The 144,179-nt window shown below is 40.9% G+C and overlaps 1 protein-coding gene across 6 annotated transcripts; it reads left to right on the top strand.

The window, feature by feature from the left end:
- Window positions 1-6,789: 6,789 nt before the first annotated feature.
- On the top strand, window positions 6,790-92,790 carry VRK1 (VRK serine/threonine kinase 1). Of its 6 annotated transcripts, none has more exons than XM_081292235.1 (15): window positions 6,790-6,887; window positions 22,251-22,386; window positions 23,640-23,754; window positions 41,789-41,954; window positions 46,950-47,005; window positions 63,138-63,207; window positions 64,055-64,142; window positions 66,495-66,603; window positions 66,749-66,841; window positions 68,947-69,079; window positions 69,818-69,938; window positions 70,229-70,287; window positions 73,536-73,714; window positions 87,933-88,023; window positions 92,375-92,790. In XM_081292235.1, exons 4-15 carry the CDS (start codon window positions 41,795-41,797, stop codon window positions 92,404-92,406), a joined length of 1,191 nt encoding a protein of 396 aa, XP_081148361.1. In that variant the 5' UTR covers window positions 6,790-6,887; window positions 22,251-22,386; window positions 23,640-23,754; window positions 41,789-41,794; the 3' UTR covers window positions 92,407-92,790. The 6 variants fall into 6 exon arrangements, with proteins under 6 accessions (XP_081148361.1, XP_081148359.1, XP_081148358.1 ...); XM_081292234.1 differs by lacking the exon at window positions 23,640-23,754 and adding an exon at window positions 17,002-17,087 and having other exon boundaries at window positions 6,843-6,887; XM_081292233.1 differs by lacking the exon at window positions 23,640-23,754.
- Window positions 92,791-144,179: the final 51,389 nt, after the last annotated feature.

Below are 144,179 nucleotides of genomic sequence, written 5' to 3' on the forward strand. Positions count from 1 at the left end.
TGAGAAGCAAAATAACAATTGACCTGTTTGCTTGAAGTGAGTGCAATTTATCAACTTGCTGATTATTCACTCCCTCCTGGTATTAGCCTGACACATTTGTGCAGAAAGAGAGAGAAAAATGTGCTCTTATCTGGTTTTAGTAGGCAGGGTGGAGGTACCAGGAGTCCTACAGTCTTGGGTATAAAATTCCACTGTCACTAACTAGCTGTATTAACCCACTTTCTGCTACTATAACAAAATACCTGAGGCTGAGTAACTTATAAAGAAATTTATAAAGAAATGAAGTCTATTTAGCTCACAGTTTTGGAGGCTGAAATTCCAAACAGCATGGTGCTGATCAAGAGCCCCGTTGCTGCATCACTTTGTGGCAGATGACATCATGATGATGGGAGCAGGAGAGGGAAGAAGAGGTCAATCACAAGACAGGAAGCCAGGGAATAGGAAGAGGCCAGGCTCCTCCTCCACACCAACTCCCTTTGAGAACTAACTCTGGGTCCCAGGAGAACTCCACCAGTCCCTTGCAGGACATGCCCCTGCTGACCTGGGGACCTACTGCCAGGCCCCGCCTCCTGGAGGTCCCATCACCTCTTCACATCACCACACTGGGGACCAAACTTCCAGCACATGAACCTTTGGGGACAAAGCACAGTGCTAGCCAGAGCCCCAGCTGAGGTGCTGTTTCCCTCCTGCTGGTTGCTGGGGTTTGCGTCTGCCTTTCAGGGTGGATGGTGGGTGCCAGTGTCCTCCCAGGCCTTCTGGGCTACAGAGCCACACGGGTTCATCCTGTCCCTTTTTGCCATTTTCCTAGGAACTTTGTCAGTTGATTTAATATTTTTAACGGCAGTTTTCCCACATTGCTCCTTTGCTTCCTACTTTCTGCTTCATAGAAGTCTCCCTCCATCTGAGGGACGGAGAAAAAGGATTCCTGACCTGGGTCACGAACAGGATGCTTGCTGCGGAATGTCGGGGTGAGATAGAGATGCAAAGCCCTGGCCTCAGGAGAGGAGGAGGAGCCAGTGTCAGGAGCTGGCACTGCCCAGGACAGCTGTGCTGCTGAGTTCTGGCGCATGGTTTGCCAGGGCTGCCACTGCAAAGTACCCACTCGGGGACCGAAACAAGGGAGATCCGTGTCCACCCAGCGCTAGAGGCTGGAGGCCAAGATCAAGGTTCAACAGGGCTGGTTTCTCTGTTCCTGTGTCTTCAGGTGGCCTGCCTCTGTGTGGGTCTGTGTCTCAGTCTCCTCTTGTCCCCCCATCCCCAGGGGTGGGAACTGAACAAGGGGCTCGTGCGTGCCAGGCAGGTGTGCGGCCACGGAGCCACCCCCCCTCGCCTCCTGTAAAAGCACTAGTCACATTTGATTAGAGCCTACTCATGTGATGTCATTTAGTCACCTACCAAAGACTGTCCAAATATAGTCACGTTCGGAGGCATTGGGGACAGGACTCTCGCGTATGAATGGGGAGCGGTGAGGTGGCCCAAGTTAGCCTGGGCACCGTGGAATCAGCGCCTGTGGAAGAGCATGTCCCAGAGCCAGGAGACGAGAGGGAACCTCACAGTCTGAGCCCTGTCAGACCGTCCCGTGTGGGGTCTGTCTCCAGCTCTGTCTGGGAGGCTCCAGGGGTGGGTACACACAGGGCCCTTCTTAGGGACACAAGAGCACACGAGTCACACCCTCTTTTCTCTCTTCAGATATGTATGTGCCATCTTTGTCCCCTTTCCTGTGTCATTTCTCCTCTGAGGCAAGGAGCTACAGTGCCTTTCTTACCTGAAATGGGGGGAACCAAAAAAGTCTAGCTCAGAGCCCTGTCTCCCCAGAGAACCTTGGCTCCCTACGATTCTCCTGCCCCTGTGCCACTGGGTAGCTACCATTGGGCCCTCGCTCAAAGGTACCCTGTAAGCAGTTGGTAGGTTTCTGCAGATCAGGGAGCACACGTCCTCCTTTGCCACGCAATCCCATCTGCCCTGCGTTACGGAGGAGGATCCTAATCTCCGAGATCATACAGCTGATTTCGAATCCTGGCTCCACTCCTTATTAGCTGTATCTCTTTGGGTCCGTGGCCTAAGTTCTCCGAGACTCAATTTCCTCACTTGTAAAATGGGCCAGTAAAGTGCCTTACCTCGAAGTGTTGCCGGAAGATCCAGTGAGATCCGACCCCGCACTTAGGACCACGCCTGGCACATGGTAACAGCGAAAATGTATTATCTGTTATCACTTAAAAGTATTTTGTTAGAGTTTATTGGCAGGGAAAGGACCTAGCTGCAGTGTGGTAGTGGTGATGGTGATGTGTGGAAAAGAGAAAAATGCATTTTCTACGCCGTAGCTATATTTGGCAACAAGTCTCTCTGATTCTCTTGTAATAAAAGGACTTTGTTTTGCTTAGAGCCCCTTTGAGTCTCACAATAATGCTTATATATAGTGCCTTTTGTTCCGGAATCTTGGAGCAGCCCTGAAATCAAAACATGACAAGAGCTGGATAGTTGCAAAAATAAAAGCAACCATTTGCTTTTGTTTTTGAAAAAGCTCTCCTTCCTTTCCCAGTTTGCAACTTGGCAGCTGGATATGAACACGTATGTATATTAGACTTGAGTCTGTGTCTAGCCACCGACAATAAATGATGACAGCTGCTTGCAGGGTGGCTCCTGGAGATGGAGTGGTGTGAGAAGCACACCCCGTGAAGTGCAGGAGGACAAGAAGGGAGCAGAGTGTCTTTCATGAGTGACTTCCAAGGGCCACGATTTAAAAGTGTATCTCATTGAATCCCAACAGCTACTCTCATTCATAGATGAGAGGGGGCCTCAGCAAGGTTAATAATTTATACAGGATCGATCACACAGCAATTAGGGTTCCAGACCCAGGTCTGCCTCATTCCCAAAACCTGCGTCCCATCACGTCACCACATTGCTTCTTTCTCTAAGGACTTTGTTTTCACCTTCAAAAAGTGTGAAGCAGGATAAGGGAGGCAAGGTTCCATTGGAGTTTGGGAGCACCAGATACAATGTGGGAAGTGGAAATGAAGTGGGGGCAGAGGATCTGGAGAGAGTTTCTGTTTTAGCAAGCGCCAGGTATCCTAGGACTTCATCAAATCTAAAGCTTCATCAAGTGTCAAAAGTCCCATTATTTTGTGTGCTACTAATAAAGAAGCTATAAAACCACTGCCAAGTATCATAGGCAATGGATTGAAAGACTTATCCTGATATTGGAGAGATTTAAATGTGAAAAGCCTGCGTCTTAGAAGTGATGAGAGATTGCATTTATCTGGGTCTGCTTCTCTCTGTATCAGACAGTCAAAGGTTACTGCAGGACACAGTAACCACAACAGGTATTTTAAGCTCAAAGGGATTTAATACAGGGGCTTAATCACTGAAGGGCAGGGCTAGCCAGCAGACTCTAGCTAGAACACTGCAGCACCGCACAGAGTCCCGGGCCTCCACTTAGCTCTGACCTTGTCACATTTTCCAGCATCAGCAGTTGTGATTGACATCCAGCTGCATTTACAGCAGACAGTCGATATTCTGGTTACTAGTCGCATGACCTTGAGCCGATCAGTTCATTGCTCGGGAGCTTGTTCTCTTTCTCTGGACACCAGGGTTGTATTACCTATCTTGCAGGGTTACATGAGACAATGTGATAAGTTCTTATAAAAATCTTAGTTACTAGAATTTGTGGACATACCTGGCTTTCCCACAGGATTATACATGAGTCAGGACACCACCCCTGCCACATGGTAAGTGCTTAAAAACAAAGGGGCTGGGCCAATAGCGGCCAGAGACCCCTGAACTCATCGATTCCTCACTCCTCTCTCATTTCTTTCCTCCCTTGGATTCTTGTTGAGTTGCAAGGACAACTTAATGCCTTCGCCCTAGATAGATCAAAGCTCTCCTCAGTTTGAGGAAGCAAATTGCTGGCTGGCCAGGATAATTTTTCCCATTCTACAGATGAAAACGAGGACAAGGACTCATGAACTGACTCGAAGGTGGAGCCCCGCCAGCTGGGCAGCCTGCCAGGGTGTGCTGCTTCCTAACCACTCTCTTGCCTGTTTGAACTTCAGGGATTGAGTTTCTGCCCCGGAGTAAGCATACCACCCCCCCAGGCGCTTTCCCTGCGTGTCTTGTACAATGTGTACTTCTCCATGCCGGCATGCTGGGGCTGTCAGGGTGGCAGGGCTCCCACCCTTCTGGGCCTGACCATGTGGCAGATCAACGCAGATTCCACAGATGGATTTTAAGCTCGGTCTGCCTTTGCTGGGCAGCTGGAAGACTGTTATTTACGGAGCCTGGCCTACTTCTGAGTTGCTCTGATCATCTTTGGTGACTTCTTAACCAGGACTCCCACTATCCATCTCTGCCAGAGTTCTCTACAAGTCTCCACCACTGTGCCGAAATGGTTCATCTAGAAGAACTGTCCTCATGTAGCACATGAAGCTGGGTATAAAGGGGCCGTGAAAAACACACTTAGAAGGTGAAGCAGAGGACCTGGAATTGTTTAAATTCTTTGAGACATTTTCTTCCTTCCAGGAATTGGGGAGATAATGCATGTGAAAAAATACAGCACCTAACAGGTAGCATGGCCTCCTTAAATACTTGTTAAACCAGTATCCCTAGGTTAGTCCAATCCCCAGCTCGCAGGAGGTGCTGAGTCTGACTGTCCAGGTATTTATGAACACATGGCAGGATTGTACTCATGTCCCTTCTTCTCTGGTTCAATTCTCAATTCCAAAAGCCCAACCCACAGAGCATCCTGACTGGTCAATCTTCTGCATAACCTTGACCTTGATATGAAGCTATCAACGCTTAACAAAGTGCTGAGGGTGTTCCTGTCTGCAGCATTTCAGACACACTTCCTCTGCAATAGCAGCTCAGACTGGGGTCCTGTGGGCTCTGCCCTGATAGGAGGTCTCTGCATGTGTGGGTGGTGTTGGAGGTGTTGGCAACTACCTTGAAATGTGCTGTGTTTAAGAAGCGTTGAGCAGTAAGCCATCCTACTGAGGTGCCAGAGCCTTGAGCTCCAGAATAAATACAGTCTATTCTCACCTTGGAAAACTTCACTCTCTGTGGTTGATTTAATTGTGCTTTAAGGCCAGCCAATTGTTAACCCAGTGTGGAAGGAAGGACCTTTCTTCTGCAGGTCTACAGTGAGGTTCAGGGAACATGGTCACACTGTAACAGATAAATCCTATTCCAAGTCTTCTCTCTGTGTGTGTGTGTGTGTGTGTGTGTGTGTGTGTCTACATGCACAGAGTGTCTTTCACTGAATGGATTCTGGCCACAGAGTCTTGCTGGGGGATTCCACACTCATGAGATGTGTGAATCTTGAGACCTCTTTGCTGACAAATATTCATCGAGTGCCCTCCTTCTGCATGTGTTTCTGTCAGGGTCTCAGTAGAAAGCAGATGACACATTTGAAATAGGATCATTTGAACAGGGTTTATTTGTAATAAGACTGTTTAAAGAGGTGTGGGGTGGGAACCAGGAGGATGCAGTCATGACTGTGGCTCAGCAAGTCATGGTGTCACCACCTCCAGATCTGAAGCTCAAAGGGAGGGCTGATCCTGCAAACTGGGGGTGGGGCAGGCAGGGAGCAGTGACCTTTGGCTAAGACCAACTGGAGGCGCCTGGGACAGAGGAAACCAGGGGGAACCCATTAACCAACCCTTAGCTTTCCTTCCAGTCCTCTGTGGGGTTCCCCACTGGCTGAACACAACAGAAGCCAGGGAGCACAGGGATCTTGAAGTGGTTTGTAGGGAGTAGCCTCCGTGGGCAGAGGGCAGGATGGGGAGAATCTGGTGAGGCCAGGTATCTAGAGGGGCAAATGTTAAGACATCAATGCGATGCTGCACTGTCCAATGGACAGTGATTACAGGTTTTGTGGGGACTGAAGCTCATGCAATTTTAAGAAAATCATACCAAAAAAAATCTCCAAAGTGATGTATAAACACAGTTAAGGTTCTTCCCAGGGCTTTGAAACACATCATGAAAGAGAGGTCCTGACACTCATGCTTCATTGTAAATCTCCCTTTGCGTATGGTCTTGTGATTTTGACCTAGAACAGCACCCTAGTCTGCAAAAAGCTTGTGTGGATATGCAGACTTAGACAAGTGATTATAAATACAAGGCAAACTTGTACAAGGAAATTACATCTGAAATTTTGCAAAGGATTAGGTATACACTGAAACAGACTTTGAAAGACAGAATTTAGACACCAGGCAACAGGTGAGCAGAATAATAATAGTAAGGCCCTCTCATATTTATTGAGCACCAAGTGCAAACTATTGCCTATACATTGTCTCATTTAATCCTGACAAAAACAGGAAGCCAAGGCTCACAGAGGTTAAGTAACTTCCCTTAGGTTGCAAAGCTCTAAAATGGAAGAGCTAGAATTTGAACTGCATGTGGTTTCTTCCATAGACAGGCAAAGGCAAATTCGAGTGTGCAGGGCACTCAGCCAATGGGGACATAGGTCCTCTTTTTCATCCTATGCTCTGTCAATACACTCAATAACTCTGAACACCGGCCACATGTACTTTGGTTCCTACCAGCGATAGTTCAGTGTGTGTGTTCAGAAGGTGGGAGTCAGAAACTGTGAACCGCACTTCCCAGAAGCCCTAGGGGCCGGAGGGACGGCGCCCTACTTTGCCGCCAAGACTCCAATTCCCAGCATGCAGCGGGCGCGCGGACCACAGCTCCCGGCATGCAAGGGAGACGGGGAAAACACCGCCCCACCCCCGTCCCGCCGCGTACCGCTCGCCCCGCCTCCTCCGTCGCTCAGAGCCAATGGGAAGGCTCCGTACTGCCGGGTGTAGAGGGGCCGGCGTCGCCGCCGAGTTGCGAGTCGGCGACAGCGGCGGGAAGTTCGTACTGGGCCGAAGGCGACGGGTCTGCGGCTCGGGGTAGGGAGGCCGCGAACGGTGCGGTCCTAGGGTTCGCGCGCCGAGCCGGGGCCCGGAGGCGGGCCGCCGGGCTGGGGCGGCGAGGGCATCGGCGGCCGCCTCAGCCAGCACCGGCGTTCGCGCCTTCCTGGCCTCCCTCGCGGCCGCCAGCGCCCGGGGCACACTCAGCCCTGCACGGCCGCCGGGCCGGGCGGCGGTGAACCCGGCCCTATGTGCGCGATGGTGCCGCGTCCCGCCGGGCGGGCCAGGCCGCGGCCGGGTCTGGAGGGGAACGGGACGGCCGCGCAGCGCCGGCGTGCGCGTTCGTAGGGGCCTTCCCGGTCCTGGCCAGGCCGCCGCCTGCGGGGTGACCCGGACCTGGGGCCTTCCCGGTCCAGACCGAGGCCGCCGCTTCAGCTCGGCTTCCTGCCGCGGGGGGCTGAGCCCGCGCCGACGCCCGCGGTTTTTACGGTCGTCCTGACGCTTCCCCCTCGGGTCTCCAGTTGACAGGGCGCCACCCTTTACTGACGTTCCAGGGCCGCACGTCGTTTTCCCCACTAAGTAGTTCGGGACAGACAGTCGCAGTGACAGAGACGCTAGTTTGAGGCCACCCATTTTTTTTTAACCCCTTTTAACATCTTTTCTTTCAAATCACCCGTTTTTCTGGACTCTTCACCCGCGGCGGCGGTGGGGAGGGTGGTGTCCAATTTCCATTTTATGGAACAACTTGGAAATACCAGTTTTGCTCCTGGGAGAATCGTGGGGTTAAATTTAGGGGACTGTTGAAGAGCCTCATTAATTATGTGTTTCAGTTTTTTTTTTTTTTTTGACTGGATTTGTCCATCTGTTGAGTCTGAAATTAAAAAAAAAAAGACTGAAAAACGTTGAAGGGCAGCATTTATTTTTAAGAGTTCAGAATAAAGGCATCGTGCTGTTTATGACATGCTGAGCATATCTACAATTTTAAAATAATTTCAGAAGCAAGAGTTTTTTTAATTTTAATTTTTTGTAGTTGTAGATGGACAGAATACCTTTATTTTATTTGTTGTGCTAAGGATCGAACCTAACCGTTCTGCCACTGAGCTACCGCGCCAGCCCCAAGAGTTCTTTACATAGTCATTTTATGCGGGTTATGTTTTGCCATTCAGAATGATATGTACTAACTGGAATTAAATTTATGGGTAGATAAGATTGTGTTTGTCTGCTACCTATGTTGTAGAAGGGAATGTAACTTAAGTACTCTGTCATTTAATAATAGCTTTTCTCGGTTGTGTTGATGCTACCACAGATGGTATTTGTGCATCTTAGCATCGCTGATCAGATACAGTAGCAGAAGTAGAATTTAATAACAATAAGCTTGTGTTAGGCATTACTGTCAATTTAGTACAGTACCAGTATACAGAACAAATATCAGTTTTGTAGTGTAATGCCTTCTTGTTATGCTCAGTGCTGCAGAAATTATGAGAGGATATTTGTTAAACAAATGAGATAATGGAGTAATGTGTTAAGCATGGAGCCTGGCATATACTAAGTTAGTAAGTGCCCAGGAAATGGTTATATGGGAAGCTTATGCTAAGTTTTATTCCAGTATGCGAATGTATATTTTAAAAATAACAGTAATGCATTCAAAATGTTGACAGACCCTAAAATTAAATTTCTTAAAGGAAACAGGCCAATTTTTTTTTTTTTTTAAGTTTGAGAACTAATGTGAAATAGTAATAAAGTAACTGTCCCAGATGTCTAGGAAAGGAGAAGCAAGATTTTAATTTTGACAACTTTTTTCCCTTTAAAGCATCCCTAATAAGATATACTATGAATAGGATTTTGATTAGAAAAATAAAACTTTAAAATGTCTTTTATTTGAAAAAATAAAAATTTGGAAATGCAGCAAAGCTTTGAAATTTACCTTACATCAAATGAAAAAAGGATGACTCCTGAATTTATGCAAATGTGCAAATGCTCTTATCTGCACATATCAGGCAGTGAGTCTTATGGGAATTAAATGCTGCTTCTTTGTGTGAGTGAGCAAGGCTTTCCTGAAAATTGGTCTTGATGGGTTCTGAAAATGATTGGTAACTGAATAGGACTGAAGAATATTCTTCAGACTGGTTGGATGTTTTGTATACTTGCTGAGGTTATTTTTCAGAGTGAGAAAAAAGTGGATTCATTTATTCACTAGAGATCACTTGCCTACCATTTACCAGGAATTGCGTTAGGTGCAAAGTCTATTCTTGTCCTGTTTTGTTGAAGCAAATTTTCTTTGTTTTAAATTAATGTAGACTGTTCTTTTTGACTTTAGTTATTTAACATCTGGCATACACTCAGCTGGTGAATGTATAAGGCACATTTGAAAAACTACAGTATTGGTGAAATGTAGAAAATGTGGAATTTTTATAGGAATGCAAGATTAATTTAGAAAGGTTATAAATGCCTCACAAAGCATTTTGCTAGGTGCTAACCAATATGTATTTGTACTCTATATTTGGTCTTTTCAACCAAAGTTTCTGTGACTCTTCCTACTTGCCATTATAAGGAGGTGAAGAAGGTTATGCCATTGGATCCTGACCCACCTTGACTCCTGAATGATGATTTAAGTGCTCCATATTCTGAGGTTGATGTTTTGAAGTAATTTCATGTGCTTTCTCAATTACTCTTGCTCCATCTCTCACAATGTTGCTTCAAATCTTTGTGCTCAAAACAGTACACATCCTTGTTCTGGATGACATACAGGCAGCATTAAAAAAAAATTTTTATAGAGGTATTAGTATTCTCCCCGGTTATACTAATATTGGGTTTTTAATATTCATCACTAAGTACAGATGGCAAGAAACTACTTTTACTAACATTCTTCAGTAAATTTGTTAAGAATTTTATTACTCATAGCATCTTTTTGTCAACTTTGAAAAAAATTTTTTTTTGTGAACGATATTTTTTATTTGGTGTTCAGGTAAGTATAGTCATGACTCACTGCACAACAGAGACATGATTTGAGAAATGAGAAATATATCGTTTAGTGATGTGTGAATATTGTAGTATTGATACAAACTGACTGCTACCACGTCACTTTTTTTTTTAAATATCTATTTTTTAGTTGTACACAATACCTTTATTTTATTTATTTTTATGTGGTGCTGAGGATTGAACCCAGGGCCTCACATTTGCTAGGTGAGTGCTCTACCGTTGAGCCTTAACCCCAGCCCAAGGTGATGCAGTCTTATGGGACTGCTTCATTTGTGTAATCCGTTGACAGAAATGTCACTGTGTGGCACATGACTGTCCATGGATTTTGATGAGTTCTTGAAATAACTCCTATCTCTCAGTGGGTTTAACCCTAAAGAATGAGAACCAATGTTCTCGGATTTCAAAATTAAGATAAACACTCTTTACACTGGCATATTTTGGGATGATCATTAGACATATTTTAGGCTGGGCCTGGTGGCACATGCCTGTAATCCCAGTGGCTCAAGGGGTCGAGGAAGGAGGATTGTGATTTCAAAGCCAGCCTCAGCAACTAGCAAGCCCTAAGCCACTCAGTGAGACCCTGTCTCAAAATAAAATGCAAAAAAGGGCCAGGAATTTGGCTCAGTGGTTAAGTGCCCCTGGGTTCAATCCCCAGTACCAAACAAACAAATAAAAAAACCCCAACAAAAACATACACTAAAATGTTCACCAGTAAGTTGTACATTAAGTGTGAAGATATAATTGAATTGCAAAGTAATTAGTTTGAGATTCAAGAATGTTATATGTATTTAAAGTAAATATACTTAACATTGGAAGGAAACATCTTAATACAACTCAGTATCAGGAACATAATGGTTGCACAAAGAGCTAAAAATAAGAATTGAAAAATTATTAGGACTGAGGACAGTACCATCCTATTATAAGACCTTTTTTGAAGTCTTATAATTTTTTTTTGTGCTAATTTTCTCCTTGTGGACTGCCAGTGTACCTACCGTTTGCATGTGAGCCATAACTATGTCTGCGCTAGACTTAGCTCTTTGTTTTAAGAACCCAGACTGCATTATATAATTGTTTTATCTCATAGCCAAGATAACTACACTGTATTTCAGGTGTTTTTTTTTCCTCAAATTGTTTACCATGTGTCAGCGGAACTCATATGTGTATCATCTTTTGATGATTATATATTAATGCATTGGGATCACATTTCACAATACTAAGTACTAGAAAGTGCTGTTGAAGTTTTAGTCTTCATAGACTGGAAGAAGAATGTTTACTGTTTCTACTATGGGCTTAAATGTACTTCACCTTTTTTTTTTTTTTTTTTTTGCAGTTTGCTATATGACCATAGCTATCAATGTACAGATTATTATAATTATAAATTTTATACAAATATCATAAATTGTAAATTACCTGTAGAGGTCATAAAAAGTATCAGGGAACCAGAAAAAATTTTTAAAAAATTTCTGTTTTAAAAAATTTTAAGGTTATAAAATTTAGGAGACGATCTAGTTTTTTTAGGCTTACGGAAAAAATGTTAGAAATTATGACTATTATATTACCTCTCATGTGTAACATGGGAATCTAAATGTATAGGTATAGTCATTCTTGAAATTAGGTTGACAGTTCCTCAAAAAGTTAGGCATACTTTTAACATATGACCTAGCAAGTGTACTGCTGAGCATTTATCTGGAAAAATTAAAAACTTGTGTTTATACAAAAACTTCATACTAGCCCCAAACCAGAAACAGCCCACAAATTCTTCTCTGGGTGAATAGTTAAATAAAATGTGGCATAACCCTAATAGCAGAACAACACTCATCAACAAAAGTAAATGATCTCTTGATAGATGCACCAATTTGGATGGAGTTTATGGGCTTGCAGGAAAAAAGTGGAAAAAGTGAAATAAAAACAATCTTCAAAGGATCTATGATTATATGATTCCTCAGCAGAATGGAATGAGTGCAAAGCCAATAATCAACCAGAAGATAAAGGAGAAGAGAGGGTTTTTTTTTTTTTTTTTTTTTTTTTTGTGGTGTTGGAGATTGGACCCAAGGCCTTGTGCATGCAAGGCAAGCACTCTACCAGCTGAACTATATCCCCAGTCTGGGTTTATTTCTTGTAGCAAGTAAGGTGAGCAGTGAAGTTTGTGTGCAAATTAATGTTCTCTCAGAACAAAGAAAGCCAGATGTTTTTATTGGGGAAACTTACTCATATAGGGACGATTCATCCTTAAATACAGAGATAAACACATTCCTGTGCATGGGCATTTGGAGGTGGTAATCACATGTCTCTCCCCTCTCCCCTCTCCAAAAAAAAAAAAAAATGGTCATAAGGACTTTCTCTGGGCTGAGAAATTGGTATTATAATGAGCAAAGTTTAGGGCACCTAAAATTGAGCCAGTGACTGGGTAAAATTGACTCGTTCCTTGTAAGTTTCTGCAAAGAACCTTAGCTGAAAACAAAAGTAAAAGAACTTTGAAGTGTATTAATAATCTTTAATGGGGCAGCAGCTCCCACTTCCCATAAGTATAGGAACTAGTTCCTAAAAGTGCCTGCCTCTCCTGGAGGCCAGCAATTCCATTTATATAGCATTTAATGTTATCATTATAAAAATGAGAACAGGTCAATGTTTATTGAGATGGATTTCTTTGGGATGATAGAAAAGCCCTGTATCCTGATTGTGGTGGTGGTTACATGAATGTATACAGAAGATAAAAGGTCATAGGACTATACACACACACATAAAGAATCTAAAAATGCATCTTGGATGAATAGTTTAATTACTCATACTACAGCAAGATCAGTGTCCTAGATTTCATCACTGTTTTGATAATTGTAATAAGTCCATTATATGACTACCACATTTCTTATTGAAGGATGTGGGTTGTTTACAGTTTTGGTGATTACAAATAAAGCATTGTTTGTAATTCTATGAGCATTTATGTACTGGTTTTTGTGTGAATATAAGTTGTCATTTTTTTAGGATAAATGCCCAGCTGTGCTACTGTTGGGTTGTATGGTAAGTGTATGTTTAATTTAAGGAACTTCCAGACTTCCAGCATAGCTGTGTCATTTTACAGTCCTGTCATCACTGTAATATGAGATCCAGTTTCCTCACATTGATGCCATTGTTTGTTATTGGTTATGTTTTTTTGTGTGTGTGTGTGTGTGTAGTAATCACTAAGACTTTCATTTGCACTTCCCTAATGGCTAATTGTCATGTTTATTTGCTATTCATATCTTCTTTGACTGTTCTGTTTAAGTATTTTTCCCATTTTGTAATTGATTTCTTTTTCTTTCTTTTTTTTTTTTTTTTTTTTTTTTTTTAGAGTGAGAGAGGAGAGAGAGAGAATTTTTAATATTTATTTTTTAGTTCTCGGCGGACACAACATCTGTGTTGGTATGTGGTGCTGAGGATCGAACCCGGGCCGCACGCATGCCAGGCGAGCGCGCTACCGCATGAGCCACATCCCCCGCCATGTAATTGATTTCTTATTGCTGTGTTTAGAACTCTGTATATTTTGTATAACCCTTTGCTAAATATTTGATTTGTAAATGTGTTCTTTCAGTCTCTGGCATGTATTTTCATTCTCTTATGGTATCTTTCATAGCACAAAAGTTTTTAAACTTTGATGAAGTTCAGTTTATCAGTATATGGATTGTTTTTGGTGCCATGCATGTCTCAAAACTTTCTGCCTAACCCTAGGTTAGGAGAATGTTCTCTTGTTTTCTTGTGTTTAATCATTTTATGTTTTATTTTTATATCTATGGTCCATTTTGAGTTAATTTTTGCACAGGATATGAGGTTTAGATCTTGTTTCTTTTACTTTTTGTCTATAGATGTCTAGCTATTCCAGAGACATTTGTTGAAAAGAGTACCTTTTTTCCATTAAACATTTTTTTTAAACCATGATCAAGAAAATTTTTTTTAAACCATGATCAAAAAATACATTGTACACTGAGTACCAAAGTGAAGAAAGGAGGAGATGAATGAGCAATTAAGTAAATGTGAATATAGATTTCTGAAGATATGACATGACATGACTTGAATCTTGAAAAAAATGGGAAGACATTTTAGAGAATATCATGAGCAAAGACATGTCCTAGAGAAAATAAGTAAGATCTGACTTGGGGAATCATGTGAATTAAGGGGAGTAGGGAGTTTAAGGAAGGATAATTTGTTTATGCGTAAAGGAATTGCTGGCTAGTTGGAAGAGTTTATAATCAGTTTCATTGGCTGCTACAGAGTTAACTGTATGTTTTTGAGCAGGAAAATGATATGGCACAATTGGTATTTAAGAGAAGTTGTTTTAGGGACATATATGGCCATAATACGTTGTTAGGAAGAGTAGGATGTAACCATGACTCTTGACTTTGTGTTACAAAGGTCTACCAAAAAGCTAAAAAAGTGATGTCGCTTCAGAATACCGTAAGACACTAGTATGTCCTAGAAGGCTGTGTTAGTCAGCTTTTTATCACTCTGACCTGAAGTAATCAACAAAAGGAGGAAAGGTTTATTTTGGCTCGCAGTTTCAGAGGTTTCAATTCATAGTTAGCCCTGTTACTTTTGGACCTGTGGTGAGACAGTATATATATATCATGGAGGGAGTGAGAAAGCTGCTCACCTCGTGGCTTTCAGGAAGCAGAGGTAGGGTACCAGTATTTCCTTCATAGGTGCAAGGAAATGACCTAACTTCCTTTTACTAGACTACTTTCTAAAGCTTCACCACATCCCAGTAGCACCACACTGTGTGATCAAAGCTCCCTATTTTAACACAAGGATCTTTGGGGTTCTTATCCAAACTTATAGCAAAGGGTAATTTAATGGTGTGTTTTAGACTTTTGCCCCTTCTTCAGTGATGGACACTGAGAATTCTGCTGGACTTCATTATCAATGCTACTTTTAGTAAGTTGTATGTATGTCAAGAAGAGTAGTTTCAGCTAACTTATTGTTGATGTGGATGACATTTTTTTGTCAAGTCTGAAAAGGGTTCAGGAGTTGAGCAGCTGAAATGATAAGAAAGAGTTGATAAATTGGTCCAATGAGAATTTTTGGAATCAGATTTATTTATCACATTTATTTATTATGGCAAAGAAGAAACTCAGGGGTTCTTTAATCAGTATGTCCTGATACTTTCATGAAGAACTATTCAGAGAATGATGATGACCAGCTGTTCTTCAAAAATCACTGAGGAATGAATAAGAACAAATGGCTAAAATTGCAGTACTAGGGTATAAGTCTTAGGGAAGAATTTCCAGACAGGAAAGAAATTAGATACATAATGCCAGTGATCCAAAAGGGCTTTAAGATAGAATAGTAACCTAGATGTGGTTTAGGAACATTCTGCTTTCAGTGAAAGGGACCTGATAGTATTAATAGTTTTGCCCTTGAGTCTCAGTGTTTTAATTTGTGACTTAAAATACTTGGTTTTTGTTTTTTTATCATCTGTTTTAGTTCTTGATTTCTTTTCTCATATAAATTGTACTCCCATCCCCATTGCCCCCACTTCATCTGTGGAAATTTCATGTGTTTTCTGCTTTCTTTTAGGCATTTAAAAGATTACCTTGGGGCTGGGGTTGTAGCTCAGTGGTAGAGCCCTTGCTTTGCATGCATGAGGCCCTGGTTCCCTCCTCAGCGCCACATAAAAATAAATAAAGATATATTTAAAAAAAAGACATTCCATTTAAAAAATAACCAGCTAACAAATGAAACTTATATAATGTTAAACAAACTACTAGAAATGAATGCATTTTTACTTTTTTGTTTAGATCATGGAAAAATAGCATCCATTTAAAGACAGTAATTTGGTGAGCAAAGGGCTTTCCTGTGTAAAAGGTTATGATGATTTACATTCGTGAAAGGGTGATATGAAAAGCTTTATTGTGACAACTCAATTGAGTTTCAAAAATACCTTTTTGCTTAACTTCCTTAGTCTGACTCTTTTCTATTGGTCCAGATCTCTTTTCTACTTAAATGTTGAGGTTGATCAAGAATATTTCGTTTGTGATTGCAGCCCTTCAGTATTATCAGACAGAGTTGTTTTTCTTTTTTTTCCCCCTATGAAGAGTAAGCTCTTACAGTGCTATGCAAGCTGCCCATTTAAAACTATCATTGCTTGGCACCTATGCCCTAGTGACAGTTTGACCAACATGTGAGCAGGCACACTGCCATCCTGACAGATGGGCGTCAGTATAGGCAGCCAAGAAACCATGTATCTGCATCTAGTGTATTTGTTAAGGGCAGGATTCCCAGTCGGGGATGTTCAAACGTCTGTCCATCCTGAGCTTTCACGCCTATGGATAAAGGGATGTCATCATTAATCCCAGCTCTGACTGAGATTCCATGAGTATATAGAGCTTCTTGGCTCTTATAGAAGTAGGCAATTGGGGACAATCAGGATAATTGTTCTCTCCTTCATCAGAGGACTATTTCAGATAATCCTATTTTTCCTAGCCAGCTAGGTTTGCAATGAGTATAAACCTGTTTAGACTTTGTCCGGATACTTCTGTAATATATTTTCTTTTCTTTTCTGGAGTGTGAAAGCTTTGAAAGTCACTTAATTTTTATGCCTTGTGTCGTGATATATGTCATTGGAATCAGGTAGATTAGAGCTCATTTATTGACTGCTATGTGATATTAGGGTAGTCTAGCTTAACATCAAATCAAGATAAAATAATATGTATTTTATAAAGTTGTGGGAATTAGCCATGAAGTATGTAGAGGAAGACCTTGGTGTAATGTTTGACCTACAGTAAATGTCACCATCATCATTATCACCTTAACATACCTGAAGGTGATTTTCTGTAGCTCCGGAGTTATGCAGAACAATGTCTTTTTGTGACTTGTTCTCTCCATCCTTGAAAATCATTTATTGGACATCATCTAGAGATTGGCTGGTATATTTATATACAATGACAGAGAACTCCAGTGAAGGAAACTTACTACATGTAGGGCAGAGTTTTTCAACCCTTAAACAGTTGACATTTTAGAGGTGTTGTTCTTTGTTGTTGGGGATTGTTTGCATTGTAGAATGTCTAGTGGCCAGGGGACAGAATCCCTAATTGAGAACCCTTACTCTAGAGACAGCCTATCTTTCTTTATTAAAGTTTTGATAGATTTTTGATAAAGTTCTTATTGTCAAATCTTATTCTTTCTACTCTCTTCTGTCTTTTAGAAACACATACAACAAGCTGAATCCCCCTCCCTGTAACATCCTTTTGAATATGTGAAAAGTCATCAAGTGTTCTCAATCTTTCTGAGGTGAAACATCTTCAGTTCATTAGCTATTCCTTACATGACATGGTTTTATGTTGGTTCACCACACTGGTGGCTTTCTATATTTTAAAATTCCATTTTTTTTTTTAAAGAGAGAGAGAGAGAGAGGGATAGAAGAGAGAATTTTTTTTTAATATTTATTTTTCAGTTTTCTGTGGACACAACATATTTATTTTATTTTTATGTGGTGCTGAGGATCGAACCCAGCACCCCGTGCATGCCAGGCAAGTGCGTTACCGCTTGAGCCACATCCCCAGCCCTAAAATTCCATTTTTAAGTTATAGTGCTTAGAATTGAGAACAGTACTCCATGCATGACTTGATATTAAAAAAATGGAGTTGCATCTCTTATTCTAGATATTGCACTTTTCTTCTGTTACTCTGGGGAAAATATTGCCTTCCTTTTTCTACATATTGTATTTTTATTAATATCAGCTACATTATTTGGATGACCATACCATATATTGAGCCTAGACTTGAATAAAACCTGACTAAGACGTCTCTTCATCCTGCTGTTCTGCATTAGTTTTAGGTCACAGGCATGGGAGCTTATATTTATGATCTTAAATTTATTTTTAATGGATTTGGCTAATTTCAATTTTTCTGTGGGGGAGTTTACTGGGGATTATACTCAGTGACAGTCAATCACTGAGCCACAACCCCAGCCCTATTTTGTATTTTATTTAGAGATAGTGTCTCACTGAATTGCTTAGTGCCTTGCTTTTGCTGAGGCTGGCTTTGAACTTTTAATCCTCTTGCTTCAAGTCTCCTGAGCCACTGGGATTACAGGCGTACACCACTGTGCCGGGCCTAACTCAACTTTTTAAGATATTTTGGAATCCTGGTTCCTGATCAAATTCGAAATTTGTAGCTTAAAAGAACAAGTATGTGATGATGTCATCAGCTGAGTTTGGAATTATGGAAGTTGTACCAGCTGAGATTGGAATTATGGGGGATAAAAGAATATCCACATGTTTAGGTGTGCAGATTGAAAAGAGAATTGAGGAGAGAAGCCTGGGTGGAAAGTCCTGAAATTAAAAAGGCAACTGGACAGAGAGGAGGCAATGTAGGTCACCAAGAAGGGGTGGTCATAGAGGTAGGATGAAAATGAGAGGAGTATCCTGGAATGACTTGGATTAAGGACTGGTAGATAGTGGAATACAAAATGAACAGGACATGATTGCTGCTTTTCGCTCCTGTATTTATTTGCCACAATTGTGTAACCATTGAGTTAATGACAGTACCTAGTCTCCGTGCCTGGAGGCTTGGAGTCATTCTTCATTTCTTCCTCACACATTTGCATCTATTTGATTACCAGATTCTTCTGATTAAAACATTTTTTGAAGTATAACAAAAAAATGCAAACTCAACACTATAATAACCACTACCCAGATCAAGATATTGATTATTCTAGCACCCAGACACCTCTGTTGTGCTCCTTTCCAGTGAAACTTCCACCAAGGTAACCACTGTTCTGACTTCTTAACTATAGATTACTTTTGTCTGGTTCTGAACTCATGTAAATGGGGTAATATATACTTTGTCCTAATCTTGCAAGATTCCTACCATTCATTGTTCTGTCTGAGATTTACCCATGTTATTTTTGTAGTCTGGTCATCAGTTACTGCCAAACACACTAACTTTTGTTACTGATTACTGCATGACATACCACTCCAAATTTAGTGGTGTAAAAAATATTTTGTCATGCTCATGAATTCTTGGCAGGGATGGCTTGTCATTGCTCTACAATGGTTGGGGTTTAGAATGAGTTAAGAGGCTCCATCACTCCTGTTTCTAGTATCTTGACTGGGATGTCTTGAAGACCAGGATCATCCAGGTTTGTTGACTGGAGTAACCTTCATGGGGGCCATGAGGCCATGCTTTTCACAGCATGTTGGCTGAGTTCCCAGAGGTATCTTCCTGATGATTTGGCTTCAGAGTCATAAGGTCACTTGTGTCACACTCTTTTTTTTTTTTTAAAGAGAGAGTGAGAGAGGAGAGAGAGATTTTTTAAATATTTATTTATTTTTTTAGTTCTCGGCGGACACAACATCTTTGTTGGTATGTGGTGCTGAGGATCGAACCCGGGCCGCACGCATTCCAGGCGAGCGCGCTACCGCTTGAGCCACATCCCCAGCCCTTGTGTCACACTCTTGATTGAAATAGACACAGCCTGCCTGGATTCAAGGAAAGAGAACATAGACTGCCCAGCATTAGGAAGTTGTACCAAAGAATTTGTGGCCGTTTTTTAAAACCACCACAAATTATATACCAGGATTTATCCATTCTATTACAGATAGATATTGAAATAGTTAATACTTGGATAATTATGAATAATTCTACTTAATAGTTTTGGTAACATTTTTAAAGTAATTATAGTATGTTGATGTCTTTGGTACACATATTAGTGTTAGTTAGGTGTATATCTAGGAGTAGAACAGCTGATCATAGTGTATGCTGTAATATCTTTTGCTTTAATAGATACTGATAGATATTGCCAGTTTTCCCAAGTGGTTGTACCAGTTTATATTCCTCCCAACATAAAGAATTTCAATTGCTCTTAAGCCTCGCCTCTACTTGAAACTGTCAGCTAAGCAATTTTAAAAACCCTTTTAAAACCATATTAACAGTTGCATAGAAGATCTCAGTGTGATTTTCATTAACATTTCCTCATGATTTATGATTTGAGCACCTTGTTTCATGTATTTGTTAGCCATTTATATTTCCGCTGTTGAAAAGTATTCAGCTTTTGCCCCCCCCCCACCTTTTTAAACAATTCAGGTTTTCTGTCCTTTTTCATATCAAAATGTTAGACTTTATGTAAATTCTGAATACAATCTTTTGTTGAATATGTGAATTCTAAAGCCCTCTTTTATGTGGCTTACCGTTTTACTCTTGTAATGTGTTTATGATGAACTGAAATTCTATATTTTAATTAATTTCTATTAATCTTTTCCTTTATGGTTAGTGCTTTTAGTGTTTCACTTAAGTTTTTGCTACCTCATGGTTATGAAAATATTCACTTGTTTCTAGATGCTTTATATGTGTCTTTCACTTTTAGGTATAAGTTTCTAGGAATTCTAGAATTTACTTTGGTGTAAAGTAGGGTCAGGATTTTTTTTTTCTTTCTTTCTTTCTTTTTAATTTACACACTTAATCTGTACAAAGTGTAGCAGGTTGCATTGGGCCAGGTGGACACAGCCTGGGAGTTAGGATTCTTTTATTTTCAGCTTTCAGTTACCTTTACTGAGCCTTCTGAATTTGGGTATGTTATTAAATCCCTCTGGCCTCAGCTTCATCTGTAAATTGAAGAATTTGGATGGAATGTTTTCTGATTTCACTCTGACTTGGATTTGCTAGATCATTGTACCTAGTTTTGCAGTATTATTGAGACTTGTTAGAATCTTGTATCTGAATTCTATTTTCTAATGTATTTATGATATTTCTCAGGTTTATATTATCTTGGTATGAATATGCATCCATATCTTAGTGGCTTATGAAGGACATGTTGACTAATCTCTGTTCAGGCATCTTCTTTTCATCTTACTGGCACACGTACTCTTGTCCTTTGTTAGGAGGAGCTCATCATTCTGTGTTAGCAATTTATGAATGAGGACACCAGTTTCATTTTTGAAAGTCATCTGTACATGCTATTCATTTTATTTTTTTGTTTCCTTTAGTTTCTTATTTGAACTTATAAGAATCATAGACGAAATGTGGAGTTCATGAATAAGCAGGAGTCATTCATGATCAATGAGCTCTAATCTTGACAAATTCTCTCTCCCATCTTTAATATTTGCTCCTGGAAAGTGGCATACCTTATAAATTTCTGTATCAGGTTTGCATGCTAGGTCCTTGAGAAGGGTAAGTCAGGAGCCAGATGAATAACAGAAAATCTACCATTTGCTGCTGCTTTTGTGTTCTTAGCATCCTGCTTTGTAGTGACTTCTTACTTTCTTTCAATAGGTCTAGATTGGTTTCCAAAGAATGGTACTACTTAGTGTAGCTGGTGTTCCTTCCTTTGTTATTCTTGATATTACATTTTTCCTTTCATTGACTTAAAAAAAGTTTGAGATGTAACTCACATATCATACAATTTATTTATTAAAGAGTTTCGGTTCAGTGGTTTTTAGTATATCTACAGGCTTGTGATCACTATAATGAAATTCAGAATATTTTCATCAGTGCTAAAAGAAACCCCTACCCATTAGCAGTCACCATCCATTTATCCCTGTTTACATTCCTAAGAATCCACTTTCTGATTTTCATCTATAAATTTATCCTGGAAATTTTTTATAATTGGAATTATACACTTTGTGATCCTTTATGGTTGGCTTCTTTAATTTAACATATTCTTAAGATTATTCATGTTCTACCATATATTGGGACTTAATTTCTTTTTACTGCTGAATAATATTCCATTGTATGGATATATCATATTTTATTTACCCATTCGTCAGTTGAAGGAAAGCTGGGTTGCTTACATTTTTTGGCTATTGTAAATAATGCTGCTATGAACTTTTGAGTACGAATTGTTGTTTAGATGTGTATTTTCATAACTCTGGGTTCAACTTTTGGGAACTAATGAAGTGTTTTTCAAAGTGGGCTGCACCATTTGACATTCTCACTAATAATGTGTAAAGGATTCTGATCTTTACAGATGCTACTAATACTTGTTATTTATTGTCTGCCTTTTTGTTTATACCTGGGTATGAAGTAGTATCTCCTGTTTTTGATTTCTATTTCCCTAATGACTCATGAGTTTGAATCTTTTTGGTTCTTATTGGCCATTTGCTTATCTCTGTTGGGGAAATGTCTATCCAAATCCTTTTTGCCCATTTAAAAATTGAATTATTTTTATTATTGAATTCATTAACCTTTGATGTTCACTTTGATTTATCTTTAACTCAAAACATTTTTTTCTTTATTTTTTCTTCTATTGTGTTCAGGGAGTTGTCATTCTATAGTGAGCAGGAGGGTTAAAAGAATTCCCAAACCTTCCATTGGCAACATATGTGATTGTAGATTATCTTAGATTAGAAAATGTACATCCTTTGTGTTCCTACCGGTTCTAAAATGAACTATACCTTTCCCTACAAACCGGTAAAATGCCTGGCTTGGACTGTAATCTAAGCTTCTCATTTTACAGGTTAAGAAAAAAGACCTGGAGAAGTTGGGTCTTGTCTGAATTCATAGGAGGTGGACCTGGACCATGACTTTAATTCAGCCCATTCTTAGGAAATATCCGTTTGTTTCTCATCATGTTAGACTCAAGAGATACCAAGGTGAGTAAGACAGGATTCCCGATTTCCAGATTCTGACAAAATATGTCAAAAGAGACTGACAGATATACTGCCAGTGGCAATACAGTGTCTTTAGTGCTGTGAAATGCATACAGGGATATGTATGCTCAGTGCTCTTAACGTGCCCCAGTGCTGAGACTTTTATCTTACTTCTTTTGCATGTAGGCAGATTAGATTGTTGAGTAGTTGATTTTGTCTGGACCATTTAGTAAAAAGTGTTAACAAAAATGCCATCATTCAGATGCTGATATTACAGAAGAAACTGACTTTAGAATCTTCAGGGTTTTGCACTGGAACCAAGAAGATAGTCTCATTAAATGCACTATTTTTATATATGTAATATTTTCTAACCCCCCTCCCCCATATCCTGCAGTGGTTTATAATATCAAGTTTTTTCAAACTGATTTTGTATACACACACACATACACACACACACACACACACACACACACACACACACACACACACTTCAACATGGAGTGTCTATTGCCCTGTCTGGTCTCAACTTGTGGACTTAAGTGATCCTCCTGCCTTAGCGTTCCTAGTAGCTGGGACTATAGGCATATGCCACCACGCCTGGCTAACCCATTTTAAAAAGCAACTTAAAACATATTTTTGAAGACTTATTTCAGTGATTTATTGCTTTTGTTCTTTTAATCTTTAAAAGTCATACTAATTTTACTTAGTAGAGTTAGGCTGTGAGATATGTGTTTATAATAATGTGAAAATATTTCTGTTTTATTTTTTATACTCTATAGCAATTATAATTTTGGCTGTATTATTAGTAATTAAAGCAAATATTTTACCACCTTAAGACTTTTAGTTTTGCAAATGATCTGTTTACAATATGTGTGTTTTTTAATTAGGAAAGGGGCATTTTTGCAAAAATTATACTTTGCATACATATATTTTGAACTTTGGCCTTGCTGTTTAGTGGTTGTGAGGCCATGGACAAATTATTCAGTTTCCCTTATGGACAGTTTCCTTCTGTGTACAGTCAGTATAATAAGGCCTATGTTCTATAGTTACTGTAAAAAATTGAGATAATGTTTAAATTAATGTACAGCCTGCTACATGGATGCCTAACAATAATGTATTACATTTCATTTATATGTAAGTGTTGTATGTTATAATTAGTGGTTAAATGGTTTCTGGTATAGATTCAGTCATTCATAATTGAGCAAAAGTAAATCATTGTATTAACGTAAGAACTTCATGTCGGTGTTCATTTTCAGTTACTGGTCTTTTAGAGATGTATTATTCTTTGAAGAGTACAAGCTGTATTGTTCTTTAAAGACTGACTAGTCTTCACCATCAAAACATTCAGGCATGATCTGTCTGCAAATGAAGGTACTGAGAGTTGTTTTTCTACACAGTTAATTGTAGTGTTACTTGAGGCAATTGGTAGGGCCAGCTTGTACTGAACCTGATATTACAGAAGCACTGGCAGATTCCAAACTAAGAACATTGGAAAGCATTACTTTGACATTTTGTTTAATCAAGTTCTTTTAATTATTTATGAAGAATTTTTAAAAAAATATCTTAATCAAAAAGTTAATACTATGTACCACAAATAATAAATTTAAAAAGTTTCATAAAAGGGTACAAAATGAAAAGTAAGCCTCTTACCCCTAAGGCATTGCCTGTTACTAATTAATTACATAGGTTTCTAGCAGTCAGCCGTGTGTGTGTGTGTGTGTGTGTGTTTGTTTTGTCATGGTTGTGCAACTTTTCCGGGTGCCAGTTATGTATATATATGTGTGTGTGTGTGTGTGTGTGTGTGTATATATATATATGTATTAAATTATTTGTAGCATATGAATCAGAGATTTCTTTATTTTTATGTGCATAGGCATATTCAAATACATGGTTCTTTCTTACATTTTTCCCTTAGCAATATATCTTGTGGAGTATTCCATATTGATGTATGTAGATCTACTTCATTTTAAAAATTGCATGATATTCTATTCTGTGGTTATACCATCATTGATTTAATAATTCCCCTCTTGATCTAAGTTAAGGATGTTTCTTGTCTTCTGTTACTGTATACATTGTTGCAGTAAATATCCAGGCAGGCATTCCAGCTTGTGCAGCAGGATAAACCACTAAAAGTGGACTTGGTGAGCTGAAGGGTGAATATGCGTTTAAAATTCTGATAGATAATGCCAAATTGATATGTTTTTTTTTTCTCTTTCATACTCTTACTAACCCAGTGTATTTTCTTTCTTTCTTTCTTTCTTTCTTTCTTTCTTTCTTTCTTTCTTTCTTTCTTTCTTTCTTTCTTAGAGGGGGGGGGGAGAGAGAGAGAGAGAATTTTTTTTAATATTTATTTTTTAGTTTTCGGTGGACACAACATCTTTATTTTATTTTTATGTGATGCTGAGGATGGAACCCAGCGCCCTGTGCATGCTAGGCGAGCGCGCTACAGCTTGAGCCACATCCCCAGCCCATCCAGTGCATTTTCTGACTCTTTGAATTTGGCTAATATGTGGCAGAAAAATGTCAGTTTAATAATTTTAATTTGCATTTTATTAATGGATGAAGCTGAGCCAATTTATTTGCAAGCTGTGTTGTTAGTGAAAGAAATCATGGTGTAGGACAAGATGTATCATATTTGACCTGTTTTCTAGGTAGTGGGGGATGCGGATAAATGTCTTTTATTTGATATCTATAAAGAGAAAACAGGAAGTATAAACCCAAAACTAAAAAGCAGCTACTGTGGAGAAAGAGAAAGAATAAGGAGAGAAGAAGTAGTAGTTGTGCTCCTGACACATGTTTTGTTTTTTGTGCTTTGGAAACAAATGTTTTATAAAATTTTAAAAATTTAAAGAAAAAATTATTATGTATTTAGACTAACATTAATAGGAACTAAGATTTTTAACAAGAGAAAAGAGTTGCAAATATGAAATCAAATTATCCAAAAATCCTGTAATCCTAAATTTGAAAAGGAAATGCCAGTATAGTGATATAGTTTTCCTGATAAAGAATTCTTGTAGCTCACTCCAGGTTGTAATGACAATCTGGGAATAGTGACTGTCTTGGGACTGGATTTTGGTTTCCAAATAGTGATTTCAATTGAAAGGAAACAAGGCCCCTTGGAGGAGTGGCTGATTTTAGGTTTGGAACAGGAAAGTGAATAGGAGTAATCTGGAACATCTTGCAGTGGAAAGCAAGGAAACATTTTTAAGACTTTTGGTCCTCTCAAAAGGACACAGTGACAACACAAACGGGTTCTGTTTTTAGTGAGAAAGGAAAAAAGAGAAAACCAGCCCTGCCGTTCAGAAGCTGGCCTGCACTCAGTGAGGCCATGTTTTCTCCTGGTAAACATGAAGAGTCTCACAGAATACCTTGGACAAGTTTTCTCTCAGGTCATGATAAAATGAGGCAAAGCATAGACAAAACCAAAACTAAGGTCAGTGTGCTGCCTACAGAGTACTTGGCCTGAATGCGAGATTTTCTTCTTCATTAATGGCTGCTTTGTCTTTCTTTTAGTGTATCCCAGCTTAGATCAGATTAATTGAGATACTCAGTTATAGAATTGTCCCACTTTCTCACAATATCCAAAGGTTTTTCCTAAAACCTTTTCCAAATTACCAAAGCGATGCCCAAATCCTGGAATAGATTCTACCATCCTCTTATTCAGATGCTCCATTATTCCTCACTGTGTATATTCCTGGTGGTCTTTGGCTGAAGGACACCAGAGGTAGAACAATTTGAGCAACAATATCAATAACAAAAAATATTAAATGATTATAGGGCTACAATCAGCAAAATTCACAATGTGGGAAATTTTACAGGCAAATGACAAGAAGAAAAACAAATAGGGAGGTGGCATTTGCGAAGAGAGTCGAAGACAGATCAGCCATATGCAGTGACTAGTTTTTGGGTCTTGTTTGGAGATCAGCATGTAAGAAGATATATTTTGAGGTAGTTGGGGGATATTTGAACCTTATTAGGAATTGTTAATTTTCTAAGGCAATGATGTAAAATAGATATATTTTAAAAAGTACCTGTTGAAAGCATTTTTATTTGTAATGTTGTGGTGTCTGGAGCTTGCTTTAAAATAATCTTAGGAAGAAATAGTGGATTGGGATAAATGAAACAAGTTGACCATGTGTTTCATTTTTGAACTAGAGTGATATATATATGGGTGCTCACTGTATCACTTTGTAACTTGTAAGCATTTGGAAATTCCTGTAATAAGAAGCTTACTTTTAAAAACCATTTATATATTTTTTTTTTCTGTGAATTTGCCGGTCTGCCATTTTCCTTTTTTTTTTTTTTTTTGATTAGACTTTTATCTTATTTTCCTTATCATTTCAAGGATTTTTTTAAATAATAGAAAATTAGCCTTTTGTCTTATGCGCACAATATCCAATGTAGAGAAGCTCTTGCTTCTATTTTTCATTGTCTTTTGAGTTTGTTCATGGTGCATTTTTTAAAAAATCTGTGTAGAATTTCAATTTTTTTTGTCAGTTTATCAATTTTCTTTATGGCTTATGTGTTGCTTGGAAAAACTTCTGAGACTCTAAAGCTTTTTCGTGTTTTCATGCTGTAATAGGATGTTTATATGCTTATGTTATTTGGTCATCATAGTTTTCTCAGTATATTAGTAGTAATCTCCCCTAAAACTCTGCCTCAAGAGTAATTTAGGAAAAATGTTGTTCAGTAGGTATCATGATTTAAAAGTGAACACTTAGAGAATTAATTGTAAACAAAATTTGGTGGTTAATTTTGCCCTCCCCTCCCATAAGAGTTAATGAAAAATCTGTTATTTACAAAATTTTTGAGTACTCTCAAATGTTATGTAAAACAGTTCAAATTTTCTGGTTTTAGAGGAGTTTTAGTATTGCCTTACATAAAGAAGCATTTCTTTTAGCTTTTGCCCTGGAGTCAGGGTTAGGAGCCAGGTATCTCTTCCCTTTAAAGGTGACATCCTTAGGCTTGCTCCTGTTTTAAAAATGTCTGACTGTCTTGCATCAATAGTGCAGTGAGTTTCTAATCTTTTAGAAATAGTTGAATGTTACTCTGGTGTCTTCACTATTGGTTCTGGGAGATCTTTTTGAACTCAGGCATAAATCTTCTACCCACAGCATACAAAGTCAGAATTATGTGTAGATTTTACAGAATCCATTCCTTCTGGGAGATGGAGGAATGGTGGCAGTGAGGTGACTTGGGCTTGTGTTTGGAAATGAACATAGTGTTTGTTCTCAGTTAAAAATTTGTTCTGCAGTTGGTAAAACCTTTTTAGAACTTTAAAAAAAAATCATTTAAGAAAATAAAATTTGAGTAAGCACATCTAGTACTATATTTTAAGCATTTTACTCTACTGAAAATTTTGTAGTCTAATGTTAATTACTTTCTTAATACAAGTAAAAAAAATGTCACTAGGAAAATTTCTTTCTTTGATTATATTCGCTCTTTTTTTTGAGTTTGAAGCGTGAGTCTTCACCTAGCTCTTTCCAGCTTAGGTGTGAAAACATGACTAGTGTGACAATTGCTGCTAAAGATTGTGTCACAGTTTGAGTTTAGCTTAATGTTTTTTAGGAATAAATCTATAAATTTATGGGTTCATTATCTCTGGAGGTTCACTTCTGCATTTTCATGGTTTGTTGTGTTATATTTTGATAATTACATGGTTATAGTTTCAAAAGGTATCATATAGCTGTGAGTATCTGTCATATTGATAGGCATGGTTCTCTGAGTGAAACCAGGGATTGAGTTGGTATTCCTAACAGAAACCCAGAGGAAGGTCCATTACCTTTCCTCTGCCCCAGATTTTTATGTCAAATGGTATTGGTAATAAGTTATTTTTTTTAAAAGCATATTTTCTATCCTTATTGGATATTCTTACAGTATTGTCACAAATGTAGAATTGTGGGAACAAAAAGAAGAAATTAGATGAAGACTTTTTTCGTTACTGGGAAGTGGCTGTATAAACTGAGAATTCTGTGTTTTACTTTTCAGATGATTTCTTAGCACTAATCAAATGCATTAGTCAACCTCCAATTGCTGACTCATTTCTCATTTGTGAGAGGATTGTCTTTAGATGTATTGCTTTCAAATTGTTCCTGATGTAATTTAGTGAAAGAGGTGATGAAGTTCTTTGTTGACCGATTATCTCTGTTGATTTTATTCTTTGACTTACTATAATTTGGCTGGAAGCCATTTGCACCAAAACATGTAATTATTCTTAATCCCAAATAAGTTTGAAATACAAATGAGTCATTTTGGCCTAGGGATGGGTAAAGCCTTATTTTGGGCTCCTCCTGAATCATTTGTTCACTAATTTATATTTTTGCCCAGATTTTATTAAAATCTTCAAATACAGTAGACATGGAGATAACAGAGTATTTACACTGCATATGAATGACTTAATGGAGAAAGGAATATGTACCCGAATATCTAGGCCAATGGTCTAGTCTGTGCTTCATTGTCCCCTGAAGCATTAAGATATACAGATGCTGGGACTGTTGTGGGATGGGGTCATTATTATTCCAGAGTTCTACTGCTAATTGATATATAGCCAAGCCAAGATTGACAGTTATTGCCTTAGATTTAGATGATGAGTACTTATGTAAGCAACTTTATAATTTTGCTCAGAACTTCCTGACATTCATTGAAAAGAGGAAGCAGCAGTTTCATGACTCTTTGATATCTTAAAAACTTGGATCATTGAAAGAGGTACTTTCTGACCTCTGTGAGCCTGATACAGTTTAATTTTTTAGATGTTTACAACTGTTCACTGTCTTAATAGTTTTGTTCAGAAACATTGTTTACCTGGAAGAGTTTTTATTGATATTTGAAGCTGGTGGAATAATTTTAAATTATAACTGTGTGAATGCATGAAGCTCAGTGCAGACCAAAGGTTGCATTTTATTTTTCTTTGAATTTTCAGCCCCTCACAGATTCCTGCACATACCATGGAGGTATTTTATAAATGCCTTTGGAATAGATGGGTTCAAGTGTTTAATTTCCTGGTGAACTAAACTGTTATAAAGAGAAAGCTTAGGAAATGTAGAGTTAAGAGATGATAAGTGTGCTTCCTAGACCATCTGTCACTAAGATCAATTGTTTCTACTTGGCACTGTAGATTTATTTTATTTTATTTTTTTGGAGGGGAGGGCAGCTTGGATAAAGTTCAAAACAAAACAAAATTAAAAAAAAACACTCTTAAGTTATTCTGTACCTCTCCGTTTAGTGGCTCAGTCAGTACAGTTATTTAAAAAATTGATATTTTATTACTCAATGCATTCAGTGCTTATTGCATTAGCAATACTATTTTAACAACTGTTAGCTATTTCTGCCTTGCCACTTTGTAGTCTATGTTTGATGCTTCAACCTTAGTGATACTTTTCAAATACAAGTCAGAGCATGGTACTTCTGTTTTCAGGACCTTTCAATGATTTCCAGTCTCATTCAGAACTAAAGTTTAAGTCCTTACAGTGGCCCATGGGTGGGACATATTTTCCACCCTGTGCCCATTTACATTAGCCATTTCTCTCTCTTGGGTAGTTCTCCAGCTGCGAAGTGCCTTGTCTGAGAACAAGATGGACATGTTCCTGCCTTTGCACGTGCCCCTGCCTATATGTGGGATGCTTTCTCCAGATCATTGACATGGCTATCTGTTCTCACTTTATTTATTTATTTTTTGCTTAAATATCACTTTCTTGTCGGGTTTGTCAGACCTTATTTTAAATTCCATCCCCCTTCCCCATATGCCCCAACTCCTTGTCCCTGCTTCGCCCTCCCCCCTTTTAGCTCTTATTACACTTGGAAGTTTTACATGTTTTAATTTTTAAAATTTATCTTTTTCTTGTGAATAAAATATAAGCTCCACAAGGCTAAGACTTTCTGTCTGCTTCATTTGATGTTTTATCCCTGTCTTCTAGAATAGTGCTGGACACAGTACGCTGTCAATAAATATTTATTGAGCAAATGAGTTAATGAAGCAAGCAGTATACATAGTAATAACATAGAATTTTATGGGACTTGATATTTTTATTTTAAGTTAAGTGGCATAGTATGGTAAAAATGTTCATTTTTGTGAAAAAGTTTGCATCTGGGAGTGATGGTGCATGCCTGTAATCCTAGCTACTTGGGAGGCAGGGAGAAGCAGGAGGATCCAAGCCAGTCTGAGCAACTTATCAAGGCCCTAAGCAACTTAATGAGAAACTGTCTCAAAATAAAAAAATAAAATTTCCTAGGGTAATTTTATGTAAATGAGAGAAGGAAGCTAGTTAGCTAGATGGTAAAGAGCCTGTGAGTTCACTCCTCAAGCTACTCCTACCTCCACCTCCACTCCCACCCCTGCGCCAGACCAAAGATGCAAATTGTTCAGTCTAATGGCACTGCTCAGTTAATAAAATGTAAAGAAGAATAAGGCTTAGTCTATCCTCTACTTTTTTTTTTTTTTGGTGGCACTGGTGATGAACCCAGGGGTGCTCTACCACTGGGCTACATTCCCAACCCTCCCTTTCCTATTTGTTTTGAGATAGGGTCTCACCAAGTTGCAAGGGTTGGTCTGGAATGTGCTGTCCTCCTAACTCACTCTCGATTAAAGGTGTGTGCCACAGCAACCAGCTCCATCATCTACTTTTCAGGGATGGATTTGATCTATTATAAACCCATTCCTACCCTGAGATGCCTTTTTGACACAGATACTATGAAGTATTTAAAATTTTGGATTCAAGCTTATATAGTTCATTTTATAGATGGAATGTATTTTGAGAATGAACTTATACATCTTAGTGAAAAATATAAAAAAAATGTAAAAGCTTTGGTAAGAAATAAGTCAGTGGGAAAATTCTTGACTTAGATGTTCTTAATGAAACATTGCAAATTAAAATGCAAGTATAATATGTTCCAAAACTTTGTAGAAGGTAAGTTTACCTTTTGCCAAAGTCTGAGTCCCATCAGTGGCCTTCAAGGCTCTGCTAGCCCCTTCATTTCACCTCTGACTCCTCTCTTGCTCATTTCACCCTGGCCACACTGGCATCCTTCCTCTTTGTTGGCCAGGCATGCTTCTACCTTTGGTACAGTTCTGGAAAATTATATTTCACAGAGGACAGCAAGCTTTTTGAAAGAATAAGCTGTTACTTGTACACACAAATTATCTAGAACTGTGAATAACCTGAGTGGAAAATGCAATCAAAGCAAAAGGAAGAGTTTGTTTCAAGAAAAGAAGAATGAAGCAACAGTGTTGAGTGCAGTTGGGCAAGTAAATAAGAAAGGATTGAAAATGTCATCTGGATTTTATAACGTGGTGGCCAGTCATGAACTTAGCAAGAGTTGTTAGAGTGGAGTCATGTAAATGGAGTCCAGGTGGCATGAATTGAGTATGTGAGGAAAAAGGAAATTATAGCAAGTACAGATGATTACTGAGACATTTGGCATTGAAAAGGAAAATAAAGGATGCTAATGGAGGGGGATTAAACATTTTTTTATTTTTAAATTTTTTATCAGAGAGCCTTGAGGCACTTTTCAAAACTGATGTGCTCTGATTATATGAGAGAAGGATGAATTAATAGTATAAATCTTGAGAAGGTTGGAGAGGATAGAATATGAGGTGAAGGACCTGATGTTCCATAGGAGAATAGCTTTTTTACATAGTGATAGGAGAGAAGGAAGCTAGGATTGGATGCTAAGTTGGACTTGAAGTGGGTGCAAGTAGCATGTAGATTTGATTCTTGGAAAGAAAAGGGAGGGATTACAGGTGTTTGCCACTGTCCCAGCCTGTTTTCTTTCAAAACTAGGATTTATATCATCTGTTAAGAATTATGAGTTAGGAAGAGAATTACAGTTTTGAAGAAGAATAAATAACATAATCACAGGGAGTGATTGCTTAGCTTAAAAGCAGTGGCAGTGTCCTCTGTAGTTGGGTGATATCAGCATAAAGTTAGGCATCAGGGACTTGGATTAAAAACAGACTTAACCATTTTGCCTCTTAGTTATAGAAAAGAAATTTATGGAGTTCCTACAAAGTATAATGTATTGTGAATAAGACAATTTTTGTATCCAGGCCGCCCGTAAATTTATAGTGAACCTTTCTCATATGCAAGAAGAGGTGAACAATACTTCAAAGGTCATAGCTGACCAAGGAAGAGATAGGTTTTTAGGTATGGGAAAAGTTTTAATAAATGTTTTTGGGTGGGGAGTGGTATAAGGAAGAAAAGGCCAAAGAGTGGAGGTAATGTGTTGGTACCATGTTAGTGGAATGAAGAGTAGTCCAGCTTGTCCTAAATTATCCTTGAATCAGTGTCTTTCTGTATAGTATGAAACATAAGAAAAGTTTGAGACTTTAAAGAAAATTTCATAAAAATATATGACCCAATAAAGGAGCTTATATGCATACCTATTATAGGGAAACTTTGAGTAGTCATGCAATGTATAATGAGCTTTATACAGCATTGTAATTTCCCAGCATGGGTATGAGGAATTCAGAGAGCTCATTAAGTGTCTTAGTATCATTGTTGTGATCCATTCAAGCTTCTCCCCCACCCTGCCCCTCTCAGCAGATTAAAAAAAAATTCCAAATTTGAATCCAGAACTTGAAAAAATGCCAGTTGTCTAAATACAGTACCATATTATGATAAATATAGCTATTGAAATTTTAAAATCTATTCACAAAACTTTGTTTTAATATTCATAGCAGAACTTTTTTGGAATGTTATCTGAAAAACAGAGGACCATTTTATCATCAGAGCTGACTATTAATTAGGCTATTGTTTCAGATATAAAAGTTGATCTGCCACTGAAATTCTATTTGAATATGTATAGTTCCAAGCTTGCTTTGTGTATTTAATAACTTTAGTACCATAATTACTCTGTTTACAATTAAATTTTGGTGAATATGCTAATATGGAATATACCAGTGAGTGATTTCAGCAAAGGGCAGTATTGATTTGCATCTTGATGTGCTTTTCAGTTGCATCTGCATTCCAGTTAGTATCAAAGGGAAAAGAAGCAGTCAGATTATGTAATGGATTATGTGATAAAACTTTTTTCTTTCCTTCGAAACCTCTCTGTTGCATTGGCTACTATAATAGTAGATTTGAGTGAAGTTGGCTGAAATTAATGCAGAAAGATTTAATTTGGTTATGGGTTGTACCCTCCAGTGTATTCTTTAATGGAAACCTTAATGAAGATATTGGTTTCATTATTAGAAGAAGTCTGGAATGTACTAATGCAATTGTTTAATTCAAATTAGTATTTTAGAACACTCGTTAACTACTAAGGCAAGGACTTGTGCTTATGTTACTTTTGAGAGCAGGGATTTGATTTTAAATAATTCCCCTTTCAGAAATTATCTGAAAAGGAACAAGAAGATTGAGATACAACAGATTTTATATTCTCAGAAACTAGTAGGCTTCTTGTAATAGTCCTTAACTAGAAAATAAGAGGCACTTCCAGAGTAGTGAGGTCAACCAGGAGTATGGGAGGATATTGAAAGGGACACTCAGGTGTAGACACAGATCCCAGACAAAGCTTGCAGAATCCTGTTCTCCAAAGTAAGTGCATCCCTTGAGAGGCACACTACTAAGCTTTTGTTTGGAAGAACATGAGAGTATTGACAGAAAAGGACGTTAGGCAATGTTATGATATCACAATGTCCTATATTGTTATTGTATTAGTGTGTATTCATATATAAAAGAATATCATTCTATACATGTGTGCAGTTATCAATTTATGGCCTCTCAACTCCAGTTTTTCCCTTCTTTGTTCTGTTTAATACTTGAGCTAGACCCTGTAAATATTTTCTCTTTTCTGGAGTAATGTTAGGTTTTGTTGGTAGAAGGTGAGAGGGGGTCACTGCAAGACATAGCAGAGGAAGGGGCTTCTCTTGCTGCTGTTGTGTCTTTTTCTTCATTTGTTCGTTTTTCTCTCTCTCAAGGTCCAGCTGCCAGCAGTGCTTTCTCTACTGTGAGCGTTTTTAGCACTGCAGTAGGCAGCTTATTGCTCCCACCAGTACTCTCCAATGGACCAGCTTCCAGCTTACCAGTACTCCAGAAAACTCTACCACCCAGCAGGGTATTGCTACAACCACTCCAGTGAAGAGTACTCTCTTGGGTACTTTCACTTAGCCTTTGAAATAGTAACCGTTTGCCTCCATTTTCTATTCCCACATTCCTTAAAATTGTTTTTTATTCCCTTTAGTGGTTGACCACCTTTTATAAATTAATAATTTTTATATTAGATTCTGTTTAAATTACTTATGTTTTCTATCTTTTGAGTGAACCCTGTTATAACTCATGATTTGTGTAATTTACTATTAATTTTGCATAAATAGAGTGAAATAAATCACAAGTGTACAGTTTGATTAACTTTTAGGAAGTAAACATACAGTTTAAGTATCATCAAGACTGGCTTTAAAACATTGCCAGATCCTGAGGTGCCTTCCTCATGATGTCTTCTTCCAACTCTTAAGTCATTTCCTCCCGAAAAAGTGTCTGCTGTTTGATTTCTGTCACCAGTGATTAGGTTTGTTTTTATTGAAATTCACATAAATGAAACCATATAGTATTTCTTCTTGTCTGGCTTTTTTTCCCCCTCAACATAGTGTTTGGGAGGTTAATCCATTGTGTTATATTTGCTTTCTTGTTAATGGATATGTGGGTTCCCGGTTTGTGGCAATTGTGATAAAAGCTGCTATTATTCTTGTACTTGTCTTTTGATGGACATATTTTCATTTGTCCTAGGTATATACATAGAAGAATTGCTAGGTCAGTTAATTAACTACTGTCAAATGCATTTTTCAAAATGGTTGAAATGGTAAAGAATGTAAGAGAGTCCCAGTTGTTCTACCTTCTACCAACACTTGGTATTGTCAGACTTTCACAGTTGATGTCTTTAAAAAACCTTTAAGGAATAGATATTTAAATGCTGTTTTGATATTTTAGATTGTGTTAAAAGAAGAAAAGCTTACAGAAATTTTTTGTGAAGTGAGCATATTTATTAATACCTAAGTATGACAGAAGACAATTAATCTATAGATCAGTCTTGTATGAATTTTGTTTCTAAATACAATGTTAACAAATAGAAATAACCCAGAGCACATTAAAGAATCATCATCACCAATATAATTTTTTTTCCCTCTAGGAACAGTTATGTTGAAATGTCCTCTACAAATATGTGGTATACTAACTGCATTTCTTTACATTTTTTTTATGACTCTCAACACTTTGAAGAGACAAGATGTTGAGTAAATGCTTGTTTATTAATACATTGTCATTGAGCCTCTTGCACCCATGAGAAGCGGCCCCTGAGCACTGACATGGCTATTGGTTGCCTGAGGTCATCCTGAGATTATAGGGAGCAGCAGAAGGGAGTCCTCCACATCTTTTTTCCTTAGGAGCCACATGTAGGAGTTTCATCTAGGTACATTTTAAAGAAATATTTCTGTGTCATAGTGACTTCTTTTTGTCTGAGCCACAGAGTATATGTCAGTGATTCCTTAACATTCATGTGGAGCTAACTTAGGTGTGAGTATGCTTTTAACCCAAGGACAAAGTTAGTTTCAAATATCATTGATGTTTTTCATTCTTTGATTTTTGCAAAGAGATCAATTAGCTAGGAACTATATGTTAATACTTTTGTTCCTGTAGCAAGGCCAGGGTCCCCTAGGGGGTCTTGGGTCCAGGATCTTTGCGTCCTGAGCCAAGAATTGATCAAGAACTGAGAGGTTAACAAGAAAGGTAGAGGTTTATTGATATTGAGAGAAAACACTCTGTGAGAGTAGATGGATTGAGCTGCAAAGTAACTTGGGGTCCCATCTACACAGTGGAGCTCACTTTTACTTTTGGATTTTGGATTTTATTTGGGCAGTGTTAGTTCTTCCACCTTTTCCTGGGGTGGATCTGGGGTTGATTGACTCCTTGATTGACAACAAAACCTGGCATAATTTCTTCTTTATTACCCATGCATAAGTGTCCCCTCACCCCCCACACAGAGGGAAGCAAACTGCAATGCTAATGATATGCTAACTAGTAATAAGTTAACTTTTAGGTCAGTTCCTGGGCTATTGCATAGACTGAAGATCTTTGGAAGACTTTCCCTTCATCTTGAATTCCTTTTGTGGTCTTCTACATTTCTCCCTTTAACCACAGGATGACCCAGTTTTCCCTTGAAGGAAGGGGCTTCAGGTAGAATGTTGAGAGAGTCCTTGGTGGAGCTGAGAGTCATAAGGGGTGGTTCCTTCCCCATGCCCTGTCTCCTGCCAGTCACTTTTATGTGAATATTTTTTCTGCTTGGTTTTCTTGGGTTGCTATGGTATATTTAAATTCCTTGAGCACTGTGGGTTCCCCTGATGTGTATGAGAAGTGGGAAAAAGAAGAACAAAATTGAATAACCATTTGGAAAAAGCTGGTTTCCTACCTCATACCAAAATAAATACAGACAGATCAAAATTTTACCAGCAAAATATATACCATAAAATAATAAAAGAAAACATGAGAGCAATTAAAATTTTCTTTCTTTCTTTTTTTTTTAACAGTGGAGGTCTTTCTGAGGGTGTCATAAAATCCAAAAGCTAAAAATAAACAATGTGAAAAGATAAGTTGGGAATATTACTTGCAATACAAAGAAGTAATTTCTTTAATACGTAATATATAAGAATTGCCTATCGACAAAAAGCGAGAATAACAATCTGAAAGAAAATGAACACAGTTCACTAATAGTTCACAGGAAATGAAGTACAGATTTTGCTTAGAAGTCTTTTTTCTTTTTGTTGACTGGGAATGGGATGAGCTTACTTAGTATAAAAAGGTTTCCAGTTTTGATCCCTTAGTGATTGTTAATTATAGGAGGAGTAGTTTTTTAATGTTTAAAATTATATACAATACGGAACACTTTATCAAGCAAACAGGTTTAATGAATGTATCTTTCAAGGTGGTCTCATGAGCACCATCTTAATCAAGAAATAAAACTTTGCCTGCCACATCCCCCATCCTAGTCACAATTTCCACATGCTTACCCCAAGTAAAGTCTATCTTTTATGATAACCGCTTTCTTATTTTCATTGTTAACTTGCATCCCCTAAGTACTATGGTTTAAATTTACCTGCTTTTTCTTTTGTTTTAGATATTTTAAGTTTTTTAAAGTCCAGTTTCCTTCTTCCCTATTCTGGTTCCTCCTTCATTTGTTGAAAATTGTATGTACTTCAGGATTCCCACAGGAGTTTACTGATCACATTCCTATATTAATTTATCATGTTCTTCTCGTCGTATCTTGTAAATTAGTAGGCTTGATCAGATTCAAGTTCTGTTTGGTTTTGGTTTATGTTTTGGTGTAATTGCTTTATGGGTGGTGGTGTGAATCAGGAGACAAGTGGATCTCCCTCTTATTTCCATGGTACATGCTACCAGTGCTTATTGCCCGGATCCATTAATTCATTAGGAGATGGAATTGGGGAAAATGGTACTAATCTAAAACTATTCTTTTTTATTAGCTGAAATATTTCTTAAAGAGAAATTTTTCTTCGTCTTCTATTTGCTTACCCAGTGGTACAATTCATGCATGAAAGAGGATAAAACCTTGATTTTTCTCACTTTGCCAGTTTTTATAATGAATTGGTTTCCTGTTATTCTCTTAAAATTTATTCATTAGGATTTCTTTTGTGAACTCTTGGATATATCCATTTTATGTGTTTAAATGCATTGTGATTATTATTTTTACTGACTCAGATTTTCCCCTCAGTTGGAGTATCTTTGAAACTGGCACCTTAGACTATTTTATATAAACCCTGGTGGTTTTTTTTTTTTTTTTTTTAAAGAGAGAGTGAGAGAGGAGAGAGAGTGAGAGAGAGAGAGAATATTTTTTAATATTTATTTTTTAGTTCTCGGCGGACACAACATCTTAGTTGGTATGTGGTGCTGAGGATCGAACCCGGGCCGCACGCATGCCAGGCAAGCGCGCTACCGCTTGAGCCACATCCCCAGCCCCAACCCTGGTGGTTTTTGATAACTTTCTTGCCATTTAGTATTACAAGATGTCCTAAGCTTCTCTTAGAGATTTTCAGCTCCAGAACTGGAATCAATTATTAAAGAAACCTAGTTTCTTCTAATGGAAACAGTTTTCTTTACAGTTCACCACCAGGATGTTTGTTCTTTCTGGGTTGCTCATTATATCTAAACTTTTTTGTGAATAGGGATAGGGAGTACAAAGTTTCGTATACATATGTATGTGTGTACTTTTTGTAAAAGGTGAACTGTGTAATAAATTAAATGTATTTTCTTTTTTCAGAAATTTTTGAAATATTTATTTATTTATTTTCAGTTTTCGGCAGACACAACATCCTTGTTTGTATGTGGTGCTGAGGATCGATCCCAGGCCGCACACATGCCAGGCGAGCGCGCTACCGCTTGAGCCACATCCCCAGCCCTAAATGTATTTTCAAGTACAGCATTTTTAATGTACTTCTCCTTTTTTCTCATTTATATCTCCTTTCTTCCAAATTTGAATTGTGATTTTTAAAGACACCAAGGATAATAGAATAAGAATGTTACTTATTACAGTAGTCTCCCTTTATTCACAGGGGAAATCATTCCAAGATCCCCAGTGGATGCCTGAAACCACAGATATACTGCGTATACTATGTATTTTCTTTTATATACATACCTGTCATAAAATTTAGAGTAAGAGATTAACAACAATAACTAATAATTAATATAAAACAGTCATGAAGGGGCTGGGGTTGCGGCTCAGTGGTAGAGTGCTCGCCTTGCACATGCAAGGCCCTAGGTTCAATCCTCAGCACCACATAAAAATAAATAAATAAAAAATAAGTATTAAAAAAACCCCACAGTTATGGAGCTGGAACTGTGGCTCAGTGGTAGAATGCTTGCTTGGCATGTGTGAGGCACTGGGTTTGATTCTCAGCATGGAGTATAAATAAATGAACAAAATAAAGGCCAATAAAAAAAATTATAACAGAGGCAGGATTATAATTATACTTTAATAAGTTATGTGTGTCTCTTTCTCAAAACATTATTGTACTACACTTATTCTTCTTGTGGTGCCTATCTGATGAAATGAAGTGACTTGGACATTATGAAGTGGTCTTAGGCTACTACTGCTCACCTTTTTTGCTTGGACAAAAGCATTGCATTATTGTGACAGTCCATGGTGATAACCAAGATGACTGCTATGACTAATGGGCGCTGAGGGTATGCAGCACGGACACAGTGGATAAAAAGATGAAACGTGTAGGTCTGAGCCGAGTGGTATGACTCAAGATTTCATCGTGCTACTCAGAAAGGCATGGAGTTTAAAATGGATGAATTGTTTATTTCTGGAATTTTCCATTTAATATTTTTAAACCTTGTTCATCCTTGGATAACTGAAAGGATTAGTGAGGGGCTATTTTACTTATTTTCATCATTCCACATTTATGGACACAATAGCTTTAGTTAACAAAAGCAAGTATCACTACAGTATGATTACTGGAAAGTTGCTGCTTTTATATATATAGTCTCCCACTTTTTATAGTTGGAATATGTCTGCATTGTTTGGATATAAGCCCATTTTATGTATTCCATTCTGTCCTTTGTAACCCTTTTTTCATTTCAGTTCTACACATGTATATGTATGCATATTTATTAATTTAGTGTGCAGTGATATTGATGTTTCCTTAGTGCTTTTGGATATCTGAGACTTGTTCTGTATTAGATTCTTGTTACCTTTTTCCCTGTTAGTAACACTTCACGGTATTTGTACTTTGATTTTCCCTATTATATTTATTGGTTTTCTTTATTTTATGAATTCTTGATTTTTCACATGAAACATTTTCATTGGCTGGATATTGTGGCATACACCTGTAATCCTAGCGATTCAGGAAGCAGAAGCAGGAGCACCCCAAGTTTGAACCTAGCCTTGGCAACTTAGAGCCTGTTTCAAAACTAGACAAACAAATAAATAAATAAAGGGGCTGGAGATGTAGATCAGAGGTAGAACACCTCTAGAATCCATCCCCAGCACTACCCAACCAAACCAAAAAAACCACTTTCTCATCTTTTTTGCCCTGAGTTTTTGTTTTTTTCCTTTTCGCTGTTTCTCTTCAGCCTAAAGTATTTTTCTTTTCAGCCTGCTTGCCTTCTAATTTAGTCTTTATTTCTGAATCTATTTTTCTTTTTCCTTTTTGGTGTTGGGGGTAGAACCTGAGGTTCTGCCACAGAGATGTACACCTAACTCCTTTTATTTTTAATTACTTTTTTTCTGCCACTTAATTTATGAGTTTTTCTAATAATGATTCTTGTTAATCTTTGTATATAATTTTTATTTACCTTGTTTTGAAACATTTATAGCTTTTAATTTTCTGGGAAGAAGTGTTTTTCTGAAGGGATATTTTCTTTGTTCTTTTTTCCCCTTAATATCAATTTTGTGTGGAACTAGACCTTGATTCCTTTCAGTTGCTGAGATTTGTATACAAGTAGTTTTCTTTATGTACAGTTAGTTTTAGTTGGACTTTGAATTATTTCTAGAGGTCCCTTTCTATTTGTTTTTGTATAGTCTTCTAAAATGTGGAGGCTAATACCCAGATGCACTTTTATTAGAACCTTGTATTATCCTCGTGATGCTACTTTGGATTGTATCCTCAGTGTTTTCTCTTTAGCTTGGGTGGAGCCTGGCTGGTTACTTTGGAGAGTGGTGTAGTCCAGCCTGGTTTCTTACCTGCTCAAATTCTGGGTTTTTGGAGATAGAGATATTGCCCCCTGTTTTGTTATCCGTGGGTTTGGAGTTTTGCTTTTATGTTGTCCTGTTTGCTGTTGGGGGGAATTCAAGGAGATTAAACAGCTGTGCTGCTGCAACCACCAGACTCAGGGTTAACCTTGAGCCTGAATTCCCTCCTCTCTTAAATGGAGGTAATAATGTGGTCTTCAGAGTTTTGAGAATGAATGAGATCTACTTAAAGCATCTAATCTAGTGTCCTAAGTGCTCTCCTAAGGGCCTGTTGTATTTAATTGTATTTTGTTTTCATAATACAATAGTATTGTGTACCTGTCACATCAGTATTAACCTTTATAAACTACTCATGGCATTGCTATAATGTGTGCATTCTATTTGGTGCACCTTTCCCCTAAACTTCATGGAACGATTTTTTAAAAATAGCATTTTAATTGTAGATGATATGTAATTGAAACTTAAAACTAAATATTTTCCTTGAAAGTAATTTCATAGATCATTTTATTTATAGTCTCCTATCCAAGCTAAGAGATAATGAAATTGAATTTGAGCTATTATAAATCAGAATTAGCAGATGTCCTTAACTTAAGTGTTGGGATAAGTAGGAATTCGAACAACCTCTCTGCACAGAAGCTTTCCTTTAGGAAAAATGTTTTGAACACTACTGAGATTATAATTATGAGTGTTGCTTTGTTCTGTCTTACAGTGAAAAATGCCTCGTGTGAAAGCAGCTCAGGCTGTAAGACAGGGCCCTGCAAAGAGACGTCTTGCAGAACAATTTGCAGCTGGGGAGATAATAACTGACATGTCAAAAAAGGAATGGAAACTAGGATTACCCATTGGCCAAGGTGGCTTTGGCTGTATATATCTTGGTAAGTGTATGACTACTTCTAATCATCAATCCAAAGATTTATGTGCTTTCTTATCAAAATGGTTTCTCATTTATGAGCTATTATTGGATGTTCCTAATAATCTGCAGTCAACTTAATATTGTATGATTAAGCAAAAATGCATCTCTGACACTAGAAGATTGCTCATTTAATCACAGTGGAAAAAGAGGATAAAATATATGTCATACTATCACTAGTGTGCACTATGGCTTTGATTTTTAAGGTATTTTATACAATTTTAATGTCTTGAGACTCAAAGCTATATACTTCTTTTCTCCCCCATTTCTACCCAAGTAGAATTTATTCTCTCTTTGACAAATTTTACATGTCTTTTACAGGTGTGGATTTTTCCACACCTGCACAACCCAAATAATCAGTGTAATGGAATTAGGAGAATGACCTGGAAACTGCATATTGGGCTTGATCAAATGTACCACTAATTAACGTACTTTCATTGAAATTTTTGGAGATACATTTAGAACCTAGAAATTCTGTAGGTTAAATTATTGATTTAAAAAATATTTTACCTGAGTATTTGTAAAGCTTTCTGCTTCACCAAGAATATTAGTAGGGGTTGTATTAACAAAGCATTTTGTATTAGCTTTTGATATTTCTCTTTAAATTTTTCATTTGTTGTTGTTATCCCACCTCATCTCAATTTAGTTATTTAACTGTTTGTTAATTTCTCCATGGAAGTTTATGAAATTGTACTTTTAGCCATGGAACCTTTTTATTTTTCTTTCAAGCTAATAGTGTAGCATAGATGAGAATCACCTGGAAACTTGTTAGAACTGCAAATTCTTAGGCCCTACTCCAGACCTGTGCATTCAACACTGTAGGAGAGGGCCCAGCAGTGTGTTTAAAGTTTGAGAACCACAGCACAGGTAAAATAGCAGCTGCTCTTACTCAAGAGAGGTCCTACCTTAACTTCCTCTGCCATCAGTGTCCTGCAGTTGGTCAGCTGCAGTCTCTTGGCCTGTCTTCATAAAACGTAGCTTCAAAATTGGTGTTTTTCTGTATCTTATACATTGTATAAGATTCATATAGGTAGGGGAAACTTGTCTTTGGGAAAATAGGTATTGATTCCTTGATCTTGTTTAGAGTCATACCCATTCCACTGAATTAGGCTGTATTTGACTTCAGGGGAAAATCTTCATAAACTCTGAAGAAGTAGCAGCTACATATTAGCCAGGTGGTTTAGGAGAAATGGGTAGGTTATATGTAAGTTGTCTCTACTGCAGGATATGTGGATTTTTGACTTGTTAATGGCAACTTGTCTCTAAACAAGTAGACCTTTTTTCTATTAACTTGCTTTATTTTATAACCTTTTGCAAATTTGAGACTTGCTCTGCATGTGTGTTAAATGTTTTGTTTGTATGAATTATTAATGGGTGCTATCTAGTGTTATTTTTTAACATCAATGGTTTTATATCACTGTGTGGTAAAACTTTGCTTTTGTAAACCTGGGTTGACTAATTTAAAAAGAATAAATTTGCTTGAATATGGCTGCCTCTAGTTCATCTCTTTGTACCCACTTATACATTGAAACACCATATTCAAGATCATTTTCAGTGTCTATTCATGAAATTAATAGATTGCCTTGGAAATTTCATTTTTTTTCCCCTGTAGCATTCAATACTGTATATCCCCCCCCCCCAAAAAAAAATGCTTCCATTGTCTTCATGGTACACTATACCTTCCCCCCTTGTTTTCTTCTTCTGGCTGTGCTTTGTCTTCTTTTTAAGTACTCATGTTCTTCAGCTCTCCTTCCTTGTCTCACTTATCCCTCTGTGTATTCTCTCAGACTGATCTTATTAGATTTCATGGCTTTTGTTACTTCTCTTTATTTTTGATTTCCATATATTTCATCTATAACCTAGGTCTTGATCTCCTATATTCAGGCCCATGGCCAGTGGCCTACAACAAGTCCCTAGATGGATGTCCCATAGACATGTCTTAAATTTATATCATATTTTATTTTCTGATCATATCATGATTAGGAGAGGATTATCTGAATAAATGAAATCTGTTAAGCTAGATACTGGGAAGATGTTCTTGCATATTCCCTCATTAATTTTTCTAGTACCTTATCTATTCCTATTGCTTTAACTGTGACTTCTCAAATCCATCTGTTTCTCTCCTTCTTTCCTGCCAGTACCCTAGGTTAGGCCATTATCTTGTCTGTTCTGGACTCACACTGACACGGAGATTCTTTCTTGTCATCTAGTCCTGGCCTCCTTGCATCCCATTGTTCACAGTGTGGCCTGAGTGGCCTAATATGCCAATCAGATCATTTGATCATTCTGTTTAAATCTCTTTAGTGATCTCCAGTGCCCTTAAAGAGCCAGGCTTTTTTTTTTTTTTTTTTAATAAGAATGGCATACAGGACCCTATATATGTTTGTTTTTACCCCTTTTGTTTCCTTAAATCTATGCTTCAGCCATCAGTCTGCCCTTTGTCTCTCATCTGTGAATATGCTGCTGCTGCCTTTTTTTTTAATGTACTGATTTATTTTGTTTAACCAATACATCCAACATAAATCATTTCAACATATAGTTAAAATAAAATTGCCAATGTGATAATGTCATGGCATGGAGCATGTGGCAGGGCCAAGCTGCTCACCTCATGATGGAAAGAAAGCAGAGAGAGGACAGGACCAGGGTCCCAATAGCTCCTTTAAGGACATGTGCTGGATAACCCATTTCCTCCACTAGGACCCACCTCCTGAGAGGTTCCACTAGCTCCTAATAAGCCCCATCAGCTAGTGACCAAGCCCTTGGGGACACTTAAAAATCCAAACCATAACACTGTTATCTGTTATATGCCACATATTTATCTATTCTTCCCCTTGATGGACATTTAGGTTGTTTCTATGTCTTGGCAACTGTATATAATGCTTCAGAGAAACATGGAAATGCACATATCTCATTGAAAACTTTATATGATGCTCCTTGCTCCTCAGAGCTAAGTGTAGAACAGGTACTATATGTTTATGTTTCCCTTGTGTTTACCCTTGCTTAATAGTTTCCACATGCCTTGAAATTACTTTTTTAAATTCCAGAATAAACAGGTACTTCTTGACGAGGACAGCTCTTATTTTCCTTGTGCCTGGCATATTTTGCACTTCGTACTGTTTGAGTGAATATTGTGCTTGCTTTCCTTCCCACCTTTCCTCATCTGAATTATCTAGTATTATTGGGATGCTATCTTCATTTTAATATTCTGTTAAAAAATCTGAACCTGCTTTATTACTAATTTAATATCCAAGTGACATTCCCTGGGACTGTTCCTCAAGGAGCTCAACCTCTTCATCTGCCCATATTAGCCATTTTTGTCAGTTGGTCTTTCTTTAGTCTGAAGTATTTTAGCTGCAGCCCTTCTAAACACTGCTGCTTTCCAGCTGATTTGTAGTTTCTTGGTTTCCATTGCCTGTTCCTCTTCATCTCATCAGCTTCTAATGTGAGAGTGCCTTAGGGTTCAGTCCTAGAATTCCTTCTTTCCTCTTTCTACACTCATTCCCTAGGGGATCTCTTCCAGTCTCAGAGCTTTAAATAAATAGTGTATCTGTGTTGATGACTCTCAAATATATTTTCCCTACTTAGGCTGTTCTACTGAACTCAAGATTTAAATATCCAACTGCCTTTTAACGTCTATCTGAATTTGGATGTTTAATAAACATTTGCAACTTAAGATACTCCAAAGAATGAGTTTCTTCTGCAGTTTTTTCCATATTAGCGACTTCCTCTTTCTAGTTGCTTAGGCCAAAATCATGGAGGCATCTATACCTCCATTTTTCTCTCTTAAACCTTTTCCTTCAGTCCATCAATGAATCCTGTTGGCTCTCTTTTGAATGTGTGGTCAGTCTGACCAATTATCAATACCTTCTCTTGTTTTTCACACTGGTTCAAGGTCACTCTTTTCTCCCTTGGAGTACTATTACTTCTTGCTCATTGATCTGCCAGATCTGCTTTTGCCCCCTGTTCACCAAAATGAGTCTGATCTTGCCAGTCCCCTTCTCAAAACCTTGATGTTACCTGTTAAACCCTGCTGCTTTTCTGATGTCTCCTGTCACTTTTCTAACCTCCTTATTTCTTCTCTCCCAGTTACAAACTTGTCCAGCATGCTCCCACATCTAGTCCTTTGTGCTGGTCTGCCTAGAGTTCATTTCCCTCTGTACTCTAGGCTCACTCCCTGGATCCCTTGAGACCAGTGCTTGAGTAGTGCTGTCCACAAGGTCTCTTCTACACTGTAACTCTGCCTCCCTTCGTTGCTGGCTTAATTTTTCCCCTGGTACCTACTGCCATCAAACATACTTATTTGTTATCAGAATCTTTTCTAAATCCCTATTTTCTAGAAACTGGCATTTAAGAGGTATTTGGTAAATAGTGAGAATATGGGCAATGTTATATGCTTATCTCAGTATTCTAAGAAAACAGTGCTTCTTTATTTGCATTAAATAAAAAGACAGTTATGTTAAAATTATTTTGAATGGCAGTTAAAAGTTCCGGTACGTCCTTAAGTATTGATCTGGATGAGTTTTTCCCAAATTAGGAGTTTTTGAACTTCAGTTCCCTATTTTCATATCTTTCAGATGTTCCTTATAAACAGATTTCATAGTTTATTAAAGTTTAAAAATTATATAAGTTATTCTTCAGGGAATTCACAATGCATGTCAGAATGTCAAAGGCCATGAATACTTTTGAGTTAAAGAAATATTTAACGTAAACTTGGAGTTTCCTGCAATTAAATTGATCAAATTCTAGAAACCAGAGTTTGTAAGATGTGTTCTAGTTTCAGACATGTTAAAACATGGAACAGTCCTAAAATTGACGAAATGTGCTGTGATAATATCCTGAAACACATATTTGGGAACTGAAACTTACTCTATCAAGGGGTTACAGATATATAGATCTAAATATTGGTATAATATTTATAATAATGTTACTTGTTCTGATATTATTTAATTTTTTTAAACAGCTGATAGAAATTCTTCAAAATCGGTTGGCAGTGATGCACCCTGTGTGGTGAAAGTGGTAAGAAAATGTTTTAGCTAATATTTTTCTTTGCTTAACTGAAGTTAACATAATAATTATTTTGTAAAACATCCTTTTTGATAAGTATAATTAATTAAACCGTAATGTATTACATTTTAAATAATGTTTTGTAAATGTTTTATGAGAAACAAAAGAAGCTTTACAATTTGAAGTAATTTGTGCTCAAGAAGTCCTTCTGGCCTGTTTTGAATTAGAGTGGTATTGGTATTTGGGGTTAAGTGAATAAAAGTGTAGAAATATGCAGCTGTGGAGTAAAAATATTCAGCTCAGTCTTTTCATTTTATCTTTGGATTAGGTGAGATGCGTTTAATATTTACATTACTGATTTAATGTAATTTTATTATATTTTGCATTTATTTCTGGACTTCCACTTGGTTAATATTTTTTTCTTTTGACTTATTCCTGATTTTCTTCCCTTCCTTGTTCAGCTCAGTAAATTAAATTATTTATGATTGTTGGCCTTTCTCTGATATGCTAATGTCAAAATTAGTGTGTAAGGATTGACAACATCTCATCTTACATAATAAGCACACTATGAATAACCAGGTCAATTTACAAATTTATGAACTAAAAAGATGACTTTTTTTTTTTTAAATCAATTATCCACCTTTTTACTTACCAGTGTTTGTCCCCTCCCCCAGGGTGTTTGTTTTTTCTTTGGTACCAGCAGTTGAACTCGGGGGCACTCGACCACTGAGCCACACACATCCCCATCCCTGTTTTGTATTTTATTTAGAGACAGGGTTTTACTGAGTTGCATAGGGCCTCAGCCTCTGGAGCCTCCAGGAACCTCAGCTTCTGTGCCTGACCCCCAGAGTTCTTTAATACATGTGAAAAACATCTTTTTGTTAAATATAAGAGTCAGCAGAATGTGTTATTTGGGGAAATTAATATATAACTCCCTGTTTTTCCTAAAGGCTTCATAACTCATGAGTTAGAATTACTTGAAAGTTTTTCGTTTTTGTTTCACTCAGTTTTTGTTTCACCCAGCTTTTTTGGAACGTGTAAGACTGGAAGACGCCGCACCACACAACACAGATCACCAAAGAGGTTCCACTTTATTACAAAAGGCTGTGTGTTTATATAGGTCTAAGGAGAGGTCGCAGGGCTGAGGTAGATAACAGGTCGCCCCTTTATTGGCAAGCTCTTCCATATGTCAGTTCCGGAGCCCAAGAAGTTAATTCTAATTGGGGCTAAGGCGTCCCACTAGCAGGGTTTGAACATTGGCGCCGTTGGGAACGTTTTGCGCCAGTGAAAGAAAGAGGAGAAAGAGGGTCGTTAGATGCCATGTTGGGGTATTTCTCTGGGGTGCTGCTGCCGTTATATGTTTTCCCAACATTCCTCCCTTTTTGTTTTCTTAGGAATTGGGGCGTCGTTAGATCTGGCTGCTTCTGGCTGTGCGGGGGCGGCGTAGGGCCTAGAAGGGGAAGTGGAGGAATGTTGGGGGGGGAGGTCTGGGGATATCATGGCAACCAGAAATAAAACCCAGTGGCTATAGACAGCTACTTCCGTAGGGGTGAAGTTTATGAAAGTTCCCTGAAACCACAAGTCGTGGATGGCATCGAACCAGTCCTGGATGGAGGAGATTGTTGGTATCAGCCACTGGTCCTGTAACAGAGACTCTAGGAAATATTGGAAGCGTTGCCTTGACATGGCGTCACCAGCACCTGAAGAAGATCAGAGCAAACAAAAGCAGGATGAAGATAAAAAATTAAAGCAAACGTCAGTTTTTGGCAGAAGTTCCATGTCGGGGGACTGACAGAGAAGATGCCAAGGGCTATGAGGAGGCTTAAAAGGACATGAAGGCTCAAGAATCCAGGATGGCAGATTAAGAGGTTCTCCGGGCTCGTTGTCTCCCACTGTCCGATGTCCATTGCATTCCATCGCGCCTGGTAGTGAGCTTCAGCAATGAGTGAGCTGTTCTCTTGAAGATGTTGGGGCTTCATTGGTCAGAGGCTGATAGTACCTAAGCAGAAGCTGGTTGAAAGTTTGGTTAGAGGTCTTCCGTAATTGGCCCTGTAGGAAGTGAAGCAGACAGGGCAGGAACAGACACATCAGGAAAAGAAGACATATGGGCCCTAAAAGAGGCAATAGCCACGATTGGAAGTGGGCTAAAAAGAAGGTGGCAAATGGGTTTTGGTTTGGTGGATTTTTCAAAGAGGTAGCCAAGTCGGTGAGCTTGACTACATTAGTTTCCACAAGGCCTGATTCATTGATGTAGTAACAGCATTCTTCCCTCAAGAAAAGACAGGTTCCACCTTTTTCGGCTGTAAGTAAGCTTGTCGATTTTGAAGAGTAACTTGAGCCAAGGATGTGACCTGCCTTTGTAAAGATGCTAGAGATTCTGCCGTAGAAGTGAGCGCTTGTTGAAGTTTAGAACTTATGTCCTGTACAGCCCATAAGGAGTGTCCTAGAACTCCGCCTCAGATACAGCCGGTGAGAGACCCACCAGTATTGGAAGGGAAGCAGCCCGCTTGTTCTGCACTGAGGGAGACAAGAGGGCCTGCACTTCAGCTGGGGTATAGAGAGTCAATTGTGGGACAAGCGTCACCAGTATACATGGGGTAGAGGTGTTGGTGAATAAGATAGTGATGAGAGAACCATTACACCAGAAGAATGAGCCAGGTGGTGCATAGAGGGCGAAGTTAAAGGTGATGTTAGAGTGGCAAAACTTTGACTGGGAGACACCCAAGCCCAGGAGGTAGCGCCGGGGAATCACAGTATGGTGAGACTCCTCAGGCTCCCATAATGGAGTGTCGGGTGAAAGGGTTCCAAGAGAACGGCGGGCAGATGGAGTGGAGAAATTTGAGAGGTCAAAAGCCTAGAAGTTCAAGGGAACTGCTGCAAGCAAAGGTCGAGTCAGAGAGGCGCATAAGTAGCAATCAGTTGGTGTGATGGCGGGGAGGGTTAGATTTAAGAAGGTTACAATTTTAGTAAGTAGTCGTAGCCATGAATACTGTGGTGGACTCCCGACATTAGGCTCATATGGATCCTGTATGGAGTCTAACAACTGCTGTTTGGAATGCTTTATGTCAGTAGAGATTATAGCTACTGAGGGCTGGGAGGGTTGAAGCTCTTGGGAGATGGAGATGGAGCCACAGTGGGTGGGAGAGGATATGTCACAGTAGAAGGAAGCATTTACCCTAGAGGTCCAACGTGGATGGTTAGGGTCAGTGATAGCCAATTGATAGCCCCCCCCCCCCCCCAATCGATCTCAAATTTCCAACGCAGGAATCCCCGATGCATGCATGTGGGTTATGAACGTTACATGACCAGTAGGGGCATCCCCCATAGGTTTCGGGCCACCATTTGCAGTAATCCTCTGTCTGATCATATAAGAAGCAAAGGTAAGGCCTAGTGGCTATTTTTAAAAGTTCAGAATTCTGGGAGGAGAGGGGAAGGAAGATGGATGCATTACATCCCATAGGGGCGCAATCGACTGAAGAAACTAGACGAGTGTAACAAGGACATATGTCTCTCTGACTTTGAATCTCCAAGTATCATGGTGGAGTATGGGCGGTTACACGAGACAGGCAAAGCTTTAGAGGATAGTTAGGATGTGGAGAGCAGGAGTAAAGGGGAGGTCTAGAAGTGACTCTTAAGGCTCCTCTGGGGTAGTCTTGTCATCAGCAGGTGGGGCGGCCTCTTGGTGATATGGCTTCAACAGGACTCCTCAGTTTGATCTGCTATGAAGCATAGCATTGCTGAACATAAATGGGATGAGGTGGCCCAGTTGAATCCAGTAACATTAAGGGCCCGATTACAGCCAGTGAAAGGCCAATCGCCTTGGCCCATAGACTGAGAGCGGATGGTGCCATTCTGTTGCCATGTCGCTTGGATGTAGAGGCGCCATCTGTGGGTTGGGATAGAAGCTTGAGAGAGATTAATGATTAGTAATAGGAGAGGGCTGGCGAGAAACTTTGGGTTTGGTGGGCCCCAGCATGGTGGAAATATGACTATATGGGGTCCTGTCCGGTGAGGTTTCAAAGTCTGAGAATGTAGCTCTCGAAGTAAGACTGCATTACCCGGTTGAAGAGGGTCCGATTTAATTCCCGATTGTGCTGGAACAGAAGTAACAGATGGTGCAGGAAGACACCAGTGTGCGTGTTCTCTTAGGAGTTTGTATAGAAGCATGAGATAGGGCAGGTGGGACACAAGGGGAGGAGGAGTGACAGGAAAGTTTTAGTTGATTAAGAAAGGCATCCATAGAACAGTTCAAAGGGGCTAAGGCCTGAGGGGGCTCTAGGGGTTGCCCGAATTTGGGTGAGGGCCAATGGCAAAAGATTGGGCCAGGACAGTCTGAGTTCAAGCAAGTTTAGTGAGATTATCCTTGAGAATGCCATTAGGCCTCTCAACCTTACCCAAGGATTGGGGTCAGTGGGGGATGTGGGGCCTCCAAGTGCTGTTAAGGCCTTTGGAAACTAGTTAAACAATCTGAGAAGTGAAGGCTGGACCGTTGTCTGACTGGATGGAGGCAGGAAGTTCAAACCTAGGAATGACCTGCTCAATGAGGATGGAGGCGACAGTGTCAGCATTTTCTGATGGTGTCAGCAGTTTTCCTGCAGGAGGGAAGGCTTCTATCCAACTGTAAGAGAGTGCTATCCCCAAATTACAAACAGTTAAATCCTGTGTCAAGGCCTGACCAAAGTGATACGGACTGTCCCTGAAGCCTTGGGGTAGGCCTGTCCATGTCAGCTGTTGAAACCTAAAGAATATAAGGTCTTCCCATGTGAAGGCAAAGAGGTAATAAGAGTCAGGATGCAGAGGCACTGTAAAGAAGCCAGCTTTAAGATCCAGGACAGTAAAGTGAATGGTCAAAGGGGGATATGAGAAAGAAAAGCATGAGGGTTGGAAACCGAGTGGATAGGAATAACTGTCTCATTAATTAGGCGGAGTTCCTGGACTAAGCGATAGGTTCCAGAGGGTTTGCGCACCAGCAGTATGGGGGTGTTGCAGGGGGAGTCAGTAGGAATAAGGAGTCCCTGAGCCAGCAACTGGTGTATAATGGGCTTAAATCCCTCCCTATGGGTTTTGGAGATAGGAAATTGGGAACACAAGCAAGTTTAGTTTGGTGTTTCAGCTGGGTATGGACTGGCTTGTGGTGGGAGGCAATAACCAGCATGGAGATGTCTCAGACCTAGGGATCAGGGGGCATTGGCACAGTAGGTACTGTCAGGTCATTAGAGAGGGTAAGAGTTAAAGGCCAAAGGAGATGGGTGGTAGTATTCTTGGGGTGTAATTGGAGGGTGGCTCCTAATAATTGGAGAACATCTCTGCCTAGGAGAGGAACTGACAGGATGAAATGACCAGAATAGTGAGTGAATGGGTGTCCCTCCAGGGCACAGGCCAGCTTTACAGTTCTGTTTGGGGAGAAGGGTTTGTTATCAATCCCCATAACTGAGACCTGGGAAGGAAACAGAGGCCTAGAATGGGCAGGCAAGACAGAATAGGTAGCCCCCATGTCCATAAGGAAGGTTATGGACTTACCCGCTGCCTGGAGCATTACCCTGGGCTCGGAGAGGGCTGAGGGGGTCTTTGAATCTGGGCTTCTTCAGTCTTCTGCAAACCCCAAAAGTTCAGGAGAGGGGACTGCCTGACTAATCATACCCCCTGCGTAGAGGCGCCGAGGAAGGCCAGCCAGAGGCAATCTTCCAATGTCCTGTCTGCTTACAGGTGGGGTATGACCTGGAAGGAGGCCGTGGGTTTGAGCATTGGCGAGCCCAGTGATCTTCCCATCCATATTTGAGGCAAGCCTCTGGTGGAGAGGAATGCTGGTTCCCCTCTGAAACTTTTGCTGGAGATGTAGGCCTCAGGGCTACTGTCAAGGGCTGTTTGGGGTGTTACCTTCTTTTCTGCAATGGAGCCTGCTTTAAAAGCCATTTTCACCAGATCTCAGATAGGGGTCTGATAGTCCTCCTCAGCTCATTTGAGCTTTTTTCTAATATCACGAGCCAATTGAGTAATGAAATGGGTTGCTAACACTGTAGCCCTGATGGGAGACTCAAGATCTAGCTTAATGTATTTGGTTAGGGCCTCTGTAAGGCGGTTGAGAAATAAGGATGGATTTTCATCAGGGTTCTGGGTAATGTCCTTCAGTTTATCAAAGTTAACTACCTTATTAGAAACTGCTTGCATGCAGTCCCAGGTAGGTTCAGTTATGGGACCTGCACTCGGACTATCCCTTCAGCACCAGCTACTTCCCTGACAGAACAAAGGAACTGTGAGTTATCTGATAAGAGGGATCAGTGAAGCAGTGACAGGAGAAGAGAGGCATGAGTAGGGGGGGAATGGGTTTATCAGTAGAAGAAGTGAGCAGAGTGGGGGGAGGGGGAGAGGCTTGGAGAGATATGGAGATCCCGCCCATTGCAGCCAGGTGGGACCCATCCTGCCTGCCTGTTGGAACCTGGCAGCAAAAGGGAGACGCGCAAGTCAGGGGCTCATGCAAAAGCTGCTGTGCCGCAATGAAGGTGAAGGCTTGCCCGCCGGCTGAGGTGGGATTCCGAGGCCTCTCCAAGCCGCCGAGGGCGCACTGCTGGCCCATTTCGCCCGCTGCACCGGGAAGGTGGAGCACCAGCGCGAGAGAGTCTTGTGGCCAGGCAGACTAGAAGCGCTCAGACAAGGCCATGGCTGCAGGGAGGGGACGCGGACGGGAGGAAAAAGAGGGGGAAGTGCGCAGGCAGGGCAGCGGTGGCGGCTGCAACAGGGAGAGGGAGGGGACGCAGAGGAAGAGGAGGGGAAGTATGCAGGCAGGGCGCAGAGGGGAAGGTTGGGAACAGAGAGCAGAAGGCAGGACGGGGAAGCCTGGGAACTCTTTCTACCCTTTCAGGCGCCGGCAATAATTAAAAGGTCCTGGAGGAAATTTGGATCTAACGAGCCTTCTGGAGGCCAATGATTGTCATTATCTAGCAGATATGTGGGCCAATCTTGGATACAGAATCTGATAAGAATTTTGGGCTTGAGGTCCGGGGGGAGAGAGAGAGTAGACAAATTCTTAAGGAGACACTTGAGTGGTGAGGTTTCTGGTATAGATGGGGAGGCTCCCATAGTTAGAGAGTGGAGGAAGGGACAGCAGAGGGAGAAAAAGAATTAACCTAGGCCGTAGGAGCTTCCTCCAAGCGTAGAGCAGATGGAGGATCACGTGGGCGTCCCCAAAGTGACCAGTCCTCTGCCAGTAGGCACAGAGGGCACAGCTCGGTCGTCACTCACGAAGTGCAGTCTGTGTGACCCTGTAAGGTCCAGGCTGCAAGCCACCTGACGTCAGGAAAATTTTTTCACCGAAACGAGAAAAAGTCAAGGAAGGAAAGACAGAGCCCCAGCAGAAGTTCAGCTCCGGGCCGAACACTGCTCTGGCGGGGGGAGGAAAAGACCAGGGAGCCTCTCGTGTAAACCGAGAAGCCTCACACCCCAAAGGGAAGCGGGTCGCCAGAGGGTCCACTGCGACCAGTGAAGGTCTCAGTGGAGTGCATTCCCTCCTCCCTACTGGGCGTCAGGAGAGTGCTAACCTGAAGGGAGTTGGGGAGCCAGGGGAGGGGGAACCTTACCTAGACCCAATCAGTGGTGAGTGCAGGAAGCCCGTGCCCAAAAAGACAGACAAGGGCAAAATGTGTTGTTGGTGACGGTGGTGGCAGAGACGGGGTTCGGTTTGTCGAGCACACCGTCTCCTGGGTTTCGGCACCACTGTAAGACTGGAAGACGCTGCACCACACGACACAGATCACCAAAGAGGTTCCACTTTATTACAAAAGGCTGTGTGTTTATATAGGTCTAAGGAGAGGTCGCAGGGCTGAGGTAGATAACAGGTCGCCCCTTTATTGGCAAGCTCTTCCATATGTCAGTTCCGGAGCCCAAGAAGTTAATTCTAATTGGGGCTAAGGCGTCCCACTAGCAGGGTTTGAACATTGGCGCCGTTGGGAACGTTTTGCGCCAGTGAAAGAAAGAAAGAGGAGAAAGAGGGTCGTTAGATGCCATGTTGGGGTATTTCTCTGGGGTGCTGCTTCAGTTATATGTTTTCCCAACAGAACAGAATTGTTTAAGTGATTTTTTTATATATATTTTTAATTGAGTTATAATTTTTTAATCTTGTTAACATGTCCACCCCTGCAAAAAGATTCCTCATGTCCTTTGCCAGTTAAATCTCTACTTCCCAAAACTCTTTGAGGCAAGGACTTGTCTGAGATTTTTTGCCATGGTTTAGTTATTCCTATTCTGAATGTTACATAAATGGAATTATGCAATATACCGCTTGTGCTTAATATAATATTTTAAAGGTCACACATATTGTTGGTGTATCAGTCATTCATTCCCTTTTATTTTTTTGTTGATACACAATTGGGTTGATTTCAGCTTTGGGTTACTATGAATAAGCTTCTATAAATACACTTGTACAAGTGTTTTTATGGATATAGTTTTATTTCTCTTGTATAAATTCTTAGAATTTGAATTACTGGTTTATAGGGATCACATGTTCAGATTTATAACAGTATTTGACAGATTTCCAAAGTGATTGTGCCATTTTGCACATCTATCAGTAATGCATGAGGATTCTGATTGTTCATTCTCTCTAGTTTAGTATTGTCCTTGTCAGGTTGGCTTGGGTTTTAGCCATTATAGTGGATGTGCATCCATGTCTCATTTTGGCTTCAATTTGCATTTACTTCATGACTAATATTGTTGAGGACTTTTCATTTTACTTAATAGCCATCCATATGTATTTTTTGTGTATGGAGTGCTTTCTCCACTCTTTTCCCATGCTGCTTTTACATTTTTTTTAGTAGCTGGGTTGTTTTTGCTATTTTTTAATTGAATAAAAAGAAAGTTATTCTAGATATAAGTCCTGTAGATATATGTTTTGTAAATATTTTCCCCCAGTTTGCTCGTTCATTTTCTGATTGCTTTTTTGCATCTTTTGAGATGGATCATACAATTTTCTCCTTTATTCTGTTAATGTGGCAATTACATTGATGATAATTGAGTGTAAAATTAACTTTGCATTTTTAACACATACCCTGCCCAGTCAAATTGTATTATGCTTTTTACCTATTGCTGAAATTGCTTTGATAATATTTTGTTAAGGATTTTTGTGTCTTTTTTCATAAGAGATACTAGTCTTTAAATTCCCCCCCCCAGTATTTCTAAATTTAGAATTTTCTCTTTTTTTTATAATTTTTTTTAGTGACAGTATATTTTGAAGTGTTATACATACAGAGAATAAGCATAACTTGTTCCAGTTAGGATCACATTATTCTGGTTGAACATGATGTGGATTTACTTTGGTCATGTATTTATATATGAGGATATGAAAGATATGTTTAATTCATTCTACTGTCTTTCCTGTTGTCATGCCTCCTTCCTTCTCTTCATTCCTCTTTGTTTGGTCCAATGAATGGCTAATCTTCCCCTCCCTTATTGTGGGTTAGCATCTACATAGCAAAGAGAACATTTGTCCTTTGGATTGGGGGGATTGGCTTATTTCACTTAGCATGATAGTCTCCAGTTCCATCCATTTACTGGCAAATGCCATCATTTCATTCTTCTTTATGGCTGAGTAATATTGCATTCTGTATATATATTGGTTCCATAGCTTGGCTATTGTGAATTGAGCTGCTATAAACACTGATGAGGCTGCACCATTGTAGTAAGTGGATTTTAAGTTCTTTGGTTATATACCGAGGAGTGGAACAACTGGGTCAAATGGTGGTTCCATTCCAAGATTTCTGAGTAATTTCCAAACTGCTTTCCAGAGTGGTTGAACCATTTTGCATTCCCATCAGCAAATTAGTATCCTTTCCCCCCACATTCTCCCAATGTTTATTGTTACTTGTATTCTTGATAATTGTCTTTCTGACTGGGGTCAGATGGAATCTCAGTGTAGTTTTTTTTTTTTAATGTTTTGTTTTAGTTGTAGTTGGACACAATACCTTTATTTTTATGTGGTGCTGAGGATCGAACCCAGCGCCCCACACATGCTAGGCGAGTGCTATACCGCTGAGCCACAACCCCAGCCCTCAGTGTAGTTTTGATTTGCATTTCTTTAATTGCTAGAGATGCTGAACGTTTTTTTCATATTTTTTTTGACCATTTGTATTTCTTCTGTTAAGTGCCTGTTCAGTTTCTTTGCTCATTTATTGATTGGGTTTTTTTTTTTTTTGATGTTAAGTTTTTTGAGTTATTTGTATATCCTAGAGATTATGCTCTGTTTGAGGTGCTGGTGGTAAACATTTTCTCCCATTCTGTAGGCTCTCTCTTTACGTCTCTTCATGTCCTTGATTGGTTCCTTTGCTGTGCGGAAGCTTTTAGTTTGATACCACCCCATTTATTGATTATTGATTTTATTTTTTGCTCTTCCATATTTAGTAGAATGAAATTGAACCTGTCTCTTACCCTGCACAAAACTCAAAGTGGATCAAGGAGTAAATTTAGAGTTCTCTAATCTCATAGCTGGGCTTGGGAATTAGGACCACGTGAGTGGGTTTTGGTCTCCTTTTTATTCTAAGTTCCTCCAAGAAAAAAAACTAAGGTTGGCATGGAGCATACTCCACTTCTGCCTTTTAGAGGTCATGGTCCTGAACTACTCTTTGTCTAATTTCTGAAACTGGTGATTTCCTGTATTTGTTTTTGTTTACAGTGGGAGGCTAATTGGGTCCTGCTTATTTCCCCCTTGTGCCCAGAAACACGTGAAATGATTAAAGTTTAGTGTCAGTGCTTTGTTTTCCTACCATTTCCCCTTTCTTGATGCTCTTTCATTTTAGAGTTTTCTTCTTTCTCTCTTTGGAATAACATTTCTTTTTGAATGATTCAGCTTGCTGCTGAGTCCAAGGAACTAAAAATTTTAACATTAAATGGGATCATTTGCATGGAATTGCAGAATATTATCTACATTTGTCTTTGACACAGCAAATTAAGATATTAAATCTATGGGCAAGATTAATTTCTTTATAGGATCTTCTAAAGGTTTTCATTGTGAGAAATAAGCCCTCTTATTACTTCTCATAGTCACGAGGTTCAAATGATCTGGTTACCTCGGACACTCTTGGCTGGTTTATTTGTGAAATGGTCTCTGTCTCTTAGAAGGAAGTAGAATATAAACATGTTTTTTTTTCTTCTGCAGTTACATGAGGTTTTGTTATGTTTATCTTAAAAATTATATTTATAATGAATAATTTGAATTATTTCAGTAGTTGTCAGGTGTGGTAGCGCACGCCTGTAATCCCAGTGGTTTGGGGGGCTGAGGCAGGAGGATTCCAAGTTCAGGGCCAGCCTCAGCAATTTAGCAGGGCCCTAAACAATTTAGTGAGAATAAATAAAAATGTGGAATGTAGGGATGTAACTCAGGTAAAGCATCCCTGTGTTAAATCGCCAATACCCTGCTCTTCAGAAAATAAATATTATTGTTATTCAGTGTAATTTTTCTTTTACTCCCTCTTAAATTTATATGGTTAAGGGGAAGAATGGTTAGAAAACATATTTTCTTTGTACGGGAGGGGAACAAATTACATGTCTTTATAAGGCTGTTATCAAACCTATTTTAGTTTTTTGCGTCTCCTGTCTTCTCATTTAGTTCTGTTTCTATTGACCCTTATTGCTTTCTCTTTGTAATGAGGACAGTAATAAATATTCAGTTGATTCTTCTTTTGTATTTAATATTTTAATAACTTTTTCAGTGTTATAGTTTGAAATCCTGAAAGAATTGATAACTGAAGCAGTGTTATTGATTTCTTTTTTCCCTTTAAAAGGGAAATTTAGTAATAGCTATTTGCTTCTTTTTCTCCTGATACTTGAATTTTTCAGAACTCCCTTAAACTCTTATATCACTCATTGTATTAACATTTATTTTACAATTTCACCTGTGATATCCTTCTTTTTTTGGTGGAAGGGGGACTAGGGATTGAACTCAGGGGCACCTGACCACTGAGCCACATCCCCAGCCCTATTTTGTATTTTATTAAGAGACAGGATCTCACTGAGGTGCTTAGCACCTCGCTTTTGCTGAGGCTGGCTTTGAACGAGATCCTGTTATCTCAGCCTCCCTAGCCACTGGGATCAAATCATGTGCAACCATGCCAAGCTTGTGATATCCTTCTTATACCACTAGTTGTTTTTAGATTTTTATATGTGTTTATTTCCCTAACTAGATTTTAAGTTATTTGCTAATGAGGGCCCTATTTTACTTTCTTTTTTGTATACAGTTTTTAAAAGGTTATTTTATTTATTTTAAATATTTTTAACCTTAATTTTTCTACCACCTTTTTAACAGTTCTTTCTGTTCATTTAGTCTCAACTTTTTTTTTTTTTTTTTTTTTTGTGTACCAGGAATTGAACCCAGAGGTGCTTAACCACTGAATCCATTTCCCCAGCCCTACTCTAAACTTCTTGATGCCATTCACTTCTCTTTCAAATAGGCGCATTCATAATTGACCTTCTTGTAGCTTTATATAGTATTCAAAGTTGAAATGAATCATTAAATATAGACAATATAATGAGTATCAGGTCTTTCTAGTATTAAAGTCAGAATATTTATTGAGAAATTTTCATTCTGATATTAGGGACTGTTAAAGATCATGTTTTCTGTTTGTTGTTCTTTTTTGGTAATGTTAGGGCAGAACCCAGGACTGTCATTACATGCCAGGCAAGTGTTCTAATACTCAGCCACACTCTATCCCAAAGTTCATCTTTTTAGAGAATGTGTAGTACTTACTGGGAAAATTTAATGATTACTAAACAGTAGGATACAAAACTCTGTTTGCATGTACTATATAGTATAAAAATTGTTTAAAAAATGACTGTATATGAAGAAAATATATCAAAATGTTTTCACATTTCCAAAAAAAGCGTGTATTTTGTCTTGAAAATTCTTACAAATGTCATTTAAGAAATAAAGGGAAATTGATTTTTATCTTGAAGTTAGACTTAATGTGATAGTATGTTAAACAGTGGTTTGCAATCCTGGTTGTACAGTATAATCAGAATCTCTGATTGGAGGGTTTGATTATTGGTATTTTTAGTAAAGCTCCCATGTGATTCTTTTGTGCATCAAAGTTGAGAACCACTGTAGAATCTGGCACACAGAACACCTGAATTATTTTAAGTGTAATCATGTTTGCACACACATTTTTATTCTTGTTTTTTGATCATTTTCTAGGCAAGTAGGGGCTTGCAGGTAGGGTACCGTGTGCTTCTGTTGTGGGTTTCCACCTTAATGTAGAAGACTTGTTACTGCTGATGTATTTGCTCATGAAAAGAACTCTTAAGTAGTTAATGTACACATTTTTCGTATTTGTTATTGGAGTGAAGTGAAGACATATATATTTAAGGTAGATGTTTAGGCACATGCTGGAAATAATGTTCTCCCTTCTATCCAGTGAAGATCTGTTGTATTTAGGGCCTTCATCCATGACTTGTGAAAACAGCTGTGACATGGTGATGTTGAATCACCAAGGATAGAAGCTTGTATTCTTTGCTTCTAGATAACGTATATTCTATTTTGTTTCAGGAAAGTAAATGGGCAGAGAGAAATGGCAGATTGATAATAAATTGGATAAAGCAAAAAAAGAAATTCTCTTTTTCGCTAACAAAGACAACAAGAAATTAGTTTTTTGAATTGTACTCACCCTTTGTACTCATGCCAGTAGCAGAACTGGAGGCGGAGATTAGGTTTTTGGATCATGTAACATAATAGTTCATTGTATCACAGTCTTTTACCAGTGTGAACTGATAGAAATCTGTATTTCAAAGTTGCTTAGAAAGAAGTTTGCAGACTGATTTTTGATTTTCCTTGCTGACGTTATGAGAAATGACCTGAATTTTCAATTCATATGTCATAATTTTTTGGTAGGAAGAAGAAACTTTGTACAGCTTCATTTTTAAATGGCAGCCAGTTCATTTTAGATGGTGCCATTGAAATATATCACATTTTAATTTTTTTTCTGTTGTCATCTTCATTTTGACACTTAGAAGTCTTAAAGAAACGTTTAGTGATATTCTAGTTAAAATGTCAGTCCCAATTTCTTTTCTAAATCTTGGCTATTATAGAGTTGGCAAAGTATTTTAGATTTGAAATATGTTAATAAAAATTTAGTTATGAGTTAAGGTATTTTCTCCAACAGAAATAGCTAGCTTTGGCTAGAATGCAGTGCCAAGGAAGTAGCTCCTTTATTTTGTTATAATGGAAGCTTATTGGATTAGAAAAAAGTATGAAATGAGCTCAAAGAGCCTTCATTGTAGTGGGGCTTTCATTATAATGGCCTGATTTATATGGTTGATTCTCATTATTATAAGTTTAATAAATTATTGCCTGAAGGAAAACTTGAAAATTAAAGTTGATATGACATAGGTTGAAACTGAATAAATCAAAAATTTTATACTAATGGTAATAAGCCAGGATTTTCTTAGGAAAACCCCTTACAAACCTGAATTATATTATTGAACAATTCCAAAAGTTAACCAAAATTCCTTCTCTTTATTTCCTTTTCTTTTTTTCTTACACTGATTCTGTGACTCTTACTCTATCATTGCCTTGCAACATTATACATGTCCCTCCAGCTACCATTACATTAGAGAAGGAGGCACAGGTTATGGAAAAACTTGAGGTGCTGAGTAGGCAATTTAGGGATTGTATCCTCGAACTTCAATATGTTGATTGGTTCAGTATGTTGATGTGTTTCTAAGAAGTTGATGCCATGCCAAGCACATGTATACCACTCTTCCAAGGCTGGGCTGGCAAGTATACTTACCTTGACAGAAGAGGAAAGCTTATTTTTAGGTCCTGATCCAAGTGTTACACAGGTTGCCCCTTTGCTGTTATACTCATTCATAACTGGTACTGCTTGACTCTGGATTGGCAGTCTTCCTGTAAGTACTTTAACTAGGGATTTATATTTTTTGAATTACAAAAATCCAGGATAAGACACTGTATGTATAAGTGTGGTTTTATTTAAATCTCATGGAGCAAAATGAACTTCTGTGTCAGTTGAGGGTTTTTGAGTGGGGGGAAAAAACCAGTTGTATATATTTTCACAGGTTTTCTCTTAGTTAAGATGATGGGCCTCATTTATGAGGTCTCTTACTGCTCTGTTGAACCTTGAACTTCAGCTATGCAGCCATTCCATCCAAAATAATTTTCTTCATACCTCCTAAAGAAGAGCAACTCTCAAATTAATTTGGAAATGTTTACTTCCTTATTTGAAGGTTTCACTGCTTTAAAATTTTTCCCCAATTCTCAATAAATAAGATAGATAATAAATAAGAAAATATCAAAACACTAAGTAAATACTAAATGAGTAAAAATTCACAATTTAAGAAGTCCATAAAATTCTGTTTCTCACCCTTCCATATTTATTTAACAAGGCAAAACCCCTTCCCAGCTATTATTTCTTGTTGTTCAGAATACCTTTTTGTGAATGTATGCCTCTTTGATAGTAATTTTATTTGTTGATGTCCCTTAAAATATGAAATGTATGCAGTTCAGTAAGTTGGTGGAAAATTGTCACTAAGCCCCATTTTCTTTTAGACATTAAATTATTATATGGGAAATAAGTTGTAGGGCTCCTTGGTTTGGAAAATAATGGGAAAGGAAAGTATACAGTTCAGTGGACAGTGTTCGCTTGCTTTGGAGTTCCAGAATGCTAAGGTCTGTTTCTTCTAGTTCTGATACACTGGAACAAACTGTGATGAGAAACAGCAGAAGAGTGGGAGTTTGCCATTAATTGGTTAAATCAGGTATTGAGATTTTATTAAATCTCAGAAATATCTTGTAGCCCCTTGGTGATACAGTTAACATGGTTGCTGGTCTTTGCTTAAGGGAAAGCTTAATAAAGATGAAAATTAGTTTAAGTGTTTTTCTTAAACTTCTGCAAAGACTGAGCTGTGTATCTGGTTTTGTATATTTTATTGGTTTTGAAAATGGAACTTGAGAGATATATAAGTTATGGACTATTCTGAGAGTATCAAAAAGATTCTTAAATAGTTGGGCTTAATCTTTAAACAGTTATAAATCTAAGTATGAGAATTACAGTGTTTTGAAAGAAATTAATTTATTAGTCTGTGTTGAAAGTTCACTGTAAATAACTCAATAATTTTAACTAGTACTGGTACTAATTAAGTCTTATATTTTAAGGAACCTAGTGACAATGGACCTCTTTTTACTGAATTGAAATTTTACCAGCGAGCTGCTAAACCAGAGCAAAGTAAGAAATACAATATACATATATTAATACTTTTTAAATAACCAATCCCATTTTAGGTTATTTTGTGTAAGCTAAGACTAGAGCATTACATCTTTTGACCCTTGGTAATTTTTGCTTTATAAATAAATTTCATTTAAATGAGACTTGTATGAAATGATTCGGATTTCTTAATAGGTTTGTTATAAGATTTTACTGATGATATATAGAATAAAGATAAAGTATGATTTAGGGAATATTGTTAAAAAATTTAGCAGTAACTCTAATCTGTGAGTTAGACTCAAGAATCTCCAAATCTTTTTGAGTATTTTTCTAAATTCTGTAGAGCATAACCTGGGGGGTTGCATAATTGATGAGATAGAACAGAGAGTGTCTGAGTCAAGAGCAGAACTTCTTCCAGCTGCTCTGCTTCCTTCTATCTTAACTCTTCCCCTCTAAGAATCCAAAACTTACAATAGGAACAAAGAAAAGCTACCAACAAGCTACTGTATCTCCTAGATTTGTGTTTGCTGATTGAGGAAGAGATCTAATGACTGAGGGAAGAAAACCAAACTTACAGATTGGGCCAGAGGGCATGTTGTCCTGTGGAAACAAGCCAGAGTTGAAATACAACTGAAATACAGTTGCTTTTTGCAGGTTTTTCACTTTAAAAGCAATTTAGGTAACAATTTTGTAGGCTAATAAAAATGCTTTGTACTTTTTGTTTTTGGTTATACTGTACTTTTCTTCTTTTATGAATAAAGATGAAGTCTTGTGTAAGTACATCCTACTTTTTTAGTGATTTTTTTTTTAAAAAAAAATTATTATGTGTATAGTAGTTGTAATCACAAGCCTCTGTTTTAACTTACAGTTCAGAAATGGGTTCGTACCCATAAAATGAAGTACCTTGGTGTTCCTAAGTATTGGGGATCTGGCCTACATGATAAAAATGGAAAAAGGTAAAAACTGCATGGTTTGTTTTTCTTTTCCCTCTTTTGAGCATTTCCTGTCTGCCGCAGTCTTGGCTGGGCACAGAATCACGAGCCACCACAGCTTTGTAGATTCAAACAGCAATTCTTTATTCCAGAACTCACACCGGCCTCCACACACTCTCTCGCAATCCCAGTTCTCCTGCCACCCAAATCACCTACTCCACGAGGCTTATTTCCCAAAAATGCTCTCTGAATCTCACGAGAGTTCAACAGGAGCTTAGGCAGCAGGAACGCCCTAATTCCAGCAGCAATAATCCTCAACATCGAACTTCCCTAAAATCCAAGGTCTTAAACTGGGAACGCCTTAAACTTGTCTTAAACCGGGAACGCCCTAAACCCAAGGATTGGGATACTTCCTCAAACTGCAGGATACACCCTAATCCTGGATCCACCCTCGTCCTTGGGCAGGGTCACCTAACATGCAATGTCAACAGCGAAATTAACATGGGGTACACTGGCAAGGAAATTTCCTACTTGGTAATGGCCCTCAGCATCTCCCCCCTTCTGATTAATTAAACAACAAGCAATGTGGCTTAAGGACCGTGCCTGGTAGGTTGTCCAATTCAACATATGGTTCTTACCCGTCATGGGAAAACTGACCTTTAGGCGTCAGCCTCCTGTCTTAGGTTGAATCCACTGCAATCAGATCAACCCGTCACTGACTACCGGTCCAGCATTCAGCCAAGCTTGTGGAAAGGCCTATGCACCAGTGGGGGGGTGAGGTTTCTTGCCTCACCTCTGTTGGCCCCCAAATATCCTTGGTGCCAGTGGGGGGGTGAGGTTCTTGCCTCACCTCTGTTGGCCCCCAAATTTTAGACCATCACTAGTAGAAGGGAGGAAGATACAGAAATGCCACGACACCAAGCCAATTGACGGCTCTTTTGGAAAAATTGCGTCACTGGTGACACCATCAGCAAAGATATGCCAGCATTACCACAATTAACATGGGGTGAGCTGGCAAGGAGATTGCATCACTGGTGACACCATCAGCAAAGATATGCCAGCAGTACCACAATTCGCTGCATCAGATGATATTTCACAATGCATGCAACTGATATATAGTCCAGGCAAGTTCTGCAGGCAGTTCAAATCGGAGGAGTCTATCAATATGTCCATTTCCTCTCAAAGTAAATCGAGTCCTTGATTGAGCATTACTTGTTGAGTTAATTTCATTGATGCATCAGTTTATGCAGTTTACTGTGATGACTATCATAGAAGCTGTAGTTTGGTTTTATCTTAGTCTTCACCGGCACTGGGATGGAGATGGGAATTCTGGCAATGATGCTAAAGAGACATTATCCTGAACAGAATTATTAAATATAATGAAAAGGAAAGGTGAAAGTAAACAAACAGATCTCTTAACCTCCTTAAAAAACAATCCTTAACAGCTGTTTACCTAATTTAAATTAGTAAGCAAACAGATCTGTTAACCACCTTTAAAAACAAGAATGTAGTGGTATGCATGTGTTTATTTCAAAGGGAGGGAAATGCAGGGCCCTTTGGGCTTTGTTCCCTTTGTCAGGCTTCAGCTAATTGATATTGCTCCATAGAAGTAGTTAAATTAGAGAGGCACACCCATTCTAACAGAGTATCAGTCTGCTGCTATGTAAAGCAGAAAGCAGAGATAACAGCTTATTCTTCTTATTCGCTGACACACTCTTACCTACTGACATTGTTGGATGCTCAATACATAATTCTTGACTAAACCAAATGGACAGGTGCTGAGGGCCATTACCAAGTAGGAAATTAGACATATTTTTCCTGGATATTTCTTCTTCTGTAAATCTCAGCCAATAAGTTTTTAATGTACCATCCGTTTATACCATTTAGACATTTTATGTATCTATTATAGCATCTGTTGATGATTATGATATAGATTATTAGTGCTGCTGAAATGTATCTTAAAATAGAGAAAATAGTCAAAAGAATGAAGCTATTATCTAGGAACATAAATTAATACTAACTATGAGAATAATTAGTGCTTTTATTATTTTGTTTTATTTTTGCTGTAGATGAATCTGGTGGATTCTCTTTGTGGGAATTATCTTAAATTAAATATTATCTCTTCTAACTAGTTGAGACCAGGAAGAGAGCCCTTGTACAGGTAAAGGGCAAGGTAGGAAAGCACTGACTTTTTTTTGAGATTTCTGGTTGAGAGAAATATTTCAAATGTTTGTATATATTTCTTTGTTTCATTTTTAGACTACTGTCTTACTCTATGTTTCCTTGAAAAAATTACTTTGAAAGCAGAGTTCTCAGTGCAAAGTATGGTTTTCCTGAGTTATATTTTCTTCATTGACTTTTCTTGTTTGACTTCAGTTACAGGTTTATGATAATGGATCGCTTTGGGAGTGACCTTCAGAAAATATATGAAGCAAATGCCAAAAGATTTTCTCGGAAAACGGTCTTGAAGCTAAGCTTAAGAATTGTATGTGAGCTACATTCTTCATGTTTTTTAAAAAAAATCATTTTTTTAATAAAGCAAAGGCTGTATTAACTGTGTGTTGAAGTTTGGTCCTCTGCTGGTTGTGTTAGGTACTGCATTAATTTATTTTGTATGATATTTTCCATAGCTGGATATTCTGGAATATATTCATGAGCATGAGTATGTACATGGAGATATTAAGGCTTCAAATCTTCTTCTGAGCTACAAGAATCCTGATCAGGTAGCTTTAGAACTTTAGTTTCTCCTGTTTAAAATGTATTATTTGAAAACAAATATGGTTGCTTTGAACTCTTGAACCCATGCAGAAGTTTTACTTTTTGAAGTAAAAAGGTAATAATAATATTTCTTCTTGACACTTTTATCTAGTTAACATTCTACATTTTTGATGCAGTTTGTTGGCACTTGATCAAGTTGGCTATTTTGCCCAAAATAATATTCAGAAGAAGTACTTGTGATACAAAATGAATTTCAAATAGCTGTTTGGGGGTGGAAGCTTAAAATTATATAGTACACCAATGAATTATGTTTGCCTGTCTGCTTTGTCACTTTTTTTATTTCCTTTGTTCAAGAAATCCATCAAATGTAAGTGTTCTGTTACTTGGAAAATTTGGTCTTTAACATGTTGATTATTCAAATCAATTGGTTTACAGAAATATCTGAGCTGTCTAAATTTGTATACCCTTAGTGTTTAGAATTTAAATGTGCGTTTTTTAAATTATTACATTCTCTTTGTGATATTTTACTGGTTAAGGCAAGGAGAAAAGCTAATGTTATTATACCTTTTTTGGGGGATCAGTTTAGTTGGAGTAGAAGAATCTATATAATTTTCTTGTATCTTCCATAATTTTGATAAAAGTGAGCTTTAGTTGACACTCATAGTTGGCCCTTAATTCTCATTTCTTAGCTTGATATATATAGAAGATTTAAACATTCTAAATATGTTGGGTACTTGATTATTGCAATCATTTGTTAGTATTTTATGTCATTATTTTTTTTCTTTCAAACCTTGTTTTAATTCCCTCTTGCTTCATTTTGCTTTTGCTTTGGCTCTCTTTTTACCATTATCTTGTATGTTTGCTCCCCTCCACTCCCACATCAGTGGTGGTGGGCATAAGGGTCGCTTAACAGAAGAAAGTTGCTATAGTTTGACTCACAAATCTTAAAAGCAGTCTCAGAATTAGTCCAACTCTTTCTAGCAATCTCATTTAAGATGCTTCTCTCTTGAAAATAAAATAGCCAAGAACCAGAGCAGTAAGGATTCCATTAATTAAAGTAGTGTGGACTTGTATAATATGATAAAAATGCAACTTACATTAGTTTGCAATTGACTAAAGCATGCTGCTTTTGTTTATGTAGAAATATTTTGTAGCTCTGTTGTCTTTCAGAGATTATTCTTTCAGTATTAGATCTATCTTTGTATTTTTTTACTTCAGTTTCCTGTTTTGCCTGCATGCATATATTTGTAATAGTTACCCAGAATTAGAGATGTAATATATGGCTATAGGATAGAAGACAGCCAAATATGCAGTCTTATGTGCTACTCAGATCCACATGTATCTGCCCCCAGATATGTGTGTATGTAGTATTCAGATTTAGCTTAAATTATGAAGACTTGCTTTAATATACAGTATTTAAATGTAGATAAGGGCCTTATCTAAAAGTTCTTAATGATCTTTATTAGGATCCTTGAACCATTTTTATGAAGTAAATTCATATTTGATTATTTTATGAGTGAAGTAATAGGAATAGAAGATAACTTGTATCTATCTGTTCCGTTAGCAGTCTTATGCTCTGTGTGCTTTTCTTTGTGGGAAGTGCTAGTTGTATTGCCACATGTATTGATGATTGACTTTGTGCTCAATTTTGTTTTAACCTCTCTATAGGATAAAGTAAGATTTATAAGAGTTGGTAAATTGAGGAGACAAGATTGGTTACAAGTTTAGTACATACATTAAAAAGTATACAAAGTCAAGTAATACTCTGGACCATGGCGACATATCATTTAACATTTTTATTTAAAAAAAAAAAAAAATCTTGAGCTGGATGTGTGGCTCCATGGCAGAGTAATTTGCCTAGCATGCACAAGGACCTGGGTTTGGTACTCAGAACTGCAAAAAATAAGTAAAAAAGGTGTTTTTTTTTGAAAGCCTTTCGGAATTGAATATTTGTTATTGTGTGCATTTTGCTTCTAACCTGTTTGTGGTGCTGTAGTTTGTCCTTGTAGGTGAATGCACCCTCAAATGAAGTATTTTATTTCTGTACAGCAAAGTAGTATAGTTACAATGATTTTGGCTTTAATTTGTCTTGGTACTTGGAAATTTATAGGTTTACTTGGTAGATTATGGCCTTGCTTATCGGTACTGTCCAGAAGGAGTTCATAAAGAATACAAAGAGGACCCCAAAAGATGTCATGATGGCACTCTTGAATTCACCAGCATTGATGCACACAATGGCGTGGGTATGTCCTTGGTATTTGAATGAGAAATACGCTGCTAATATTTTCAACAGAATTCCTACATAAGTCTTAATTATCCATAAATATAAGCAGGGAGATAAGAATTAAAGAGGCAGAATGGGATGGGGATAGAGGGCAGAGGTTAGACTCCTACGGTTATATAACATGGCCCTCATGCGTTCTCTTCCCTCTCATGTCCTATCCTTCCAAGATGTCCAAGAATGTTGCAGTGGCAAGGTGGTTCATTTCATTACAGTGAAGATTTCTTTTTGGTTTTAAATAGCTTGAATTGAAATATTGGTTTGTTTTCTTTTCTAATGTCTGTAAGTTTCTTATTCAGCTACAATATTAGAACAGGTAGCTTTTATTTTGTCACCGATTAAGCTTATTTCTTCTGCAGTCATTTATATTTTCTATGTCGAACACTGGAGAGTCTCAAACACCCAGTTCTTAACATTTTTAGTATCTTCAGGCTTTCCAAAGACAATATTAAATGTGTTATTATTTTATAGTTTATTTCCTCCATGTATAGACTTAGTTTGAAATCCTAGGGTTTGTCAGTAATACTTGTCTTACCTTATTGCACTATATGTATTATACGTATATGTATAATATACATGTTTTTATATAATACATATTATATATACATATATAGTACATAATATAGGTGTCTATAGACACACACATGTTTGAAATAAAAGTTATTTTATTATGCTTAATTTTCTTCTTTTGTGTTTGTAGCCCCATCAAGACGTGGTGATTTGGAAATACTTGGTTATTGCATGATTCAGTGGCTTAGTGGCCAACTCCCCTGGGAGGATAATTTGAAAGATCCTAACTATGTTAGAGATTCCAAAATTAGGTAAAGAACAAATTGAGTTATTTTGGGGGGTGGAAGCATGACAGGGCAAATGTTCTTGGTCAGAATCTCTCAATAGGAACTGTAGTTTTAAATGATACTAATCTGGAAGTAAGAAAGTACTTATTGAACAGGAAAGTTTCTTGGACTTCAATTTATTTTAGAAGAATGCCTGTGAGAGTATTTAGGATGTAATTCAATGTTGATTAATGTGCTCGTTACTGTTACTAACTCTTAACAATATTCTGTGACTTCAAGCTTCAAACAATGACCCATTCTTTAATTTTTAACAGATACAGAGAAAATATTTCAGATTTGATGGAGAAATGTTTTCCTGAGAAAAACAAGCCAGGTAGGAAAAGACTTCTTAAATGTTTTGTTTTTCTGGAAAGAAGAAGGCGTGGTGTTGTGAAGTGCCTTCTATTGGAAGCATATAGGTGTTTTAAGTGGGGACATTGTACTGAGCCTGCTCGCCTAAAAAAGCACTTCCCTTTTCAGAGGTGAGCTGCAAGTGAATATTCGTGCTCCATTGAATTATTCAGTGCTTTGAGGAAAAGAAGCAATTTCACTCACTTGTTCAGCTGGTATTCATTGAGGCTTTGTTGTATGGTAGGGACTGTTCTAGGCACTGGGATATGCATCATTGAGCAAAACAGAATAAAACCCTGCCCTTGTGGAGCTCACATTCTAGTTGGGAGTGATAGTAAACAAGTAAATGAATTTTATCATACCTCATGTCAGTACTCTGGAACAATAAGAAAACAGAGAATAGGATTAGGATATAGAGATGTGAGAGGTAATAAAGTGGGGAGGAGGATAGAAATTTTGCATAAAGAGATGAGGAACAGCCTTACTGAATGGGGGACATTTCAGCAGTTGTCAGAGGAAGTAAGGAAGTAAGCTCTGTGGAAGGCTGAGGAATAGTTAGTGTTCTAGGCAGAAGGGACATAATGCCAAGTGGATTTGAGAAATATGTCCTTTTTTGAGCTAGAGTGTAAGGTTTGGAGAAATAGTGATATTGACTTTACGGGAAATTTCTGGCTTCTGTTGTGACACACTATAGAGGGGCAGATTCTGAGGCTATAGTAATCAAAGCAAGGGAAGTGGCAGTGGAGGAGGGACAAGTGTGCTCGTTCTCTCTTTTTCTCTCTCTCTCACATCATATATATAGAAGTCTTTTCTGGCCTTTGCTCAGTTGTCCTCCTCTTCAGAGAAATGTCTGTCCTATTTATTTATGCTATTTAACATTGCAGACTACCACCCACATCAGATATAATATGGTTTTCCCAGAATTACCCTTTGTGCCTCCAACCAGTTAACCTATCCTTATTGGCTTCACTTCTAACACCAAAGATTTGTTTCTGAGATTTATAAAAATGGAATCATACACTGAATGAAATAGATACAAGTCCTGCCCTCATGAAATTAGCTTTAGTTCTGTTAATATCCTTTTTCTTTCACTCAGTGCTTCATTTGTGAATTTTATCGTCATTGTTGCATGTTGAAGAGTAGTTGTTCATTTTCATTTCTATGTAGTATTCCATTATGTTTATATACCGTTATTTATATGTTCTACTATTAGATCATTTCTAACTTTCAACAGTTACAGATTGCCAATTGCATATACATAGAGGTATGTTGTCTACCTGCAGTTGACTTCTGTGTATTCTATAAGAGGTCACTTTTTTTTTTCCTCCACCTCCAGGTTGGTATGGAGTTTACCCAGCAGTCTTTCTTAAAAAGACTGCTCTTTCCCTCTGATGCCACTTTCTTATAAATCAGGAATAAATCTATTTCTGAACTTTTTCTTTCATTTGTTTTTTTCTCTGTTTTTGAGCTATACTCTTAATTATTGTAGTTTTATATCTTGGCATCTGGTGAAATCTGGTAGTTTAAATCCTCTTGCACTATTTTTCTTTAAACTTGACTTTGCTATTCTTGGCACTTTGCATTTTAGTTAATAAATTTTAGAATCACCTTGTCAATTCTACATATGTACATCATGCACTAAGCTTGCTAGAGCTTTGGGACTGAATTGATTTTTTAGATTAGTTTGGGTAACAATGACATCTTTGTAGTAGTGGTGAGTCCTCCATTTGACTAATATGGGGAATATAGCCATTAAATTTGTTCCTACAGTTCTCTTGATGGGGTTTTATAGCTTTTTCCTACAAAAATATCTTGCTCATATTTCATTGCATTTATGTTAGGCATTTGATGTTTTGGAATGTTATTTTAAGGGGTATGTTTTAAAATTTTTGTTTTCCAACTGATTTTTTTATGGATGTACAAATAGAATGGGTTTTATAATATATTTACCTTGTCTCTGTGACTTTGCTAAATTCACCAATTCTAGTAGGTTTTTTTTTTTAGAGTTTTTTAAAAATTTAGATTCTGTAGGAGTTTCTTTTACATGTACTGTCATGTTGTTTGCAGCTAAAGACTTATATTTTTTATTTTGCTCATTATGCCTTCTGTTTCTTCTCTTTCCTTATTGTATTGGTTAAAAAAATGTATGATTTTTTTCAGTAATGCTAAATAGAAGTAGTAAAATTAGATCTTTTTCATTTTTCATTTTTCTCAGGGAAAATTTTCAGTATTTTGCTAGACCCAGTGATGTTTGTTTTAGGTGTTTTGTAGATCCCTTTTTTTTCAGATTAAAAAAGTGGAAGTTTGGGATTTTTTCTTGTTGTGTCCCAAGTATCTACACAGAGTACCTGGCCCCCGGACGTTCCAGTATTGGAATTAGTGAGTGTGTCTGTGTACCACTGACAGAATGCCTCCATGAATTGATGTGGAATGGAAGAAGAAGAGGAGGAGATTTAAGAAAAACAGATTTTGGCCTCAACCAGGATGGAATTCTCAGTAACAGGGAAAACTGCAGGGAATAGGTTTTAGGGTTAGGTTAGGAGTTTCGATTTGAATTTATTGGGATTTGAGGGGACAATTACATATCTAAGAACCAGCATGTGAGGCAGGGAATATGTGGGTCTGTGGGTCAGGGGAAAGAACTGTGTGTGTGCCATTAGCCCTGGAAGGAATTTGGATGTTGAACAATGCTGATCTTCTAGGAATTATTCTTATGATAAGGTTCTGCCACAGTGTGCAGAAAAACCAGAAGCTGATTTTTATGGAAAAACTGGGCCTTCTTGTTCCTTTCTTTAATTGCTTTTGGTGTGTTTTATTTTTTATTAACACAAAGAATGCTGCTCTATTTTATAGTAATATTGCTTTCTATGGCCAAAAAATATTGGCTGTGATACTTGTACTTAAGGACATTTTAGTTCCAGAATTTTATTCTAGGTTTTTTTTTTTTTCTTAAGCTGAAAACTACAGTTATGTTATGCATATTTAAATTTTAAGTCTGTGTTCTCTTTTGTTATTTCTCACAATTAAATATATGTTTTTATTTTGCCTGACAATTCCTGAATTGAAAAAACATACTTTCGCTGGACAAATGATTAACAAATTCATATCTTAACAATGTGTTGTATGCTTGCATTTTGATTTTACCATAATCGTGAATCATTTTCTTAGGAGTAAGAGATAAGTATGTCATATTTGTGATTAAAAGTTAGAAATGGTTGGTTATTCTTTCAGGTGAAATTGCTAAATACATGGAAACTGTGAAATTACTGGACTATACAGAAAAACCTCTTTATCAAAATTTACGTGATATACTTTTGCAAGGACTAAAAGCTATAGGAAGTAAGGATGATGGCAAGCTGGACCTCAGTGTTGTGGAGAATGGAGGTTTGAAAGCAAAAACAGCAACAAAGGTGAATTTTGTTATTAACTTATCCTTCAGGCTGCTTCTGATTATAATTGCAATGAATACTGATTTTTAGGAAAGTGAAACAGTAGCTAAATGAAGAAAATAACAGATTGTTTGGCAATTAAACCACTATGCAAAGGAAAACTCTTTTTATGACAACATAACAGTATGTACAGGATTGTAGAAAAATAAATATTTATATATTTCTCATGTCCAGTAGCAAGTTATTAAATATCTAAAATGATTTTAACTTGAGATGCTGGTGTCTGGCAGTGGGATATTGATGGAGCACTAAATTAATGATTTATGTGTTATTTTCTCTCAAGTCTTCCCTTAGGGTTGATCTTATTTATGGGTGGAGGAAAAGTGTTTACCATTTGAAAGTTGGCATAACTTCGTTTTTTAAAATTTTCCTTCCTACCTTTCTTCTTTTTTTGTAACAGGGATTGAACTCAGGGGCACTTGCCACTGAGCCACATCCCCAGCCCTGTTTTGTATTTTATTTAGAGCCAGGGTCTCACTGAGTTGCTTAGTGCCTTGCTTTTGCTGGGATTAGCCACTGGGATTATAGGCGTGTGCTACCACACCTGGCTGAAAACTTCCTTTTTTTTTTTTTAGAGAGAGAGAATTTTTAAATATTTATTGTTTAGTTTTTGGCGGACAGAGCATCTTTATTTGTATGTGGTGCTGAGGATCGAACCCAGGGCTGCGCGCATGCCAGGCAAGCATGCTACCGCTTGAGCCACATCCCCAGCCCAAAAACTTAATTTTTTTAGTTTTGGTATGTCTACCGTTTTAACATTGTTTTGCTCTTTAAAGAAACGTCGAGTGTATCTGCATATAAGGGGATTACTTTTTGGAAATATGAAGAAATAATAACCTGCTATCATAGAATCATTATATAAGCATGTAAAGAGCTCTTGGTATCACTTAAAAATTTAGATTTTATAGGTGTGCATTGTTATTAATTTACTGTTGGTTAATTTTTGCTACTGTTGGTTGTTTATTGATAACCTTACTTTCTTCATTATCTGAAATTATTTAGTAAAATCAATTAGCTTTTTTTTTTAAATAAGGAAATGGAAACTACATTTAGAAGAAAAATATTTTTTCAAATTATTGGCTGTTTTTACTCTTGTTAATTCTATAAATCCCAATACATTCCTCTAGTAATTTCAGACTCCAAACTATTAGAAAAAAGCTTGAAAAGTTTTCCTCTCTTTTAAAATCAGAAGCAGCCTACTAAAAGGTTTTCCTAAGCCTTTAACTTAAAAAAGAAATAGGGATTTCAAAATTGGTTCATGAATTTTACTTTCTTTGGTGAATAGCTGATCTCTTTTTTGGTAACTTTATATTATAGAGTCTGGAATTATATGCATGTGTGTTGTCATATGTGTACATTTTTTTCTTCTTCCTTCATAAATTTGTCTTAATTGCATTTACTCCATATTTGTGGTCTACAAATGGCCTGAAAGCCAGATTCAGGATTGAAATGAAGAGGGTAAAGTGGAAATCTTGAGTGAAATTTTTCATTAAGATAGTAAACTTATTGTTGCACACATTTTTAAACATACAGCATGCATTTTATTGATTAGGACAGATTTCTTTGTGTTAATATTTATAGCTAGCTTCTATAGTGTTGTTTTCTAAACTGTTGCTGATTGAGAAGATCTCTCCTACAGTGAGACTTGTCTAGAGTAACTCCTCCTTCCTTTGCAAATCCCTGTTGTTTGAATCTACATGCTGGATAAAATTTGTTTTCTGTGACCTTATAATTCTCTTGTGTCCTTGGGTGGTTCACAGGTCTGGAAATTCCCTGTTGGACCATCTCCTACATGTTTAAAGCTTCATTTAAGGCAGGAAAAAAAAAAAAAGTATGCCAAATTGGACTATGAGAAGGTTTACTTCATTAGTTTACTGTTTCCCTCCGTGCCCCACCCCTTTCAATACCCATTGCTGACCCAAGGCTATTCTATATAGCAAAAAGATATTATTACAGGTTAAGATTAGTTTAGATAAGATCATGAAACTGCTTGATATCCATGCAACTGAAGTTAGTTAACTAGTTCTCACATTTTCTCTTTTCATTTGTGAGATGAAATGGTCTGATGATACAACTTTCTAAAAAGCCAGCCTGCCTGCCTGCCCCCACACCCTCCCTCCTTTCTTTTTTTCTTTCTTTCTGAAAACATTTTCTTATAATAAATTGTAAATGCCCCCACTAAAACAAATGAAAGTAGTGTTCCACTGATGGAAAAGTTGGCATCTCCCTAGGGGGTTGGGGAAGCTTTCTCTGAGAAACTAGTACTCTGTCTCTTTTTTGTAAGGCCTATAATTCAGTTGTCTTTTTTTGCTCTGGTTTCCAGGAGACTCAAAACTAAAAATGGTGCTTTATACTAGAAACACTATTAATTCTTATAATTAGTATATTTGCTCCCTCTTTTCCTTTGTCATAATTGTTGGAAGTAAAAAGTATATATACTTTGTGTTTATCAGAAGTCTCTCTTTGAAAGGGGTAAGTTTAAATAAGTCAATATATATTTCTTGTAGGGTTACTAGAGATATCTTTTATGGTACAATTTTTAGGAATAAATTAATAATGGAATAAAGCAAGGTTTCTTTTGAATCTTGCAACCATGTTCTTTTATGGTGAAATGTATGTGCAAACTGCAGTTAAATAAGAAATTTGTGTACTTGGGAAAATATGTTCTTCCCAATAGCTAAAGAGTTTTATTTAAAGCCCAGAACTTTGGAATGGTGCAAGGCTGAAAAAGAAAGAGGCCAAGTATAAATCTGCTCTTAAAAAGTACAAAGCCCAAAGATTTTCATTGTTGATTAGAACTAAACACTTTCATTAGAATGTACATCGCAGTAGTTATTGGAGTTAGTGTGCACTCTTAAATGAACATTCAATAGTCATTGTAGATTGCCTAAATTATGTACCTGATCTGAGCTAAGTCTCTAGGCCCGCCCAGGTCAATAATGTGTGGTCCATCCTTAAAGAATGGCTTAATTTACTGTACTCCCTCTCCCATCTGGACTAAGAATGGCTTAATTTACTGGAAAGAACTCAGCAAGTTAAAAGAATGCTAATAACTCCATTAGCTGTTTTCTTCTAGGGTTTTGACTAAGTTGCTTACCCAACTCAAAAGAAAGGGCTGTTGATTGGACTCGCTTGACTTTCATCTCTAGGGAATTTTTTAGTAGATCTAGAGTATGGCCCTGAAATTTGTATTTTATTTTTTCAATTTCTGGCAGTATATATTATCCCTATGAATGATCTACACATATCTTCTTTCCTGTCACTCATTTTACCTCCCATTTTTAAATTTTTTTCAATTGTATTGTACTAGTTGTCCTTTTTCTCAGTTTCTCTTAAAACTTATCAACTATTGTCAGTTAAACCTCGACTGGTGCTCAGCCTGGAGCAGGTTACAAAGATTTGAATAGAGCAGCAGCCTTCCACTGAAAGTGTGCATCTTTCCTGCCCACCTGCCTATGTGCCTCTTCCCTGCTTTCTGACTTTACTATGAGCTAGCAGCTTTCCTCATCTGGGTCCTTTTCTCATGATGTGCTGCCTCACCTTGGGCCCAGGGCAGTGGAGTCAGCCGTCTGTGGACTGCTGTCTGTGGACTGAGACCTCTGAAACCATGAGCCCAAAATAAACTTTTCCTCCCCTAAGCTGTTCTTATTGGGTATTTTGGTCAAAGTCACACAAAAGCCAACTTAAAACAAACATTATTATAATTATTTTGGGAAACATATGTATGTATTTCACATTGGGTATATATGTAGTGGATTTCTGAGGCATACAGTTTATTTATGTTCAGTTTTTTAAGTGGATACTGCCAAGTAGTTTTTCCAAAGCTGCTCTCAGTTTATACTACCATCAGAAATCTATGAGAGTTCCAGTTGCTCACTGACACCAGCTATAGCATTATACTTCAGTTTACCCATTTTAACGTGTAAACTGACTTTTATGTAGTTTTAAGCTAATTTCATTGAAGAATATTGATTTTTGAGCACCTTTTCATATGCTTACTGACCTTTATCATCCCTTTTTTGGTGAAGTGCATTGTGATTCTTTTCCCCTTTAAAAATTTTTTCTTTTAATTTGTCAAAGTCAGGTACTTGGTATGTATGTACTACATGTACAACACTATCTTTTAGTATGTGGTTTATCTCTTCATTCTTTTAATATGGTGCCTTTTGATAAATAAGTTTTTCATTTTAATGAAGCCCAGTTAATCAGTCTTTTTGTTTAGTGCTTTTTGTATTCTACTTAGTGAAATTATGTCTACCTCAAGATCATGAAGATGATTTTACTCATCACATTTAGGTCTATAATTTGTTAGAAATTGATTTTTGTGCATGATATGAGTTAGTATGTGTCTCTCCCAACCCCCAGCCTGAACCACTTATCCAAAAGACCACTGCAGTGGGCACTCAGGTGGCTGTAGGTTTGGGACTTATTTCTGGATACCCCCTTCTGCACATGGGCCTGCTTATTGTTCTTTGTGCTAGTGCCATTACTTGTTTGAACTACTGGCTTCATGATTATATCCGCTGGCGTAAGTCCTCTAACTTTGTCGTTCTTTAAGATTGTCTTTGCCATTCTTGGTCCCTTTGCATTTACAGATGAATTTTAGAATCAGATTATGACTATAGATCTATTTGATAAGAACTGTCTCCTTTATAGTATTCTTTTGGGTGTGCATGTATGAAACTGTGTGTGTATGTGGGCACACACACGTAGAACTGGAGATGAAACCCAGGGGCATTCTACCGCTAAGCCACATCCTCAGCCCCTTTTATTTTTTTGTGACAGGGCCTCGCTAAGTTGCCTGGACTGGTCTTGAAATTGTGGTCCTCCTGCCTCAGCCTCCTAAGTCAGTAGTATCACATGTGTGTACTGGTCTTGAAATTGTGGTCCTCCTGCCTCAGCCTCCTAAGTCAGTAGTATCACATGTGTGTACTGACTCTCTCTTCTGTGAACATGGCTGACCCTATCTTTATTTAGCTGTTCTTTCATTTATCTCAGTTGTGTTTGTGGTTTTTCTATGTCTGGAGGCATCCTACACATCATCCATCTCTATCTTCTTCTAACAGCTTAATTATTATTTTTTCTGAGTTTCTGGGATTAATTCAAGCCTTTCCTTTGTGTCGTTCAGGCATCCGCTGGTTCTGCTGTTTTTCCTGTTTCTAACATGTGAGTACTGTGATGCTGACTGTTTTTTGTTCGACTCTACAGTTTCCTCCTTATGCCTTTGTTCTCCTGTTTTAAAAAGTCATTTCTTCCATCTTTTTAGCTTTTGATGCATTTTATAAACTATCCTTCCTTTTGGAGGGTGACATTTTCTTTCAGGGTGGAGCCTTCAGTAGTTGTTTGCATGCTAGAGAGTTCTTTTTGTCCTTTGGTGCTCTGATGTCATTGGCATGCTTTTTCTTTTGATCTTATTTATATTGAACAGGGAGTTTTATCTGGATTTGCCAGGTTATTGAATTTGTTAATCTTGGAATTTCCCATTTTATGAGACTGTTTTTCTTTTTTCCTAACAGTTTTGATTTGAGGACTCAGTATTGTTAGTTTGTTTTATTTGTCTAAGGGTGTGTGTTTGAGGAGGATCTGGTGAGCCATTGCCAGACTGTTTGGTCAGCCCGCCCTTAGTGGCTTCCATTCTCTTCCTAGTTAAGAGGCAAAATTTTGAGTCATTAACTTGTGTCATTTTTAGTAACCCACATTACCATATCGCCTCATGGCTTTAGTTCTTTATGTTTTCTTTCTTTTTCTTTTTGTTATCTGATGATTCCCTGATTGTTGTTGAAGATAATTAGTCTATAATGATTTCTATTATTTCGCTTTCTTTATCTAGACTTTTTTTTCTGCTGAGGGAGGAAAGCAAAATCTATGGTCTTGCTCTTGGTGGGTCTGTGGGAGTAGGGAGTATCTCCTTTTTTCAGAGGCTTTTCAAAGTCTTTGTTTTCCAAGCTGGCTAACTTTTTGCCTTCTAATTGAGAGGCACTGGTGGACAACTTGAGAATGGTGTTCACTCATATTTTGTTCCCTGAAGCTTCCTGGAAGGCTCTGGCAAACTGCTTGGTCATCACCTTCAAAGGTTGAGCTGTGAAGTTCTTCCACTTCTGCTTGTAGCTGAAATATTTCTGAAATATTTAGTGGTTATTTTGGGTACATTTCTTCAGGTTTTAGGTGGGAGGAAGCTGTGAAATGTTATCCCCCAAATGTCCTCAGTCATTTCTTTTTTTTTTTTTTCTTTTTTTTTTTTTTTTTTTAAAGAGAGAGTGAGAGAGGAGAGAGAGAGAGAGAGAGAATTTTTAATATTTATTTTTTAGTTCTCGGCAGACACAACATCTTTGTTGGTATGTGGTGCTGAGGATCGAACCCGGGCCGCACGCATGCAAGGCGAGCGCAGTACCGCTTGAGCCACATCCCCAGCCCCGTCAGTCATTTCTTTTTAAAAACATTTTAACTTTTGTGTGATCATTTAGAGTCTGAGTCTTTTTTCCACAAGAATGAATTCTCTTAACTCCTCACAGCCATTTCTCATATTAGAGTTGTCTGAGATTTTAGTTGTAGTTTTTGTTTTTTTGTATGCTGTGTATCATTAAGTTGATGAGTCTTACTGATATTTTTGTTACCAACTTTTTTTCTTGTTTTGTCCCTTCCCTTGGAATCAGTTTTCAGAGTATATGTTCAAGTAAGTTTTTTAAAAAAATATTTATATTTAGTTATAGGTGGACACAGTATCTTTTTTATTTTTATGTGGTGCTGAGGATCAAACCCAGTGCCTCATGCATGGTAGGCAAGCAGTCTACCTCTGAGCCACAACCTCAGCCCTCAAGTAAGTTTTTTAAAAGAACTTTTGAGTGGTAACTTTTCAAATCCTGTCTGTATTTGTTCTAGTTGAGTTATTTGGCCATGTATAGAGTTCTTATTTTTTAAGAAATTGCTTTGTTACCTGCTAGCATCCAGTTTTGTTGGTTCTGTTCCTTGTTGGATTCCTGTTTTTTTCTAGTGTTGAATCTCTCATTTTCTCTCTGTCCTGGCATTCTGAATTTCACAATAGTGTGTATTTCATATCTTTCCTGATACCTGGTGGCCCCTTGGTGTCTAAACACTTAATACCCATCTTTAAACTCTTGCAAACCTGACCTTGTCATGTGTGTACGGCTTTCTTTTCTTTTATCTCCCTTCCAAGGACCTCCTGCTGGAGGAGCTTGGGAACTGTGGAAGCTAGCTCTCTCCTCCGCATCTCCTGACTCTTCTTCAGATTTTTCTTTTCTGTCCTTAACATTATTCTGGGTGGGTCTGTGGGCTTCCTCTAACTCACTCATTTCATCCATCCTTGTTTTCAGTCATATATTTTTTTTTCTTTGGGGTATTGAAATTCCATCCCATGTCCTGGAGCATGCTTTACCACTGAGCTACATTCCCAACAATAGTAAAACAGTCATATTTTAAGGAAACTATTACTTTCTTTGCACCTCATCTTATTGTTTTACTATTGTAATGGTCTAAGTCTCTTGGAGAATAGCAATTATAAGCTTTTTATATTGACTCTCGGCATAGAGATTAGTTCTCTGTTAGAGTTTAGTATCTTTTTTGACTCTTTGATTTCCCAGATATTTGTCAGTCTATTATTTGATCATATTTTTTGTTGATTGACAAGTTTTAGTACTGCATTCTAGAGCCGAATTTGGAATGCCTGTGAACCTGTTAATGTAGTTTTGATTAACAGCCTCATTGACCATTTTTTCTGTGTAAGCAATGATATACACATGCCCTGTTTTGATGTTTGTGTATAATAAGTACCTTGCTATAAGAGATTATAGAAAGAAATTTTGTATCATACAAATGCCTTAAATGTTTCACGGGATGGGGGATTTATTTGTTGAAGTAATGAAGGGAATGCATTTATAAGATATGCTCAATATAAAATGAATCCATGTTTCTTTGATACTATGGCAAGTTCTTAGGGAATGTTAAACATTTCTGTGTCTTTAATGAGGGATGATTTTAAAGATTTTTTTTGTGTGTATGTGTGGAGATTTTCTGTTTTGCCTTTAAGATTGTTATGAGGATTAGAAGGGGTGTACTAAGTGCTTAGAGCAGCAGCAGGCACTTACTAGGTGTGCAGCAAATGTTAACTACATTATTACTGTGGTAATAATTATTTTACCCACATTTAAGTTTCCTCATCTTTCTGGTTTCTTGATGATAAGAAAATAACACATGGAATTTTTTTATTTGAATCTCTTTTAACACCATCTTTGGAACTAAGATTGTGTATTCTTAAATGTCCAGTTTATGAAGTAGGTATCAGATACATATGAATGAAGCTCAGCTTACCTTTTGCTTGGTGAGCATATGTGCTGTAGATCATTTTAGATAGTAAATGACTATAAATTGGTAAAGGTTGATTTTGCAATGAAAGAGAAAATGGTGATTACTGTGAAATAAAGACTCCAAAGTGTAGCTCCATCTTACTTAAGTTAAAAGCATGTGTCAAATTAATGGAGTTCCTCCTGAAGCTGTTGATTGGTAAAGGATACTAGCAGTTGACACAAGGCAGATTTTCTGTCTGCTGTCTTCTGCCTGTGTGTTTAAGGACTAGGTGTTTGGGAGATATGGATTTATTGAAGGAAGATCAGTCAGTCTCTTTAAAAATAGTAATTCTACTATAAATCTATGTTTTCTAAGAATCTTGTTCACAAATGACTTGAGATCATTTAAATTCCCACTACCGTATACTGTTAGGTTTTCATTGAAGTATTTTTCCATATAAATATTAGCTTCCTTGGTTTAGCTTTCAACACCTTATTTTTATTAATTCTTATTTTGGGTATTCTCCAGAGGAATTGGTACTGGTAATAGGACATCAACACTTTAAACTTTAGGTTGTTGGCTGAGCATTTGTGTAGTACTCTATGTTCTGTCAGGACTTAAATTATTCTATGCTTTCTTAAAATATATGTAGGTAGTTATGTGTCAAACACTATGCTAAACTCAGTGAGGGTTCTGTATACTTTGTAGCTTCCACATGAGACACACCCATTCAGAATGATGAAGCCAAGTCTCAGAAGAGGCCAAGTGACTTGCCCTGGGTCATGCAATATTACTATACATTCATATATATTCATAGAGCATTTGGGGGGGGGTCATAGAAACTCAAGATACTTAAAAATCCACCCCACCCCCATCTCTTCTAAAGTACTTGGTTTTAAGCATAATCCTAAATGTAATGAAGACATAGCTAGCTGCCCATTTGCCTTTCTCCATAAATTGTCCTTAAAACATCTTAATTTCACTCAAAGTTTTTGACATCAGTGGTGTGACAAATAGATGTCCAGTTGATTCTGACAAATTAGTCTTCTAGAGCTTGATTCATTGAATCTCTAGAAACATCTTTTAGCTTGTTAAACTACCATAAGTTTGCTCATGTTGAAGTTGCATGGTCCTTGTGATGTGAAAAGGCCATTGTTGCCAATAAGTTGGATTTACTGGTTTCAGAAGTGCTGCTGGAAGATCTTTCTAGGTTGTGGTTGCTGTTATATGAAATTTTGATGAGAGTACATTCTGCTGCCTGGCACTCTTCTGTAGGTCATGCAGTCGAGGCATGGTATTTTCTCAGCTTTTGTGCTCCTTAACACCAGAACAAGTCCAGGAGGCTCTGAAGCAGCTTTCTCTATCAGTTAGCCAAACTAAAGGAATACAGTAGGCCTTAAGAGAAGAGGTAGGCAAGTTATGACTGCATGTGAAAACAGTGCTCCTACTAACCAGTTTCATCCAATATGGAGGGACCAGGCAGTGCGACAGCCACCCACGTGTCTTCTCATTTACTTGTTCTGAAAGACTTTACAAATGCATCTGTATTTTTAGCTGCTCTCATATGGATTAGTGGTAGTTTTGGGTGTACAATTTTCAGATAATTATAGTAAATTCTTCATGGTATTAAAGAGTGAGATAGTGTGAACTAATAAAGAAAGTTGATATTCTAAACTTATAACAAAGTTTAGAATATCAACTTTCTTTATTAGTTCAAGTACTAAACTCTTTTCCCCAGAACTGCTAATAGTTAGCACATTACTCGAGTTACATTTTCTCTTCCCACCTCCAGAGTCGATAACTAAAAGTATTGACAGGACAAAGATCTAAATGTAAACAAACAACAAATGAAACAAACAAAATCAAGGGTTGACTATGAAGCCATGTATGGGTCCATTTACACATGGATTGATACTCACAGAATGAAATTTTATGTAAGTGGGATTACATTGTACTCTTTGCCTGTGTTCAGAAGGAGATCAGTACTATTTTGGAAGAAAATTTTTAATATTTCAGTCTTCATCACTGAGCTCATTTAAAAGAGCAAAGCACTTCAGTGCTTTCTAGCAAAATATGTTTAGATTATTCTTCAAATTCACATGTCCTTCTTTATAAGTCACTTACTTATTTCCTAACCTGCTTAGCATCTTTTTATATCTTATAATTATATTTAATCTTTCCATGCATTTCTTACAACATATCTGTAATTATTTAATGTTCATTCAAATAATAACAGTTTTTGTGAGATTCAGGGTAAGATATTGAAATCATCTCTTTATTAAAACACTAGTTGACTAGTTGCTCTGTGGGTAAAGATCCATGGATATTTATGTATCAAACCTGTGCTAAGTTCAGCAAGGATTAGAAAAATGAGCAAAACAGTCCTTTCCCAAGAAGAGCCATACATAGGAGGAAGATTCTACAGAGGGGTGTGAAGATCATCAAGAAGTACACACATCTGTGCACTGTACCTGTTTGGAAAAAATGCATTGAAGTCACAACAATGAGAAACTGCTGCTCCATACTAAAAAGTCACATAGGGAGGCAGCATAGCTCTGTGGAAAGGATAGGGAGCTCTGAGTTCTAGTCTTTTTGCCACTGCCAACTGAGAAACTCTGAGCAAATTTCCTCTGGCTTTCTTTTCTTTCCCCAGTTTTTCCTGTCCAGTGGACTTTAACTAAATCTTCTAGTTTGTAAATATTGTGTTTTAAATCATGGATTTGCTTTCCCTTCATCGAAAATACAACCTGTATTTTCACTGTTTTCAGATACTTTTGGGCAATGAATATCCTATTTTTAGTTATTATTAAGGAATATAGTAATAATTTGTAAATTGTCTATATTTGCATGATGATTTCAAATGGACTTAATCAAATAAGATTAAATAATTAGAGCAGTCACATAATTTATATTCAGAGTTCTTTAACACATGTGCAATACCAAACATTTATAAATATTAGGTTGTCAATTCTGTTATAAAAATAAATATGTATGATTTTGGAATAAGGGGAGGGGAATCCCATCAACACTGCCAGGGCACTCAAGTCTCCTTTGGATGTAGCTGTGGGTCTGATAGACTTTTCCTAGAGACTACCAAGAGCATTTGGAGGTAATCTTTTGGTGCTTGACTTGGAAAGCAGAGAATTGGTCTGGGGGTTTGTTTTTGAAGATTTTTGTTCTTTTTTTCCATTGAAACAGATTTATTGGTCTCCAGTCAGTGTTGAGACCATCAGTACATTATCAGTCTAAATTTATTTAGCTGGTTTCTCTTCCTTTTTCTAAATGGGAAGTGAGAAGCTCCTAATTAACTAAATTTTAACCTAGAATATTTGTATACTCAGAAATATAATGTGTAATATGTATATTAATGCCCTTTGAAATAAACCTAATTTTAACGATATGATGTTCCCAAAATACCCTATTCTGAGTGTATTTTATAAGTGATTCTTATGTATCATACAATGTTTTGGTTTCATTTATTCATGCAAGTAAAAGCACTTTTGAGGCCTGGTATAGAATGTGACAGAATCAGAGATTGGTGTAGTCACTTTGTGAAGCTGTTCTTCCATTTGAAGGGAACAATATTGTGTACTACTGGAAACCTAAGCATGGTGACACATCATGAAAAGAGGCATTTGGAGATACTTGGAAGAAAGCCTACAGCAAGTTTTTGGAATTTTACTCATCGCCTTATAAAATGAATAACATACTTAAATACTATTAAACTTGAAGAACTTTGGCCTTTTCTGTTGGTCTTTGACCATTGGTTCTTGCTATCAGTGTTACATATGTTATCAGAAAAGTTGGGCAGGCGATACCTGGCCAAAATGTAGATCCAGTCTTGAAGCACAGGTGTTCCTTTTGTTAGTTGAATACTGTCTGATTTTCATTCCTATGTAATTTACCTGCTTGGAGATTAAGAAAGCTCCTTTTTATTAAATAAGCTTGAAAATAAGATGAATGCTCTAGGTTCTTGGGTAGAAAATATTGGATAGCTCCCTTTATAATGAGTATTTAAAAATCTGCCCTCCCCAAACTGGAAAATGCATTCTCTCTTGTGTGGAAAGCAATATAGTACTGAAATATTCCTCCTTAATTTTGGTCTGAACGAACAAAAGTGTCTGTGTTTATTCCTGCCTAATGCATCACAAATCTGCTGACATGCTAACCTTGGAGTCTTGGCTGGCGTTAATCAGGCCTGTGCACCGGCAGGCAGGATGCACCTAATGCACTCCATCAGTGCAGCTTGCATATGGAAGTTCTCACGGGGGAGCTGCCCTGTGCCAGCCGAGGGTTACCTGCCCACTGCAGTTATTGTATGTAATTATCGAACCAATCTGTTCAGCCCAGCAGGGTTTAGATGGTAATCATGAAGCAACACTTTGGAAAAGAAAGATGTAAGGCACTCTCTCCTTCTCTCATCAGTTATGTGAAGTTATAACCACTCTTAGAGCTATTTTTGAGAAACAGTACCTCCATATACAAATCGGCTAAATGAATGCCTTTTAAAGTTTAAGATTAGTCAAGTTGTTGTTTTTGTATCTGTGAAGAATTTTCTTTAGGGACATGGTGGGTGTCTCTGAGTTCTGATCTTTTTCCACAGCCACCTTAAGCATGTTTTGAAACAGTGGGATTAATTGTAATACCTAGATAATAACAGTTCTGACCATTTGTGGGGTTTAAGATGATGTAGCTTGAATAGAGTTCAGCTTTCTCATATAGTTCTCTGTGGAAAAGAACCCACTGTTGCCATTAGGAGACAGAACAATGTGCTGTCAGCAGGTATTGTCTTGTTTTATAGCGATATACAAAATGGCCTGCAGCAAGGAACGCTCTGAGATAGAGTCTAACTTCATATTAATTGTTAGGAAATATAAGTGAGGACATTCTGGTGCATCGTGATTCTCTGAAATTTGGGACATATCAGATAATTTCCTAAATGGTACAAACTTATTTTAAGTAACTTACAGAAGCTCTGAATTAAAATTTGGATTTTTACCCATTTAAATTTGAAACTACATGGGACAAAGTTATAAAAAATACATTTTATACTCATGACAAATGTTCCTTGTTAATTATATATAATAGAGAGATTAAGTAACTTAAAAGCTTGACATAGGACTGGATTAGCTGAAAATGTTTTAATGATAGAATGTAATAAGAGGAAATTGAATGAATATTTGGGAAGAATGGATGGTAACACTCCTAAGTAACACCCAACCTGGAAGATGAATAGTGGTTTTTGAAAGTTTAGGAAAGCTTCATACTTTTAAGGTTGTTCATTCACAGTAAAGCTTAGGACCTTCATATTTAAACTTTTAATAAAAAGTACTCTAAAAAAGAGAATTTATTAGAAATTTGTCATTATTGATTCATGAGTATGATTTTATCACCAGTGTTGGTGTTGTGTAACCACTGATACAATATGTGAGGTAAGGTGTGTATTCTTCCATTTTTCAAGTAGCTACCCTTCCCCTTTCAGCCCCCACCCCTGCCACATCTGAAAGTGAGAAGCATGACTATCATTGGCCTGAGTGGTGACAGCAAATTTGTAAAACATTTCATTTTGAAAGTGAGTTTCTTTGATCATCCTGATGGTCAAACATAGCTTTCAACGGTGAACTATATTAAATATGAAAACTTTGAGGTGGATAGAACAAGTATGCCCATCATCCAGACTGTGTAGCCGGAAGTTCTCTTACTCCCCTTTTGTTCCACTTCCCATTCCTTCTCTTAAGTAGTAACTACCCTGAAATTATAAAGATTCTTCCCATATGTTTTGACATAGCCACACTGATATACATTCATGTAAATACTAATTTATGATAGGTTTGTATATTTACTAATCAGACTGCGTCTCTCTATTTTTATATGTAAGAAGAGAAAGAAAGAAATAGAGGAAAGCACTGAATCTAGTGTTGAAGATATGGAATGCTCAAATATACAGACAGAGGAGGCCGCACAAACCCGTAAGTTGAACAGTTTTGCATACCTTCTGTATTAGGCACAAAGATGCGTTATTTGGGTTATATAACATTTTGATTTTATTACAAAATATATAAATCTTATATTTGCATAGCACGTATCACAATGTCTTCTATGCACACATTATCTTATTATTCTTAACATTGGTCATAAATTTGGGACTGGGAGTTGGCACCAAGCAATTAAATGGCAGAACTGTTGTGAAAGGGCAGGAGGTAGAGGCCAGAACTCTTTTAACTCTCTGACCAGTAACTTCTACTCCCTCCCACTGATCCACATACCTGGAGAGAAAAATGAAGGTCAGGAGTCAGTACTGGCTTAGCACACTTGCAAACTTCTTGCTGAGTTGCCTGGTTAGTCCCCATGAAGCCTGCCAATTCTCTCTCAAGTTAGGAGGCAAGGAAGAAGCATTACATTGTCAGCTTTCAAAGCCCTTGAGGCAAAAGGCAAGGTCTGAAGTCATTTCTTAGGTGGCTGATAAACTGGGCTGAAGGCACTTCTGATAATGGAGTACCTCCAGAAATGACATTCGCAGAGCAGCATATGCAAGGGCAGGACTCAGTGGACTTTGTCTCACATGTGCAGTCAGTGTGCTCCAGGTTTCAGGAGAGATGTTTGCCTGAGTAAGGGAGGAAGAGAGTCAGTTCTGCCCAGAAAAACTTTTTTTTCAAGATTTCTCTCCTATCTCATTACCTTTTTATTATTTGTTGATTCTGGACTATTTCTTGATTTCTAATGCAAAGGCTTATTTTTGGTAAAAAATTTTTGGTAAAAAATTCATTATAGTATAAATGTCCCATTGACTTAAGGCAGTGATGGATTTTACTTTTCCCTTTGATAGTTTCCCTGGTGTCTTTGTATGGAAAGCAAAATATTCAACTTTCAGAGAGAGTCATCTTTGTCCTGATTGATTTTTTTTAACATTTTCTTTATTATATGTTGTGCTTAGAGCCTATCTGCATATCTGCATTAACTGAGAACCATGAGGTATCTGAGGAGGCAGTCTATAACTTCACTCTGGAGGCTAAAGGTTTTGAAGTGGTCCCCCTTTTTTTCTGTTATTTGCTGTTTTTCCTCCCTCCTCCCCTGTCTTATTCATTTTGTTGTTAGGAAGTGAGGCGCCTCAAGGAGCAACTTATGGAAGCCTGTCTCAGCTAGAGGCTAGCAGCAGCCCCTGTGACAGTGAGTGGGAACCAAGTTAAGGAGCACTGATAAAGATAGGGTAATATGCTTACTTTTCAAAATCCCTTACATTTTAAGACTGGTGTTTTTGGTTTAGGAAGGGTGCATTTTTCTAGTTAAGGCTGCTGCCCAGTAAGACTTAGGCTTGCAGGCAGAGTCACAGCTGTGTGTGGGAAGACTCAGGCTTCTCTTAACCACCTGCAGGCCATTGTTACCTGAACTTGGCTTAATGAACACCAGAGGTATTTGTTTTGATAAGTGATTTTAAATTCTAGTAAAATATGAAAAATGTTTTTAGTGCCTGAAATTTTAATATAAGGTCCTCACATTGATAGTTTTTCCTATAAGAAAATATATTAATATTTTTATTTTATTAATGAGAAAAGAGACTAGACTCATAGATAATTTAAGGAGAACAGTTTAGATTTTTTGATATAACTTAAGATAATAAAAAATGATCAAATTTCCCCTTATTCATATAAACTCTGAATTGCTTTATTTAATTTTTAAAAAATTTTCCCGTTGTAATTCATTTTTTGCCTAAAGTGCAAGTCAAGGTATTTTACTTTAAAAATACTCATTTAAGAGAAATATTATTTGGAATGGTAAAATGTGATTGCTTTTGAGCAAAAAGAAGGAAAAAAAGTTATAGGCACATATAAATAAACGTGTGTGTGTGTGTGTGTGTGTGTGTGTGTGTGTGTATTCTCAGTTTAATGTAACTTGAAGGAGTAAGTCTGATTTTTAAAAAAAATTTTAAAGAAATATATAATACAATTCAGTGAATTTTGTGTTTTAGGGCTTTAAGATTTTGTGTCATAATCATGTTTCAAGAATAGGTACCTCTAACAGCAGCTTTAGAAATGTCAGTTTCTTCATTAACAATTTTATTTTCAAACACAATTTATGGTTTACAATATGGTAAGAGATTTTTCTCACTGTGTGATCTTTCAGAATGCTGTGCCTAGCAAAATGGGAGCAACTTTCCTTTAATATCTATTTAGACCATTTTAAAAACATGTATAATTTTCTTGATACACCTAAGCTCATTTTGAATAGCTGGAGGTCCATTGTGTGAGAACATACTCTGAAAGCTTTCCGCACCGGCATTGTGGGGGCTTTCTCAGAAAAAGAGAGGGGTGATGGGGTGGTTTTCAGGAAGAACAGAGGCCTCTAATCCTTTTATTTTTATGCAAGGCATAATTTTTACCAATTGAGAAAATTTGGTTATTTGCTGCAAGTAATTTTCCCCATTTACAGAATGATAAATCTTAAAAAAAAAAAGTGCATATTCTGGCATTTCAAAACTATGCCAATATTTTAGAATTGTACTAAAAATTAGTTAATGTAACCATGATATTTATGGCTAGTATACCATGTCTCTCCTGTTCATAAAATGGAAATTACTCTTGGTGTTATTTTTGAATTATCATGGGTTTTTATCCATTCCTGAGATTTTTCGGGAAGGAATGACTGGTCAAGAAATACATGTTTTTAAAGGCACCCTACAAAGAAGTTTCCCACTTTTTTTTTTTTTTACTGTCTTAATTATACAATTATAGAAGAGTATTCTAAACTAATATGTTATTTTTCAAATACCAGATTTTACACAGATCTTATGACCTATCGTCATTAATAGTGTATTATGAAAATAATTATGTTTTAACTTAAAGAGAAAAGAAAACAGACTATTCTATAACAATCAGAATTGAGTATTAGGGAAAATGTTGAATTAATAATACAACAGAGTCTCCAAGGTGCTTCATACTAATTACATAATAAATTCAGGGTAGCAATAGCATTTTGATTTGCTGGGAGAAACTTTAGACCGAAGCTGGTAAGCAGTAATATTTAAGAGCAAAATGTCAAATTAGGACATTAATGAGAATAGTGCTATTTGGATATAGCTGTATTGTTCTTTGTAATGTGCCCATAAATTCAAAATTTATGGAAATTTTTTAATTGATTTGTATTGATTAATCAATTGACCTTGATTTTTGTGATACATCATTTTGTCAATCTCACAACCAGAATACTTCCAATTTTTGATGTAAAATTAACTTAAAAATTCTTGAAATACAAACCTAAAAATCTGCTGTGGTGTAATTTTAATAGAAGGCTATATCACAAAAACTTAAGGAAAAAATCTCAAGTTCTTAATTCAAACACTGTGTATTTTAAGTGACAAGAAAAAGGGTAATTTATATAAATTTAAAGTTTGCTGTAATTGAAATGTATGGTAATTGAATAAACTGTAACTTGCCGAAGTAACATGTTACTTTTTAAATTGATCTTCCAGTTAAGTAAGTAAATAAACCCACAGTAAGAAAACCTTTAATAGTAAGAGACTATTATTATATACATGGTAGAAATTTTGTCCCAGACTAGAACATGTTGTGTCCTTTTCAGAAAAGAAATATAGATCTCTTTGCTGTTCAAAGTGTTCACTGATAAATCAGGAATTGCAAGGCTATGCCTCGCTCTGGTGCCATTGCTCTGTTTAGGGAGAAGTAGGAGGCCTGGGAAGGAAATGGCAGCACTAGGCAGTGTGGCCTGGCTGCAGCAAGCCTCCAGCAGCCCTGTTTCTTTCAGCTGGGGTGGAGGGCCAGGGATTGTCACTGGAGACTTAGAACAGCATCAAACATGATGCTTGTCTAGGAAACCACTTGACTGGGAGCCGTGTGATTCCCACTTGATTCCCAGTGGGAAAGGTTTTTATTCTAACCTAGTCTGGTGCTTAAAGAGCACAGGTGAAACTTTAAACCCCAAATCCCTGGCATGCTTCGCCTTCTCATTTACCCCTAGGCAGTGGGTGTTTGTTGCTGTAGTTTATTTACATTTGGGGTCAGTATTTTAAATTTGGGGGAGAACTATTTTAGTACCAATGTAAGTTGGATGTGTTTTTACCAGTAGAAGAGTTCTTAATGCAGATAGACTTTGCTAGCATATTTTTTGACATATTAAAAGAATTAAAATAATTTTCTAAGATTTTTATGATGTTGAGTTGTACCTTCTGTGGAGATTTCATCCATAAACCGATCATCAGAGTCGATTAGATTTTAAAGTATTAATAGCTGTAGATAGAAGTATTTGTACGTTTGTTCTTTTGCTTATATAAATTAATGATTTAAATTTCTTTGATTTCTCTTCAAGGTTCAAGAACCAGAAAGAAAGTCCAGAAGTAAATCAAATGCAGTGAACCAACTTTTTTTTCCTTTTCATTTGACTTTTTTTCTCCTTTTCTGTTTTAAGTTTTATTTTCATGGGAGTGTTGAGGGGTGGGAATAATAATTAAATACCTATGTCTTTGAAAAACAAACTTTTTTTTAAATTAAAATGAACCCTTGTACAGTTTATTAAAGACTAGTTTATGAAATTCCAAAATCTTCAGGTTTGCTCTTTAAGCTATCTCAGTCTGTGTGTGCATGAAGTTTTAGAGTACATAGAAGAAAAATTACCATGAAAATACACTTTTCTAATCATGTGCATTTCTCAGAGTGGACAGAAATGTTTGTTGGAGTCTTCATTTTTAAGGAAAATTTAAAATAAAGGTCTCATTATTTGCTTGGTATAAATATGTTTTTTTTGTGTGTGGTGGTAAGGTTTGGTTTGTATTGATTTTTGTTGTTGTTCTCCATAATGTTTATTGAGCACCTGCTGTATGAGACATGAGGTGCACACAAGGGCAAGGGCTATAAAAACGTGCAGTAGGGCACAGTGTATTTATGAGAGAGAAAACACACATATTTGAAAATTAGATTATAGAAGAATGGTATGAGTATGTAAGCCATCTGACAAGAAAATGGGATAAATGATCACATGGGACACTGTCACAGATTGTGTAGAGCCTGGTTGCCTTTAAGGAACTCCTGTCTACCGGATATATTCATTCACAGGAGATGATTTTCTTAACAAGTTTTATTTGTGCAGCAAATGATATTTGTACATCAAACCAAGCACTATAAAATTTCAGTGATTAGAGATTTTAAGGTGTAGAATATTTGACTTGTCTTGGGAACAGAACCTCAGAATTTTAATATTTATGAATAATTCCAAGATATATTTCTCAATGTTTACTTTGTTAGAAAATTGGGATCAGACATATTCTCCAGTGGGTAGAACACCTTATCACCTGTAGCATATTCAGTGTTTTAAAGTAGTGTGTGGACACAGTCTTATTTAAATGTTGAAGTATTTTAACAAGTATTCAAAATATTACTGGCACATTAAGGTGTTGATTTCTCTTCAGCTTAGGACAAGCCTAAAATAGATATTTGAGTTTTTAAAAAGTGAATTGATATAGAAACATAATAAGTTTGTAATAATACAGGTGGGGTATGGCATACCAAAAATTTTCAAGGTTGTACCAAGTTTGAGAAACTGAACCAACACAAAGACAATAACTTTTGGTTCTCCAGTGTAGAACTGTCATGTGAAGTTGTCATGTGAAGTATTTGTCCCTATAATGGGCAGATATTTTTCAATGCAAAACAGATCTGCACAGTTTTTTTAAATCAATTTTTTAATGCCTCTCAAAGGTATCGAGTTATGTGTCTTTACAGAAGAGAGAATTAAATTTTGGGCAGGGAGTCCTACTTCCTGTAGAATGTTGGATTTTAGTACTGTTCAGTGTTATGGGCCCAAGTTTATTTGTAACACCTAAATCAACTCTCAAGTTCTGTTTTAAACACATTGATGCTTAAAATAGGATAAAATGTGTGTGATGTGTTTTTGTATATATGCTGTAGCCCTTTTTATTTTTCAAAACACAAAAACATAGCAAAACGTGTTGGTTAAACATTAAGAAAACAAATATTTCATCACATATTGTTTTAAACAAGTGCTGACATTTTCTCGAATGTTACTGTATTGGCAGGGCTACAGAAGTTAATGCAAAACTACTATCCATGCTAGCCAGTTTTATGTATCAGCCACAGCCCCTGTCCTGCTATTCTTTTATTCCCTACTGTGCACTGGATTTTCCTCCACCCTTTATTTTTAAGAAGTGGCTAAGCAACTTACTTGGCATTCAGTGGTAAGCGTTTTTCCTTGCCTTTTTCAGTTCTTTAGTTCTCCCCTCACCCCCAATATCCTGCATTATTTTTATTTTCTTTCTAAGAAGTGGATTTCTATTTTTTGTGTCCCCCCCCCCCGCAGTCCAGCCTCCATATTCTAACCTGTCATAACACCACTGTGTCCTGCTTTGTCTGCCATTTTCTTGGGTCCTTAGTGAGCTGAGGTTTTCTAGTCTGTTGAGGATCACCACCTGTTCCAAACTCTTGTCCCACATGATAGAATTTATGTGTGCTGTGTGTTTTCTAGAAAGCAGCTGGTAAGTCTTTGATAACTAACTAAAGCCCAGTGTAAAGTAGCCTCTTGGTGTTCTTCAACAGTTCTTCTTTGTATTTCTGAAGACAAAATGCCAGTACAGCAGAGCTATAAAACTCTGATCATTTCTTTGAATTAATTAAGTGTGCATCTAAAGACCTAAGTTCCATAACAGTAAATTAGTGTTGAAATATAAATAATTTATGTGTTGGTGTGTAATCTATCTATATGCCATTGAGAGTTCTTATTCTTTAAAATCCTATTTTCAATGTTCTGTATTCTTCTGATTATCATGGTGTGTTAACAATCTGTGGTTGTCGTAGAACGTTGAAAACATATAGACAAGTGTCAAGAGGCAAAACAGCTTTACTACCACCCACAGGCAACCACTATTAGTGTTGTCAGTATTTTGACACATTTTCTTCTAAACTTTTCTATACACTTTATCTACTTTAAATACTTTATGTAAAGCTAATATTCTGCTTTTTAAAACTAACATGAAATACTTTTCATGTAGTTACAGATACTTTATGAATATAACTTCTATGTTTTATTTTTTTTTTCTCATGGGTGTATGATGCTTTCATGACTGTTTCCCTAATATTTAACATTGAAGTTATTTTCATTTTTGATACATTATAAATAATTCTTGAACAAAATTAGGTAGAAATCTTTGTCAACATAATGAATATTTCCTTAGATTTAAAAAAGTGAACTGCTGGGTCAAAGACTGAAATGGATACATGTTCTCAAATTATTTTATAAAAGTCTATCTGTTAATGCCTTGACCAGTAAATTGGAGAGCCTAAAACTTACGTTTTATCTTAAGTGCTGTGGACTGAATGTTTGTGTTCTCCCCAAATTCATGTTGAAGGCTGATTCCCAGGTGATGGTAATAGGAGGTGGAGCCTATTGAGTCATGAGGGCAGGGCCCCTCTAGGGATTAGTGCCCACAGAAGACAGATGATCTCTCTTCAACACATGGCCATCTGCAAAAACCAGGATATGGCCCTCCTCAAGAGTAAATCTGCTGGTACTTTGAACTTGGATTTCCCGGTGTCTAGAACTGTGAGAAAGGAATGTCTGTTGTTTAAATCATCAAATCTGATACTTTGTTATACCAGATTGAACTAAGACAGTTATTTTTATTTGATAAGGTAAATTTTGTTAGATTGCTAGTGAACCTGAACGATTCTTTATTTATATACTAGACATTACAAAAATTTTTGTAAATTTTTTATAGGTTTTCTTTTTTTTTAACTTTTATTTTTAGTTGTAGATGGACACAATACCTTCATTTTATTTATTTATTTTTATGTGGTACTGAGGATCGAACCCAGTGCCTCACACCTATGTGCTAGGCAAGTGCTCTTCCACTGAGCTACACTCCCAGCCCCATCATTCTATTTTTTTTCCTTGTTGTGTTAGTATACTGTTTATATGATAATGACCTTAATTAACCCTTTGTCCTATTTGTTGCTGACTTATTTTTTCCTATTTATTTCCTCTTGGATATGGTTATAGTTTTTATAAAGATTAGTATTTATTTATTTGGTGCCAGGGATTGAACTCAAGGGCACTTGGACCCTGAGCTCCATCCCCGGACCTATTTTGTATTTTTATTTAGAGATAGGGTCTCACTGAGTTGCTTAGTGCCTCACCATTGCTGAGGCTGGCTTTGAACTTGTGATTCTCCTGTCTCAGCCTCCTGAGACCCTGGGATTACAGGCATGCGCCACTGCACCCAGCATGAAGATTAGTTTTATGGCTTTAATCTATTGATCTTTTCATCATAATTTTGCCACCATTTTAAAATATTTTCTATCCTGAAATCAGAAATATTTACTGTGACTTTTTTTAGACTTTTTGTTTTAACAATTCTAATTTTGCAGCCTGTGTGGGATTTATTTTGGTGTGTGTATGCCATGAGGTAAGGCTCACATGGAAAGGAGCAAACCAGTACTGCAGGAATAAACCATCTGCCCCACCCACCTGCATACTGGCTCGTGGTGCCTGCTGTGTTCATCCTGAGTTCTACCAGGGTTTGTTTTTGGACTGTTTCATTTCATTAGGCCAGTACCACACTGATTTAACTAAGGCCATTTACTTTATTATTTATTATCCAAACTGCATTAACAGAAATCACAATGAAGAAATTCATTTATGGCCTCACCACTACTACAAAAATCACACTCTTGCCCTTTGGCTAGGTTATTCCTACCTTAGTTTCTAGCTTTATAAGTTTTCATAGTATAGTAGTTGTATGGATAAAATTTTTGTAATTTTTTTTTAAAGATCCATGGGTTATTCTGAGCCCCCTCATTCATTGAGCTCTATGATACAGAGATGTTCAAGGCACACTAAAGAAGAAATGCTGTAAAAAGGTCTTTATAAATACAGCCCTTATACCAGGTGCTATGGTGCACACCTATGAGCCCAGTGACTTGGGTGGCCGACACAGGAGGATTAGAAGTTTGAGGCCAGCCTCAGCAATTTAGCAAGGCCCTAAGCAACTTAGACCCTGACTCAAATTTTAATAATAATAATAAGGCCGGAGACCTGTCTCAGTGGTTAAGTGCCCGAGTTCAGTCCCCAGTACCAAAAAAATTAAATAAATTTAAAAAAAATAGAGCCTCCCAACTTATTTAAGTTTGATCTTAATTAGAATGGTATTCTGAAATATCATAAATATGAGTGGGGGTGATCTGTAAGATAATGCTTGTGCTTATTGTACAAAAACAGGAAGTTGAGGAGTGAATCCAGAGTAGAAGGGGTGGTAAGGTGAACAGTAGTGAAAGGTGATTACAAGTGAGTAAAACAAGCAGCTTTTAACACTTGGGCAATTGTTTCTTTAAAATGGGAAAAATTGCTGTGCTTAATATTCTCTCTGACCTCCACTTGACCAAAAATGAGTACAGAAGTTCATGATAGTCCATGGTATAATCCTCAGATCCAAGAGGCCCAGCATACTTCCTCAGGCTTTCCCTATAAGGGACCCATTTATTATCCAAACTGCATTAACAGAAATCACAAAAGAAGAAATTCACTTATGGTCTCACCACTACTACAAAAATCACACCCATATGGGCTAGTGCTTAAGAGTATATCAACTGAAGGGCCCCTTAACCCTAAGGACTGGGAAGTCCTAGGACAGTGACTGCCCAGGGGAAGTTACAATTGGTAAGTACATACTGATTCTATTAAGTTGCCTGTAAAGAAAGTAGAGAGTAGTAGTTTACTTCTTGATCTTTTCTGGAGGTAACTGGGCCCTAGCACCAGCGCACAAAGCACAGAAAGCTCTTCATCCACAGTATACATTGCACACTTAGGGCTGGCTGTATATTGATGTCCCTGGAGGTGTTTGAAAGGTGAAGGAGATGCCAGAGAGAGGGATGGCACACAAGAGGTGTGTCTTGAAGATCTCTACAAAGACTTCTCATGTTCTAGACATGCAGCCCCCACAAAAGCCTACACAAACTCCGTTCTCTTGTCTTCATTTATTACATTATTATTTTTATTTTTATTATCACATTAACTGGTGTAGGATATTTTGGTGCTAACGAGTCAGTTCAACTGGGGAAATGTCCCCATCTTGGTCTGCTTGACATTGAGTTGCAAAGGTATATATCTGGGCTCTGTGTCACCCTCCACCCCCTGGCAGCCCAAGTTTCAAGTACAATCCTTGGCAGATATCTAAAAGCTTGTGACAACCATTTATAATCTGCAGAAGGGTCCTTTAGACATTTCTTATACACAGTTGTGGTGAGTTTTCCCCTTTTTCTGAGTTCCGAAGCAGGCTTTTGAATGAAGCTATGTTCTGGATGCTGCACTCTCAAAGTAAGTCTTAGATATGTCAGGCAAAATGTTCAGCAAACACAGGTGGCTGAAATGACATCAAAATGGTTTCCAAGACCCTGTCTTGTTCCTGTAGAGGTCAGAGAAACCACAGCCTACAAAAACACAATTTGAGGTCAAGAATCCCAAACACCTGCTGTTCCCAATGAACTGTGTGATGCACATAGAAAGTGTTTGGAAGGGAGGGTCAAGCTAAGTGAACAGTCATGATAATACCTGGTTGGTCTTTTAGTGACAAAATTGAGGGGAAATATGAAACTTTAAAATGGGAGGTGGTTTTTTTTTTGGTGTTATTGTTGATATCCCTATTTGAATGTAAAGTCCCTAACACAAAAGAATCGAGCTGCCTTTAGACTGCATTTACTGCTCTTGATGACTCCAGTTGTGTGTAAATATTAGAAAACAGCAGGGTCCTGCATTCCAAGAATCACTTGAGCAGTGCCAGGAAGACAAGTGTCCTTACTGGTATTGTAGTCATGCTCCCCGCTCTCCTGCTGTTTCTAATCTGTGCGCACAGCCGTGAAAAAACTGGACTGACATTTACAGGCACAGCAGGGAGACACTTGACGAGGGAATGTTAAAAGACTCCAGTACCTCGATTCAAAGTGGCCACCATGCACGCTAAATCTTCACAGGAGAGCTTGGCTGCACTCGCCATGCCATGATGAGGGCATCTGTAACGAAGCAAAGGAGCAGAACATTTTCCCTTTAAGCTCAACTTTTTAGCAGTCGGATATTTATTGTTGCCTCTTGTTGCCTCTTTTAGACCTAAATATCCCAAGGGAGAATGGGACTCTGCCAGGTGAAGCCTCCTTCAGCAATGTGCGTCCTGGAAGGTCTGTTTCCTCCCTCCTTGTCCCTTCCTCCCCACTAGGCTTTTTATAGGAATGTTCCTCAGTAAAAGAGCATTTGCCCATCAACTCAGTAAAAAGAAAATATCCTGAAATCTGCTCTAACCACTATGTAAAAGAGGGTCAGTTGCTTTCTGACTTGAGTTGACAGACTTTCCTCCCTGTTTTGTCCCAGTGAGCTGCCAGATTTGTATGCCATAATACCAGTAATGCAATTAGGTTCGTTGCACATTGTCTGGTTGACTTCTCAGTTAAGAGTTTCTTTCCCTATGGGAATAAGACTAGACAGACTGTCATTTGCTATTACTAATTCTGCTCAGCATTATCACTGGAGCTTTTTTTGTAATTAGCTATCTTAGTTGGCTCTTAAATTTTAATAGCCAATTGAAGCTATGTTTTAGCCAAGTTCCATATCTAAATTGCATTCAGTCCATTAACAAAGTTGGTTAAAAGGCTATTAAAACAAAAGCCAATATATGGTGGCTCACACTTGCATCTCTGCAGCAGTAGTAGTGCCAGCCTCCCCCGAGTTCCTAAAGGAACCTACTTACTTTCCATCCACAAGTTACACATAGGCGGAACCCACCTTCACAGTGGTGAGAAACGCAGGTGAAGAAGATTTTTAGCATGCTGCCATACTCAAAAATGTCACTGCCTGCCCCTTTTTCCTTTCTCTGAGGGTGCTTTTGGGTTTCGATTTAGTTGGTTGATGGTGATAAAGGGAGGAAGAAAGAGGCCTTTAATATTCCAAATTAAAATTGACGGTTGTTGAAAAGTGAATAATTGAAATGATGTTTTTCTCCATTTCAGCTGATCAAAATTATTAGCAAAACCATCTGAGGCACCTTCTGGTAGGATTGTAGTCTTGCTGGGTTCAGTTTGTAAAACATTCTGCCAGACATTAAAAAAAAAAAAAAATTGTAGCAGAGCCAGCACATGGGCTCAGAGCGCTCATTGCCTAATTGATAGTCCCCATTGTTACAGCTGAATCCAGAAGCCCATTTTGACATGCCCATGATAGGCGAGTCGGTTTACCGGGAGTTCAGTTTCTGTGCTGAGTCCTCCTCTCTCCAAGTTAGAACACTGGGTCAGGTTTCCACTCTTTAAAAAAGACTCGATTTCACACATTTTTATGATTTGTGATACAGACTGTCAGATCAGAGGGGCACAGGGTGTGTGCTGTTTACATTTCATCTTCGAACTGAGAGAACCCTGGGAATGAAGATGTTGAGCAAAACTTAAGGCAAAGACATCCCCTCACCTGGCTCAGCTGAGTCCAAACAGGCTCCCTCCACAGAGGGCTCCCTTTTGCCACCATCCGGCTTTGAAATGAATCATTCTTCTGCTTCAAAATGTACAGAAGAAAACAACCACTCCAAATCATGTCCTTTGCTGGCCCATCCAGAAGACAACCAGGAATTGTAATTAAACCCTACAGTTTCTAAAGTGCCATGCTGGTCTGAGTGATTTTAATCTCCCTGTATTTGACCATTCTTCCCGTTAGCTGTCCCTCATCCCCAGAGCCACCTCAGCCTTACCTGAAGTGTCTTCCCTACAGAAGGCCACTGGGCATACAGCACCTGAGTGGAAGTAATTCTAGAGAAACCCAAACATTGATTACGTTGTATTTATGATTAAAACAGATGTAGTTGCCCACAGTGACACAGGATCTTTCATCCCATTTGCTTCTGCAGCCTTCGCCAGAGGGCTGAGGCACTGCCAGCCAGAATGTGGCTTCCCTGACACAGAGAAAGGGCTTCACATGTCTTAACAAAGGACCAAAAATGCTGGAAGGTCTCTGTGGTGATTTTTGTTCTATACCAGAAGCTGATGGAAAAGGGCAAAAGAGGCCATTTAATTCATTGTTAGATTATATGAAGTGAAATTAATACATTATTAAAAATGTATGTGTAACTAATTGGCCTTTGATAAAAATAGAACTGACTTTGGAAATCAGGTCGCAGACTCTGAGAGGTCAGGCTTGATGGCTTCTCTGCAGACTGAAGCAGCAACCACTTTGCTGGGTTTTTAAAAGGCCCCTCTAGTTGATAAGGATTTTGGGCTCCAAGTGCAGTTAACCCTCACCTACCCCTGCCTCATTTTTAACTGATCTTTAGGAAAGTTTTGTTTTCTCAATACAGGACACAAAAATCAAAAGGGACAAAGGTAAGTAGTGAAAGATCTTATACTGAAGATCATGGACCTCCAAGAAATCTGGGTAGAAAATAAGACCATATTGTGTTAAAAAACTAAAAGAATCTTGGGAAAAATTAAATTCTAATCTAGTTCACTCCCCAAAGAGCTCACGTGTCAGGCAATGCAGAAATGTTTGGAGGGGAAAAGATTGGATTAGGAGAGCTGTGACCTCATCAGTGGATTAGTCCATTTGATGAATTAGTAATTTGAATGGACTATTGGATGGCAATTGTAGGCAGTGGGGTCCCCTACTCCCTATCTCAGTCTCTCTGTCTCCCACATCTCTCTTCATCACACCCTTCTCCCATGGTGTTTCTGACTTGGAGCCAGCCAAGCATGGGCAGAACCTCTGCAACAAGGAGCCCAAAATAATGGCCTGAGAGAGAGGGAATTAATGTCCCTATAGCTTCTATGTCGAAATTTATTGAGATAAAGTCTCTGTGATGGCTAATCAGAATTGTCAATTGGATTAAGAGATGGGGGGTAAGATTAAGAAGATTCTGGGTGTGTCAGTGAGGGTGTTTCTAGGAATGAATGGCACGTGGGACAACAAACTGAGGGGGAGACCCACCTACATATGGGCAGCACAGTTCACTTGGTGGGGGCCTGGTTGAAACAAAAGGTGGCAGAATGAGGAAGTAGCAGCAGACACAGCTCCATTCTTAAGTGGTGCTTCAGTCACTTCTGTGATCTTCTGAGGTCATCAGACTCCAACTCCTTCACTCTTCCAAAATGGACTCTGACCAGAGACTCCAGGGAGCTTCTAGCCTTTGTTCCTAGTCTGAGATCATTGGTCCTTCCAGTTCCGAGGCTCCAGCTTCTTAGAGCCACTGGTTTATCCTGCTCTGCAGCCTATTGGTTCTGTTCTAGAGAACACCGACTAATAGAGCTTCTCACCAAGCTATGGGTTCAAACGCCAGATGTGAACGTTAACTCATAAAGGGAGGGAATATATTTGGTGTCAATTGTACATTACCTTTGAAGATTTCTTAATTACTTCCATCAATGGAAGATACTTTGGCTTCACCTCTACGTGGAATCCAGAGGGAAGTGACCGACTCAAGCCTTCGCAGGCAGGCACCGGTCTCCCAAGCCCCGGTCTCCCAAGCGGTTGCCTGCTGCACATCTGCATGGTGGTCTTCATGGGATGCCCCTGCTCTTCCCCCTGGCCTTGTGCTTCTCCCATGCTGGGTTACTTGCTTCCTGATCTGGTGTGCACTTGTTGCTTTACCCTCTTCATCTGGGAGCACATCCACCATTACTTGCTTAAGGAAAAGTTGTGTGGGAGGTACAATTTTTTTGAAATCTTGTTTATATGAAAATGTCTTTGTCCCTCCTTTCCTCTTGATTGATAGTTTGACTCGTATAGAATTATCAATTTGGAAATAATTTCACTTAAGAATTTTGATGGCGGGCTGGGGGTGTGGCTCAAGCGGTAGCGCGCTCGCCTGGCATGCGTGCGGCCCGGGTTCGATCCTCAGCACCACATACAAACAAAAAGATGTTGTGTCTGCCGAAAACTAAAAAAATAAATATTAAAAAATTCTCTCTCTCTCACTCTCTCTTTAAAAAAAAAAAAAAGAATTTTGATGGCATTGCTTACTATCTCTGGTTCCATTACTGCTGTTGAGCAGACTTGGAACCATTCTGATTTCTGGTCTTTGCGTATGGCTTATTTTTTTTTCCTGATGTTTGAAGGGCTTTCTTTTTTTCCCAAATGACCTCAGTTTTGCAAAGATATGTTGATGTGGTTCTGTTTTCTGGGAACATCCTATTAATCAGAAAACATGTCCTGGGAATTTTTGTCAGAAGATTTTGTTGATTTCTTCCCTTTTCTTTGTTCTCTCTGGAACTTCTATACATTTTCTCTTTTGTCTTATTTGCACTACTTCCTGGGAAGTTTCCTTAATGTCCTCTTCTAGATCTTTGGACTGAAGACTTTTTTCCCGGACATCATGTTTTTTAATTTCTAGGAACTCTTTTTTTTTTTTTTTTAAATGGTGCTGGGAATTGAACCCAGGGCCTTGTGCATGCGAGGCAAGCACTCTACCAACTGAGCTATATCCCCACCCCTTTTAATTTTTCTTTTTTTAAAAAAATTTTCTATCTGGTATGGTAGTGCACACCTGTAATCCCAGCTACTTTGGGAGGCTAAGGCAGGAGGATTGCAAGTAGACCAGCCTCTGCAACTTAGAAAGACCCTGTCTCAAAATAAAAATTTAAAAGGGCTGGGGATGTAGCTTGGTGGTGAAGCACTTTTGGTTCAATCCCCATTATTAAAAAAAAAAAAAAAAGTCATCCTGATCTTAGTTCACAGATGCAGGTTCTTCTTATATCTCTTAAGAATTTTTGTTATAATTTTTAAAGCCTCATTGTCCCTCATAGTTTCTATTTTTCCAAGTTATGCTATTTGTTTTGGTCTTTGTTTTGTTGTTGTTTGTTTTGTCTATTTATTTTGTAGTACTGGGGTTTGAACATTCTATAACTGAGTTACATCCCCTGACCTTTTTATTGTTTTTGATTTTAAGGCAGGGTCTTGGTAAGTTGCTGAAAACTTGTAATCTTATTGCTTCAGGCTTCAGGGTCTCTGGGATTGCAGGTGTGTGCTATGGTGGCTGGTCCTGTTTTGGTCTTGCCTTCAATTTTAGTTGGTTTTCTCAAATGCCTGGTAATCTTTGGCTATCTTGATATGAAAAAGTAAACCTTTAACCAGTTGATGGGGAGTTCTGAGTCTGTGTGTGTAAGGGGAGGTCACTTGGAGCTGTCATTTATTTATTTTTTCCCCAACTCCTTGGGTGGCTATTTATTTCTAGAAGAGTGTCATCTTTTAACCCAGGATCTTCTGAAAACTGAGCCTGAGACAAAGGCATGTATGTAGTTTACTTGTGAATGTAGTCCCCGGAAGAAGTGAGAGAAAGGGTGGAATAGCAGGGAAGAGGGGAGAATCACTTGGTGCATCACTAAGCTGGCCAGAGCTCAGGGTGACTGGCACTCTTTATTATACAGGCTCTTCCTAAGAGCATGTGAAATGCACCTAAGGACCCGTCTTTGGGTGCTAACTTTTCACATTTCTAAGTTGAGCCTGTGGAGTGCCCACTGGTCCTGGCAGGCAGTGCAACCTGCAGACAAGGAGGGGCGAAGGCTAATGGGTTGCACTGGGGAAGCTATGGGTTTGGGCTTTGCCAGTGGGCTGGAATGAGAGCCAATTTGAATCAGTGCACAAGAGGTAACCTGCTCCCTGCCATGTGGTTGTCTTAGGGTCTTTCATCCTGAACTGGTTGGGAATTAACCTAACAAAAGAGGTGAAAGATTTATATAATGAAAACTACAGAACCCTAAAGAGAGAAGTTGATGAAGATCTTAGAAGATGGAAAAACATACCCTGTTCATGGATAGGCAGAACTAACATCATCAAAATGGCGATATTACCAAAAGTTCTCTATAGGTTTAATGCAATGCCAATCAAAATCCCAACGGCATATCTTGTAGAAATTGACAAAGCAATCATGAAATTCATATGGAAAAATAAAAGACCCAGAATAGCAAAAGCAATTCTAAACAGGAAGTGTGAATCAGGTGGTATAGCGATACCAGAGTTCAAACTATATTACAGAGCAATAGTGACAAAAACAGCATGGTACTGGTACCAAAACAGGCGGGCGGACCAATGGTTTAGAATAGAGGACATAGAGACTAATCCACAAAGTTACAACTATCTTATATTTGATAAAGGGGCTAAAAGCATGGTCGACTTCCTTACAAAAGATTTTTATCTCTTGTTAAGTCAAAGTTTAGTTTCCTACCTATGGGTGTCCAGTTCTTGCAGGACAATGTTCTGAAAAGCTTTTCTTTCTCTGTTGAATTGATTTTGCACCTTTATAAAAAAATTACTTAGAAATATTTATAAATGAGTCTGTTTTGGGATTTCCATTCTCTTCTATGTGTCCACCTTTCTGCCAATTTCACACTTTTAAAATATCAATATAGTAAGTTCACATTAGACTGATTCTTTGCACTTTTGAGTTTTAAGTTTGTTTTAGCTGTTCTAGAACTTTTGTATTTCTGTGTAAAATTTAGAATAAGCTTATTTATATCTACTAAAAACAAAACAAAACAACCTTGGTGGTATTTTGATAGAAATAGCATTAAAATGACAAATCAATTATGAAAGAATTGATATCTTTACATGTTGACTCTTCTAATCCTTGAACATATATGTGACAATTTATTTGGCTTTTAATTGATTTCTTTCATCAGTATTCTGTTAAGTTTCAATATTCCAATCTTGTACTTATTTTTATTAAGTGTATATCTAAGTATTTAATTTTCTTTGAAGTAATTGTAAATATATTGTGTGTTTAATTTTGTTTTCCACAGGTTCATTGTTAGCTTAAAAATATGGGACTAAGTTATGTGCCTTGACCTTGCATCCCAGGACATTGACGAATTCACTGTCATTTTTTTCTTGCATGCATATATGCATTTATAAAGAGGATTATAATATATGTATTTTCTGATATTATTTTTAACTTTACATAGCTTGAAATTTTTCTACATCATTAAATAGCTTTCTACAAAATTACTTTTTTTTTTCCACTATCAATTTAGTATTGAGGTCTTGCTATGTAGATAGGAATCTGGCTCTCTTTATACTCTGTTTTCCATCCTTTCAGCACAATTATGTACTGAAATTTTTTAGATAAAACAATAATCTGGAGTTAAATTATTTTGACCTGGTAGATCCTATTTATTTTAGTGCACTGTGATATATTTTCCATTTTTTTGGAAAGTCCTCTTCTGGAATTAAAAATTATCTCACTCATTTTTTATTCTAAGTTTTCTGCACATATTTTATTATTTGCAAATATTTTACCAGATCCATTAGAATACCACCAGTAGCTTTCAGTTTCATTTTTCTTCTCTTTTAATTGGGGGGGGGGCACTCTTCTGGAAACTTCTTCCTCGTTCCCTCCAAAGTCAAAAAGTTTCTGGGTTCAGCACACATCTTTACCTAGCATTCCTCCTTGACATGATTCTGAACTCTCTCGACCACCCTGCGGTGTCATATCTCCCGTTCCTGGTTTTCAAAGCTTCTTCCTTGATTTCTTTCCTGCTCTGCACCAGAACACCTCAAAATCTTCTTTAAAGCCGTGAATGGGAAGAATTTTGTTGTTGTTTTTGTTTTTTAGTCTTAATATGTTTGAAAATATCTTTGATCCACCTTTACATCTGGATAGATAGTTTGGCTAGGTATAGAACCATATGTTGGAAGTTATCTTCTTCAGATTTTCTAAGGTGTCAAATACTCATTATCTTCTAGCCTTTAATGTTGCTGAGGGGAAAATCTCATCCATTCTGATTCTGTTTTTGTTCTGAGACTCTTAGGAGCCTTTTGTTATATTCGGTGCTATAATATTTCATGGTGATGTGATTTGGTGAGACTTCTTGTCATTTGTTGTCCTGGGAACTCAATAATTTTATCAAATAATGAAGACTTACTTTGTCCCAGGCTCTGCTCTAAACTCCAGAGATACTGTAGTGAATATGAAAGATAAGATTTGTACTCTATGGAACTCATAATCTGGTAAGGGAAAAAAGATAAGAAATATATAAATACAATTCCAGACAGTGACAAGTACAAAGAATATAAAACAGAAAGATGAAGCTGAAGACTGTCTTTTGGATGGTAGACACTCTGTTAGGGTGCCCAGGGGACATCTCTCCCAGGAGGTGAGGTTACAGCTGAGGCCTGGAGGAGGGGAGGAGGAAAGCAGTCTGGATAGAGGCAAAAGCAAGTGGGAAGCCTGAGCTTGGTGTGTTGGAGGAACATGGAGAATGGTGTGGCTGGAGCGAGACAGACAAAGGATAGAGCGAAGGAAATGAAGGGTGAGCTCCGCGGAAGCCGTATCACGTAGGACTGCCAACAGGAGGGAGGTGCCTTGGAGAGTGAGACTCAAGGGAGCAATGGGGCTTCATTGTTCACTTTCCAGAATCTCCCTGCAGCCCTGGACAGGAGGCTCCAGAGTGCCAAGAGTGGTGGCAGGCTAACCCCTGAGGAAGGAGGTCATTCAGATTGTCACACCATGTGGTGTTGACTCAATGGCCCTCAAAGACCAGAGTGCTGTGCTTGTTGGTGTGAGGAGCTGCTCCTGGGTTTCTTCCTCTTTTCTAGTTTTTCTGCTTCATATTAGTACGAAGCCTAGTGGAACTTTTGGCGCCATGATTTGAAACCCTCACTATTTTTATTTTTAATTTTTGAGCTATTCATATTTATCCTTCACCATTTATATTTATTTATTTATTTATGCTCTTAAGTATATAAGTATATTTATGCTGAGTAGTAGAGGGGCCTCCTCATCTTCAACCCTCCACCTCCTTCTCAGCTCCCAGAGGAAAGTGGAATCCTGAGCTGCTCAGGGTAGGGGGTGCTTCAAGGACTTCCTCTGCTTTGTAGGTCAGTTGCCTACATCCTCTCTACTTTTGCAGAAAATTTTCTCATTTTACATATTGATTGGATTCGTACTCTGCCAGGCTCTGTGTTCATGTTGCAGATGAAAGAACAGGCAGGACTATTTCCGTGTTTGTTTCAGTTCTCCTAATAAGGAAAATTCTTCCTTAAGGCATGCTCAAGGCTCAAGAGAAGTGTGGAGTTCAGAGGAACAATCTCACACTTCAAAAATCCAAGTGTCCAAGCATTGACCAGTGCACGCCAGGGGACAGCTAGAATGTGCTAGTGGGTGGTGGCAGAGGCACTGTTGGGGAATTCTGAATGATTGTGGAAAATTCCAGAGACCTGAAATGGTCAAGTGTTGTACTCCTCTTCAAATGTCAGTGTTCCACCATAGCATGAAATTACTTCAGTAGATAATGCTATGCTCAATCTTTTTCTTCTTTCTTCACTTTTTAAGTTTTCTTTCTTTTCTCTTTCTCCCTCCCCCACCCCACCCCACCCCGCTATATGTTTACTTTGCTAGTACTAAGGAGGACTAAAGAGAGTGTAACTTTATTTAAACAAAGCAAAGGGGCCTGGGGAAAGTGGAAGCATGTGGACACAGTGCCCTTAGGTGGAGTCAGCCGGCTGGTGCAGCTCACACAGAGGAGTCACCAATGGCCTGCCGTCTCAGCAGCCTTCAGATCTCTTGTCTAGATCTTTTTAGCCTTAGTATGAAGCACAGTGTCAGCCCCATGGTTGGAGTCAGAGAAATGCTTGTGGAATGAATGAATGGTTAGAATATGATGGAAAGTAGCAAATTAAATCAAAATATTTTAATGGAAAAAGGTCAGTTGCCCACGAACAGGCAGGAGACAAGCAAAACAGCAAAGTGGGGAAGGAGCAGGAGGCTGGAGTTGGATGCCCTCCTAGGCCAGGTCAACTGAGGGCAGTGGCACTAGAGGCCACCCAGCAGACTCACTCCTTTTGGCACCCACAGACCTCTCATATTGGTGCCCCATTTACATGGGCCTGGAAAAACTGAGGTGCTTCCAAATGAGGAGGTCAGCATGGGGCATAGTTAAGAACCATGTTACATGAGGAAATAGAAAATGGATCATTTAATCTGGAGAGGAGGGCAGAGGTGATCATGGGGAGCATGGTGGAGAAGGTCAGTGTCTTTGAGTATTTGAAAATCTGTCAAGTGAAACAAGAATAAGACTTTTCTGAGTCAATGGAGAAGGCAGAACTAGGCCCAATGAAGTGGAAGTTAAAGGGAGATGGCCCAACACAAGCAATGACTGATAGCAATTTAAGTCCAAATGAAACCAGCAGACCCCAAGGCTGTAAACTCCTCACCTCTGGAAACTTCAAGTGGAGATTGCTAAATGCATTGTGGGAATTCTTATGTTAGAACCACCATCTTTTATTAATAATAAAATAAAATTATTAATATTAACTTGTTGAGTGCTCACTGTGGCTAGCTGCTGTGCCATTTGGTAGGTATTGTCTCATTTAATCTTCATAATAAGAGAGCTGTGACTTCCCAGGAATCTCATGCTTAAAGAGGTCAAGTGGCTTGCCCGGAATCACAGTTAACGAGCTGTATAATAGCATCAGAGCCCAATCCTGGTTCTGGAGCCTACAGAGTTGCCTACAGCCACTGCCCTGTCACTATACACACAGTCTCTCCATCCTCAATATTCCCTACCAAAGTGACACATTTGTTACAACTTATGAGGTTCCATTGACAGATCATTATCACTCAAAATCCACAGTTTTACAATTCCCTGCAGCTGTAATCCTTGTGAGTAACATGACAGTTGCACACTCTGGGCCCTGCACCAACCACCCAAATATTTCAGCCTTGATTGCATTAGTTAGCACGGGCTAAGTCATGCTGCAGTCACAGGGTCCTGAAATCTCAGTAGCATAAAAATCACAAGGATGATAATATAATGGTGGAAATAAGTCACTGATTTGTTCAAACCTATGGAATGCATAAGACCAATAATAAACCCTACTCTATACCTTCCTCTCAGTTCTGCTACAAACCCAAAACTGTTCTTACCAAACAAAAAAACAGAGATTTGCTTCTCTTCAGTGTTCTGTGACCCTGGCTGCAGCAGGAGAACCAGAGCGACTTGGTGGCCAATGCGAGTGACTTCTCACCTCTGCAATAGGAAGTCAGAAACCACAGTCAAGTGTTGACATCAGATCATGGCCTAAATGGCACGAATGTTCAGTATGAGACTTTAATTCCCTTGTAGCTTGTGGAAGGGTTGTTTGATGACTAGTGGACTTTCTCATTCAGTAACTCCCATGGCTGTAAGTCTTGGTGGACAGGTGAGCTGTGATCCCATTGTATTACAGTCAACAGAAATAGAGCCTTTTGGATGGGCCCTGCTTTTGTGCTCTTGCCTTTGGTCCAGGAATGCAGGAACCTTGGGATCTCGGTCTATAGCTGCAGGGCAAGTCTTGGGCCACACGATGCGTTTGGGTCTCCTTCATTGGCATGTTCCCATATTCCTCTCAACTGTGACCTTCTACTAGAGAGGCTAGAGTTGACAAGAGGAGATGACTTGCAGTGATGCCCTCAGAACACAGAATAAGAAATGGCTGAAGCTGCTTCAATTGGAACTTCACCAATTTTTCTTGCATTTTTTTGATTTCCGGAAGTCCATAAAGTTGGATTGCCAGATAAAATATAAGATGCTGTCTTAGTCCATTTCTGCTGCTATAAGAAAATACCTTAGACTGGGTAAGTTTTAAGTAAGTACTGGAAGTCTGTTTCTCATGGTTTTGGAGGCTGGGAATACAAGATCAGCGTGCCGGCCGATTCCACATGGGGTGAGGGCTAGTTCTGTGCTTCCAAGATGTTGCCTTCTTGTTGCAGATGTATCCCTCCTAAAGCTACCAATTGTCCTCCTATGGCAGGAAGGCAAAAGGGCAGGATCTCTCTCTCTTTTAAAATATTTTTTATTTGTCAATGGACCTTTATTTTATTTATTTATATGTGGTGCTGAGAATTAAACCCCGTGCCTCTCACAGACTGGACAACCCCAAAAGGGCAGGAGCTTTCTGAAGCCACTTTTGAATGGACATTCAATCCCTTTCACTAGGGTGGATCCCTCAAGACATAATCACTTCCCAAAAGACAGCACCTCTGAATACCACCACAGTGGGGATTATGTTTCAACATGAATTTTGAAAGGACACAAACATTGTAACCATAGCAGATGTCCAGTTAAATTTGAATTTTAGCAAAAATATGCTCCAAATATTGCCAAGGATATGTTTATACTAAAATCATTATCCTTATTTATCTGAAATTCAAATTCAGCTGGGCATCCTGCATTTCTACTTGCTAAGCCCCACCTGAGACACAGCAGCTGCTAATTTTCAGATACTATGAGACAGAGCTCAGGAACTACACTGCCGAGCAGCCACGCAGTAGCAACGTCTCAGATTATATTCCTGAACACGTAGTTTGGGAATCAGGGAGGATCGCGACAGAATGTCAAAGACATTGGCTTTCATCTGCTTCCAGGGGAGGCATGATGCTGTGTCTTGTGCTACCAGACGTCCTCTCCATTGCCCTCTGCTAGGGAGAAGCATAGTCGCAACCACTCCACAGTAACAATTAGCCTCGACTGTGGCTGGACAAAGGGAGGTAGGACACCGTGATCTCCGCTGTGAAGCACCAGGGCCCTGCACAGCCCAAGGCAGACACTTTCCTAGGCACTAGCAGGTAGCCTAGTGGCGGAAGCAAAATGCAGTTCTAAAGACGGGGCTCCAACAGACCATTTGGCCATTGAAAACCTCTCCTAGAATTCTCCGACTGTCTTCTGTTTATGGTGCTAACAGAGAAGAAGAAATGGGAGTGAAGATCTTGGGTTTGGATTGGTCGGTGATTATCCATGCTGTGTTCTGCGGTCTCGGCTGTTTCCTGTCATCGCCTGACATGTGTTTGAGGCCCTAGGCTGTGGGTGAGTGATGACTGCTTTCCTGGGACCCTGTCCAGGAGCACTGTCCAACCTGACATTCCTTTGTGGAGCTTCCTGTAGGCTGGTGTTGCTAGGAGCTCTCTGGTCAGTGGTCTTGGATGTCTCACAACCTGAGACTGTCCCCATTTTGTAGATGAGGCTCTAGTACTCAGGTCTCAGACCTCTCAGGGATCTGACATCCTTTTCATGACCTTAAGACACCCTGGGCCCTCAAGAGCTCCATGTAGCACAGCCCCAAACTCAAAGGTCTAGACCAAGCGCTTCATTTTATGATGAGGAAACAGGCTGGGTGAGATTAGTTGAAATGCCCAAAGTCAGTGGCCTGGCTGGTTTGCAGATGTACCCCTCCTAAAGTCACCAATTGTCTTGAGTTCGTCCCTGAGAAATAGCTTCTGAGACACAAAGGAGTCTTGTGACCAGGAGGTTTCCTGAGAAGGCTTTGCAATTGACAGCCATGGGGTGGGGGTGGGGGGGCTCCTGGTTCCTGGTGTAAATTCTCCCGTGAGCTTGATGTCAGTGGGTGCAGAGTGGGGAAAGGGGCATGGTGTCTGCTTCTACCAGCTGGGCTGCCAGCTCTAGCACCCCATTGCAGGTGGGGGTGAGGCAAGCAGGACCAGGCAGGGAAGAAGTTCAACTGTGCAGCCGTCACAAGAAAAGCCTCAGGCAGTCCTAGGAAGCGCTGGAGACACCTGGCTGAAGTTTCTCCCCTCACTCCCCGTGGACTATAAGATACAGGCTGCCCCAGGGTCAGGCGGCTGTTTCTCACTGTGGGCACTCTCCGCAGCTACCAGCCACTGGTGCTGGGAGCAGCTGGGAGGAGGGTCCCCCAGTCCTGCAGGAGCATCTGGGTGGTCATTGTCACTTCTAGGTCACTAAGCCAATAGCAGATCTGGAATCCAGCTAAGGTCCACCACAGCGAGTCCATGGCTCTTCTCAGCACAAGCAGCTCCCATACGTTTTGAAGTCTGCAGGTCTTCTGTGGGTGACTCCAGTGCTAAGGTGGCACAGGAGCATAAGCATCTAGACTGGGGGCACATGAGAGTCCCAGACTCACCCCCTGAGAATTGGAGGTGTATGCAATTCCTCCCTGTCCTTCCAGGTCTGGATAAAATGCTCCACCTCCTCGAAGCCTGCCCAGGGGGCCCCATGGTGCTCTTAAGGAAGGGCAGGTGGTACCACTCTTCCTCTCAATCCTGCACGGTGCAGGTGTAGCCCTCTGAGGCTGAGCCCCCGCACTGTAGTCATGTCTTCACAGCTTGCTCTTCAGTGGCAAGAAACATACTTCTTTCTCTCCCTGGAATCCCCACGGCTTCTGGCACCTGCAAGGTGCTTGGTAGACATAGGATATTGGATGGAAGGGTGAGCCAGTGATTAAATGCTCAGTAAAGTTCTGGAGACTGGGTCTCCCATTCTGCACGTGTGTCTCAGGCTATTGGCTTCTTTCTGGTGTATGCTGTTATATCCTAAGTGAATCAAATTTTCCCAACTAGGGCCATAATTTCATCGGCATTGGGCCCATGCCCTCCGTGTCTGTGGTCACAGAAGCTATTGCACCAATGGAAAGACTGATTAAGTGGGAACCTCTGTGTTGGCATGATCAGTGCAATTGATAAGGAATTTCTCTTGTGTGGTTGACTTTTGGGAAGAGTTCTGGTTGATATATTTCTGTTATCTTTGGGGAAATGGGAGTATTGGAAATTTAGAAAACAGTGCAAGGAAACTACAAGCTTAAGGAACTCCAGTGAAGGGAACGTACCGGGTGATATTTGCATTATACATTTGGTGGGTGAGGTTCACAAGGAAGCAGTATTTTTGCAGGACCTCAAGAGATCAAAGTGGTTCCCTCCACACCATAGTTATAGACATTTCCTTCCTATGAGCAGGCAGGATCTTGGGGGTATCCTTGCTTTTGTGACCAGCATCCAGGAAATTCCTGGGATGTACACAACTCAGTGTCTTCTCTGTAATTATTATTCCTTTTTGATGAAGTAGCTCTTGTTTCTGAGGTTTTCTTCCTAAGTCATGTAATCACTGTCACTAGTCAACCCTCTACCTCAATAAACGACCCAAGAGCTATCCCAGATGTCCCCTAGGGTACACACACACACACACACACACACACACAGAGACATGGTCTCGTTGCTCTCTCAGTCCCTTAACTTTCCTCTGTGTCTCTAGGAACCTGTTACCTTGGCTTATGTGTTCTCTCTAATATTGCCTATTACCTAAAACAAAGGTATAAACTTAATGACCTGGATTTACAATCATACCCTGAGGGTTTCCATAAAAAGAAGGAAGATTCAGGAAGGTCCCACATCCATTGCCCAGAAAACCAACTGGAAGCAATGGTCTTGCTGCTCAGAATGCCTGTCCGGCATGCACATTCCAGAGCTGCTTGCCCCTCTGCAGATGAGCTGCCGCCGCTGTTAAGCCCCATGTCCTCACACGTGGCACCCCCTCTACCCGGCAGCCTCTCCTCTTTCCACCTTGCTAACTCCTATTGATGTAGGAGTCTTGTAAGGCTCTCTCTGGGAAGCCTCCCCTGATGCCACTGTCTGGCTTTACTGTCCTTCCCATTTTCTCCCTGTTTCATATCTACAAATGGCTATTTTTACAACTATATACTGTCCCTTGCATTTTTCAACAAGCTCATAGAAATATTGGGTCCAACTTGGTCCTTGATACCTACAATATAATGAAAACTCAGCCCCCCCCCCAAAAAAGTGAATTTTTAATGAACTATGTTGCTTTGAAAGGGATTTGGGGGAGTAATAACCCCATTTGTAGATTTGGGGGCACAGAGATTAGATACCAAGCAAAATAAGCAGATGATGGCCGATGCGAGGCTTGCCCACGTTATTTCAGAATCTGGCTGAGCAGAAAGACGTCAACAAAATTTAATTCATTCAAATAACATACTATGTATGCTCCCAAACCTAATAGATGAAATTCATACCTTTTGAATCTTCATAATGAAAATCCAAGGACAAAGGCTAAAAAAACAATGATTAGTCACATTACTTAAGTATGAAATGAATACAAAGATTCAAATACATATGATGTTTTCATGCTGTTTTTACAGATTGCTTTCTACGTAACAATGCAGCAGGGCTGGGGGCATACAGAATTTTGGCATTTTCTCGGCAGCTAAGCAAGCCTGAGAGCTGATGGGTTAAGCTGCTCCAAGACGTGGCTCCATCGAAGCCAGCCCGAGGGTTAGCTGCTCACAGAGTGCTAGATCCTCTTCCGTATCTTCCAGTAATTAGGCAATCTTTATGTGCGAAGTGGTTTATAACACGCAAGCCGACATCATTCTGACCTTTCTTCCATTTACCTGCAGCGTATGGTATTTTGGGAAGTGACTTTTCTTAGTGAGTGACAGTGTCACAGTGCTCGCCAGCACCCGTGGAAAGCAGGGCAGCCAGGTGCCCTGATTGCCCTCGGGAGTAGGAACCCCCAACCTCCCCCCGTGGAGCCTCGATCTGCAATTCCCACCTAGAAATGCCAGTCCTCCTCTCGGGTGCCCTGTGTGGCCCTGGGGGTTTGCTTCCAATAGTTCACAGCATGTGATTTTGAGCGCTGGCTGGGCAGCGTAGCCCATCTCCTCCTGGGGCCAGGCCTCTGGGTGGTGGCTTCACACCAGTCTCCGGTGGGGGGAGGCTCCCCTGGGTGAGGACAGGTGCACAGAGCCTGGAAGAGAAGCTGCGGCTGGCACGCTGGGCATGAAACGGGCTCTTTGTCCCTAGTCCCCACCTGGGTTCAGATCATGCTCCTTTCAAGGAAAGGATTTTGTAATCACTTTTAACAGGAATACACCTTTCTGGTGTTGACTGGATATAAGGTGTGTCTTTTTTTTTTTAAGTCTTATGATTTTAAAAGTTTATTCTTTCTTTCTTCTAATCAGTTATACATGACAGCAGAATGAATGCTCTTTGTTTTATTGTACACAAATGGAGCACAATTTTTCACTTCTGGTTGTACACAAAGTAGGCTCACACCATTTGTGCAATCATACATGTAGTAGGGTAATGACGTCTGTCTCATTCCATCGACTTTCCTATCCTCATGCCCCCTCCCCTCCCCACCCTCCCTTTGGCCCATCGGAAGTTCCTCCACTCATCCCACAACCCCCCACTTTATGGTTTATCATCCTCTTATCAGAGAAAACATTCGGCCTTTGCTTTTTTCAGAAGGTGTGTCTTTTAATTAATGGTCAGATATTTTAAGACAAGCATTCCATGTTGTTTGTATCTTTCTTTTTAAGCACACATATATATTTTTTTAGTTGTAGATGAACACAATATCTTTATTTATTTATTTTTTATGTGGTGCTGAGTATAGAACCCAGTGCCTCACACATGCTAGGCAAGTGCTCTGCCCTGAGCCCCAGCCCCAGCCCCTCTTGTTTGTGTCTTAATAAATATATTGTCTACCAGGGTAAGCGGACCCTCCTCCTCACCGTAATCCAAACCTTGGGGTCTCAGTCTCCTCTAGCTGGCCTGGTGCGACACCAGTTTGAAGTGTAGACATGTTGGGATGAGAGGGGATAAATTGGCTGAACGTTCAAGGCAGACATGGGGACAGAGCCAGTTTAATAGTCCCACTGGATGGAGGGAAAGTGTCACCCATGGACACACAGGTTGTTGGCCTTCTAGCCAGTTGTCTGCCCAGAGTAGTCCAGTGTGTCCTGGCAGCTGACCTGTCTGATAGAGGTGCCTTTTCCCTGGCCAGGGGTGAGAAAGGCAGCAGGTTGAGGTGTCTCCTCCTTCTACAAGAGCACATTTCTTTGTACATGCTCAGTGAAGTGGCCATCATCAACCTTTGAGGGTATATTTAATGCTTGGAATAGTTCCAAATTCTTTGGAGCCAAATCTAGCAACAAAGTGGGTATTTGTGCTGAGGAATATAGCACTTGGGATCAAAAACAATGCATTGCTATAAAAACAAAACCATTCTATGGCTTACAAATGGACTCCAGTGGCAATTCTAAAAATAAGAATCCAAATGAGGTTGGAGCAGTGACAGCCCCAGGAAAATGAGTGTGCGGCTTTCCAAGCAGCATCAGGAAAGCTCCACAGAGCACAGAAGTGGGGCACGGCCACTCCCTTGCAGAGTTCCTGCCACCGTGTGCTGCTGTCATGTCACGTGGGGGCTGAGGTCAGTCTCAGCTCTGCCATGGCGCGTCTCATCTCTCAAGAGCTTCCCTCCCGGCAGGAGGCAGCCTTGCTGTTCTGCCTGGGCTGTCTAAATCCCTCTCCATCAGGTTGGTTCTTCGCTGTCCTTCAAGTTTTAACTTGGACCCACCTCCTCCAGGACCCAGAGAGTTACTCTCCTCTCTGCCCTGTTTTGCATGTGTATAAACATTAGGTACACTCACCTGCAGCATTGTTATAATTTATTGGCCTTTTGTTTCCCCCCACCTCTCCCCTATGTTGTGCCATCTTGAAGTCTGGGGCTGCCTTGTTCATGTCTGTTCCCAGGGCTTGGCATGAGCGGATGTGCATGCTGGCGAGCCGTGAGAATGAGTGCCCCAACTCTGATGAACTTCAGTTTCCCATTGACCACCTGTCCTCCTAAACTCACTGGGTAGCATAAAATGAGAGAGGAAAAAAAAGAGAATTCTCTGATCATGTGCCCGGTCGCCGTACACTCACACAGATGGGTCCTTGATTCCTGCACACTGAGGACCCTGTGGACATGTCTCATGGGCTCATCTTTCCTGAGCATCAGCGTGTGGCCAGCACCGTGGAGGGGCCTCCGATCTGCAGAGCAGGTTCCCCTAATGAAATCCACTTCGAGATCCATTGGGCAGCTCAATTCTGCCAGAAATTCTCGTGTTTAAGTGTGATATGTAACAAGTAGTATTTGAAAGTCAATTACCAAAGGATACCACTGCAGAATAAAAAGGAACTGACTGTGGAAATTAGAAAGCTGCACAGAGCAGTCTTTAGTCTCAATTAGCTGCATTTCCCTGTCTTCTGGCAGCTGAACTCAGAGCGTCATTGACGGGGAGCTTGGGCCTGGCCACGAGCGGCACCGCGTTGCTTCTGATGTCCGCAATTATGCAATGATGGTAATCACTGGTGGAGGCTCCGAGGAGAGATGCCTGTTTCCCTGTCTCCAACTCGGTAATCACGGGGGAGGAGGATGGTGGAGTGGAGCTCGTTGATTTCAAATGATTGTTTGAGAAGGAGATAAGTGAGATCAGGCTTCTCCCCACTGGGCTGTGGAGGCTGAGGCTCCAAGTGCCATCCTCAGAATGATGCCTCACGCAGAGGGCTGTGGCTGTCCCTGAGAAGACCTGCTCCAAGATTGCGCTTCAGCCATCGCCCCCAAAGGGGAAGGGCCCTTTGAAACAGAGCCAAACCTATTTCTGCCATTAGCTATTCTGCCACTCAAAATACCTGGCTTTTACACAGAGAGCTGGGAAGTAGGGAGAGAGGTGGGACATTCGCATACCCAGTGGGACTCCCAGGCTTCCGTTGAATCTGACTGTTGACAAAGACTTCCTAAGTTCTTTTTTAGACACCTGTGACATTTCTGAAATAATGGCAGTGACAGATTGTGAAAATGGCCACAAGTCTTCTTTTCCATCAAGAGATAGAGTCCATTTCTCCTCTTTGGCCATGTGACATGTGTTAGCCAACTGAATATCAGCAAAGGGATGCAACATCATCATTATCCCTCTTGTGTCCCGTGTTCAACTTGTACAAATGATTACAAATGATTAGGGGTTTGCACATGTACAAATGATTAGGGGTCTGCCTGGTCATTCTTCCACCAGGTGGACAAGCCAGAGATGGTCCGTTGGAAGATGAGCGAGATGCGTGGCCCAGGTACCCTTGTGATCTGGCTGCCATCAGATGATTATCCAACACGTGGGTGAGCTTCCACTTAACCAGCACAAGTGTCTGAGCTGACGGGCCAGCAGGAGAGCCTCTCAGCGGAGGTCCACCCAAATTGCTAACCAACTGAATTATGAGTTAAATTATTGATGGGTTTGAGGAAATTTCATCTTTTATTATGTTTATATTTATAGTTGTAATATTTATAGGGCAAAAAATGATGTTATAATTTATGAACACAATGAGGAATAGTCAAATTAACATATTATCACCTCAAACACGTCACGTTTTCTGTGGTGAAAACATTTGAAATTTACTTTCTTTTGTACAATTTTGAAACGTGTGATACTCTATTATAAACCCTACTCACCACACTGTGCTATAGACCTAAACAGCCGCCATATTCTTTCTGTCTGGGACTCTGTACCCTGGACCATCGTCCCCTGTTCCTCCAGCCCCCGGCCCCTGTCACCACCCTTCTTCTTCCCTCTGCTTCCCTGAAGTCAGCTGTTTTGGATTCGGCATCAGTGAGAACGGTGGTGCTGGTCTTTCTGTGCCTGGCTTCTCTCACTTGGCATGATGTCCTGAAATTTGATCCATATTGTGGCACAGGACAGAATTTCATTCTTTTCTTTTTTTTTAATTTAGAATTGTAAAAATTTGAATCTACTTTTTAACTGATGTATAAGCACATGAAATTGTACATAGTTATAGGGTAATGGGGTGTTTTGATACATGTGTACATTGTATAAAGTTTAAATCAGATTGAACGTATCTGTCACCTCAAACAGCACTCCTGTGTGGTGAAGACGTCGATCTTTGTATGGATGAGTAGTGTTCTGTTGTGTATATGCACCACATTTTCTTTGCCTATTCATCTGCCAATTGAGGCAGGTAGATTCTACAGCTTGCTGTTGAGACTGACATGACTATGGTGTGGTGGTCTCTCTTCAAGAGATGGATTTCAAATATTTTGGGTAAATACCCAGAAGTAGGATTGCTGGGTCACCTGGTAATTCCATTTTCAGTTTTATTTACTTATTTCTTTGAGGAACCTCTCCACAGTTTTCTAACTACATTCCCATCAACAGCGTGCAAAGCCTTCCTTTTCTCTACACCTTCATCCATTACTTGTGATCTTTCATCTTTTGGGTAACAGTCATTCTGACAGGTGTGGAATGATGTGTCACTGTGGCTTTACTGAACATTTCTCCAATGATTAGTAATGTTGAGCATTTTTTCACAATTGTTGGCCATTTGGATGTTTTCTATTGAGAACTGTCGAATCAGGTCTCCTGCGTTTAATTGGGTTTTTGCTTTGTTTTGTTTTCTTTCTACTGAGTTGTTTGAGCTCCTTATGTATTTTGGATATTAACCACTTATCAGATGTATGACAAACAGATATTTCCTCCTAATCCATGGGTTGTCGCTGTGCGTTGTTGATTGTTTTCTGTTTGTTTCTAGCTCCGTGTAAACCCATTTGTCTATTTTTGCTTTCTGTTCCCTGTTCTTTAGGGGCCAAATCCAAAAAAGTCATTGCCCAGATCAATGCTTTATAGTTCCTTCTGGTAGATTTATAGTTTCTTGTCTTGTGTCTAAGTCTTTAAATCATTTTGAGTTGATTTTTTTAATGTTGTATGTGATAAGGCTTCACTTTCACCCTTCTGCATGTGGGTATCCAGTTTTCCCACCAGCATTTTTTTAAGAAGCCTGGTCTTTCCCCATTTTATAATCTTGGCATCTTTGTCAAAAAGCAGTTGGCCTGGGACTGGGATTGTGGCTCAGCGGTAGAGCGCTCGCTTAGCCCAGGCAGAACCTGGGTTTGATTCTCAGCACCACATAAAAAAAATAAAAAAGGCATTGTGTTGTGTCCATGTATACCTAAAAAATAAATATTAAAAAAAATTTAAAAAGCATTTGGCCTTACCTTTGTGGGTTTGTTTCTGGGCTTTATATTCAGTTCTACTGAAGTGTGTGTGTGTGTGTGTGTGTGTGTGTGTGTGTGTGTGTGTGTATTTTTTGCCAGTATCATGATGCTTTAGTTATTATAGCTTTGAAGTATAGTTTTAAGTCAGGTTTGTGATTCTTTCAGTGTTTTTTGTTTTTTCTTTTCTTGCTCATGATTGCCTTCTCTACTCGGGTTTTGTTATGGTTTCATACAAATTTTAAGATTACTTTTTCTACTTATATGAAAAATGACTTTGGGATTTTCATAGAGATTGCATTGAAGGTGTACATCACTTTTGGCTGAGTCAATATTTTAACAATCCAGATTCTTCCAATCCATGAACATGAGCCACCTTTCCATTTCTTTATGTCTTCTGTAATTTCTTTCATGAACATTTTATAGTTTTCGGTGTACTGGTCTTTTACTTCCTTGGTTAAATTTATTCCTGAGTATTTAACACTTTTTTCTTTTTTAACACTTATTGCAAAATGGAATTGTTTTCTTGGTTTCTTTTTTGAATAGTTGATTGTGGGTACATAGAAATGTCAGTAAGTGTTTTCTCCTGTGTTTTTATGTGTGTATTGTAGTAGCAGGGGTAGGCTTTGTTGTTACATATTCATACACGTAGACAATACAACTACATGATCTGGCCGACATCACGTGGCCCAGTATTCCCCCTTTCCCTCCCCCCCTTCCCCTGGCCCTTTTCCTCTACTCGACTGATCTCCTTTGATTCTCATGAGGTCCTGCCCCACTGCTGTTCTTTCCCTCTCCCTCTCTTGCTTCTTCTTATGAGAGAAGGCATGTGACCCTTGACCTTCTGAGTTTGACTTATTTCACTTAACATAATATTCCCAGGTTCCATTCATTTTCCTGCAAATGACATGATTTCATTCTTTATGGCTTAATAAAACTCCATTGTGTATATGGACCACATTTTCTTTATCCGTTCATCCATTTGTTGGTTCCGTAGTTTGGCTATTGTGAGTAGTGCTGCTGTGAACATGGGTGTGCCTGTGTCACTGTGGCATGATGACTTTAATTCTTTAGGATAAATACTGAGAAGGGGTGTAGTTGAAATGTCACTGATTTTTTGTGTTGGTTTTGTGTCCTCTGACTTCACTGAATTCATTCATCGGTTCTAACAGCTTTTAAGTGGAATCTTTAGGGGTGTTTGTTTTTGTCAACTTTTTTTTTGCAGCTGTGACTGAAAGGCCCAACCAGCACAATTGTAGAGGAGGAAAAGTTTATTTGGGGAGCACAGCTTCAGAGGTCTCAGTCCATAGAAGGCTGGCTCCATTCCTTGGGCTCAAGGTGGGACAGAACATGGTAGAAGAGTGTGGCAGAGGGAAGCAGCTCACATGATGATCAGGAAGCAGAGAGTGAGAAAGAGAGAGAGAGAGAGAGAGAGAGAGAGACTAACTCCACTCACCAGATACAAACTATGGACCCCAAAGCCACGTCCCTGATGCCCACCTCCCCCAGCCACACTCTACCTGCCTTTAGTCACCCCTCAGTTAATCCCATCTGAGATTAATCCACTGACTGGGTCAAGGCTCTCATAAGCCCATCATTCTCCTCTGAACCTTCTTGCACTGCCTCACATGGGCGCTTTGGGGGGACCCCTCACGTCCCCACCATGGCAGTGCTCTATATAAAACGTCATGTCATCGGGAAACGAAGGCCATTTCACTTTTTCCTTTCCACTCGGTGTCTTCTGCTTCTTTTTCTTGCTGGTCACTCTGGCCAGGACTTCCAGTATGGTTGGCTGGAGAGGTGGGGGTGGGTCCTTGTCTGACCCCCAGACTCGCTGTTTCCTCTTCACAGGGTTCTCCTCCTGCCGAGTGGCTGCCCTTGCTCTTTCTACCAGTTCTGAGGTTTTCTTCTAGATGCTTCCCTGACTCCCAGCTGCGTCAGAATCATCCCTAGGGGTGTCAATCATCTTCCCCCGATTAGGTTCAGAGTGTTCCTGGGCAGAAGGAAGGACAGAGGGACGGGGGCTCGGGAGTCGGATGCTCTGTGCCTTGCTTGGAGGTCAAGCAGAGATGCCTGTGGTGGTCTGTCCACCAAGCTGACCCTGCTTGCCCCCAGCAAGTGAAACTGATTTCTGTGCAGTTTAGTGGTGTGAGGGAGGTTCCCCACCCTGTTGGCAGCTGCCCCCGGTCCTCGGTCTCCTGATGGACAGGACCTTTGCATGCACAGCAGACTCAGCTTCAGGATACATGGAATTCCTTCTGCTTTCCTTTTCTGGCCTGAGCCTCTCACCTGGCCTCAAGGTGAAAAGGGCAGCTGTGGAGAGACTGTAAGTTTTGAAACCCCGTATCCAGATTCAGATCCCAACTTTGTCCTTAAGAGCTGTGTGTCCCCAGGAAAAAGAGTTGCCCTCTCTGAGTTTCACCTTTGCAACAGCTAGAGCTCCAGGCAGGAGCTGCTGAGTGCTGCTCTTGTGAACCAAGGCAATGACACCCGGGATGCCTGCCACAGCTGCTGGCTGTGTAGTGGGAGGACACAGGAGAGCCGAGTGGGGAGAAGTGGAACAATTAATTAAACAAGCAGTTAACAACAGAGTGGGGTCTTAGAAATGCTGAGAGGCCACTCATGCAACCCATTTGATCCTCCAATTACTAAAATATGCAATTCACAGAAGGGGAAACTGAGGCCCTGAGTTGAGCACCTGCATGCTCCACATGTTCGTTTAGCCTCCCGGTCACCCGCCAGGGCAGATGTGACTGTTCTCCCTCTACAGAGGCAAAGTGAGACGGGGGCAGCTGCCAACAGGGTGGGAACCTCCCTCACACATTGAGCTGCCTGCCACCTCATTTTCTCAACTTCCCCTGATGCCCGAAAACCTCACAGATGCCACGTCTCAGAGATCCTAAGTGCACATTTAGCATCTCAAACTGGGTGGCCTCTTACACTTGCCCTCTGCGGTCACAATGTGTGGCCACTAGGGCCCCCACACAAGCTCTGTACTAGGGTTGGCCCCCAGCAAGGGGACTGGCGCACACTTGGGAGACGCTCTGTGGCTCACGCTGGAAGGTCCCTGGTGCCGATGGCTCTGAGTCAGGTCAGGCGGACGAGTGGGGGGTGGCACTTGCCAGTTCCACCATGCTGTCCTTGAACTGCATGCCCAGGAGACAAGAATGACTCAAAAATGATCTGAGCAAAGCTACAAGAGCCCTGACCATGAGTATGAAAGTCCTAAGTGCAGGAATGTACTTGGTCATTGTTTAATCAACAGCACTCGCTCCTGCCTTTCTTATTGATGCCTCAGATGCTGGCATGTCTTATGGTGCAGTGAGCCTTGGCTTCAGTGATGTATGGTGACACTGCATGGGCGCGTTGGCCCTCACGTGTCCCCTTCTGGCTGGTGGGAGTGTCCCTTGGGCTGTAAACCAGCAGGAGGCGCCAAGGCGAGGGACAGCTGATTTGACCAAGGGGTTCCGCGTCCCGCAGCACCGCCAGCACCCCATGACTCCCCTTGGTAAGTGGTGTTTTTCTGCTTCCCACTGCAGGGGGCCCCTCTGCCATATGTGTTGCTCCTTTTTCTTCCTCCGAAGCTCGCCTGTTCTTTTCCTTCACCCATTTCTCTGTTGGTCTGCTCTTTTTCTCACCCATTTCCAGGAGCGTCTTACACAGTCTAGATGGTGAACCTTTGCTGACTTACACGTTGCAAATGTTTTCCTGTCCCCCAGAGTTCTCTGTGAATTTCCATGTGCCTTCCAGGTACTAGTCACTTTCTCTGGGTCATGTAGACAGGAAGAGATCTGGTTTTGCTCACTGATTACTCTTGTTTTGAAGCTCAGGCGTGGCAGGGGCATGCAGACCCACATGCTGGTGACAGTACTGAGCTCCCTGCATCGGGGAGCAACAGGGAGCTGCCAGCCAGGTGCTCCGGGACACAGGGAGGTGTGGGGGCATGGCTTTGTTTAACATGAATAAATTTGCATGGGAGCATGGCTTTGAGGACAGGAGGTGCAGTGTCAACTGTGTTGGGCACTTTGCTTCTCTCAAAGAACAGCCATTGCCCATGTAAGAAAGTCTTTCATGGCAGGCCCTGGATGTTGACCAGGAGAGACTGCACTCCTCAAGCAGCCCTGCAGGGCAGGCTCCACTCTGCAGAGATGGGCACCAAGGCTCAGTGGCTTTATGAAGGTCACCCACTCAGAAAGTGGAAACCTGTGTCCAGACTCTGATAATCCTATTTCAGGCTCCTCTTTCTTGTAACCTCTGGTAGCTGCCCACTCAACAGCAGCAGACCTTTGCTCCAAAGGGCATGTATCCATCTGTTCTCTGTTGCTATAATGAAATGCACAAGGCTAGGTAACTTATAAAGAAAAGAGACCCATTTAGCTCACAATTTAGGAGGCTAAAATTCCTAGATTGGGTGGCCCCATGGACAGGCCTCTGGTGGTAGATGTCATCTCACTGGTGGCTTCTCATGTAGGATAAAGTGGTCATATGGTGAGACAGGAAGCCAGAGCGAGGGGAGCAGCAGATGCAACACTTTATAACCACTTGCTCTTGTGAGAACCCACTCAGGGCCCTACCTTAATCCCATCTGAGGGCACACCCTGGGCCCAGCCACCCACTGTAGGCCCTGCCTCCCAAAAACCCCCGCCTCAGCATCGCCACACTGAGGACCGAGCTTTCAGTACATGAGCCCTTGGGGGGGCACACACAGGCACATTCAAACCAAGCAAAGATGACATCTGGTGCTGCCAGAGTGGCTGGACCACTCCATCCCAGAGCTCAGGAGCCGCCGGCAGACCCCTCCTGCCCCGCGGCCTGTGGAGTCTCCTTCTCTAGGCCAAGGAGGGTGGCAAGGGGAGGAGGAAGCTGGCCTCTGCAAGTCCTGGGGACAGACCCAGGAGAAAGAGAGGTAATTCAATTCCATTTCGCTTTTCCTTTCCTCCAAAGTCCAAGATGTGGTGGTGTTTAGCATGTGGGTCTGCACAGGTCATTTGTGGGAGAGAAATTCATTCACGTTAAATTTAAAAAAAAAAAAAAAGAGTTACAAAAGATGCACCGGGCTAAGAAGCAGATTTCTGAGCATTAAAAAAAAAAAGTCACATTCCACACAATGTGACTAAAAGCAAAATTGTTTTGGCTGTGGTGATAAGTTAAGTTCAAATTGAGGGTGCTTTGTAATGCTGGTTAAGAGAGCTGGAAAATAAAAAGTGCTATGTCTATCTAGTGGCAAAGGAGGGGGAAATGAAAGAGGAAGAAACCAGTTTGGGGTCCCTGGGGGAAGGCCAGCAGGGCCAGTATGCTGCTCACCGCAGAGGGTGACGGAACCTGGTGAAAGCGCAGGTGTGGATGGAGGGGCGCGATCACGGTCACAGCCAGGTGCCCTCTCTCTCCCCTGCTCTTCTTTTTGCAGCTGGGGGTGACTGTGAACCCTGAGGCTTGCTTCATGGGCCGTTTCCAGAGTTTCCCCCTTACTTCTGTTGGAGTTGGGGTGACCACGCAGGGCTGGGCTTGGGGGATTCCGGCACCTCGTGGCCCTCATCCAACAGGACCTGTGTCCTCCTGAGAACAAGACGCCAGGGAAGCACGTGAACAGGGGAAAGGCCTGGCAAGGACATGGCTAGAAGACGGCTACCTGCATCCAGGGAGAGGCCTCAGAGAACCAACCCTGCTGGCACCTTGGCCTTGGCCTTCCAGCCTGGAGAGGCACGAGCAAATGACTCCCCACTGGTTAAGTTCCCTGGTCTTTGGTGTTTGTTACAGCAGCTCTAGCAAACTAATACAGACAGTGAGATGGCTGTTGGTGTGGTAAGCCCTTTTATTTGGGGGATATTTGTTATTCAGCAATACTAAGGGACATCTAGCACCCGGAATTGAGAGGCGAGATTTGGGGTTCTGCTCCTGGTGCTGTTCTGCCTCACTGGGCAGTCTTGGTCTACTCCTTCTTCCTCTCTGGGCCTTGGCTGCCCCATCTGTAAAGCGGGCAGATCAAGTGACTTCTAAGGTCGCTCCCACCTCTGTGTGAAACTGACTTTCTGGAAGAGTTCTAGGAAAAGGATTGTTCAAGGAGGAGTGAGATTTGCAGCCACATTGGGAGCAGGACCTTCACCAGGAGTCCACCTAATCCAACAGTGACAATGTTTAAGAAGCCCATTCTCAATGTCCCAGTGAATTAAATCTTAGCAGTGAGTCCACAGGCAAGGACTGGTTTTTATGGCAGAGACATCTGAGCATGGGAGGAAAGTGACTTGCCCGGGTCACACAGCTGGTGTGTGAGGGGCCTTGATCCAAGCCACGGCCTGTGTGACCCCAGGTCCACAGTCTCTTCCTGTGGCCCTGAGGGTGACGCTCAGGGTGAGTTTCATCTGTCACACCCCAGGTAATACACTCTCCCCCAGGAGGGCTTATCTGCCTCATGCTCCCTGTAAAGTGGGGTCCCCACCTCTAACTCTCCCAGGTGGGGTGGCAGATGGGGACAGGTGACTGTCCAGCAGCTGCGAGAGTGGCAGAATACGGGCCCTTACTGGTTCTTAAGTGAGAAGGGTCTGGATGTGTGTGGAGGCTAAGTGAGGGGGGTGCGATCCGCCGTCTGAGGTCCTTGGAGGCAGGGCCAGGGCAGATGGCTGACTGCCGCCACTCTGTATGGACGTAGGCCACAGCTACATTCAGGCCGCGAGACTAGAGTTCAAATTTCCGTCCAACAGTGGCCTCCCCTGCCCCTCGGATCCTCTTCTCCCTTTTGCAAACAGCCTTGTGTCTGACTGCTCCTGTTCAATGACAGCAGGCCTGTCCTGTTGGGTGACTTACGATGTTCTGGCTACTTGTACCCAATGCTGCTTTTATCATTTTATGTTTGATACAGAAGACTGTCAATGGGTGGCCCATGTGGAGGCCTGGGTGAGAGGCCAAGTTCACAGTTTTGCACCTGGCTTACCTTGGGCAAATCATGCCACCTTTGAGAGCCTCAGATTCCTCATCTGTGCACTGGGAGTAAAATTCCAAATCCAGGATTGTGTGTGAATTAAATGATATCATGTGACTTATGTGGATATAGTAAGTGCTTATTTAATGATAATTCCTTTTCTCCTGCTCCTTTCCTTCATGGAGGGACTTATGCATTTATGTATTGCTCCTTCAACAGGCATTTATTGAGTGCCTACTGCCTGCTCAGCACTCTTCTGGGTGCTGAGGGGTACAAGGATATACTGGTTAACAGGGCCAACAATTCTCTCCCTGGAGTCAGGGAGGCAGGCCATGGACAAGTGAGCAATAAAGAATCATTTCAGAAACGCTAAGAATGTGAAACGTTGGAGAAGAGTGACATGTTAGGACTGGGCATGTTGGGGGACCTTCACTGGTGTCTCGATTTCTCAGCACATCTGTGTTTGATCCCCTAATGCGCAGGATTCTTCCACAAAGATTTCGATTCTCTTCTGTTCCAGAATAGCTTTCCTATTTTAACAAGGAGGCTGTTGCAGTTTCCTTACCTCAGTTAGGAGGGCTCTTTTCTCCTTTCTACACCTGTTCCAAATTTCAATTACACAGAATATCTTTAACACAGAGTTCAGCCAGATTCCTTGGGAGGAGGGAAAAATAGCTCTGTAAGTATTCATGATGTGTTTGCATTATGGAATAATTATACATAATTGCTCTGCCTGGTAAATAAGTCTACACCATTTACCAGTCGACGGTGGGAGCAACGGAGAACCTACCTTCTCCCTCCGAGGGTTCGTTGGTGGGGACGAGCCTCAGCCGCAGTGAGATGCTGGCTCCATTGGTTTTTCCATGGGTGAGTGAGCTGAGGTCACTTGTAGCCCATCAACATGGTGCCGACTCCTTGGTCTGTGTCTCTGTCATCCCTTATGATCCCACTTTCTCATCACACGTGAATTACATTCCCATAGTCTCCAGAAGTTGGGGACAGGAAGACTTCATTGAGGGATTGCTTTGTGCTAGGCACTGTCCTGGGCACTTGATGTGTGTGCTTGGGACTGTTGACTTTATCTCATGTCACAGAGGAAGCAGTGGGGGCTTACCGAGTCTAAGAAAATCACCTCCGCTTCTAGAAAACAACAAAGCTGGACTTCAGACCAGGCCGTGTGGCCACGGGCTTGACCCCAGCCATGATGTCAATGTCACGCCCTCCCTCCCTCCCCAGGTGACTGACTTCTAGGACAGTCTGTCCCCGCGACGGTGAGAGGCTAGGAAGAGCTGCTTGAACATGATTTTCTATTCCTTTTTTTTTTGGTTCCAGTTTCGTGAGTCGATTGTGACCCCCCCCCCAAAAAAAAAAAAAGTACATTGAAGTCCTGCAGCCCCTAGTTCTTTGGAATGTGACTTTATTTAGGGATAGAGTTTACAGAAGGTGACATGCTAAAACGAGATCATTGGGGTGGACCCTCATCTGATGGATCTGGTGTCGTCGAAGGAGGGGACATGTGGACACAGACACGCAGGGGGGACCATGTGAAGAGTCCAGGGGAGTCCAGGCATGTGTAAGCAGGGGAGCACGGTCAGCTGCCAGAGGCAGGGGACGGGCACAGAGCGGATTCTTCCTCAGAGCCTTAGAAGGACAGCCCTGCTGACATCTTGATTTCCTGCTTTCAGCCTCCTGAGCTCAGACCATACATACATTTTGCTGTTTCTGCTGCCCGGTGTTCATGGTGTGGAGGACCGTCAAGCAACCCTTGCAAATCATATATTCAGGAAGCGCTCCCTCCTCGGCCCTCCCCAGGCTAGACACGTCACCACTGTGGTGACTCCACTGGAGGTGCCTCAGGCTACCAGGCACACACCAGGGTCCTCGGCAGGTGGTCTGAAGGTCAGATGCAGTGTGTTCCTCAGCAAGGCCACTAGCACAAGGCCCTGGTTTCCTAGAGAAGGACATGATGGGCTCACATGGGGGAACTGGGACCAGCACCCAGCACACAGCTCCCCAGCCTCTCTTAGGTTCTGTGTGTGTCTATGACTTCCCCCAATAAGCTATTGACCTTGAAGAAAATAAGTGAGCCTGCCTCAGGAGGCCATGTCCAGCCCTGAGCTGCTGCTTCACGGGATGATCTGGTGGGTGATAGCCCTGTCCCAAAGCCAAACAGACCCAGGCCCCGATTCCTGGGGCGGGTGGGATCCGGCCGGCCCTGCTGTCCACTGGGGAAGCCTCGACAGTTGCCACAAACGGGTCGTTTGTGCTCTTGAGGTTCTGGAGATCCAAACAGGGCGTGGGCAGGCGGTCCTCTCACGGAGCCAGGGCAGGCCTCCTGTGTCTCAGGCCTTCGTCGGGGGTGGCAGCCTGGCTGCAGTCGGCCTCGGCACTCACATCAGGGTCTCCCTGCAGCGTCTCCATGTGTCTTCGATACCCCTGGGCATCCCTCTGAGTTCCCTCTGAGAGGAGCGCCCGTCCTGGGTTCCTGGCTCCAGCCTGGTCTCACCCAGAGTCCCCACTGTGTCTTGTAGGTGAAAAGCCCTAACTCTCCACCGGGTCCTAGTCACAGGGGTCAGGGGTCAAGGCCTGGGCAAACCTCTTTCAGGGGACATGGGGTCTGGACTATTGCCTCTGGACCCCATCAGGCCTCTGGTCACACTGACAGCTGGTCACACTTGCAGTGGCAGGGCACCACGGCTGTCACTCAGAGGACTCTGATGCCCCAAGAGTAAAACTCATGTCCATTCTTCTGTCACCTCAACCCCAGCAGAATGCTGTCCCTGATTTAGCTAGTTCTGCCCTCTCCATGTCTTAGTGGCTTATGGGGTCGTCTCACGGCCTCATCCAGGCCAGCGTCATCTTCTCTAGCCCCCCGAAAAGTTCCGGTTCTGGCTGCTTCCCATGCACCCCTCAACCAAGAGAAGCTCCATTTGTTAAGTACATATTTATATGCTAATGACAGCAGCCATCTGAAGGACACATCTATGCAAATTGAAGAAATATATTCTTATTTTATTCTTAAATAAACACGATTACTTCTTAATGGGAGGTGTCCCCTCTTGAGTCTCCACAATTTCTCAAACCCATGGACAACAAATTTGCATCTCCTGATTATTATTATTACTTTTTTTGTGTGTAAGGGAGTGAACCCAGTACTTGTACATACTAAACCTATCCTCTACTACCCGCCAGCCTTTCAACTATTTTTGAGGTAGATATCTTCTTGTTTCTTTTCCCCTCAGTTGTTTTTGTCTTCTTATTGATTTGTAGATGCTCTTTGTATATGTCCTGGATTATCTCCCTTTGCTGGTTATACAAGTAGCAAATATAGGTGTCCCCTGGCTTCCAAAGGGGACTGGGTCCAGAATCCCTGTGGATACCAGAATCCACACTGCTCAACTCCCTTTAATAAAAGGGTATGGTGTTTGCATGTGACCTGCCCATGTGCTCCTGTGTACCTTAGGTCGTCTCTAGAGAGCCTGTTTAGCACCTCTCCAGTGCCCACGCTGAGTCTGTAGCCGTGTTCAGTAGTGCTCAGTACAGGCAAAGTTCTCCTGGGTTATTTTCAATCTTCAGTTACTGGGTTGTGGATGTGCAGCCCAGATATGAAGGGCTGAGCGCACTGTCTCCCAGTGGTTGGTCTTTTGGTTGTATGAATTCTAATGCCGTTTGAATTTGTTCTCACACTTGCTCGAGTGGCCAGTTGTCCTGCTAAATCCCTCTGATGGCCTCCCGCTGCTCTTGGAGTAGAATCCCATCCCCACGTGAGCTCCCCGGCTCTGTCTGCCCAGGCCCACTGTCCCTCCTTTCCACCAGTTTCTGGAGCACACCCGGCTCGTTCCTCCAAGGCGCATGTGTACACCTGCTCCCTCTGCCCGCTGCTGACCCTCTCCACAGCCTCCTCCTCCTGGCCTCTCCTGGGAGTGTCCACTCCCTCCCCTGCCTCTGGCCTCCACCCTTGGCTGCAGCCCTGTGGGACTCCAGGGCTGTGAGTATTATGGGCTGTCATCCTGGCCACTCTTGCTTGTTTTACGAGGTGTGTCCTCCCTTAGAGCAGGACCTGGGGACCATGTCCCTCCGGAACAGCGATCAGGACACAGTCGATATGTGTGTGTGCTCTGGAGCAGGCCTCCCCCAGCTGGGACCTCTGTGGTCTCACAGGATCTCAACAGCCAGACTCATGACTTGCATCCCGCACACGTGACAACTGAAATCTTCACCTGGAGGGTCTCACTTGTTGCCCAGGTGAGGCAAGGGTAACAGCAGGGGCTGCCAGAGCTTAGTCTGGGCTCTTCCTGGAGTGGGGGAGCCCTCTTCCTAGTGAGGGCTGGTGGCAGGGTGGGGGACTGACAGGAGGAGAGGGCTGGCTGGGGACACATTTGCATGAGAACTAGACTTGAGGGGTAAATAAGCAGGGGAGCAGTTGTCCAATTGGAGGTCTGGGATTTGTCTTCAGCAAATTTTCTCTGATTTCCCCAAACACTTGAAATTCATTAGGTGGACCGGAGCCTCCATGAGCCTCCCTCTCGGTGGGGCTTCCACCCCTGCCAGGCTGGGTTTGGCCCAGGGTTTCTCGCATGGCTACTGGCCTGTTCCATACGCCTGCTGCTTTGGCTGCCCCAGAAGCAGGCAGCCTCCCACCCAAGTCCTCGTCTTTTCCCACCTCTGCCAAATGTGCAGTGCCTGGCCGATGCCGCGCCCCTGGGTTCTGGGGCTCTTGTTCCACCAGGCAGGGGCAAGGCCGCTGGCAGTGACTATCACCACTGTCAATCATCTTGCCCCCGGGCCCATCCTTGGACAGGAACTGCCAGCTGGGAGGGGCTTCCCCCTGATGTGTTGCCTCTCCCCGGACCTCCCCCGGAGGCTGGCCTGGGCTTGGAGGTGCAACTCCCAGGATGTGGGCCGTGTGGCCCCTGGGGTCGCGGGGAGAGCTGTTCAGCAAGGTCTGTGGCCTCCGAGGTTCCCAGTCCAGAAGCAACGTGGCTAGCTCGAGGCTTCTCTGATGAATGGAAAGGTCCTGAAGCTTGGTCTCTTGTGCCAAGGAATCAAGGCAGTGGCTCCTCCTGAGTTCCAGAGGCCAGTGTTAGCAAGGTCAGCCACAGAAGAGCTTTGCCCGGAGGTATGGGAACTTCTTAGGCTCCTGTGGCCACAGCTGTAACTGGGTGGCTTTGCATGAGGCCCAGAGGGATGCAAGGCAGCAGCTCAGAGCATCTCAGTCATGCTGGGTGTGTGTGTGTGTGTGTGTGTGTGTGTGTGTGTGTGTGTGTGTTTTCCTGTATGGGCCTGTGAAAGGTTCAGTGTTATGATAAACCAAGGTTTTTACAATATAATTGTGTACTTTTGAACAGGTCATGCATTTGTTATTTTGAATAGGTCGTGATTCAACATTCAAAAGATAGCATTGGAAATTGTCCCTCCCACCCTGTCCCAGCCATCCACCCTCCTCCAAAGACACCAGCGGTGCAGCTTCTGGCTCATCCTATCAGAAACGTTTCACAAATACCAACAAGTGTACGTGTCCCCTTCTACTCAATGCCAGGATTCTGTACCTCCTGTTCTGTGCCACACTGCATCTCCTAAGATGCTTTGAGATTATTTCATGTTGTTGCATAAGTGATTCTTTTTTCCTATTTATGGGTGTAGCATAATTAATTTATTTTGGTCTCCTTGATGGGCGTTTAGGCTGTTTCTAATCTTTCGTATTATTCTGTGGGCATTTGATGGAAGACTGATCTTACTCTGTTGTTCCAGCTTGGGGACACTCCCAATGATGGCGGAGGCAGGGACGCTCACTGGTGTTCCATTGGTCATCCCACATAAGGCCCTAGGTCATGTGGCTAGTTCTGGCCCATGCACTGCTCACGGGTGGGAAGGCAAGGATTGGAACAGGAAAAGCCCACGTGGGATTCTCCAAGATCTTGGTGACCAAGGAGGCAGAATGTTCCAGATGGTGGAAGGACACGATAGTGGAGCCTCCATCAGCCTGGCTCCCTGAGGGACCATCTGAAGCAGAGTTTCCCACAGCCCCACAGTGGACATTGTGATGTCCAGGATGAGCCGAGAGTTATCTGTGCTGTCTTGAGCCGTTAGGCATTTAGGTTGCGTACTTCAAGGACCCTGTCTGAAATACACCCAGAACTGATACCTAGAAGTTTGTGGCACTAAATTTAATAAGTCACTTCTAAATGGATGGTTTATTAAGAAATTTCCTGGAGAGGCTCCATGGAACTGTCATGATGGCACACACTGAAGCCAGCTGACCTTTCTGTCATGCAGACCTGGCCATCTCACTCCCAGCTTCAAACCTTTATCTTGAACACAGTCTAAGTTATTAATGTGGCATTTGATTCTCCAGAGAACCTACCCCAGCCACACCTGTGAGCTCTCCTAGTGGGCTTACCTCTGTGCTCATCCATCCACCCATTTCCCCATCCATCCATCTTTCCACACCCCACCCATCTATTCATCACTCCTCCTAGTTTCCTGTCCAACCATTCATCCATCCATCACCCAACCCATTCAGTTTTCTATCCAACTGTTCATCCATCTATCCATCCATCCACCTACTTGTCTGTCCATCAATCCAACCATCCATCCATCCATCCACCCACTTACCCCTCCATCCATCTACCAATTCATCCATCCATCCAATAAAATCCAATAGCATTTCTTTATACATCCGTGTGACATGGGCATAAAAACATTGCTGTTCATGGGGAAACCCATTCCAAAGATCCCGTGTGGGAAACCAAAGATGACAGAATGAAATAAAACAGAACAACAGGCCTCTCTCCCATCCCTAATGTTCCCTACCTTTGTGCCTCCTGTGCTAATTTTCCATAGTGATATCTCTTACCTGCCTTCACTCCCCTCCCAGGGGTCTGCATTTTGATTGGGGTAAAACTGCGGCGATTTGCCCTGGAAAGGAGCAGGCTCTCCAGGTGTTCTGTGAGGTGCCTCTAATGGCCCCTGCTTGGGAACTCGGGCCACCTCTAAAAACACGCCCAGAAACACTTGTGCAAGCACAGGAGGGAGGATTGTTCCATCCTGGAGTCTGTTACTGCTTATCTGGGTGAAGTTAAAGGAGGAAAATGAAGAAACAAATCAGAAAGATGGAGGATGAGGTTGCAAAGAGGGGCTTTATTTTGGACCCTCAAAAATGAAATCCACAAATGTTTGAATTTCCTTTTCTTTGGGAAAAAAACCCAAAAAACCAACAACAACACAGACTCGGGCTTTGTCCGTGTGTTGTTCACTGAGGAGCGCATTTATTATTTATTTATTTTAATGATGGAAACCCCCTCAGAGGAGGCGCGAGGCCCTAATGAGAACCCGCAGCACCAGGAGTGCTTCCAGCATTCCGCCCTCAGCCTCGCGCGTCCCGAGGCTCGCTGGCATGCATATGCCTCATTACGGACACATACCCTGTCGTGTGTTATTCCTCACTTAGTGACAATTTGTCACTGTCACCCTTGACATGTCACTCCTCGGCAGACGGATTTGACTCCAGTGCCAAGTCTGACACTCGGATGAGAGGCGGTGGTAATCTGAATTGAAATAGCGGGTCGAGAGTGGCTAATTTCACTCTGACATAATTCTAATACCACGTAAAGACAGAGAAGTGCTCTATTTAAAGGGGAGGAGTCCCCCCCATTCGCTCTTGTTCTGAGCCTGAGTATTCAATTATTCTTTAGGATAATGCTTTTATTTTTGAAGGATTAAGTCTTGCTTTTTAATAACATGCATTTTCAATTAAGTGCACTAAGATCCACGGATATAACTATTACTTAAACTATAAGTAATGGTTGCATGTAAAAATTAGGCAACATTGTGCTCCAGATAAATTACATTCAAATTAGTTCTTATTATAAATGGGATAGAAAATGGATTTTTGAGTTCTGGCTGGCCAAAGAGCCAACATTTGTATCTACTTCATTTGTTTAAATATATTTCAAGCCAGATTGAAATCCATAAGGCCTGTCATTAATTGAGCAGTGCCACATCAACATACTCAAGTTCCATAAGCCACCGAGGAGTGAGTGAGTTTTTACTCACTCAAATGAGAAATATTCCAACCCTCTTGCATTAAAATGGTATTGTTTATGTAGCAATTCTTAAAGCCATCATTAAGTGGTATAAATCTTAATAAAATGCATTTAAACAGACCATATGCAGGGTATGGCTATGTTTTTAAGGAACTGTGTTTTTTTCCACTAAAGAGATGATCACATTTTCTTTCCTGTGGGAAAAGGTTCTTTTGTATGATATTTTTCAGTAAAACACTGCTTTTCTTTTGCCGAGATGAGATCGGGAGGCAAGGTCTGTGTGGATTTTCTCCTCTTCCCTCCTTTCCTGCCTTTCGGGGGACGGGAGGAGACCAAGGAAAACTATGTCAACATTGATCGTGGGAGAGCATGGTCACAGAAAATCTGTGTGGACAATTCCCTGCAAGGGAGTCACCCTGGTACTTGGCTTTACTTGGATGAAGCCAGAATCCAATTTCCTCATTTCCGAGTGATGGTTAATAAACAGGTGTGCAGTTCAGAATCCCGTCTCTCCCATGGGTAGGCCTCATGAGACATGCAGTCATCTTCAGAGGGTTGTTGGAAATTGTGGAACCAAGGAAGGGGACCTGCAGAAATTCAGTGTTCAGTGGCACTAGGCCACCACCACCAAATGTGAGTGTCCTGTGAAAGGTGTCCATTCCTCCCTCCATACTTACCTGTGCGGGGCCAGGCGCTGGGGATGTCGCACTCAAGGAGCCGAGAACTCACGGTCTCCTGGGCATGCAGGTTGGGGGGCCGTTTCCCATGTGAGTGCAGACCTGATGGGAGCTGAGGCAGAGCAGGTCAGAAGGAGCGGCTATTCTAGGAGCCACATCTAGGTGGGGTTTCATGCCAGGCAGGAGCACACAGGTGATTGGAAACCTTGCGCAGGGCCTGGCAGGTGTGGGGAGCTTGGAAGTGCAGGGGCAAGGCCTGTTGCCCAGTGAGCATGGGGAGCGGAGCAGCCCGGCCAGAGGGCCCAGGCATCCCCGGAAGTCCCTGCATAGCCATCGACCTCAGCAGGCATGGGATGGCTTTGCCACTGGAGCTGGCCACTGGCAGCTTCTGGTGGCTCTGCGCCTCTGTTTGACGATCCATGGATGGGCTTGGCATGGCTATTGCCTCTGTGATTGTCCCCATTTGATGTGGCTGGCACATTGGCTTGTCATAAAGAGGCAGTGACTCGGATGAGGTTGGAGATCCCCGTGCAGAAGACCTCCCTCTGGCCCACTGGCTGCTGTGTCCCCGGCTGGAGTGCAGTCCTGGCCCTACCCCGCGCTCCTGAGTTCCTCCTGTCACTCATTAACTACAGGTGAGGGTAAATAATGTGCCGCACCCTGGACAAGGAGGTGAGCATTCCGCCACTGTCTCGGCCCTCTCATGCCAAGCTCAGGACCCAGTGGGGACGTGGATGGGGCCGTAATGAGAGGCACAGGTGCTGTGGCAGGAATGGGCATGAGGCTGAAGCCAGAGGGTGGACAGGGAGATCAGATTGGGGGGAGCTAGCAGGAGAGGGGAGAGCACCTGCCCAGTTGTGGAAGGAGACACCAGCCACCCTGGAGCTGGGGGAGGGGTCCAGCTCGACAGCCAGCAGCTGACTTAGATCTTGGGCAAGTCCATGATGGGGCCTCAGTGTCCTCGTCTGTAAAATGTGGCGACAGTGTTCATGGTGAGGATCCAGTGAAAGGGTGCAGGTGAAAGGAGCCTGGCGCACATGGCGGGCTCACCAGTTTTTGAACCTAACTCTCACCTTCCCACGAGTTCAAGCTAGATGCCCGGCTGGCGCGAGGCAACACGGGCTGATGGCTGGCGTCGCAGTGGTAGCCCGACTCAGCAGCCTGCAAGCTACCACGTTGTTCTCCCCACTTGATGGGAGAACCCGGGGCTCGGGTGCAGAAGCATCCCGCTTGTGCACACGTCTCTCTCTCCATGCTCTTGTCTTGTGGCCCTCCAGAGCTTCCAGTCAATCCCAATGATCAACTGGGGACCATTCTGCTCCTGAGGGGACAGCTGGCAATGTCTGGAGCACCTTGGGTTGTCACAGCACACAGGAAGTCTCACAACAGTCCCCAAATGTCGATAGTGCGAGGTTGGGAAACCCTGTGTGGCTGGAGAGAGACGCACACCCCTCACCTCAGGTATGGCAGTGAAGGTGGTCATGGTCATGGCCACTACCAGCTACGGTGCAGGAGAGCAAGGGAACTTAAACCTGAGCCGGGGGTGGTGGGGGGTGGAGTGGGATTATGGGGAGCAGAGGGCTTGGCTGGAGATGTTTTTCCCAAGAGCTGGATCTACAGTGAGACCTGGAGAGTGGCGGGAGGGACATTTGGGGAGGGGACGCAGCTGGGGTCAGGGCTCAGTGTGTGAGATGGCAAGGGCGCACAAGCACCAGAAGCAACTTGGGATTTCTAGAAATCAGGTTTGAGAAGACGTGTGGGGCAGTGCGAGGCCCGAGATGCAGCCAGAGGCCTCTCATGGCACCATAGGAACAGGCACTGCTCTGTGGGCCATGGAAGCTCATGGGCAGGGGAGGACTGGGATTAGATTTGCAAGTGCATGAGATGGAGAGGTGTTCTGGAATCTCAGGGTGAAACAAGAGGGTTCTGCAGCAGAGGCCCTCAGCCACTCCAGTTGGAGGAGCTTGCTTGTGACCCCTCCCTGGACCTCCTTGGGGACGGACAGTTTTTCTGTCTCTGTTCTTATCATGGACCAATTTCCCAGGCAGTAAAAGAGCCCTTGGAAGACTTGGTCCTGTGGGCCTTGCCCTCTGGGGTCTTGGTCAGGCTCCTAATGACCCAAGGTGGAGCTGTGGCAGAGTCAGGGTGGAAATTGATTCTTGGCCACCAAGGAGCCTGCGTCCCCTGCCCAGATGGTGGCCATGCTGGCCTTTTCCAGGGAGGGAGAGCCATGACATCATACTGAGTTCACTCTTTTCCAGGGGCTGGCGGAGAGTCGTGTTGCCACTCTGTTTTTAAAGCCTGGGTTAATTGGGAAGCACTGCGTGGGCTCTCTGTCACTTGCTAGTCTGTTAGGCAGGGACCGAAAGTCACAATGGTCACAGGACTCTCAGGAGAGAAAACTCATTAATGGGACAGCAAGTTCCAATTAGTGGCATGGCCCAGAAGGACCAAGGTGCAAAAACACAGAGCCCTTGGCTCTTCTCCCAGAGGGAGCTGCTTCCCCAGCTGCAGGCTCCACCGCACAGACGGCTATGGGCACACCAGCGGCCTGGAGATGCGTCTTCATCACCGTCTCCTCAACAGGAAGGCAGGAACCCTCCAGCCAGTGAGAGAACGTAAGAAAGGCACTCACTCTGGGGGCGGTTTCCTCCAAGAACAAGAGAGGCAGCACCCAAGGGTGTGGCCCAGACCGCGCAGCGGGGTCTAGGGTGGAAGCCACCCTCCTGGTTTTCCTCTGTAGCGCCTCACCTAAAGTCCCATGTGGCAGTAGCTGCTGCTCTGTGTCCTGCCAGCGCCCCCCAGGCAGCCCCAGGGTGACTTGGGAGACTCCCCAACCCCCTGCAGTGAGCCGAGTGGCAGGACGAGGCTGAGATGGCCTTGTAAAGCGCAGAGGTGTTTCTCCCATGAGTGGCAGAACTTGGGCTTCCACGTCAGGGGACCTGATTTCTGGCTTTGACCTTAACTTAGAGAAGCCAGTCGACTGTCCTGACTGGGACACCAGTCAGAATAAGTGCCCACCATTGTCAGAATAAGGACATTGATGCTGCAAAGGGCTTGTGATGTTGCAGGCCACACACACACACACACACACACCAAGAGCATGCTGTGGCAAAGGCAGTGAGTGGGCTGACATTTTAACTGCACATGCTCATCCATTCTACTGTCCCCAGAGCCCGGGTTGTGGGCAGGTGAGTGTTCTTCCGGGTTTAGAGGTGGAGGGAGGAAGTAAGGCCCAGCACAGGCCCCACCTTCCTGAAGCCTTGTTTGCGTGGCCTCAGGAGGCCACCATGGCTTTGTGGGGCTCTGATTCTGATGCCCACCGTGGGCTCCTGGGAATCCATCAGCGCTGCCCACTCTGTGGGCCCTGCAGGGCCAGAGCTGGCGGGAAGCACAAACAGGAGGACTGTCAGCAAAACTGCACCCGGGGCAGGGGCCCAGGCAAGGCTCTGGGGCCAGACAGACTGTGTGTCCGCCTGTCGCCTCAGGCTGCTGCCATTCTTCTCTGCAGCTCAGTGGCCTTGTCATTTCCATGGGGACAGCAGGACGTGTCCTGTCGGGCTGAGCGAGGTCTAAAGCTCACGCTGGCAGGAGGCGCCCTGGAACAGCAGCTTCTCTCTCTTCTCTGCTGCTCAGGGACCAGCCACTGGGGTCCTTACTGGGGAGGTCCCCTGAGTCACACCACATCACCTCCTGGCTGCTTTCTGACTCACGCCCTGCTTGCTTCCTGCCTGTTCCTGATTTACTTATCCACAGGGTATCTTTGGTCTCTCCCCACCAGACCCCAACCTCTGCAAGGGCAGGGGCTTTGTGTGTTGGTTCTCCATTGTCCCCAAGGCTTCAGACCGAGCGTGACCACAGTCAGTGCTCAACATTCGCTGTGGAGTGGGCAGACAGGTGGCTGGCACCCATGCCTGCCCACTCCTTTGCACGGTCAGGCTGCCCTGTTTTCTTCCCACAGAACAATGGCTGCACCCTCAGGGTGGCCTTCCCCTCTCCCCGACACCAGGAGGGACTCTGGGTAGCGCCGGATGCCAGCCGGGAAGCCTCAGTTCAGGTCTTGCCCCCGCCACGTGGCATCCTCTGAGGCCACTTCCTTCCATTTGTCACATGAGAAGCCAGGGCTTTCTGATCCCTGAGGTCTCACTGTGGGCCAGACCATCTGTTCTAACGGAGGACACTTGGGGACAGGTTCAAATTGGGCAACGTGCTAAAATCCGCTTCCTCACGTTCAAAGGGCAGAGGTCTCTTGGCTGCAAACGTGACAAATTCTGAGACAAGATCCCAGGGGCTGGCCACCCACTGGAACAAGCCCCCATTTGGTGGTGCGTGTGCTCCTGGGCGTTCGAGGCAGCAATACAGCCGTTTCTCTCCATATTTTAACTCCACCGTCTCTGTCGCCTGGCCATGATAATGGGCGGCAGATATTAGCAGGACATTCTGAAATTATGTTTAGTGATGCAGCAGCAGAAGAAAATTAATTTCACTCATTGACGAGCCTGTCAATGGACTCATATTGACTTTTTGGTGTTTGCACCGCAGATGGCAAAGTTCATACACCATAAAATACATCATTATTAATGTTGTCTTGAGCCGTTGGAAGTCTCTGGGAGCTGAAGAGTGGGGAGCTGTTTCTCCAAACCAGGTAAAGTCTTAAGGAATATAAGGCGATGTGTGCTTAGATTTATATTTGATATTAAAAGGTAACACCGAGAGCATCCAGAATAAATCATCTTCAGCGATCCCCTCCCCCACATCCAGCCCGTCACCAGATCCTGCCAGTTCTACACCATGATCACTTCCACCCCCAGCTTTCCCTCGCTGCTGTCCCTCCCTGGTGTAGGCCACCATTACTTTAGGTCTGGCTCTCAATGGGGGCTCCTAGTCTCCAGGCCCCCCTCCCCAAATCCATCCCTTCCCTCCGTCCCATCACTGCTGGTGCCACCCCTCAACCTAGAGCTTTCCGTGTCTCCTTCATGCCTTTCTATTAAACTCCATCTTTTAAAGGCCAAAGTGACCTGTCCTTGACTTCTAATCCAGTCCCCCACCCCTTTGTGACCTTGAATGTCCATCTAGAGGTCTGCTTCTGCCGCCAAATCTTGTTCAGGATCTGGTGAAATAGGGATTCTGAGACCCCTTTGTAGATCCCCATCCTGGGGGGCCCAGGAGCTGTGTGTTAAAGAACTGGGCAGAGTGGGCCTGACAGACCTGCTGCCCACCCTCCCCCGACATGCCCTGACCCTTAGGCCCTTCACCATCTCCAAGCTGAATGTCTCTCTGCCATGGGCGGCTCTCTGACCACCAGCTAAAATGTGCCCCTCGGGCTCTCAGCTCACACAGCCCGGGTGGTGGGTGACATTCCGCTTCTTATCTTCGAGTGCCCTTCACCTGCATTAGTGAACTGTGAGCAGGCCCTCCATCTCCCTGCTGTTCCCTGGACCTCACACCTCCGACAGAGAGCTAGGGCACTTAGAATGGTTGCTTTTTGTTATCAATCCTCACAACGCATTGCAGTATTTTCAGAATATTTCCAATTCTCTTAGTTCATTTACTGGAAGTGACAGAATATGCCCCAAATTAAATACGAGTGGGCACTTGAAGAATGTCACAAGGCTGCTTTGTCCAGACAGGCCTGGGATGGGAGGAGTGGGTGCAGAGTTGAGAGGCTCCACAGCGTGCCTGACACCCTGTGACACAGGTGGGTGTCAGGAGCTCAGGGCTCATGTCCTCAGGGTGGCTCGTGCAGGGCCCACGGGTTACTAGGAAACCGTGTCAACAGAGGGGACCCCTGGGGCTCTGGCTTGGAGACTGAGGTCAGAGCTTTTGCACCTGGGGCCTGGGCTGAGCGACTGTGGGCCCCTCCCCCAGCTCTGTCCCGGGAACAGTGGACTTTTTGGGGATTCCTACAGACGCAGGTGGTGTCTCTCCTGACTTCCACCTTGGTGATTCTAGAAGAAACCTCTGCTTACAGATAGAGACAAAGTCTGGATGTGATGCAGAGCTCCACCACGTCCTGCTGGCTCATGCTAAGTAAACCCTCGATCCAGGTGTCCGATGTGCCCGGGTGCCACCCCACACCCCACCTTCTCGGGCCCACCGCGTTTCCCATGGTCAACGTAGGTACTTCCATACCTCAGGTGTGCCCTCGCTCAGAACTTTCTCTGAAATCACTGCAATCTTCCTGTGGGGGAGGAAGCTCCCCAGAGCCAGAGAGGAGTCAGAGACAACCAGAGAAAGCCCCCCTGGGCTTCTATCCTCTAATGGGGGGATTATAGGCAGCCCCAGCCTGGGACTCACGGGGTCCCAGGAGAGTCCCAAGATCTTGCTCTCAATGAAACATCTGCCCTTTTTCTCCATTTGCCCCAGGGTCGTGGCCCTGGTGAGCTCATCCCGTCTGCCACTCACCCACTCTCAGAAAACATGGGCACGTTCGTTCACCCTTCTGGGAGCCTTCTGCCAACCTAGATCAAAAGGGCACCTGGAAAGTCTCCAAGAGCGGCGCTACAGATGTGAATGGCTCCAGTGAGACTCGGTGCCTGGTTTGCCAACAGCAGACAAAATGTCACGAGAGGAGAAAGTGGATGTGAATACAGGCAAGGAGGACAGTTCTCAACAGCCCAGTGGGCGGCTGGGAAAGAGTGGCAGGCGAGTAGCCTGCCCTGCCGAGGCGACCATGCCTCTGTCCATGGTGCTGACCAGTCACCCGCCTCACACTGCTGTCTCTCTCTGGGGACTCCTGACCAAGTGTTCCCAGGGGCTGCCAGCCTGGTGCTGGTGTGGCAGTAGAGTGTGGGAGGACAGGGAGACCCTGGTAGAGTTCTGATGAGAGTGGCCCAAAGAACTGGGAGGCAGAGAAACGGACTTCTCACATTTTGCGGTAGCCAAGGAAGTTGGTTTTCATTTTCTCCTAGGATCACCCACACCTTTCTCTGGATCACCCACATGCTACCTGTCGGCCAGGGTTGTAAGCTGAACCCCCATCCAGGGAAGGAGCCCTGGTTCCTGGTCTCCTGTCATACCAATCCCTCCTCCTAGGTCCAAGCCTGAAACTTCCCAGGAAGCCCTTTTGACTCATCCAGGCAGAGCTGACCATTCTGACCTCTGTCCCCTCCAAATGTCACTTAGCTGCCTACCAGTTTATACTGTGACAGCTCACCTGGCAGGGGCTGGAGGTTATTTCTTTCTGTCCCTAAGCATGATCACTGGGTCCGAGCAGGCCAACCACTCAGAAGATGTGTGTTGCATGATGGCCTCCAAAGACCACACCTCCACCCAGGACCTGGGCTCACTGTTGCCCCATCTGCTCTGACACCTGCCTTGAAGGTAGCAGTTCCTGGGGAGCCCCAGCAGCCACCCCATCATCTGCCCCGCCCCTGCTCCATTGCTCTGATTTCCAGGTTCCTGCCACTAAGTCCAAGCGTGTGCACTGGGTTCCCAGTGGTGTCGTGCAAGGTGAAGGTACCCCCTCACCGCACCCCAGAGGGGAACTGAGGCTCCTGGAGAGGAGGGGCTTCCTCAAGGCTCATGGCTCTGTGCTGGCAGAACTGTCACTCAGATCTTGCAAGCCCCGTCAGCTGGTGGCTCCTTTCCTCCCCTGCACCGTGGGAATTTGTGAACAGCCACTTCGGCCTGCAACGTGGAAGATGCTGTTCTCCCTTCCCAGCTGGAAGGACCCACTCTCTGCTTCTGGCCGCCGCCACACCTTGGCTCCTGGTGTTTCCATGCTGAGCTTCTCCTGCTCCAATCCCACCACATTTTTATTCCATATTTCCTGTGTGCCAGGTTCACGCAGCAGCCCTGTGAAGCAGACACCACTACCCCCGGCAGGATGAGGTGGCTTGCTCCAGGTCAGAGCCAATAAACCCGGCAGAAAGGATTCAAACC

The sequence above is a fragment of the Spermophilus citellus genome (genome assembly GCF_964194105.1).
Source record: "Spermophilus citellus genome assembly, chromosome: 4".
Lineage (NCBI taxonomy): Eukaryota > Metazoa > Chordata > Mammalia > Rodentia > Sciuridae > Spermophilus > Spermophilus citellus.

Excerpts from the sequence above, each read along its gene's own strand:
- VRK1 (XM_081292235.1), top strand. The coding sequence starts at position 41,795 with ATGCCTCGTGTGAAAGCAGCTCAGGCTGTAAGACAGGGCCCTGCAAAG. Across the intron at positions 66,604-66,748 it reads TGAAGCTAAGCTTAAGAATT|CTGGATATTCTGGAATATAT; the intron begins GTATGTGAGCTA and ends TATTTTCCATAG. Across the intron at positions 88,024-92,374 it reads AGAGGAGGCCGCACAAACCC|GTTCAAGAACCAGAAAGAAA; the intron begins GTAAGTTGAACA and ends TTTCTCTTCAAG.